Below are 141,999 nucleotides of genomic sequence, written 5' to 3' on the forward strand. Positions count from 1 at the left end.
TAACTCCACTCTATACAACACATAAACACTACACAGCACTTCTAGCAGTGTCATAAAGTCTTAACCTCCTTTTTACCCATCTCATCATCTTCGAGATTTTGCTTTCCTGATAGATATGAGCTTGCTCTTTCTTTGAATGGGTCCATGCTATGTAGCTAAGCCTCATACACCCAAGATGCTGTCAAAACTTTCATTTCTAACTGCCAGTGCACCCTTTATAATTCTCAACCCATGGGAATAGATAGGAAAAAGTTGCAATGTAAATAAAACTCCTTATTACGACCCCAAATACCAGAGACGCCGATTCGCACAGGACTAATATCATGGCCTCTGTATTTGGTGAAATATGTAAAAGATTCACAGTGAATTAAAATCACAGACAACTTCCACATTTATTAAACATTACCAGAGGTACCCAGGTAATACTAGTCCTGTGCAAATAAGGCTTAGGGTGTAAAATTCTCCTACCTCAGAGCAGAGGACTGCTTGTACTCTGTCCTGATACAGAACAAGATTGTCTAGACTCAGTAAATTAGCTGGAAGAAAAACAAGATAAATGCTTTACTACTTTTGTGTTCATACTATTTGAAGGGATGATATTTGGTCAGTGGCAGCGAAATTATTGGTGATTCATCTTAATTAAAAGGACAGCTCATCCTCATAATCAAAAATAACATATTTTTCCTCTTATCTGTAGTGCTGTTTATCCATTTGATTGTTTTGGTGTGAGCTGCCCATTGTTGGAGATATCAGCTGTACAGATGTCTGCCTTGTCTCCAATATAATGAAACTAGATGGCACTCGGCTTGTGGAGCTCAAAGTGCCAAAAATACTTTTGAAAAACTCAACAGCAATGTCTCTTTCCAGAAATCGTGACCCGGTTGCTCAAGGTTATCCACAGAACTTGTTGTGAGCAGTTTTATGCAGGAACTATTTTCTTTCTACCAAACTACACCTGCCAACAGTATCACCGCGCAGAGGGAAGCGTGCATCTACTGCTAGCTCAACTAGCACCACTTAGCTAGCTAACATCACAGGCCTCTCATCCATGAGCTGATGCGCGCTTCCTTCTGTGCGGTGATTTGGTTGGGTGAACTGTTTCTTTCAGCTTTTTGGTGCGATGAACTCAATCACAGTTGTTCTTGTTGCATTACTTGGCCGTTGACTAACCTCTGTCCCTCTGTTACTGTTGTTGCCCATCGATGCCTGTCAAACTTTTAGTTCTCACACGGCACAAATTCAGCGTTGGCTAATTAAGCTAATGTTAGCTCTATAAGTTGGTGAAAACACAATCTCTTAATGACTTTATAATGTTTCCAGCCCACTTATATTAAAATAAATAAATTAATGATGGCTATAGGTTGTGCTAAAAGTCTGAGGCAGAAAGTCAGCTTCCTTAACAATTTATGATTCATGTGAAAGACACCAAAGTAAAGCTAGTTGTGACCAGGCTTCTTTTTACTATAACTTGTAACATCACTGAGTAATGTACTAATGCAGGTTACTACTGCAGGTAATAAGCTAGTTGGACATGCTAACAATTCCAGCTTCGTTAGCACAGATAAAAACAAAGTTTAATCCCTTCCTTGTGTTCTTGGTTTTGAAAATGTGACACAAACAAAAAAGACCGTTGTATCCCAGGTTAAAAGTCAGTCAAAAGACCTTTTAATTGAGTACCTGACATGTTTTACATTCCCAAACGTCCAAAGCAGGAAAGCTCTGCTAAATCCCAGAGGACATGGAATGACTTGACAAGTTTAAGAGAGTTGTTAAAATGTTGCTATATCTCTGCTGAAAAGAAGGACCAAATTCGTGTGGCTCTGTGGATGGAAGGCCGTGATTTCTTTTTCTGAACTGCTCGAAAAATACAGGCCCTGACCACATATGTCACTGTAGACAAAACACAGGGATGATGAATGTACTGTCTGGTAGCTGCTGCCTGTCAGATGTGATATCACCACTCCAATTGTTTTATGTTTTTGTAAAAGTTTCTTTCAAGCACAGGGGACCTGTTGAATATTAATTGAAGTTGTGCGACTGTTTGAAGTCGCACCACATTTTGCTGTATATGTAGCACTTTGTTTTTCTCACTGAATATTCAGTGGAGAAACTATATTGTTCCAATTGTTCATTTTTTCGACTATTAATATCTATTTTGCTTTAGGTGTTTTGTTCAAACATTGCTCACTTTGAAAAGTTTATGTTGCGTTATGACAAGAAAAACAGCTTTTGTACTCCAGTTTTCATACATGTGACATCAGCTTTTCTCAAAAGGTTATTTTCAGCTATTTTTGATGATTTAATATAACCATTCCATCTCATGTGTGAGAATTGTCTGTAGGAGTCAGTTTTACTGACTTTTTTTAACAAACATCTTGGTTTGATCAGGACCAAAACAATTGATTCTGTTTAATGTATGACCTCTGTGTTAGATGACTAAAGAAATTCTTTGTCTGAATGTTGACATAATGTTGACTTTGTTTCCCAGGATTGGGCAATTTTTTGAGTGGGATTGTTTCAACCGAGGAATATGTTGTTGCTCAGCATAGAATACGTGGGGATGAGTTAATGATCAAATGGCGACCACTTCATATTAAAAACTGAATCATGCATCATGAGGTCTGAGAATTTGGCAGAAGGAGCATGTTTCAGCAGTAATTCCGGGACCTTGACGTGATTTTCTTTTGTATTTTTTGAAAAGACAAAGCCACAGTGAGAAAATATTTCCGTCACCTGAAGCTACATGGCGTATGTCCAAAAGTCAGTGTAACCTGACTCAACCTCCATTTCTAAATTCTTGTACAGTCTGATTATATTGTGTGTCATCGGCACCAAACTGTTCTTGTTTTAAGTTGGTCCATTTAGCCATAGAAGTAACTTCCAGTTAAATTCGAATCCCTCTGATTGATGGAGACTTATATTGACTTGAAAAGCGAAGGTTTTTTTTTTACTGATTTCAGTTGTGAATGTGCAATCACGGTGTTGTCACCTGACAATAAAATACTGTGGCTTATTCTTTGAGAAGTCAATGGCTTTACCATGAGTTTTTATTTACATTGCAAGAGTAAATAAAAAAATGAAAACCTTGAAATTATGGATGCACAACATGTTAGGGTGGAGTAGAGGGCACAGATTTGGGTAATTTTTATTTTACAGGTCAGTGTGTTACACTCACAGTAATCATGGATCAGTGCATTTACATGTATTTACTCATTGAAAAGAATGTTGAGTTACATACACCGGCACATGGGTTAATGATTCAGTCACAGATTGAAATTGAATCCCTTGTAATGATAAGGTCAACCAAACATCTGGGACTTTCCTTACTGACAACCACCAACACCTTCTTCATGAGCTGTTCCTCTGAACCAGCCAATAATTAAAACCAAATGGTTGTTTTTCAGGAAATGTTCAGGAAATGATGAAGATATAAAGAACCAGTACAATGAAACATTGCCCTTTTGACCCTCCAATCAGTCCAAACAGGCACCCTACTCCTACGTCATTTTTCATGATTTGTAATAAAAGATTCAAAACTTTTCCTCTTCAGTCTAAAGGCTTCGTTCTTCCAAATGTTGTTCATGAATTTTGAAAAATCTGAGTTAGTGAGCGCTTTGCCAGTGTAATTGATAATCCATCCACCTGTGTGGCATATCAAGATTCTGATTAAACAGAATGATTATTACACAGGTGTGCCTTGAGATGGTCACAATAAAACAGCACTCTAAAATGTGCATATGTTACAAGTTTTTAAGGAAACGTGCCATTGACATGCCATTGTGCTGTTGCCCATGAATGGAATCTACATTTTATTACCATAAACCATCTCCAAAGTTGTTTCCAAGAATTTGGCAGTACACGCAACCAGTTTAGTGAGCCAACCCAGGACCTCCACATCTGGCTTCTTCACCTGTAAGATCGTCTGAGACCAGTCCCTTGGATATGCATCCCTGAGATGGTTCCTTTGTGCAGAAATTCTTTGGTTGTGCAACACTGTTGCATCAGCTGTTTGTGTGGTTGGTCTCAGATGATATTGCAGGTGAAGACACTGGATGTTGAGGTCTTGAGCTAGCATGGTTACACATAGTGAGCAGTTGTAAAGCGGGTTGGATGTACTGCCAGTTTTGTGGAAACGACATTAGAGAGAGCTTATGGAATTGAAATGAACATTCCGTTCATGAGCAACAGCTGTAGTGGACATTCCTGCTGTCAGCCTGCCAATGGCATGCTCCCTCAAAACTTCTAATATACGTGGCATTGTGTTGTGTGATCAAACTGCACATTTTAGAGCAGCCTTTTATTGTGACCATCCAAAGGCACACCTATGTAGTAATGATGCTTGTTGAGTGGCAAAAGTCTTACATCTTCCATTCCAACTTGTGAAAAATGGGAGCAAAAACAAAAGTGTTGCATTAATATTTTTGTTAAGTGCAAAACTAAGATGTGCAATAACTTTTTTGGCCACTTGGGGGCTGCTTGAAAGAAGTTATGGACTGATATATTATCATCTTCTAAGATGATATGAAAAACTTAGGAAACGATTTCTTATCTACACACCAAGCAGTTACTGAGTGACATTAGCATTCTTTTGGAGTTGTGTTTGTGTCCACCTGTTGAATGTAAGTCCAATAGTTGCTCTTCTTTTGGCTCTATTTTTGTCTCGCCAATTTAAATATCCCAAATCAAATCATTTATCATAGCCAGGAACTATGAAATATGATTATTTATGGTGAACAGAGGGTCATGCTTTTTCAGAGAGGCTCAAGAAAGAGTGATGATTGTTTTTGTTTTTGTTTTTTTTTTTGTTGTTGTTTTTTTTTTGCTAAAAATGGCTGCCTGCTGTGACCTGTGGGCAAAAATAAAAACTATAGGCCTACTATCAGAGCAGTGAGAGGGAATCAAATACAGTAAAGTTGTGAGTTTGACAGCTAAACAATGAGCTTAAAATTCACTGTAAGGCTCCGTAAAACTAATTTAAATAATGACTGAAGATAATGCCCTATGCAAATTTAAATATCTGAATAATTCAGCTTAGGATCTAATTGATTTTGATGGCACAGTGATTCAGAAGTAATTCAGGCATTTGCAATGAGTCGTTTGATTTCACTTCATCAGTGCACTGAATATTTTATCTCCTTAAATGTTTATGTTTTATGTTTATTTTATTTTATTTAAGAAGGGACGGTGCACATTAATTAACATGACCACTTAAGTCACGTAAATGTGCCAGATTTAGCCATACAGGCTAATTTTCATAAATCATGGTTTTATGAAGTGCAAAAATGAAAAGAAAAATGAAAAAGAAAACCTTTGACATGCTGCATTTCTTTTCTTTTTTTCATTTCATTCATATTCTGACAGCGTGAGAACTGCTCCTGTTTTGCTTTTTGATTCTTTTTTCCTGGAAAATCCCTCAGTTCAGAGAAACATCTGCGCTATCTGCAGTCAGCAATGTAAGCCGTCGCTGTGGGGTAAAGTTGGAAAGATATTGGCAGATTCGAACTTCCGGGATCAGTAACTCTTTAGTGAAACGTTGTTAAAACACAAAACACACATATTTTCAATCGTGGTAAGATAGACAACGAGCTACAATATAATATTCATCAAAATGAGCCGTCCTCTAAGCCACACCAAGAACATTGGTGTTTACGTGCAGCCAGCTTTGAGCGCAGCGCGCAGGGACCGTCTACAAAGTGCAACACCGAAAAGAGATATTACAAAAATATTCAATAACGTCACTATAATACAGTGTAGTGTCACCAAACTCACTCCACACTTCATTGGTCTCCTACAGAGTACACTACAACACTTGGTTGGAAAGAAAGGCATTTTACATAATTTCTGGCAATTTTTATTAGGAATATTAATCAATAATTTCAATATGATGCAGTGTAGGGTCACCAAACTCACTCCACACTTCATTGGTCTCCTACAGAGTACACTACAACACTTGGTTGGAAAGAAAGGCATTTTACATAATTTCTGGCAATTTTTATTAGGAATATTAATCAATAATTTCAATATGATGCAGTGTAGGGTCACCAAACTCACTCCACACTTCATTGGTCTCCTACAGAGTACACTACAGCACTTGGTTTGAAAGAAAGGCATTTTACATAATTTCTGGCAATTTTTATTAGGAATATTAATCAATAATTTCAATATGACGGAGTGTAGTGTCACCAAACTCACTCCACACTTCATTGGTCTCCTACAGAGTACACTACAACACTTGGTTTGAAAGAAAGGCATTTTACATAATTTCTGGCAATTTTTATTAGGAATATTAATCAATAATTTCAATATGATGCAGTGTAGTGTCACCAAACTCACTCCACACTTCATTGGTCTCCTACAGAGTACACTACAGCACTTGGTTTGAAAGAAAGGCATCTTACATAATTTCTGGCAATTTTTATTAGGAATATTAATCAATAATTTCAATATGACGGAGTGTAGTGTCACCAAACTCACTCCACACTTCATTGGTCTCCTACAGAGTACACTACAGCACTTGGTTGGAAAGAAAGGCATTTTTCATAATTTCTGGCAATTTTTATTAGGAATATTAATCAATAATTTCAATATGATGCAGTGTAGGGTCACCAAACTCACTCCACACTTCATTGGTCTCCTACAGAGTACACTACAACACTTGGTTTGAAAGAAAGGCATTTTTCATAATTTCTGGCAATTTTTATTAGGAATATTAATCAATAATTTCAATATGATGCAGTGTAGGGTCACCAAACTCACTCCACACTTCATTGGTCTCCTACAGAGTACACTACAACACTTGGTTTGAAAGAAAGGCATTTTACATAATTTCTGGCAATTTTTATTAGGAATATTAATCAATAATTTCAATATGACGGAGTGTAGTGTCACCAAACTCACTCCACACTTCATTGGTCTCCTACAGAGTACACTACAGCACTTGGTTTGAAAGAAAGGCATTTTACATAATTTCTGGCAATTTTTATTAGGAATATTAATCAATAATTTCAATATGATGCAGTGTAGTGTCACCAAACTCACTCCACACTTCATTGGTCTCCTACAGAGTACACTACAGCACTTGGTTTGAAAGAAAGGCATTTTACATAATTTCTGGCAATTTTTATTAGGAATATTAATCAATAATTTCAATATGATGCAGTGTAGTGTCACCAAACTCACTCCACACTTCATTGGTCTCCTACAGAGTACACTACAACACTTGGTTGGAAAGAAAGGCATTTTACATAATTTCTGGCAATTTTTATTAGGAATATTAATCAATAATTTCAATATGATGCAGTGTAGTGTCACCAAACTCACTCCACACTTCATTGGTCTCCTACAGAGTACACTACAGCACTTGGTTTGAAAGAAAGGCATTTTACATAATTTCTGGCAATTTTTATTAGGAATATTAATCAATAATTTCAATATGACGGAGTGTAGTGTCACCAAACTCACTCCACACTTCATTGGTCTCCTACAGAGTACACTACAGCACTTGGTTGGAAAGAAAGGCATTTTTCATAATTTCTGGCAATTTTTATTAGGAATATTAATCAATAATTTCAATATGATGCAGTGTAGGGTCACCAAACTCACTCCACACTTCATTGGTCTCCTACAGAGTACACTACAACACTTGGTTTGAAAGAAAGGCATTTTACATAATTTCTGGCAATTTTTATTAGGAATATTAATCAATAATTTCAATATGACGGAGTGTAGTGTCACCAAACTCACTCCACACTTCATTGGTCTCCTACAGAGTACACTACAGCACTTGGTTTGAAAGAAAGGCATTTTACATAATTTCTGGCAATTTTTATTAGGAATATTAATCAATAATTTCAATATGATGCAGTGTAGGGTCACCAAACTCACTCCACACTTCATTGGTCTCCTACAGAGTACACTACAGCACTTGGTTTGAAAGAAAGGCATTTTACATAATTTCTGGCAATTTTTATTAGGAATATTAATCAATAATTTCAATATGACGGAGTGTAGTGTCACCAAACTCACTCCACACTTCATTGGTCTCCTACAGAGTACACTACAGCACTTGGTTTGAAAGAAAGGCATTTTACATAATTTCTGGCAATTTTTATTAGGAATATTAATCAATAATTTCAATATGATGCAGTGTAGGGTCACCAAACTCACTCCACACTTCATTGGTCTCCTACAGAGTACACTACAGCACTTGGTTTGAAAGAAAGGCATTTTACATAATTTCTGGCAATTTTTATTAGGAATATTAATCAATAATTTCAATATGATGCAGTGTAGTGTCACCAAACTCACTCCACACTTCATTGGTCTCCTACAGAGTACACTACAACACTTGGTTGGAAAGAAAGGCATTTTACATAATTTCTGGCAATTTTTATTAGGAATATTAATCAATAATTTCAATATGATGCAGTGTAGGGTCACCAAACTCACTCCACACTTTATTGGTCTCCTACAGAGTACACTACAGCACTTAGTTTGAAAGAAAGGCATTTTACATAATTTCTGGCAATTTTTATTAGGAATATTAATAATTTCAATATGATGCAGTGTAGTGTCACCAAACTCACTCCACACTTCATTGGTCTCCTACAGAGTGCACTACAGCACTTGGTTTGAAAGAAAGGCATCTTACATAATTTCTGGCAATTTTTATTAGGAATATTAATAATTTCAATATGATGCAGTGTAGTGTCACCAACTCACTCCACACTTCATTGGTCTCCTACAGAGTGCACTACAGCACTTGGTTTGAAAGAAAGGCATCTTACATAATTTCTGGCAATTTTTATTAGGAATATTAATCAATAATTTCAATATGATGCAGTGTAGTGTCACCAAACTTGCTCCACACTTCATTGGTCTCCTACAGAGTACACTACAACACTTGGTTGGAAAGAAAGGCATTTTACATAATTTCTGGCAATTTTTCTTAGGAATATTAATCAATAATTTCAATATGATGCAGTGTAGTGTCACCAAACTTGCTCCACACTTCATTGGTCTCCTACAGAGTACACTACAACACTTGGTTGGAAAGAAAGGCATTTTACATAATTTCTGGCAATTTTTATTAGGAATATTAATCAATAATTTCAATATGATGCAGTGTAGTGTCACCAAACTTGCTCCACACTTCATTGGTCTCCTACAGAGTACACTACAACACTTGGTTGGAAAGAAAGGCATTTTTTCATAGTTTGGGGGAATTTTTATTTGTAATTATATTCAATAACTATTACAGTGTAGTATCATAAACCTCAGTTCAACCACTTCTGTGTGGTACTACAACAATTAGCTCAGGAGAGAGGGCTTTAGTATAATTTGGGGGATTTTAATTTTGTTACATTTTAGTATGGTGTGGTTGCCTAATTGCCACTACCTTGAACCAATCAAATGAAGGATGGATGGGGTGAGTAAGTCACTAGCCAATCAGAAGCAACTTTCAATTAAGCTCTACCTGCAGTGATATTTCAGTCTGCAAAACCTCTATCATGGAAAAAGGAATATGTCAACTGCCTATGCATATGGTTTCCATTGAAAATGTGCCCCCAGTCCTGCTCCATGGTTCTATGTAAGTAATCTTTTCATTGTAGTTATTAACATATTTGTACTATGCTTGTATACTTGTTCTGACTCTTCAACTAACTGAAATTTTACTGGATATCAGCTCCAAACTAATGTGTATTTTCTGAATCTGAAGAAATAGCATGAAAAGACAAAGACACATGATGTCCCTAACCTATCATTAACCATATGTTGAAATAATACTGAAATTACGAATTAAGGACATTTTTATGGGAAAACTGTAAATGTGATTTTTTTAGTTCTTAGTTATGTATAGATATGTTCATGTACTGCTTGTGTCACATGACAACCATGGCTTTACTGTAGAGTTTAGCTCTATCAAGACTTTATTACACAAACTCACTTTATTTTGACAAAATGTTTTAGCTTTTCCTGTCCCCCTTTCCCTAGGTTAGAGGCAATTTAAAGACAATGGGAAGAGTTAAAAAAGGAAGCAGAGCTCAGAGGAAAGACCTGTGGGCAATGGCAGGTGGAATGGAAGCTCTTGTCAGATCAATGAAGAGTGTTAATATTACAAACAGAGGAACAGAGTATACTTCAGAAATCTGGTCTGAACTATCTGTAACCCTTTTTGGTCAAGATCAGAAGAAAAACCGTCATTGGCTATGGGTTATACGGACCAGAAATAGAAAAGGCGTGAGGGACCTGACTATTAAACAACAGGACAAGACAAAAAAGTCAGAGGAAGACAGTCATGCTAGAGACCTAGTATCAGATGAGGACACAGAAGAGAATGAGGCAGAGGAATTACAGGCAGGAGTTCAACCACAGGAAGTGACAGATGAAGACTCACATAAAGATGAGGAAGAAGACAAACAACAGGAGATGTCATTACAGACAGGAGTTCAACCACAGGAAGTGACAGATGAAGACTCACATACAGATGAGGAAGAAGACGAACAACAGGAGATGTCATTACAGACAGGAGTTCAACCACAGGAAGTGACAGATGAAGACTCACATAAAGATGAGGAAGAAGACAAACAACAGAAGATGCCATTGCAGACAGGAGCCCGACCTAAACATGTAAAGACATGGAACAGAAAACAATGGAGAAAGTTGCCTGTGGTATCAAAGAGGTTCACAATTACAGTAAACAGAAAGAAATGGCAGACAATTGTTCCACTGCATGGCTCAACAAAACTGAGGCAACCATGGACCAAAGTCTTATACAACAGTTTCCGACAGAAAAATCCCTGTTGTACTCTTGCCTTCAAGAGCCAGCATATCAAAACTCCTCAAAGCCGGAAAATTAATACTCCATATTTAAACATCAGTGCTGTTTGTACATTCCCTTCCTGTAGTACAAAATACTTCTTTAAAAAGAAAAGGGAGCCAGTGGGAGAAAACCTGCTTAAGATATCTGTGCTCCAAAAAGGAAAAATGTCACACAAAACAAGTGAAAAAAAATTCAGGCCTGCAGTAAACACAAGAAGAGGGAAAATAGCAAGAGCTATACACAAAGGAGTGAGCCAACTGTACTACAGTAAACTTAAAAAAACACCCGTTGCCGAGCTGATTTCCGGAAACATAACACGAAGTCTGAACAAAAATGTTCTTAAAGTGATAAGTTCAGAGGTTAGTAAAGGGAAAAGAATTCATGATGATGTTTTCATGGAGATGCACCTCACTCAAAATATCATGAAGGAATGTGACTCCAAATTTTCCAAGATGCCTGGCTACATACAGCACTTTCAAGTTGACCCCTTTGGTGTACACATGTATACTGAAACAGGAGTAAGCATAGTTGTGCAACACCTGAGAAAGAAGATCCCGCTGACCTTATACCTAGATGCAACAGGTAATGTTGCATCCAAAGTTCCCGGGCAGACCAAAAAAGTCCTTTACTACTCTCTCACTCTTCCTGGAGGGGGTCCGAATGCACCTCCCCTCCCAGTCTGTGAAATGCTGACAAATGAACACTCTGTACCACCAATCACATTCTGGCTAATGCAGTTCTGCAGAAAACTGTCGCAGTACACAAAACTAAGAGTACATCAAGTTGAAACAGATTACAGCTGGGCACTAATGCAAAGTGTTCTTCTGTCATTCAACAGAGAGAGCATTGTTAGCTACATAGACAGGGCTTTTTCTATTTGTTCAAAACTGAAGACATGGAAGGACATCAGAATGTTTACAGTGCTACACATATGCTCTGCACACGTGATCAAAGCTGTCACTCAGTCAATTTCAAGAAAAACAGCAGACAAAGGATTGAAGGATTTCGCAACATTTGGTTTTGCCAGGTTACAAAACAGTACCTCAATGACGGCAGCACTCAAAATCTTCCGCTCACTGTGCACTGTACTAATTGGCAAATACAACAATGACATTGTCCTGAGTAATCTGAAAGTCATGCAGGACTTAATAAAAAAATGCAACATTCCTGACATGGAAGAAACTGAAAAATTAGATGGCAGCCCCTTAGCTCAGGAGGAAGATGATGAAGAAAGAAGAAATGCCCACACAATTGTTGGCAGATCTCCCTTCACATATGAGTTCAAGAGGGTCCTGGAGGAGGTACAGAGAGAGCTCGAAAAAACAGATGCCGAGAGCCCACATGATGAGGAAAATCCATACTTCTGCCCAGGCATTGTTGATGTCCTTTTTGAGAACTACCTTGGCATTTTTCCCCTGTGGAGTGGTCTGCTTTTGGGGAATTTGAAAAGGTATGCATCTGACAAAGAAGATGACACATTTGGCCCAGGTAAAACAAGGGACACAAACTGCCATGTGGAGAGATGGTTTGGAATTGTCAAACAGTCAATTCTGAAAAAGCAGAGGCAACTGAGGCCAGCGACATTTGTCAGGAAAATGTATGGCTCTCTGCAGGGGAGATACAGAGAACACATCATGTCTCATAACTTCTCTGAGCAGTTACTCCTTAAACCCATGCTACCAAAAGACCTCACTCAATCTCAGGAGGGTTGGGCAAAGCGAGATGGAGCAAAGCCCCAGACTGCCAGTTCCAAATTTTATACTGCTCCAACCACTATTCCAGTTCCAAAGAGAGCAAAGTCAACTCTGAACACTGGCAAAGATCTTCAAGAGAGCGCAGATGGGAAGAACAGCAGCAATGTCCTCACAAGTAAAGGGTCCACGTCTGCCACAGAGGTACTTTTTTGCTGATCACTAAAATGAAATGACTGCTCAAAACAGATTAAAACCAAGTCAGAGTAATTTGCACTTTCCAGAGCTATACTAGCATTGCTAAGGAAGCATTTACAAACATTAAGCATCAGTGAGGCAGTTGTATTCACATCCAAGGTGTGTTCACCCCAGGACACAGTCTCCCATAAAATACTGACAGAATTTTAAATAATGTGAGAAAATATTCATGAATACAGAACGATGTGGGATAGTTTAATGGCAGCTTTCTCCATAACAATAATATTATTATGATAATAATCTTTATTTATAGAGCACTTCTCAAAAACTACATTATATAGTGCTTCACAAAGGCAAAGATAAAGAAGTCATAAAACATCAGGTTTAAAACAAAAGTCCAAAAAACACAAAAACAGATAAAACCCCAAGTAAAATCAGGAATGACTGTCCGATAAAAGTATGTTTTAAGAAGGGACTTAAAAGAGATCACAGACTCAGGACAGTTGAATGTTGAAAGTATTGCAAATGCTGTATGAAGTGATTGCAGTTTCATTGTTCATATCCTTGTAGGTTGAGGCCCTTTGGACATGCAAACCAACCAAAGTTGTTGTGGCTGTTGTACGACATGCTGAACAGAAGCACAATTACACCCTGCGGCACAGAGAATTTCAGAGTTTGAGGCCTGATGAACTCATCGTAGGCGAGGCAAGTTTCTCATCAGAACTGATGTCACAGATTTATCTAAAATTAATCTACTTGTTGATGGATCAGTCCTTTAAAAATTATGTGAAAATGTTATGAGTTTTGCTGCATAAAATGATTTAACAAGTTGATTGTCGTGAAAGAAGGTCTGGAATGTGACTTCAGACAAACCAGTCTTTAGCTAAAGTGTTGCATCAATGACCCATTCTCAAACATGTTGACAACAATGTGATTAAATATGAATTAACTTTAGTCTCTACACTACCATTACCAACATACCAATATTTTTGTGTGATTAATTTTCTCCAAAAGGTGATAGAATGTTACATTAGAGCCATCCTCAATTCTAAGGATACTGCTGGCCGACTCTACCTCATGAATCACTACACCGTGGGTGCAATTGTACATGGCACAAGAGAGCAGATGGCAAGGCAAGGGTTAAAAAAGGTGAGTGTAATCATTATTATATTATCACTTTAGTAGTCTTGTTTTTAACCAATACATTTATAATAGCCACTTCACCTTTTTGGTTGGTCCAGTGGAGGAAAATTCATAATATATTCTCATCATTTGTTTTTTTGGTTCAGTATATTACAAAAGAAATACAGTCCTTTTTCCATTTTCACACATTTTGTCAGGTCACATTTGATGACTATGATGGAGCCATTGGATTTGTCAACATAAGAAATGTGCACTGGAAGTTTGTGGTGAGTATAAAGCTACTTATAGTACTATGTGTCTTTACAGCATTTATGTATGGCTCATGGTTTGTCCATTTAAATGCTATCAACCTTGCAATTGCTATAAAGGTTTATGAATACCTATAATAAAGTAAATAAAACTACATAGATTACTATTAGTTGAATCTTTTAATAAAAGTTCATGTACTTTTATCAAATTTTATAATTAATCTACTCACAGACAATAAGAGGCTTACTGTGCATCAAGTTGTCAACTGCAGTTTTGAAGTTTTACATAAATGAATCTTATTGTTACCTCCACCAAGGAGGTTATGTTTTCGCCGGTGTTGGTCTGTTTGTCTGTCTGTTTGTTTGTTTGTTTGTTTGTTTGTTTGTTTGTCTGCAAAATAACTCAAAAAGTTATGAACGGATTTTAATGCAATTTTCAGGAAATGTGGAAAATGGGACAAGGAACAGATGATAAAATTTTGGTGGTGATTAGTTGAAGCAAAGGGGATAAAATAATAAATAAAGTCTATGGTCTGACAGCCTCAGCAGCAATTAACATGGTGAAAATAGCGCCATCTGGTGGCCAGAAAGCACATCTTGTTCTACTTGCTAAAAATATTGTTTAAAAAAGTTGAAATTAATGTTCTGTGTTAGAAATACAAAAAAAAACATTATATTCTGTGTTAGTACAAAATAAAAATGAAATAAATACACCACCGTCTCTCCATAGTGAAGGCATATATTTGTGATGCAGGCTGCAAAATATGATGCAGAAGGGGAGGGAATATCAGCTACTTGGTGGAGATCTGCACTCTGAGTGCTTTTCTAGTTTTATTATTGTTGCTGTTGTTGTTAATGACACATTTGAAGATGGTATATGGTTTAATGATGCTACCTTTTTATGTTACAGTATCTTCATGCCCTTTCAAACCACATTTTTGTCGTTGATCCTCTACAAGGGTCAAATGAAGTCGAGGACTCCAGAAAGGCTGGCTACAGATTTGGGTAATATTAAATAGATTATGGGAAGTAAATAGGTTACAAACACATTCTGTCAAGCCATAGAGTAAGCGCAAAGGTAAAGCAAAAATGTATTTTACTTTCAACCTGTAGACAGTATTTCAAAATGCGCCGGAACAGACTTGGAAAGGAGGACTGGGTTAACATCAAGTGGCAGCCTGGCAAGATAACGCACACCTTCCAGAAAGATGACACCAGTTGTGGGATCTTTGTCATGCAGGTGATTCTACGCAATATGTTTTCTTTATGATAAAACAGCATGTAGTTTTACTATGTAAGATGATCGTACACAGTACACGTGTTGTTTTGCCATCTCTACAGATGGCCAAGATGACCGTGACACAGTTTCCAAACATCCCAAAGAGGTTTCACATTAACACATCCAAAAAATCTCTTCAAAATCTAAGAAGAGACATGGCAGAAGAAATTCTGAAAGGATCAGGTATTGCTCAAAATATTACATTGATATGTCAAACACTTCCTACAAACTTAACAGTAATAAAGACCTGTATTTCCTTTTTTGCAGTTTCAAAGGATGAGTTCTGTTCCTTCTGTGGCAATGAGGACCTGCCCAAGACTGCTGTTGATGCTGTCTGGGTGAGATTTAGACATCAATAGATAATCTGAATAGTGGATAATCAGTAGATAATCTGGGGTTAAGAACCAGACACAACATTAAATTATTCAAATATTATATACTTTTATGCATTACATAGAGGTAACATTTTCTTAATATGTTTAATGAATTTATCCCTGTAGATTCAGTGTGAAACTTGCACAAAATGGTTTCACATGCAGTGCCTTGGAATGACAGCGGCAACGACACCAAACACAGATACCCCTTGGTATTGTGTACTGTGCAACGACCCTAAATAAAGAGGCTGTAGGTGACTTTGGTGAGGTCTTACCTGAGATAGACTTTCTATGTAAAAATAGGACTGTGAACTTCTGTCATTAATAATGTACAGTGAGATGTGTGTGTGTGTGTGTGTGTGGGTGTCTATTCTAGGAACGTTCATTTTGCCGTAGTTATTTTTCATGTAATTTTACTGTATCACAGATAATCAAAATGTTGTTTTTGAGTCTCTGATTGATTAACATTCCTACTAAAATTCCCAGAAATTATGAAAAATGCCTTTCTTTCAAACCGAGTGTTGTAGTGGAATCAGCGGCTGGAAAACTGGGGTAGATATATGCAGGGCTGATGAGCTGATGGATTGCATGTGACTGGCTTGGTGTGTCAGATCAGCAGTGACCAGGGAGCTGGAAGCAGAGGAGCGCCACGCCCACCACACAGACACAGACACACAGAGAAACACACAGGGTGGCACAGGAGACACAAGGGTAGGGGAAACACAAGAAAAAAACTGGAGGCCAGGCTGTGGCTGCAACAATTATAGTGAAGTTATTGATTAATATTACTTAGAAAAATTCCCAGAACTTATTAAAAATCCCTTTCATTCAAACCAAGTGTTGTAGTGTACTCTGTAGGAGACCAATGAAGTGTGGAGTGAGTTTGGTGACACTACACTGCATCATATTGAAATTATTGATTAATATTCCTAATAAAAATTGCCAGAAATTATGTAAAATGCCTTTCTTTCAAACCAAGTGCTGTAGTGTACTCTGTAGGAGACCAATGAAGTGTGGAGTGAGTTTGGTGACACTACACTGCATCATATTGAAATTATTGATTAATATTCCTAATAAAAATTGCCAGAAATTATGTAAGATGCCTTTCTTTCAAACCAAGTGTTGTAGTGTACTCTGTAGGAGACCAATGAAGTGTGGAGTGAGTTTGGTGACACTACACTGCATCATATTGAAATTATTGATTAATATTCCTAATAAAAATTGCCAGAAATTATGTAAAATGCCTTTCTTTCAAACCAAGTGTTGTAGTGTACTCTGTAGGAGACCAATGAAGTGTGGAGTGAGTTTGGTGACACTACACTGCATCATATTGAAATTATTGATTAATATTCCTAAGAAAAATTGCCAGAAATTATGTAAAATGCCTTTCTTTCCAACCAAGTGTTGTAGTGTACTCTGTAGGAGACCAATGAAGTGTGGAGTGAGTTTGGTGACCCTACACTGCATCATATTGAAATTATTGATTAATATTCCTAATAAAAATTGCCAGAAATTATGTAAAATGCCTTTCTTTCAAACCAAGTGTTGTAGTGTACTCTGTAGGAGACCAATGAAGTGTGGAGTGAGTTTGGTGACACTACACTCCGTCATATTGAAATTATTGATTAATATTCCTAATAAAAATTGCCAGAAATTATGTAAAATGCCTTTCTTTCAAACCAAGTGTTGTAGTGTACTCTGTAGGAGACCAATGAAGTGTGGAGTGAGTTTGGTGACACTACACTGCATCATATTGAAATTATTGATTAATATTCCTAAGAAAAATTGCCAGAAATTATGTAAAATGCCTTTCTTTCAAACCAAGTGCTGTAGTGTACTCTGTAGGAGACCAATGAAGTGTGGAGTGAGTTTGGTGACCCTACACTGCATCATATTGAAATTATTGATTAATATTCCTAATAAAAATTGCCAGAAATTATGTAAAATGCCTTTCTTTCCAACCAAGTGTTGTAGTGTACTCTGTAGGAGACCAATGAAGTGTGGAGTGAGTTTGGTGACACGACACTGTATTATAGTGACGTTATTGAATATTTTTGTAATATCTCTTTTCGGTGTTGCACTTTGTAGACGGTCCCTGCGCGCTGTGCTCAAAGCCGGCTGCACGTAAACACCAATGTTCTTGGTGTGGCTCAGAGGACGGCTCATTTTGATGAATATTATGTTGTAGCTCGTTGTCTATCTTACTACGATTGAAAATATGTGTGTTTTGTGTTTTAACAACGTTTCACTTAAGAGTTACTGATCCCGGAAGTTCGAATCTGCCAATATCTTTCCAACTTTACCTAGTCTGCCTGATTAGACATCGCCATCACTGAATCAAGGTCTCCTGGTGCGACAGTCCTCTCCCAGAAAGCCCCTGCATTTCCAACAGCCAACTTTAAGTAGGCGGCTTGAGTGCGTAAAAGTGAAAGCAGCCATTTCTCAGGGGGATTTACTTCACCTATCCAATTGCCACTTGCGTCTCACAAAAGAAAAGAAGACAATGATTTAGCTCTGAAAAGTTATGAATCAGGGGCTCCTCCTCCTCCACCCACCACCATGTGGTGGAGACAAACTTCTGCAGAAGCACGACAGGAACAAGCGGGGCTGCAGCCAAGGGAAACACCTAACTTACCTTTGTGTGGAAGAGAGATTATTTAGGATCGACCCCTCTTAAGTGCAGTCAAAGTGGAGACATTTCACTCATGAGGATTTAGCTTTAAGGTGATAAAAAATTTTCTTCAGAAGTAAAAGTGATGTCTTCGTAAGGGTGATAGTGACCGCTGGGAGGACGCTACATACCCTAAAAGAAGATGTAGGATGATGATGATGAATGTGCTCTCCACAGAGCATGTAGAGGGATGTGCGCCTATCCTCCAAGGGCTGTGGGAGTCTGTGAGACCAGAGCAGAGAGAGATCCTGCTCTCGCCTTACCTGCCTGCGTCCTACGCCTTCTTGACGCACGTCCTGCTCTGCGCACCTTTCCTGGCGCTGGACGCGCTGGGAAGCGTCTGTCAGCGCGTCCGCTCGTGGAGGATCACGACAGGCTCGGGTCCGCCGCCGTCGCTCCGGCGATGGTTTGACTGTTTTTGGAGGGTGCTGTACAGATACCTGACCACCGTCCTCCCCGCCACCGCGCTGTTTCACTTACTGAGGAGCCCCGTGTTACCGGAGCTGGCTCCATCCTGCTGGCAGCTTTTTGTGGAAGTCTTCGCATGTCTACTGCTTTTTGACACGCTCTTCTTTATATGGCACTTCGTCATGCACAGGTAAGCATTTTGCCCCAGTGCCATGTTACATGTTTACTATGCCTAATATTTCAATATAGCCTATTCCCGTTTGTTCAACTGTTTATCATTGATGCTGCTCTTGGAGTTTGGATCTTTTTCCATATAGGCTAGCTATTTATCATTGCTCTGGGTGTCCCTGGAGAGTTTTAGCTTCGCCATAGAGTTTAAAGGCTTTTCTATCCTGTCAAGAATAGAGAAGGTCATATGTGGTTCAAATTTAGTAAGTATATTTACTCAAGAACTGCACTTAAGTAGGCCCACAATTCAGTGGTATTTGCACTTTAATTTTCTACACAAAATAGACTTTTAAAGATTGATCGCCTGGCTTCCCTACTACGGACAATCATCACATTGCTTTTCTTTGCATTATACTTAATGTCAAATTCAGTACCATACTGTGAACATATCCTCAGCAGGTGCTGGAGACCAGCACTATATGGACAAAAGATAACAAGATCATCAGCATACATTAAGTGATTGATGAGAGTATCTCCTACCATGCATCCTGTGCCACAATTATGTAACTGGACAGAAAGGTCCTCCATATAGATGTTAAACAGGACTGGTGAACACCATTGCTCGTTGATAGTTCTCTCACATACTAACATTTTATAAACCTATTAAGAGCCAACACAAATACATTTCATTTTCAAACAGTAGGCGAAACCACACAGTAGGCTACACAAAATGTCAGTTTCACCAACTAAACATTAAAATACAGATTTTAGCTGATAACACTCACATTCCTTCACTTAAATTAAGTTTTGAATACAGACCTTTGGTAGTATGGAGTTGTTTTACTGTGATGTTGCTACTTTTAAATAACTAAAAATCTTCCACCACTACTTTTCCATGATCTAAATAATTTGTTTCCATTTCCATATAAAGCTTGTTGAGAACAGATGAGTTAATGTGTGGTCCAAAACTAAGTATGTCTGTCCCAGCTGGCAAAAGAAAATGTTAGCATTGTACGTTTCTGCAAACCATGGATACATAACATTTGTACATTTGTATCATGTCAGTGTTTCTAAAGTTATTTATTATATGAGCTGACTTGTGGTGGATGGTGTGTCACCTAGGGGAGACACCTGTTAAGCTGCAGGCCATGTTCGAAACCAACAAACAACGAAACAGGATGCGTTTAAGCGAATCATTGATATGTTTTATACCGCTATCATGTCATTGTTGCGTTTTGTGCAGAGATAGTTGGACAAAGAGCAATTGTTTTTACAGAGATCATTGTGTTTTCTGCCAACTTTGTGCCACCATAAGCAGGTATTTTAAGCCTAAACATGATCTTTTTCTACCCATAACCAAATGGTTTTTCATGGCTTAACCTAATCACAAGTTTACCACAGTGTTGTTGAAATGTAAAGTTTCAATGTATTAGCTACACAATAACATACACATTTAGTATATCAGTGGTTTGCAGGAATGAACAGTGCAAACATTTATATTGGCGATTGGGTTTATCTGTTCCTCTTGGTTTGGCACAGTTTTGATTGGCACAGTTTTGATTGGTGATTAGAATGGCAAACAACATGCTTTATGTTCAAGTAATACTGTCATGCTTCTAACTTACTGCTGATTAGTCAAGAGCCAGTCATTAGATGTTTCAAAGTCGTACTCAAGGGATTCAGTTTTGAAGTTTGGGGACTTAAGAGTAACAGATGAAAAAAAAGAATGATCAGCATCGAAGCAGCAAAGCCCAACCTATCCTGACGTTTAGTTCAGCTACAAAAAACACTAAATCCTACATTTCCCACAATGCAACTAATGTGGATCTTTCTTTAGCTTTTTTTGTGCATGGGAAATAATCACAGCCTTCAAATTCAACCCCCCAGTTGGTAACACAGATGTTTAACAGCTGCCTTTCATTAAGACACAGCATTATTAGCAATAGTTACAGTACTGGTGGTAGTGGTAGTAGCTGTGCTGTTGAAATACCAGTAGAAGTAGTAGAAGTAACTTTATATTGAGTAGACAACCACAGGCAGACTGACACGCCATTCCGGGAATTTTGTAGTAATTATCTATGACACTAACATTGTAAGCAAATACAGCTGTTTGTCTGCTCTTCATCAGGGTTCCCTGGCTCTACCGCAGCACCCACCAGCTGCACCACCAGCACCACGTACCCTTCGCACTGGCAGCTCAGGACAGCAGCTCACTGGAGCTGTTATCTCTGCTGCTGCTCGCTCTGAGCAGCGCCTGGGTGGTGGGCTGCCATCCTCTGAGCGAAGCCTTCTTCCACCTCATCAACAGCTGGCTGGCGGTAGAGGACCACTGTGGATATGACCTGCCCTGGGCTCTACACAGACTGCTGCCCTGTCTGGGAGGAGCTCCCTGCCACCAAGCCCACCACTCTCTCCACAATGTCAACTACGCCCCCTACTTCACCCACTGGGACCTCCTCTTTGGCACATACCGCGCATCAGCACAGTATTTACGTCCAGAGTGACAAAACTGTTGCACAAAGCAAACTGAGGATTTATTAAATTCCAGTAAAGCTGTCAAGTGAAGGATATTTTCTGCACATTTTGTTTTGTCCTGATCAGCCTTTCATTCTTCATGAGGGATAATTGATCCCTCAGTTTACATCAAACCATCCACTGTCATTTCAGTCAGGCATCATATAGTGTCAAGACAAAGTGAGACTTGTGACCAAAATATGCCTTTTGTGATAAAAATGATTGAAATCTGTAAAATTCTGTAAACAAGACTACATACGTTATGTTTCTTTGTCAATTATCTTTGAATTCACTGATGAACAAACATTGTGTTCACATGCCGCCATAAAGATGTGAAAGCCAACAAAGGCCTTTGTAACGCTCATATCTACAGCTGCTCTGCATCAAGTGAATGCAGCACGAGATGAGGAGAGCGCAGGGATGACATAATAAATCAAGACAATGAAACAATGGACAAACTCCTGAACCAATGTGCACTTGATTTGCCTTCGTGGCATGAGAGTGATTCTAAATGGATTCATATGCTTTCATTTTGTAGGCGTGAAGCAGATAATACATGACCGACTTGTTTTGGTGAGTGCTGATCATAGATGGAGGAAACACTACAAATCTGAGCAGATGTCTGCAGATATTCACACATTCCAGGCTTCTCTACAAACTGGTTAAAAGGAAAGGGAAGTTTGATACCACCCTCAAGTCGGTACACTTTAATGGAAGCTAAAACCAGCAACCAGTTAGCTTAGCACAAAGAGTGGAAATGGGAAAACAGCTAACCTGGAAGTGATGACGCCTAGCCAAGACCTAGTTCATCAAATGAAGCATAAAACAACAAATTTGTGTACAGAAAATATAAAAAGATATAGATACATAATGTGTTTATACTTGAACTTAAGGCCCTGGCAGGTGGATCTTTATCCTCACTTACAGCGAGCAGCAATACCTCCGGGCCTGAAAATGGAGCCAATGTGGAAGTGCCAAAAACTGCAGTTTCTAGAATGGCCACTTGAGACTGGCCCCAAAGACCCCCATGTTAAACTCCCCAGCTTTACAGCAAAAAATAAACATGTTTACAGGCTGGTACAAAAAAATAACAAGACAAACAAAACAAAATACTCAAAGCAGCCCTTCCCTTGAACATGCATAACTTTGGGCTTTAATAAAATATAAACAGCTAAGTTGTATAAAAATTCACCCCCCTACAGTTGTCATAAATGGCGAAATTAGCTATAGCGACTGAAACCATTTTTGTACCAGGCTGTAAACATGTTTATTTCTGCTGCAAAGTTGGGCATTTTCACATGGGAGTCTATGGGAATTGACTCGCTCTTGAAGCCAGCCTCAAGTGGCCATTCAAGGAACTGCAGTTTTTGGCACTTGGCATTGTCTTCATTTTTCAGCCCTGGAGTTGCCACTTGTGCAAATCCTAAATATTTCAGTGTAACTGTCTACAGTGTAAGAGTATTGTAAATATTTAAGATGAACATTCCTCTTTGAGCCAAATGTGTTGTACAATTTGTGCCGTGTATACTTGGTGAGTATATTGTAAAAAGTTTGTTGTATTCACTGTTGTATTTGGGCATTTAAACATGAGAAAACATATGAAAGCAAGAAGACATAGCTTTGTTGTTTTGTTGTTGGCCTCAGGTTCAGGTTTCTGCTTTGCTGCTGTGGTTGGTGATTTGTGTTCCCTGGGCCTCTCAGCTGTCTACTCTCTCTGTTAACCAGTTCCATGTGGATTTGCCTGAGCAATCGAAACCACATGTTTTTAGTGATGAGAAGCCTTTTAGTCACTTTTTACAGTTGTAACTGTTGTAATTTGTTTCACAAGAGAGGCATGGTTGTCAATAGGGCCTTCCTTTAAAATCCAACAATAACAACATGCTCAGGTTTTATTTCCCACAGAATTCAGCTGAGTTATGCCAGATGATTTGTAGCTACCTCATCTTTGGCACTTGCATGAAAAAAAAGGACAGCAGAGAGCTCCAGATTGCTCAAGCTTCCTATACTTCATCACAGTGAAATAGGGGGGCTAGCATGAATGGGAGGCAAATGCAATTCTTGTGGATAGATAACAAGTTAAGGTATCATTACTTTACTTTAGCAGCTATTTGTCTTTTTCAGCATGATTTTAACACGAAATAATAAAATATCAGATTTTTCTCACGCAGCAGCCTTCTCAGTCACGACCTGTTTTATATGTTTTTTAAAGGTCTCTAGAAAGTTAAAGTCATTACTTCTAATGAAGAATGACAGTTGTGCTGTTCTTTTTGTGCTGACTTGCAATGAACACTTTCTTCTGAGAAAGCAGTCCATAGTCATCCTACAGTATGAACTACACCGGACATCTGTTTTTCATTTCTGAATCATCCAATGGGCCTTTGAAAGTTTCGCAAGATCAGACTCAAATGCAAATTGTTAAAAGGTGCTTGAGCATTTGGAGGAACTTTTGCATATAGTTATTAAGCAATGTTTTTGTGCAGAGTTTGCTATTCGTGGGAAATGAAGAGACTGGAGGAAAGAATGAGAGAGGAGTACTGGGTGGTGGTGGTGGTGCCAAGAGATGGAATGATAAACATGTGACCCAAAACGGAAACAATTACAGACCCCACGTCAGAGTCAGGGCGAGTCATGCAGCTTTGGATGACACACACCTAAACACGCAGCTAAACACACATCCTGCAGCCGACGTCATGATGTCAGGCACTGAGGCATTCCAGGATTTTCATGCACTTTCAGCCGTCTGTACAGTGGGAAGTGCTGAGTTTGTTTACTTGTAGTTAGGTGTGCGCCTCCTAGATAATCACGTAGGCCAAATCCCTTACAAACTCCAGCATAACAACAAGAAGAGAGATTAGAATTCTTTCAACAGATGAAGCCATGTCAAAACAAGACAGAGAAAAAGCACAGAACACTCTGCAGCAGTTCTTATCATCTGAGCAAAAACTAAAGACTTCCCATTTCATCATATTCCCTGAAAGTTTGCCATTCAGTGACAAAGGCCAGATTCATATTTCTTCCACCGTTCTGTAAATATCCAATTAGTGAGCTTTACATAAGTGAGACCTCCTGTTGTCACAGTAACTGGCTGAGGTTCTTGCTCTCTGGTCTGTAACCATTTTTAGACGACCTCCTCTCTCGCCTTTCATGAGAGGTCAGGAGAGTGACTTGTTTGCTTTCTCAAACAGCTCAGTGCACTTGTCATTAATGGGCTGTTGCCAAAGACTTTTTATGAGGAATTTTTTAATGTGTTTGTCTTCATCTGTAAAGCACATGCTGTAGCATATTAGAATTTTAGAGTAAGGTGAACCACAACAATAAATAACCATTCTGTTAAAACAGAACCCGGGAGAAGCGGAAGCATTATGTAATCATCATTTTATAACAGTGTTTGATGGTGTTAGAATTGCATTACTTATATTTACTCCATACATACTTCCCACCTGAATTTTGGGAAGTTGTTACTAAACTAGTGAGTGTAATAACAACATTAAAGGGACAGTTTGGCCCAAAATCAAAAAATACACATTTTCCCTCTTACGTGTAGTGCTATATATCAATCTACATTGTTCCAGTGTAACTTGTGGAGTGTTGGAAATATTTGCCTAAGAATGTCTGCCCTCTCCTGAATATAATGGCTCTAGATGGCCCTCTGCTCAACAGCAGTGTCTGTCTACAGAAATCATGACCCAGTTACTCAAGATAATCCACAGACCTTTTTGTGAGCAGTTTCATGTAGGAACCATATTCTTTCTACAAACTACACCCATCATCCAGTTCCATTATATTTAGAGGGCAGACATCTCTACGACTGATATCTCCAACACTCTGCAACTCACACCAAAACAATCTAAACTGATAGAAAGCACCACTTGTAAGACTGTCCCTGTAACATTGGTCATGTTGCAAAGCCTCTCAAAAGAAACCTTTTTTTCCTTGTTATCCATATTATCTCTGATTTTTGTTACACATATGTATTTTACTCTTTGATTTTTATCCTTGACCTCAATTCAGCTGCTGTAGCATTGGGCATTACTCAAACAGAGCAAAGACAACTCACCTTTAAGGGCGACACACATTCTCAACAACAAAGAAATAATAGAAATTTCTACACATTTCAGAGCATGAAGCTGATCTGTAGCTTCCATTCATCTCCATTGTGCTTTGGCACAGTACTCTTTGGCTCTTGTTTGACATTCACAGAAAAAAACAGAACAGAGAGAGATACTGTAGCCCAGAACTTTGTTTATTGTTCACACTTTCTCTTCACGAACAGGTTTTTCATCACAGCTGTCTGCATCTGCAAGCTGTCAATGTGTGCAGCAGGCCATCTATTTTGTTCATTAGCAGACCTTCCACTCAGTTTCCCATGGTTCTTTGTTTGTGTGTCAAGTATGAACTATGAACTGTGAGCTGATACTGTTGGACTAAATGATCTGAATGTCAGCAATGCATTGTATCATTGGTCTAGCAGCATCTTCCTAAGATAATAGAAAGGAAAGTTGACAGACCAAAGATGCTTTGATTGGTAATTGTAATGTGTAAAAATAAATCATGTACAGTTAACTGTGAAAACACCATCAGTGTGGCATTTTAGCTCAGAATATTTACGCTCATCTTGATATGAGGTAATCCTGAAGACATTTTGATGGTGAGAAAATGTTCTGAAACACTAACCATCAACAATTAACTGAATACTTCACCCACAAAATAACCATTTGTATATATGTTACTAAACCCTCGTTAGGTTGAATTCATGAGGAGGACTTTGTTTATCTCACATGTTTTCACAGTGAAAGAAGAATCCAAAACAATTGAGACATTTGTTTGACAAAACTCAATCAAAACATCTGTTTAGAGACTTTCACACAACTTGAGCAGTGTAATCCACGTCTCAGCTATATGCTCTGTACTTCCCAAACACATGCATATTTGCTAAAACCTTTCCAATTAAAACACTTTCGCATAAATAGTCTCAGGCATGGACGATGCACAAGCAGAAATGCATGTGCGCACAATTCTTCATTCACTGTTAAAACAAAGTTTTCTTCACAAATTCAGGGTAACACTTGTCATGTAATTTATGTACAAATGGTTATTGTGTGGCTGAAGGATTCCTTTAATTTATAGATAAGAAGACTTTCCATTTAGAATTTGTTAAATAATTGTTCTTTATTGTTTTAGAAATCATTGCCATTTCTCTTCCCAACATAGTTAGTTTTGTGCTGCGAATGCATTGTCATGGATACACAACCAGCTTTACACCAAGTAACTTACACATGTACATATATAGTTATCTACTCTGTTGTAGAAATCAATAAATTAAAACAATAAATAGTCTCTTATTTGACACAAGCAGCAGAGGTATCAAAGGGCTTTTAAACAAAGAAACTGTATTTCTGTGACTGTATTTCCTTTGGGTATCCATAAAGACAATGTGACAAGGTGCCTCCTTTTCCACTCTCAAGTTTGGCCGTCAGGTAATAACTGTCCAAAAAGGTCATTCTTACCATAAAAGTGATGGATGACTCAACTGAGTTGGAGATATGTTAGGGGCACATGCTACTAGGTCAGTGAGTTGAGCCAGTTAAGATTGTTTATTGCCCAGGAATGTGGACAACCCCTGCCCCCAGCGTCCTGTCCCACTCCCCCATCCCACCACCTCAAATGTTGCCCAAAACAGCGTCCAGTTCTCCAAGCCTGAGTGGTGGCATACATGTTTCTCAATCCCCCACACCTTGCTATCGCTGTAGCTTGGGGGAGTGGAAAAGAGGCATGTGAAGTAGGAAACAAGGTTGAGATTGATAACCCTGCCACTAGGACCCCAGCACAGCGCCTACGTATCAGGAGGCTGCAGGAGGCAAGAGGTCGGCCTGGAGAGTTCATGTCTTGTCAGGTTGCCTCATTGGAGGGGGGGGTGGTCATTTCACAGCGTCAGAACACATGAAGTGCTGATTAGTGTTCGCATTGAGAGGGGGAGGCCAGAGATAAGTGGAGAGGAAGACAGATGTCAGAGGGAAGGAGAGGGAGGGGGACAACTGGCCCACTGGTTCCCACCAGGCCGCACACGCCGTAGGATGTTTTGGGGTCTGTCCTTTTGGAAAATTTGGCGTCAATACTGGCAACATGTTGACTGTAGATCTGCAGCATTTCCACTGTCTGAATGATGGCAACTGATTTTGATGCCTTTAAATGGAGAACTTATTTCTGTTTTGTGGTTTAAAACATATATTAGTCCACAGTCATTAATTTGAAGAACACATAGTTTCATGAATAGTTAATGTGCACTTCCAGTCTCACTGAATTACCCTTACAGAGATTCCAATGATTGCCCCTTTGTTGAAGACAGCTTTGGCTAACCTCCTTTGTTAGCTTATTTGCAGTTCTTTGTCTTTTCTCTTGTTGTAAGACTTTACGAAGAGTTAAACTCTCTGAAAGCATGGACTATCTGCAGCCACACTCAGCCACCACCATGCCTTCAAACTTGTACTTGTAGGTGACCACGCCTGTATCATCCAAGTACAGCAGAGAGATGGGGTCCAGCTTGGTGGGCACGCAACAAGCTCGTGCCGCCTTCTGAGGACTGTTGATGTTGATCAATGTCTGGACAATGGCATGCTTGGTGGGTGTGACATGCTTCGTCAGCGGGAAGGAACAAATGCCAGTGCACTCAAAGGCATCGTAACCAGTGGGTGCCAGGATCCAACTGTCCCATCCGATGTCCTTGAACTCTACATACAGAGATTGTTTCTTGCAGTGGTTTCCCTTGGCATTGCGCCGAATGCGGGATGCTGTGTCGTAGATCAGATTGGAGCGCATTTGAATGAGGTCCTCTTCATCTGGCTCTGCTTCTTCATCTCTCTCATCCCTGTCCCTCCCCAGCTCCCCCCACAGCCCATTCAGGCCCGTCCCCAAGTCATTCTGGAGAACCATGTTAGAGGTTTCATGGTCAATCATCTCGTTCAGCTCGCGTTTGTCATCACGGTGATCGCTACTTTGGTCATCGGAAAAAACAATAAGCAGAGGTTTGTGTTTTTCTTCCGGGCTGGTGTCAATCTTCATGTCCCCTTCAGGTGGATTCCTGTCTTTGTTGTCCTTCATCATACTTTGAACGTTATCTTCATCAGCTATGCTGGCAATGTGTACCTCCAACTGGTGCGTGGTGCCACGGTCAGATCTGCGCCAGCGTTGAACAGCAGCAGTGAGGTCAAAGGCCTCCCAGCCATTATCTGTGCCGTAGACCTGACGTGAAGCCAACTCCACTAGCTCTATCCGCTCTTCTCCCCCTCTGAATCCATCACCTCTCATGGTGTTCTCATCAGTCACATTGTCGTCTCCAACCTGCAACTCCAGTTCGTAGACCGTGACCTTGCGGTCGACACCAGCATAGAGGTGGCGGTCAGTCTGGACAAGGGTGTAGAGGCGAAGCTCGGCTGCTGTGACACGTTCATGATGGGGAACTGACACATTGAAGAGGAGTGGGTGACGCCTTACTCCTCCAACGCCCACAACACTGGGAGATGAATCTGGGGAAGAGAAATAATTGCAGTCTTTTTAATGAGGTTTTCCCTTGAGTTTTGCAATGTATCCTAAATCTATTCTGACCTAACTCTACTGAGGATTTCATCACCAGTTTAATCCTTCATTGGGAAATATTAGTTATATCTTAATTTTATTGCATGTAAGCAACATTTTGATATGAGCATTGCCTCAAACAGAGGAGTAGCAAAAAACAGGGCCATGACTAAAGCTTGGATTTAAACAACTAAATTTTGGTTCATACATGCTTGAAGCTACAGTCCACTAAAAAGTATACATATACAAGAAGACCCTTGTTCCCACTTTCACCATTTACAATTCTTTGCCTTCCAGACCAGAGTGTGATGAGAAAAACAAACTAATAGTTAAATGAAAAAGTAGTTTTTTCATCAATCTATGTGATCAACAGGAGCATCATCACTTGGGGCAGGGGATCTTTACCTTCATTTTTGAAGCTGCGGATGATGTTGGCAGTGGGCATGGCAGTGTGGTCATTAGCAAAACGGTTGTAAAGCTCCATCATGTACTCAGGCGGCTCCTCTCGTGCGCTCCCAGGGGCCAGGTGAGGAGGACCCAAGCCAGACAGGTTGAAAGTCCGCAGAAACTGTTCCTTTAGGCTCTCCAGCAGGCTCTGCATGTTCATGTTGTTGTCCTGCTCAAGCAGTGATGGATCCACCACCCCCCCATGCCCGTCTCCCAGCCCAGGAGCGGGGCGATACCTCTGATGGGTATTGGAGATTGGGCTGCTCTGTCCACAGAGTGGCCAGTGGAGTAGCAGGATGGAAAACAGCAAGAGCAAAGTCTTGGAGTTGCAGATGGTTCCCAGCTGAGAGACCCAAATGCTCGCCATGGGAAAAGCAATCTGCAGATTTCTGTTGTATGCCCTCTGGGGTTGTCTATAGATGAGCTGATGTAAGAGTAAGATAAAATATTTATGATCTGTAAATGCCTTAATCCAAAGGTTAATTGAAATTGGGGTCCGTAGGCAAAAAAAATCTGGATCCCTTGCAGCAGACAGTAGCGTTGTTGACCCTTGTACTGACCACTGTGAGCTTCTCTGCACGTTTGTGTGTTCCTGCAGCTCTCTTCCAGATCTTACAGCATTTATTCGCAAGCACACCTTTTGATGTCCTGTGTCACAAGGCTGCAGTTCCAGTGACAGGGTGGTCGAGTCTAGGCTTTGTTCGTCAGAGTCATCTCTGTCGCACCCTCTCCTCTGTCAGTCTCTCTCTGTGTTCTGCTCTCTTCTTTCCAGCCCTTTCTTCTGTCCCTTATCTATGATATGGTGGGCTCTGCATTGCTCAGTGCTTATGGTCTCTTTGCTGGTGTGTGTGTGTATGTGTGTGCGTGCGTGCCTGCCTTCAACTTTGTGTGATGCACATGAGCGTGTGTTATCTCACAACTTCCTTAATGAGGATTTTGTAAACACTGTCCTGTAGCCTCTTCCTTGTGGAAGTGCTATTTTGTTTGGGTGGGTGCTCCAGAGTTGATATTCTTCATTTGTTTATTTGCTTTGTAAATGGTGGAGTTCTGCAAGCTGCCATCTAGGCTCCATTGACCATTTCTTTTTTGACAAAATACACCAAGGCTCTGTTGATATCACTGAATGTAACAGGATATATCCATTAGACAACACTTGTCCGAATGAAATTGAAAAGCAATGAAGTGTGAGGCCTTAATGATCAAGGATGAAAGATACCGAGCTGACAGTGGGTCTGGTTGATGTTTCAAGGAGTACAAAATAATCATTTCATTCACCAAAGTGACCCCCCACCCCCCAACCACAACCACCACCCCAACCACCACCACCTCACTGTGCTTGATAAAAATGTTCTGCGTACTTCCTTTTCTAGTGAATTGACGTAGTGTCTGAAATAGGTTATCTGGGCCCAAGAGCCCAGCAAGGTACAACTCAAGAATAGATGTTTTCAAGAGGGTACACAGAGCTTTACAGAGACACGTATACACTGTACATGGTGAAGCAGACCGGCGCTGCTACTAAGAGGCTGGTCAGATATTACAGTAACAGAGGTGGAACCATGTCATTGTTTTTCAAATCCCAAGTTAAGACTGACAAGTCTTGAGTTAAGTCCCAAGCCCAGAATGAAGAATCTTAAGCTAAGTCCCAAGTCCTAAACTTTGAGTTTCAAATCTGAAACAAATCATAAAGTGCTCCTGAACAAATATAATGTCCTTTTAACAAAAATGCAATAATATATTCAATTTACAAAAATCATGAATGTTATGTTTTTGAATTTGTATTTATTTGTTTAATAACTTTGTTGGGAGTTGTTGCATCTTTTTAGTTTCTGACCTGCACGTTTTGCATTCTGCAAATTTGTTTTTTGGTTAGTTTTTGCATGCAAACAAAATTATCTTTGGTTAAAAGGAAAATCCACCTGGCACTAACTAACGTGATGTCAGTTCGTGGTTCTCGCCTGCAACTTGACTGAATGCTGTCGAACTGGTTCAAACAAAGTGGATCTGAAAAATTATCTGTCAACTTGCTGGGAATGGATAGTGTTACTATAAGTTGATTCAGGAAGTGAACTTATTTGTGGCACACTTTTTAAATAACGTACTTTTTAATCTTTGGGCTTCGGGGAAGGTATCAAGTATTTTCAAGTCAAAAGGCTCAAGTCCAAGTGAAATCACGAGCCACTGTTGTGTCTAAGTCAAGGTGCAAGTCTTTTTTGATTTTGTCATGTCAAGTCTATAGTCATGAAATTTGCAACTTGAGTCTGACTTCAGTCCAAGTCACGTGACTTGAGTCCACACCTCTGGGGACTATAATGACTCACACTGGCTCCTCAACAGATTTCAATAGGTCATCCATTCGTCACCTGAACCCTCATCCCACTACACAACCATCTGTCATTCCTGAGCTTCTTTGTGTGACCTGCAGATACACTCCTGATTGTTGCGCGTCACAGAGATGGGAAAGAATGAGCTTTTCCTGCCTCTGTCACTCATCTGCCAGGCTGACAGTTGACAGACATGCTGTTATCTGTGATCCTGTTAAACTGCTGCCACAACAGACTGTCACATCTTCCTAATGGCTGTAAGAAGGCTTGATAATGGCAATATCCTTTTGCACACACAAAGACACACATACACACACGCACACACACACACACACACACACATTCACACAGTAACCCCAGCATCCATATGGTCTCTATCATGGACCCAAGGGTGAAACCAATGTGGATTTCCAAAGGCTAGGGTTACTATTTTCGGACTGAACCTTCCAACTGACAATATTTTGTGTGGATATCAAATATCCAAATTTGGCGATTTCCATGTTTCCCATTCAGTGTTGTGCTTTTTAGGATGGAAAATGTATGGAAAACTAATGCACTCACAGAGGATAACACCATTACCACAAAATAAATTGCAAGATCAATTCAGGTTAAATGCTTTTTTAGGAAGCTACCAATCAATCTTACAAAAGTGTGTGTATCTAAAGCAGTATTGAATGATTGCAGTGAAACAACATGGACATATTCCCACTGTTAAATGTCATTATGAAGAATGTGTTGGTAAATGATTCACTATGACATATTCAGCAGACACAGAGCGATGTTAGCATTCATTTGGAGTCATGTTTCTCTCTGATTGAATTATAGTGATATCTGATCTTTTTGGAATGCTAGCGACATGGCTGTCTGGATGACAGTGCTGTTTAGTCTGTGGGGTCAGCCAACAATATATGAACAGCGACTACAAGGACTGACATTAAAGACATTCACAGTCAATTTCCACCAAAGTGGACCTGGTACTCACTACTTCACAATACCGGTGTTGCATTGAAGTCTGTTTCCTCATGGATATGTGTTTCCCCTTACCCAAACCCTTGAACCCTATCCCTAACCACCAAGAGGGGCATTATGCATTAACAGGAAGGGGATGAAATTTAACAGGGGAACACATTTCAATACAACATTGGCACTTCTACATTTTGCTCTTTGGTGTACCTTGATTTTTTCTCTTCTCTGCTCTCTCCATATCATTATCTTTGGGTGATTCATAAAGGCCCTAAACAAACTGGATTGCCCAGGGGGCACTGGGGGGACTACATTGGCTACTCAGGGGGCACTACGTGAAGCTCATTTGCTCTTGCTCTCGCCCGCCTGCTTTTATCAGTCTAAGTATTGTTACATTACAGTTGTGTTGGCCTAGCTCCTAAAGGGCAAAACAAAAAGAGGACAAGCACAGTCAGAAGATGGCACAACATAATTACGACAGTGAAATCCTACATTACTAAATGCAGGCCTGCAGCAACGAGCTAACGTTAGTGCCACTAGCAGCAAAGAGCATTGGTAAAACCACCAACGGCTAGTGATGAGCAGAACAATTCATATATATTTCGACCTCAAACACTGATTTTGATTTCATCATGCCCAATACTTTAACTGCTCATGTTCAGCCCTAACTGCACTTTGTGATTGGTGCAAATTAGCAAATGTTGGCATGCTAACACAGTAAAACTAAGATGGTAAACATTCTACACACATAAACATTTTACCGTGGTCAGTAGCAAGCTGATGTTAACATTTAGCTCAAATCACTGCTGTGCCTTAGCATTGCCTCGCAGAGCCACATGGCTGTAGAATTGTTAATAAAGACCTGATGTAATAGTTTGACCCTGCCTGCAGGTTCTACCACCATGTACAATGTCCACTGCTTTCAGGCCTGTATCTATTTTTCATGTCCCTGACAGGGCGTGGCCTTTATATTTGCTTTTTTCTTCGAATGTACATAAGCAATCTATTGGTATCTTAAAGGCAGTCATCACTGTTTTCAGCAATGATGCATGAATACTTAAGGTAATTGATGTGTTGCTCTTGTAAATATGTGGTGTAAGATTATTTTATGCATCAACAAAAACACTTAAATGTGCACTGTTTTATTAATTTACCATTTAAATGGAACATCAGATAATGGACTACTCACTCCATGTATGACACACAGTATTTGTACTGCCCACCATTAACAATATTGAGTCCACATGATCTTTAAACAAAGGGTTCATTCTGTGTTGATGTTGTCCAGCCTTGCAATTCTTTGGACACACCAGATCAAGGCAGTTTAAATACGGTGACATGACTTCTGGAGCAGGAAGGAACAATCTGTTTAAGTCCTTAATGTCAATAGTGATATGAAAGCCTATTTAGATCTCTTCTTGACACACTTTCTCACAGGCACAAATAAATGAGCCAATAATTAATACTGAGGACCAAACAGAGTTCAAATGGAAACAAGCCAGTGTCATCCCACTGGGGGACAATAGTATATTCCATTACCAGTTCACGTTGAAATAACTCTGTTGAGGTTAACGGACTCATAAATCCATATACTAGTGAGTCTGAGAATTACTGTTAGGTGGGAGCTTGTGGCACTTTGGTGAGGAACTGCTGAATGTCTCTCTGCAGCTCCTCGTTGCGTTTCTGGGCCTCATCGCGGCTGCGCTCAGCATTTCTCAGGCAGATCTCAAGAGCAGCCACACGGCGGCGTTCTGCCTCCAGAGCAGACTGGAGCTCTGCCACTGTGGCCTTCAGCTCCTTGTTCTCCTGCTGCAGACTGCAAGAGACAGTGAGAGACAAAGACGGTTCAGACAAAGGGTCAGAAAGGCAACTAATCATCACTGAAACATCAAATCAATCCAGTCCAAAAAGATGTCTGTCGATGTCTAATATTGAGTCCTAAAATTTGATTTACTTTATAAAAGCAATATTCTGCCAGTAGAGACAGATTACTACGCCTGTTTTCCATGCAAATAAACTTGTTTCAAGAGCTTCCTGGAAGTATTGTCATTTTCTTGATCCTAGTCCAGTGACCTACTTTACTCTGTCAAATTATCGCTCTCATCTCTAAAATATTCCCATAACAAGAAATACTCCACCTGGAACAAATGTAAAAATTAGTATCAATATAAAATGAAACTAGCTGTCAAAACACATATGTTTTGCAGGTGCCACATGCCCTCAGGAAAAAAAAATCTATGACATTATTTTCTTGGTGTTTTGATCCAATCGTAGCGCTTGACTTGACACACTGAATGCTCCTCCTTGGGTTGCAAGAGTTTGATAAATATCCTTGCAGTTGCATAAAGAATTCCTTAAAATAGTCATTTTTACATTGCATAACTATTTAATCTATGATATGACCTTAAAACTTATATCACAAAGTGTGTACCACATAATGGGCGGTGACAGTGTGTCTGGTATGTAGCCAGTCAGCTGTGATTCTTCAGCTGAACTCACCTGTCTACAAGCGGCTGAGTGTCTTTCTTCTGCTCAGACCTGCTGTTGACCTGCTGGAGTGAACTGCTCACTGTCAGGTTCCCTGCACTCTTTTGACGAGCCAGCGCCTGGGCAGTCCAGGAGTCGCTGTCAGGTTTTTGGGAGCCACTAGTAGTAGAACCTGTGTTGTCACTTCCTCTTCGGGCTGTTAACCTATCCTCTCCCTCCTCGTTACTCATCTGAGACCCCCCAAACAATGAGCCTGAACTCCGGAGGTCTAGGATCTTAAAAATGTCTTCTGACAATGTCCCACTCTTCTCCTCTACACTCTCCTGGATGTGACTCCACCGGTTGAGGGCGTCTGCCTTGGCTGCCATTCCGGTGAGGGGGCAGTTGAAGGTGGGTAGGGTCTGGGTGCGTTTGCGGGGACTTCCGAGCCAGTCGTCTGTGGAAGGTGTGGAAGGTGAGCAAGGTTCCCGAGGCATGCTTTGGGGGCTGCTGTTTCCTCTCCTTGGAGCTGGACTGTCGTTGTCCTCCTCCTCTTCTGGAGACTCAGACAGAGATGCATCACCCATCTGACACAAACACGAAACTAAAGATTAATTACATAAATTAAATACTACATACAAGCCTTTTATGTGCAAATGTTATTTTAGAGTCAGATGGAATAAATGGAGGCAGCAATAAACTTCAGTTGAGTAACAACCATTAAAGCAATAAATCTGGTCAAAGAGATGACAGTGACATATGTTTTAAGTCATTTGCAGTGGTTGTGATTTTGAAAGCTTGTCATTCCAGCTAACCACACTGTAAATTTATAGAGAACTGCAGCCAAAGGACCACTGTCAAATGTCCCTATGCATAGTTTTTAATGTAGTGTGTCCAAATGAAATACAGTTTATGATGCTGAGAAATTGTTTACTGCAGTAAATCATGTATAACCGATGGGATTTAGAGCATGGATTTCTTTGGTGTAATGAAGCTATAAAGCCATTATCCATCCATGCATTTGAGACCACATTAAATGTTGGTGAGCTAGTGCTCAGAAAAAAAATTCAATTCATATATCAGTGAGAGGAAAGCTGTGTTTTCAGAGATGCAGAGACTGAAGCAAATTAAGTGCGAAAGCACCAAAACATTAGGATTTAATGATGGGATATTCAGCATTTCGTGCGGCTCTCAATCACTCAGGTCCTATTAGTATCGGTGTGGATGTCAGCAGGCACTAATACAGTAGACCAGAGGTGTCAAAACATTTTGGAATGGGAGCCAGATAAGTTAATGACACACCTGGGGCCCAGCTGCTTCTCAGTTATTATTAACAAAAAATTGAGACAGTGAGACAAACGCAACTGTTTTATCTTTCAGTGCATATGACATTCCACCGCTCCTGAAAGTGGCCACCTCCACTTTTGAATTCTTTTCTGTGGTCATGTCTGCTACCTAGCAGGAAATGTCAGCTTCTTGGTAACCACTTGTTTGCTTGTCTGTTTATGAAAACACATTCGTCTTGCCTGTGTACTTGGTGCATGCCATTGAACTGTATGATAGTCCTGCCATTGTGAAATGAACGAAAAAGATGCAAAGTGAACTTGCTTAATTAATCAACATAGTGTGGTGGGCCAAATATAGTATTTTTTGAAAGACAAGATGCGGTTCATGCGGCGCTACGATTGGCCCCTGGGCCAGACTTTGGTCATGCCTGGTGTTTTTGTAAATAGCTTATCTGTATAAAACATCTGCTTGTTGTTTAATCTTGGAAGGTCAGAATATAGGCCTGTATCTGTTTTTTTCACCTGGCATCCTTCAAGCATCAAAAGTTTGACATTTCGGAAACAGACTTATTTGCTTTCTTTCTGCAAGTTGGATGAAACTGAAGATCAATAACGACATTCTCATATTCATCCATTGAAGATAATACTAAAGCTAGCTAGCTTAGTAGAGAGACTGGAATTGGGGAGCACGCCTATCTCTCCCCAGAGGTAACAAAATCTGCCAAAACTTAAAGGCCCAGACACACCTAACCGACTTCAGAGAACTAGCAGCAACGAAGACCCCTGCTGCGTCACCTCAAGTTGCCTGTGTCTCAATGAAAAGGTTGCACATGAGCACACCGCAAAGACTACAGCTGACAGCTGACCAGCACATGCATTCTTGTGCCTGCATGAGAGGAAATAACTCTCCACACCAACAGATGGCAGTCATCCGTAATCGATTTTCTAAAAGGGAAACTGGTTGACCACCTTGATGCTAGTTATCCAGTTAGCACATTACCAACACAATCCAAAGCAAAGAAAAAAAAGCATTTACCATGTGCCAGTGAGCAATAACACAACCATCATGAAGAATTTTGGCTAAAAAGATCAGTGCCAAAAGAAAAATAATCTGACCTTATGTAACAAGTTTGTTTCAATCTCACGCCCTCTTGACTTTAGCTGTTTGTTTACTTTCCTCACTTTAGCTGAATCGGCCGGAAAAAAAAAAAAGCCAATAGGGGCCAGTGAGCAGCAACGATGCGGGACACACTGCCCCAACTACAGCAGAAGATGCTCACTGACTGCCCAACACTGACTGACGCCCGACTGGACTGTTGGCTTGGTGTGTCAGGGCCTTAACAGCGGTGGCTACTTTTGAGTCTCCCTAGCCGGCAATCTATGGATTCCAAATCCAAAAAAAGGAAAAGTATCTAAGGAAAATAGAGAATTTAATGGTGCATGCATAGACAGATTTCTTTGCTTTTTCCACCAATGCTGCAAAGTTAAAGGACCAAATAATCATAAATAGCCCACTGCAGATTAGCCACCTTGTGGTAAAACACATTAATGTATGCTCATTTACCTATTAGTAATAGTAAAGATGACAAATTTAGATTTAATAGTCTGTTACCTTCATTATACGGCTCAGATATATTTGGTGGCTCCTGACAGATTTTTTGTTTTCCAGAAATGACTCTTTTGAGAGTACAGATGGCAGACCCCTGGTTTAATCTGCACAAAACTTACCTATAATAACGACAGTGAGTTTTCTTGTCACTCTTGGTGACTTTATCACCAAATGTAATAACTGTTTCTGCCTGTTGGGGGTGTTTTATCCATAGATTTGTCAACAAATTGCCACAACTGACTGAATTAGCACTGTTTGCCAAATAGCCAACTTTGACACTGGACACACAGCAATTTCTTCCCACTAACACAAATTGTGTGGATATTCTAGTATGTCTTCTGTTTACGATAGGCCACTTCCTTGTCCTGTATGATATGTGCTGTTGTTATGCCTGTGTCACAGCAGAGCATGCTCTAAAAACAATAAAATATTGCAAAGGCTTAATGTGAGGTCAGCTACCTCTGCAGACTCCCAGCCCACAAAGCTTCTGGGAGTGTTCTTCTGGCTTTCAGTCTTGTTTAAGGGAGGGGAGGGCAACACGTCTTTAGACAGAGGAAACAGAGTCTCATGCTGTCTGATCATCACTGTCATCAGCTTCTGGATCTGAGGCGTTGCTGAGAAGAAAAACAAACACATGACATGATTATGATCAGCACGCCTTCTCTTTGGCTTCTTATGCAAATTCTTGATTCAACTTCTTCAATTTCTTTTTTCAAAATTCACTTGAACCGAGTCACTTTTTTATTGTGCTTTTTTGTTCTTATTTTTGTTATGTACAGTTCAGAGATATAGACATAGACATACTGTCTCAGTAGTAGTTTAAGAGACAGTAGGTAAATTTCAGAGTTGATGAAGTAATGCATGGTTACTGCTACTTCATCATTACAAGAGTATCTAAATGAGACATGCCTTCCTAACTTGTGAGCTGTTTTTTGTAAAAGGCTGTTTAGTGCAGTAAATACAGTGTCTAAAAAAGAGAAGGATGTAGTCATGGTGCAGTATTACCACATATAATTGCTTAACAAAATTAGCAGTCACACATGATTTGGATTCATGTGTTTCCCAGATGTTGAGCAATACAGTTTTCACAGCTAATACAAATTTAGCTCAGATCTGCACACATGTTGGTTCAGGCCACATGAGCAGCATGCTCTTACCCTTCATCACAGTAATGGGATCTTCTATCTGAGGTTTAAGCAGGTTGATCCCCATCACTGTAGCCAAGTTCTCCACATTCATCTTATTCACCTTGGAGTGCAGCTGCACCTCAAACAAAAACCTACAGAGAACAGATACAGGTCAGTGTGAGTTAGGACAGGAAGCTGATCTCAGAGCAGCATTATGGCTGATGTTTTTAACCAGAGGAACTTGAGATCTGGTAGATGTAAGTAAGGTGTCTTGCTCAAGCACATGTTAGTAAATAAGCATCTTCGCAAATATGGGATGTCCTCTCTGAACCACAAAGACACTGTGGTTTTTCTCTGGAATGTCCCATAATGCTTTGCACTCCAGCCTCTACTCACCGACAGACATAACTGAGAAGGTTGTAGTTGTTTCTGGGAAGAAGAGCAATTTGTTTCTCCAGTTTTTCCAAACCCTAAGAGGACACATGAGCGAGAGATTAAAGCACACACACACCTTAAACATCACAGGACCTGTCCTGCATGTACACACTCACACACATTATAGCCTTTTTTTAAGATGAGGGTACCTCTGAACTGCTGGGGTCCAGCAGGTTGGTGCAGTCCAGGAAGGCTTGGTACTGAGTCCAGGGCACCACAGGCTCAGGAAGCTCACGCAGGTAGAGCTTGAGCAGCGACGCCACTGTGTGGACATCTGTGTCACTGCGGGTAATGACAAACATCTAATGAACATCCACCTACAGTTTAACAGACGTTCAAATCAAACACAGTAGGCAATGTTAGACCGGTGAATCTGGCATTTATTTTATAGAAATTGGAACCTGCCCTCCACATCATAGACATGCCATTTGATGTTTATAGGAACCTTTGACCTGGCTTAAATCTAATACAATGTGTTTACTGGATTGATTCTACACATGCATGCATCCATAAGTTGCTGTTATAGTTTTAACAGTGCATGTATTTCTTTTAATTAATTATAGGCTTTAAGTGCTAACTCAAATCATTTTCTTCCCATCTTGATTAGACTCATAAAAAGTATTTACACAGTAGATTGTAACATAAACAAGGTCTGAAATTTGATATAAAGCATCTCCCAGTAGTCCTCGCTGGCTGCTCCTGGACTCTGCTCACATTAGATTACAGACAAACAGGTTAGGTTTAATGGATGCTTTAATCAACAGTGCTCTGTCAGATGAGCTCGCGATGTTGAGTAATACAGGCTTCCTCCTGTGTGCCTGCCAGAACAGGATGTGGTATCGCCTTCAGCTCTGAGCAGACAGAAATCTATCAGACGCTCTACATCTCTCTCATCTCTCCTTGCTTTCTTAGAAAAAAAAAGGCTGATGCTGAATGATTGAGGTTAGGATTTTTTCTCCTTATATAGCAGTGACCTTCTTCGGCTCATACATTTACCAACACGGTCTAAAGAGGGCTTAGAATGATTTCAAAACATGGTTTTTACACTTTTAAGTGTTTTTTTAGATGTGTGACTCTGCTACTTTATAACCATTTTATACTCAGTATACAAACAGAATAACCCTATTGCATACACAGTATATGCCACATATGTGTGCACAATAGCACTACTACTCATACTAGAACCTACTTGTGTGGAATCAGATCAAAATGTTTTGAAATCATTTTACGTTAGGAGCTTCCAATAAACAACAACAATAATAATAATGTAACATAGAGGTCTGAAATCATGACTCATTAGTATTGAATGGTTCATATGGCTCTAATCTGTACGAGGGAGCCGTGAGTGTGTTACCTGGGGAAAGAGGGCCTCTCTCCTGCATCAAAGGCATCTCTGAACTGTTTCACAGCATTGTCCTGACCCGGGAGACGGAAGATGCCTTCCTCATCTAGGCCATGTTCTTTGATGAACTCCACACACTTCTGCACTAGGATTGGCACCAGGTGGGGTCCAAACCGGTGCTCATATGCTACTGTGTCCATGAGACTCTTTCCAAACACTGCAGACAGGCAGAGAGGTGAGACATGACATCTTGGACCGGGGTCATTTCTATGTTGCCAAGGTCTATACAGCACTTAATGTGAACCTGAGAAAGATATTCCCCACCACTGTATTTGCTTGATATTCATGCTAGGGTTATATTAGGGGACTATCATGACTTTGAGAGTCATGAAATTGCATTGGACTCGGCCTTAATGGTACGTGCTCGGTGACCCCCCCCAGTGGTTACTCTTTTTGTATGGAGAACAACTCCCAAACATATTTAAGCCCTACATTTAAAATAATGAATTAGGAAACCAATGTGTTGCCCAATTAAAAGTGAGGAAAAAGGAAAAAAAATATATTAAAAATTTTATGGTTAGAAAATCAATAGTTGTTAACTTAAAGAGGTCCAGAGTCAGATCAATTTATTTATGAAATACAACTTGAAACGGGTGACCTGACCTGACCACAATGGAGGGTTAATGTGTGTCAACAAATATTGAACTTGGGAACATAGAGACGCTCCCCTTGGATCACCAGAAAACATTTTACATATCTAAATGAGGACTATTACTGTCCCTTTTTAAGTTGTCTTTATAGTAACTGTAGGATGGTGCCTGTGTTTTCAGCACTTGTTCTCTTGTTAAAAGCTACTTCCACAGCCAATATAGTCAGCTTACAGTGTCTTAGCATAAAGACTGAAAACAGCTCTGTCTAAAGGTAACAAGAAACGTCCACCAACACCTCTTAATCTCACTTATTAGATTGTTATATCTTGTTTGTTTAATCTGTTAAAAACATAAAAACATGTTGTTTCACTGTGGTCATGTAACAGACTGCTTCTTGGCAGTGAGCACTGACTTCGTGGCTTCCATCTTTTTTTGTCCTGAGCTAAGCTGAGCAGCTAGACAGGCTGCAAAGCAGATTGTTTTTTTTTAAAGTTTGGAATAGAGGACAGAGCCAGGCCAGTAGGTCCCCATTTCCAGCCTTTATGCTAAGCTAACAATCATCAGAGTTTAAATCAATCTTCTCATCTATCATTCAGCAAGAAAGTGAATCATGTAGGCCTGTCTATTCCTTTAATTTCTAGAATAGTCTTGTCAAATAGTTTATGACATATCCTCAGTTTCTATAACAATAAAAGGTTTTACTGAACCTCCACTTGTTGGTACTCCAATGACCCTGCGCAGAGTGCGGACCCACTCCTCCATGTCGCTCTGGGAATTTGCCATGAACACATAGGGACATCGCTCTCTATCTCCAGTTGCACCTGTGAAATGATGGGCATTGTTGGAAAAAGGCATTAAAGTACAGCAAAACCTTTAGTCAGACAGATCCTGTCTATTCTCAAAGTTACCCTCCGGCCTGTAACTATGCGACTATGGCGAGGTGGAAAGATCGATCCTGATGCTGTTTGTAGCAGTGCAGAGAACTGCTTGGAAAAGTGGCAAATTAAAATGGATTTCTTTGTGACATCAGTACGCCAACATGCTGACAAGCTGCTGGGGGACTTGCTGTAAGACTAACAAGACTTGACAAATCTAAGTCTACAGTTTGGTATCATATCTGTAGAGGAATGCATTAAGAAAAAAAGTGGCCAATTAGGGCGAGTTTTTGCCTTAGATCACTAGAAAAGGCTTCAAAATAGTTGAACACTATGTTGGTCTAAGTGATCTTTAATCAAAATGCCAGTATCAGTTTGTGGTAGTTTCTGACTTTCCACTACACAGGTTAGTGCTGACTCATGAACAGATACCAGAAAAAGACATATAACCTGATTTTGAAAAAGCAGTTAGTAAAAGTTGTAATTTAAAAATGCTGGCATTGAGGAAATGACAAAGAATGTTCTTTTGTGTATATTATGAAGAGCAAAAAGATGACACAAGGCAATGAGGGCTGGCCCCACTACAGACACTGATACTGATGTATCACTGCTACACACTAAACTGTCTTTACAGACCACACAATGGCTGGAGTCTGTTTTGTTCCCTTTTAAGGGTCGATTACACGCTTACGTGGTATGATCTCGAAGAGGTACTTCCCGGGGTCGTCTGAGTTCGGGGGGAGTTCATTAACTTTACTGAACCGCAGCTGGATGACTCCCTGGAGACCAAAAAACAGGAGAACAGAAAAAAAGCGTATTAGTGTTGTGTTCAAACAAGAACTCAAGAAAAAATCACTGATATTTACACTGTTGATTATACTCACTCATAGACCACAATATGCTACCATATGCTAATACTAGAGGGGAACTACACTCAATTTCAAAATTCATACATGTTATTCCGATGGTCTCAGTCCAAAAATATTAGAAAACTCTCTCCCAAATCCAAAAACTTGAGCTGCTCCACAGACATCCATCCATCCATCCATCCATTTTCATCCACTTATGCATGGCTGGGTCGCAGGGCAGCAGGCTGAGCCAAGCGCTCCAGACGTCCCTCTCCCCGGCAACACTTTCCAGCTCATCCCGGGGGACCCTGAGGCATTCCCAGGCCAGATGAGATATGTAATCCCTCCAGCGTGTTCTGGGTCTGCCCCGGGGCCTCCTATCAGTGGGATGTGCCCTAAACACGTCCAAAACACCCCCTAAACTGACCCCTTTCGATGCGAAGGAGCAGCGGCTCTACTCCGAGCTCCCTTTGGATGTCCAAGCTCCTTACCCTATCTCAAAGGCTGGGCCCAGCCTCCCCATGGAGGAAACTCATTTCGGCCACTTGTATCCACAATCTCATTCTTTCAGTCACTACCTAGAGCTCATGACCATAGGTGAGGGTTGGGACGTAGATGGACCAGTAAATCGAAAGCTCCACAGACAGTGGATTAGAAAGTTATAGATGAATGTATATAGAATGTTACAGGGTATGTCCTGGGTATAGACCAAACCACAATGTTTAGTTACAGCAACTCTTGGGCAGGAAATCCTCGTGTCGCATCCTTGACATCAAATGGCACTGAGCAGACGCTGCCTTTTTTAATTAGTTTTTTAGCCTCCTAAAGAGGTCCATCGAAAAAATCAAGATCAGTTTTAGGGGAAGTTAAATTTAAAATATTTTCACCACTGTATCCTGCTGTTATACAGCCTTTTCCAATGGGAGACTGAAGCTGTTGTCTCAAAGCCACCAAACTCCATTGACAAAAACAATAATTTTACTCAGCAGAACACTGAGTTGCTGGTCTACTGCTGCCTTGATCAGTTACTGTGTAAGGTAAAGTGAATATATTCAAATATAGGGCACATTTACACTGGTATTGGCTTTCTTAGTTGGCTGAAATACGTTTTGCTGCAGCCCAGTCCACAGCTGCACATTGCTTTATTCATGCTCCTTGCTCCTATTCATCGTCTATGGAGCAGCTCCGGATTTTATACCCAATGACATCACAAGTTTGAGATTTACCTCTCTGGTTTCTGGCTTTGACGGAGAGTATAGCTCCTGTTCACAAATACTTTTTGAACTTTCCGAGGCCATGGAAATAACATTGGAATTTGTCATTCAGATGGTGTTCGCTTTTAACTGTTCACTTGTTAGAGAAGTTGTCAGAGTCCAAATGGTCTACATCTTGTTAATGTAAGCCCAGAGTCTTTTGCAGATGTACAACACACTGAAAAATGCAAACTGCTGATATATCATCATGACATTTAGGGTCTACTCATGTTCTGTGAGTCCACTGCTTACAATACAGCATATACAGTATATTTCATTGTCCACTGTGAGCAGCCCACTTCCTCTATCTCCACCCACAATCCCACTGTTTTAAAACCAAAGGCCAAAAGTGCAGATGACTCATCAGGCATTTGCACACCAAGTCTGTATTTTGTTAAAAAATCTTTGCACATTTAAAAATAAACACAACCTCACATTGCGTCAGTCACCTTTACTATTTTCTGCAGGTGTTTTTTTTTTTTTTTTGCATCCGTCAAAGCGTTCAGAGAGTTGTTTGGCCATGAAGAAAATGTGGTGTAACCTGTGGGACACATACATGACACATACAAGAGAGAGTAGCAGGGCACACAGTAGCATTTAATAGCTCAGAAAGCTTACTCTCCACAGGTCAGACAGTGATATTCAGGTGGATGATGATGACAGTGTGTGGGATGTAATAGAGGATGAGGACTGCACACAGACAGAGAGGACAGTGTGGAGACAGAGTGGGAGTTCAGCTCAGCCCCTTCAGGTAGACGCAGGACAAAATACAAGACATGGGCAGAAAGTGGTGACAGCCAGGGAGGAACCTCCAGGAGAGAGAAGCAAGAGAGCAAATGTGTCTTTCATTTTGTCTCGTATCATGAATTTTTGCAACAAATAGAAACAAAAAAACACATCAGACGCAGTGTGCACAGTTTCTGTGTGTAACGACTCTTATCAGACGATGGATTTTTAAAAAAAACTTACAAAAAATATGGACTTAGTGTGCAAAGGCCTTTACACTCTTAATGACTTCTGGAGTAACTCTTATAATTCTGTGGCTTCTGGAGCCTTTCCATCAACCAGATGATATGAGGGCACGTGTCTGCCTTTGTTCAGGATCCCTGAATGGGAGACCAGGCCTTCTGCTCGGCCACTCCTAGACTGTGGAATGCTCTCCCTGACCACCTGAGAACACCACAGACTGAGGACACTTTCAAACGCAACTTAAAAACTCACCTTTTTACTAAAGCCTTCTAATGTATTTTATCATGTTGTCTGTTTTTAACTCTTAGCATAGCATATCTACACTGCCTTCTGTAGCACTTTGAGATTTATTTTCATGTAAAGTGCGTTACAAATAAAATTTATCATTATTATTATTATGAAAATGTTATTTTTTTTCATGTTTTCATGAATGCTCTCCGTTCCTGTTTCACTCTCACTTATTTCTAAACAGGAAGTGAATCGGAGGTAGACATGTAAGAAGAGAGGTGACCACAAACCCAAACCAAACTTATTTTTTCATGTTTGTTTGTGATATTTTACACATTAATATAGTCTACGAATTTGACAACGCTCCCTGCAGAGATGGATACAGCACTGTAAGGGGTTTTGTGTAGCCACCCCTGAAATTCCAGTTAGTAATGAGACCATGGGAGTGTGCCTAATTGTCTCTACATGTTTGTCTGCACTTTGTATGACAGGTGTCCCGCATGGACAGATGCACAGCACGATATCAAGGACATGAGCGTAGAAAACAGACCAAAAGTGCAGCAAAACATACTTTCAATGGCAGCAGGCCTCTCTTGTGAGGTTTCAAGTACCATATGGCTTGTTTACAGGAAGTGTGCAAAGTTAGCCACACAGCCAGACTGTTTGTGGTGTGTTGATAAAGCTGATGAACTGACTATACAAGACATTTCATACAACACTAGATTATAAAATGATGCCGGTTTGCTTTTACTTCTTTTTTGTTAATAACATTACTCAATATAAAAGCAGTAGATCATGTAGAGACATAGAAATGATTTCAATGACAGTCCAGTCCTTGCATATTGCTTTGGAAATAATGGGCTTACATGTTTTATGCCAACTAAAGACAAAAAGAAGACAAATGATTAAATCAGAATTAATATAATATTAATAGTACAAGCTTAGATCAGCTAAATTCTCAGTGTCTCACCTGGACAGTTGTCTCCTTGTCATCTTTGTGGTAGGTCAGAGTGCTTCCTCTCAGCACAAAATAACGCTGCTGCCAGTTCTTTACTAAAGACCTCTGCTGTTTCTTGAGCCAGCCGGCCTTCAGCGGCCTCTCCATGGACCTGGGGGAGCGCGGTGAGCCCGGGCCAGAGCCTCCTTCTCCAGGTATCACACTCCTGGATCGCGCTGCCAAATACCACAAGAAAGCTGTTGGTGAAAGTGTCAGCAACACCCCCAGCTTGCTGTGTCACAGCCGGAGCTGTGAAACACTACCAAAACACCAACTAGTGCTCTCGACTAGAGCTGAGCACTTCCTCTTTCTGATATAAATATGCATCAGCCTATCAAGATCAAGCTCACTGTAGCCTATGTTTGTTCCCCACCTATACAGAGTCAGGTCGAAAGGAAACTGCTGGTCCGAGCTGACCAGTTTCCTGTGGAAAGTGCACGAATGCAGCTGTGATTGTTCTACTTAAATAAGTCAGTGGTCTGCAAGAGACCAGCCATCAAACAATAAGACAGAAAGATTAGAGATTAAGTTCTGTATAGACTTAACTTGAACTGAAAGTGACACAGAAATCCTGTTGTCAGTTTTTTAAGAATGTCACCCTTGACTGATATTTGTCACCCTTGAATTGTGTGACTCTGAAAGGTCATGATGTGATGGTTTGATGGAGTAATGGCAGAACAGAGGCAGAGGTCTACGTGGCCCAGAGAGGACAGAGTCAGATGGAGACGGCCCGAGTAACACGCAAAACGGTGGGCTGCCGAGATAACTGGATTGAGATTGTGCCCAAACGCTCAGTTGTTGTTAAATTCACCGTGTCTTGTTAAGCAAGATGATAGAGGACAAGAGAAGACACAGGGCCACACTGGAGTAAACAGGAAGCTGTCATATCAACGCTGGAGGGCCAGCAACACTTTGAAGGTCTCCACCTAGAGGTTTGAGAGTCCTTTGGTCTAATTTTAATAGCGTCACCCTCCCTTGATTAGTGGCAAGTTAATGTGCTGTTGAGGAACCCTGAGCCCACACACAGAGGCAGATGTCACACCACACCCTCAGCTGACAAACACTCAGCTCCTTTAAGCAGACCTCAATTCGTGATGACCCTGCAGTCCCAAAGCACCACAAAGATGTGTTCAATGTCCAAAGTGCAAGACTTTTACATCTAGATGGGTAGAGGGGAGAATTATATTCAGGGTTTCTCATTGACTGCGTGGAGGCTTTTTATATAAAACTACATCTAAAGACATTTCTCATCAGGTTTCATGGTTAAATATTGTGTGTACAGGCCTGAATTTCTATGATCATGCATGATAACTGATTGATAATGAGGTCAAGATCCATATGTACGTCCTAATGGGTCCTGATCTGGCAGCATTTAGGCACAACAGAATTAATATAAAAAATTTAATGTACAAATAGTTTGGGGAAATACACTTATTTGCTTTCTTGCAGACAGTTAGATGAAAAGGCTGACTTCATTCTTGTTACTGTACAATGAATGTGAAGCTTGAGCCAGCAGCTGCTTAGCATAAAGAATGAATGCAGGGGAAATATCAAGCCTGGCTCTGCAACAAAACCCTGTCTACCAGTTTCCCAGTCTTTATGTTCAGCTGCTGGATGTAGCTTCATGTTAAGTGAGTACAGACAGCAGGGGTGTAAATATAAATAGTGTAGGCAGTAGGGTTGCACCGGGGCCCTTGCAGAGAGTGGGTCTTCAACGATGTGTTGGCTGGAGAACGGGCCCTTGCGGACACTGGTATAGTTGTAGTTGATAAGGTGGGTGTTCCACCAGTAGATGGATAGTGACAGCACAGGAAGTGGGTACTCACTCCTACTTATTCCAGGGTTTTTTGGGTTGACAGGCGGTTAGACTGCAAATGGCCCTGAAAAGAGGTGGGTATACCTGCACATACACTCCACTACACCACTACTTGCAAGTGATTCAGCCCACAGGGAAATTTTTCTGCTCCCAATAGTGATTTCTTTGTCTCATCAGAAATAAATCAGATTCTTATTCGGAGCTGACTAAATTCTGATCTGTTTCTACTTGAACCCCCCTTAGCAGAAAAGAGGAGCAAAAGAATAAATCAGCAGGAGTTCTTTTGCTGTGCTCGTAGGCTTCTCAGAGGTTTTTTAACACCAAAACAAATTTCTGAAATTTGCAGGCTCATTTATAAGCCAGTCAAGTTTTCTTTTTGATCTTTCTGCGATCCCAAGAGCTGATTATTTCTGACAAATACAGATTACTGCAGCGAGAGAGGAAAAGGAGCATTGTAAGATCTTAAATTAGGATCGGGCTGAGACAAGAGGAAGGCTATTCTCAGGAGCTGAATTTCAGAAGTACAAGAAAATGGTCAGAATCTCATATTGGCGTTATATTGAGTTCAACAGGCTGGAGAAAGAACAGATCTTGTTATAAATGTTCCTTTTGTTTGAGAGGTAGCAACCACAGAAATACGCCTGTGTTCAAAGAAGTCACATTAACATTAAATTAGAGATGGTGACAATTGCAATATATGCCTTTCAAAGGGCAGACCCATCTGTGTCATCACCTGACGTACAGATATGAATGGTATCAGTCTTCTCATCTGACTCTTTACAGGAAAACAAATAAGCATATTTTCCAAAATGTCAAACTATCCCTTTAAGCCTGAGTGACACAGCAGATGAATTGAGTTTACTGCATCAGGAAGTGTCAGTGTCAGTCTAAATTGATATCTCTTCCTTCACAATGATAGTCTGTGGTTGTCCTTTCAAATCTTTATGAAGGTCCAGATGCACTATGACACACACGTTCTATACATACACTCACTCACTGTGCCATACACTCAGGCACAGTTGCATACAGACTGCTGCAAAGTCAGAGTTCTGCAGAAACTGAGCTCTTGCATCAGTTTCCTGCTGAAAACCTGCGTCACTCCAGTTCCAGGTTATAAAATCTGTCACAGTCCACAAAACATCTCAAGGTGAAAGATTATGAATTATGAATTATGCCTCCATACTAAACTAAAAGCACGATAGTTATAGTGGCTGATATTCATGTTGCATGAAGCAGATAAAATAAATGTGCTACACGCAGCAACTTCCCCCCACAGTGGAACAAGCAACACCACTGATGATGAACACGATTAGAAGTGTAGCAAAAATGACACACGTTAGCAGGACTGTACTGCACAGAGTTTACCCAGACACTGCTTATGTGCAAGCCTCTTTTATTTGTATGTTGCAACTGTTGTGCCATCTGAGCCAGGGAGGAAACAAGGCATGTTACTGCACTGATTCCACCCTGTGCAAACAGTGGCAAGCATGGCATCAGCATGTCTAGACCACTGTACAGTCACTGCACATAGATTTGCATCGACAGTTGGTCAATGACTTATGCAATGTTGCTACTTTTAGTTGTCTTAAGAAAAAGTTTTAAATGTCAAGGTAAGTTATTAACTTCGTTCTATATTATATGACATTGATTTTTGTTAAGAAAACACTCTGGTTTCCATCACCACGTAGCAAGCAACCACCAACATGCTGCAAAACCCACACTGATAAAACAAAGTGCAGAATCAGTCACTTCTTATTATCTGATTTATTTTTTCTATAATAAAACACTTTCATTTCTACCTAACCATTATGATGGTACTTCAATGATGCTGTATATACCATTAATTCATATGAAAAAAAAAATTCCTCAAGATAAACATCAAATTTTTACTCTATTCTACTACCATCTCTGGTTTGATGGAAAGTGAGTAATAGTTAAAGGAACAGTTAAATGTTCAAATTGTGAAGTGCCCAAAAATGTGAAGTATGAAAGCGCTGCTGACATCCACACTGCTGACAGTGAACGCAGCACCACCAACGGCTTACCTATGCGAGCTGTCTCAGCCTTGAAGGTGCTGAAGTCCCAGTTGCGAGGTAGTTTCAGAGACATTGTCCTTAAATCATACCACAGGTCAGCGTATCATTTCACACATACCAGAGCACACACACGCACACACACGCAAACACACACGCACACACACAAATTGATTCACGCTCAAACACACACACACACACACACACACACAAACTGGAGATATCGTAGATCACACTTCCTACTTCCTGTGTGTTAATCTTTCTTCTTCTTTTTTCATCCCCTCTAAACGCGTCCCCTCATGTTGCCTTTACTTCCATGTTCATACTTGTTCTGATCTGTGTAAATGACTTCCAGGTTGATTCACTGAAAGGTGCAGGGCTCCAGGGCTTCATGTAACGCTAGAGGGGACTTTCAAATGAGTAATGTTCACTCGTGTCACCCAAAAAACAAAAAAAAACCAATGGGTGTATTCTGAAGGAAATGGTTTTCACCTTCTGGTTTGACTCTTTCAGTGAGCGTGTCGCTTCACAGCTCAACCTGCAGCAGAAAATCAGTATGTGCAAACGTGTAACTTAAGATCAAAGCTCGACGTGTCATCTGCTGACCCTTGAATATAGTGCTTACAGTGTCTGTGGGTGTAAAGAAATCAACTGGACATCTATTTTAAAATGGGGAAGAACACCAAGAGGGAAGAAACCAGTCACACACAACACACAATTTTTTTTTTTATACCTTTAATTTTGAACCACAGCGAAGCACATTTCAGCATCAAAGAGCACAACTTTTCTCTGGACAAATGTACAACTTAACACAAACCATTGCACAGTTCAAGAATAATATACTGAAATCATACAGCTTTTATAAAGAGAATCTATAACCACAAAATAAAATGTCCACAAAGGGGAGCCTACAGCGTGTGGGACAGTCACAACTCCCATACATTCCTTATAGAGGGTCCTGGCTGGGCAGGAGTCACATAGCAATGTGACACTGCGTTGATTCGAAATGGCACAGAGGTGTTTCCTGTGTGCCATGAAACAAACCAAAAAACAATCTTTTTTTAATAGTGATATGTTTCTCCCTTATATTCTGCCTCCTTGTGGCAAATCTGAACTTTAGGGGTGCTGGAATGTATCAAACAGCAGAAACAAAGGGTCAAACCTTTCTGCTCAGATGCAGCATCAGTGTTACCAGCCGACCACAGGAGCTCCAGCTCTCTCTAGTGGCCGACTGTGACACCACACAGAGAAATGGCAGTACAGAGCTGCAGGGCTAAAACATCAACCACCATAGGGGTGGTGAAGAAATATAAGATGTTAGTCCTCACCTTAATTTCTGAAAAACATACCCTCTACTCAAAGGGAGAGGACGCAACATGGCGCTACGAGTATCTGCTTTGCCTCAACTTGACACACAACAGCTGCCAGGGGGAGAGAGCCTAGAAAACAACTGCACTCAAGTCACAGCAAAAAAAGACAGAGAGAAAATACTTTTCTGCTATCTCGATACTCTCTCCTATATAACAATACTCAACATGTTTCTAAACATCTTCTTAAATGTACAATATAGTAACCTTGAAGGTTTTCTTACAGTAAATAAAATAAATACTTTAAGAAGTTAAGCATTAGACAGGCTGGTTATCACACAAACCAAACACGTGAAAATGACATCAATAAAAATATGAATGAAGTGACATTCAAATATGAGAAAAAAGTAAAGTTATGCCTGGTTTATACAGTGGCTCCTTCCATCTGAAAACTCGTATAAACTGATTGCCATAATGAAGCATAAGCAAATATTTGGGTTACAAAAAATTTAAGTTCTTTGCTTAAAAATATATAGAAATATTTGAGGACAGAATCTGATTGGATGAAATTTAAAGTGGTAAATTATTTTTAAAACAACCCTGATTAAGTGAAGCAGCTATTGACTGTACACAGATAATAGCGACAGTTTGTAAGCCGTTTTTTAGATTACCATATGGAGACACCTGGATACTGACCTTCACATCCCTGCTACACTGACTGCTGTGTAATTGTTCATATTGCTGTTTTGTCCGATAACAATGAGTACAGAGATAGTTCTGCCTGCGTTACATTAACATCTTCAGTGCTTCACTAAACCTCCAGAGTTCATTTGGCTCTCACTGACAAGGACACATCACCTCTTTCCTCTGATTGATGCAAACAAAAAAAATGAATGTGCAAACATGGTGGACAGTCTGAGGTGATTGGTTGATGAGTACGGTAGAACCTTCTCTTTTTCTGGACAGAGCTGGACCCACATACACTGAATACATTTTGTTGCTGCACCTCTATAGCGCAATCATTTCCTCAAAACAACCCAGAAAGTGATTAAATTAGCGTCATCACTTTTAACAATCAAATCAATTTGCAATCTTTGGAAATTTGAAGTACAAGCCAGATTTACTTTCCTGAACAATATTAACAAACTATTAACTACAGTCTTTAAATGCAAGTAAGTTTGTTTTCCACCAGTTGTCAGTCTTGAGTTAAACGGCTCAGTCCAACCCAGTCACCATTAGAAAGTGTTGTATATTTCTGCAAACCACAGATACATAAAATTTGTACATTTCATACATATCATATTAACATTTCTAATATAATGTAGTATATAAGCAGACTTTTGTCATTGGGACGTGAAGGGGATGATGGATGGCATGACATTTAGACGCCTCAAGCTGCAGACCACTGTTCAAGACCAACAAACAAAACTGCTTTTAGTGCGTCATTGCCGAGTTTCCAGCATCTTTTAAGCCACCAAATGTGGGATTTTTTAGCTACTTCTCACTGTGGATTGTGCCCCAAAAAGCAACTGTTATTTAAAGAGACATCCCTGCTTCCCTTACCAGGATTGGGCAAACAAAAGTGGCCAAAACATGATCTTTTCCTAATCATAACCAATTGGTTTTTGTGCTACACCTAAGCACACGTTTACCAGAGCATTATTGAAATGTAAAGAAACATAAAATTTCAATTTATGCTCCGCGTAACGTGAAAATGTAACGAATCCATGGTTTGTAGAAACATACAATGCCAACATTTATCTGAATTAAAGATAAAACAAAAATACAAATCCCAATACAAAAATGGATTTAACCCTATAAAAAATGTGTTGGCAGTTTTAAAGGAGCACTCCAGCCATTTAGTGTTGGAGTGAAGTCCCCAACCTCTGTTCCATAAAGCTGGGGGACTTACAAGAAACAGATTAAAATAAGAACTGTTAAAACGTATGCCTCACGCAAAGAAATATCCTGACTTCTAATCTCGGTATGTCCAAATTTTCAAGTGCAATCCAAGATAGCCTTGATGACATCACTATGACATTATCAGGGTTATTTTCTATTTTCTTAAATTTAGCAAAGGTCCATCCATCATCAGAGAATGCATTATATGACTGTTTTCACAGGCTGAGTAGCACTTCTCCTGACATGTGTTCAAATAACTACAGACAGCATTCATTCAAAATAAGAAACAAAAATGAACTCAACTTGAGAATCTTTAGTTTTTATATTTTACCACCAAATCAACATCAAACATTTGCCAGTGGTATAAATATCACTGTGTATACAGCAGTTAACTGTATTGGCAGACAACCTGAACATCACATGTGTAAGATCACAACTGCTGTCACACAGGGGTCAAGTCAACCAGTGATAGTCATATATTCTGGCTCTCTGTTCTGAAGCTGTGAACGTGGCAACACATGTGGCAACACACACAAGCAGATATTGGCGAGGTAAAAATCGTTGTTGTGTCCTACTTGTACTGTCCAACCCAACAATGTCACAGACAGAAACCATAATGCAGCGATCCTACCACCTTACTGCACGTTTAAAACCTGTAACAGCTTCATGGCGGAGATAAAAGGTATGAACACAGAACGACTCACTTAAGCCAAACAATAAAACATGATTGTGTTCTACCTCTGAGAGCCTTTCTGCTTTTGCCATTAGATATCAACCATGTGAGGGGCAATTGTGGTTATTAAGCTGAAATGTGTGCTGGTGTCCATTGCACTTGACTCATTATAAAACACTACTTTGTATGGTGTGTCGCTAACTGCTCCTCACAGCACAAAACCAACAAACAGTTCGCTCACAGATTGGATTCTGTATTTGAAAGAGACGCTGATCCTGTCAAACACTTCAGGGTAACTACTATTACCGCCTAATATTACATGACACTGTGATGTCAATGATTTGGCTGAGCGAGAGAGGCTTTGAACAGATGAATGGCAGCAAAAACAGGACACACGCACACAGAAATGCACATGGCAGATGGCAAAAGTGAATTCAGTCTGAATAAAACAGACACAACATTAAGATATAATAGAACATACCAAATATAAAAACCATCTATGTATAAATAGAAACAATCACAACAAAGAAAATTAAAACTTAAATTTGGGGAGAGGGTGCAGCTGGGGTAACAATACAGTGAGTAACAGGGTTGAGAGCAGTGCATTAAAACTAAACAAAAATGTACAATAAAATATTAACACACATTAATAGGTATATAGAGGATAATCTGTATACAGGTAAAAATGTACAGCTTACCAACATTTTGTTCAACAGTGTGAATAGATACGAGTTGGCTATAATGGAAATGTAGAACAGTACAGTAATTCACTAACTCAACCTGAAAACACTGGTGTTCAGAAACATGATTCACAGACTGTAAGAACACAAAGACACTCGACTCTCGTACCCAAAGGAAATGGAATGACCCAAGGCTGGAGTTTTTTGTAGTTTTCTTTGTTTTGTTTTTCGCTCACACAAAGCACTGCGAGTCTCCCAGAGCTCCGGAACTGCGCAGGGCCCTCGGGTACTGCCTTCCTCTCTGGTCTCCCTCTAAGGGCGAGCCGGTGTGAGTGCCGGTGGCTCTAGGCGGCCGCCTCCTCCAGCGCTGGCAGCAGGCCCTTCTCTGTCAGGTGTGCCTTCAGGGAGTTAAAGATGTGGAGCTGCTGATCGGCACGGAGGGCCAGGAGCTGCTGGATCACCTTGCTGGGGTTGGGGCCCCTGAGAGGAAGAAGATATCAGAATCTATTTTATTGGCCAAGTATGTACATACAGACAAGAAATCTGACCACATCAGTGTGTTTACATGGATATAAATAATCCGTTTATGATCAAGGTTTTGGAGTATCCTGTGTATGTGTTTGAGCATGTAAACACCATATAACAGAAACCAAGATAAGACCTTATCTTCTTTATGAGAAACCCAAATCTGCTAGCTGGAGTTCTCTGAAAGAAACCAGGATACTGTTGCATGTATGCACCTTATCCCTGTTACTAACTGCCAATAACTATCTGCACAGACGCAGCTTCAGCCATGTGATGGAACAGAAACACAAACCATGGTGGCAGCGGCAGTGTCTCATTTCTGGGGCAATAAAGAAACAAAGTTTTGTCTTTGGGTGATGAAAGATGCTGCATATTATATATAACTGACCAGCTGGTGTCACGACAACAACCCACTCTGGAACAACTGCAAAGCTAAGAGGATGATAGTGGACTTTGAAAGGAAGCAGCAAAGAAATTACGGGTCCTCGGTGGACAGTGGCGTCGACGTCACTGAGGGCCTGACCTGGGCGCTGCACACTGACTCAGTAATGAGAAAAGCAAGGCAGACCATTTTTGTCTGAGACACCTGAGGAAATTCTGGGTATCCCCCTCATACACTGAGTAAATTCTACTCCTGCACCATCGAGAGCATCCTGACAGGTAATATCACCACCTGGTACGCATACAGCATCAAACAGGACCCCAAGGCCCTGCAAAGTGTGGTTTGTTCAGCTGAACACACTATAGGCGCTGCTCTACCCTACATACAGGATGTTTACACCAGGTGCTGCAAAAATAAGGCCAGGAGAATCATTAAAAATCCCAAACACCGAGAGAACTGCCTTTCCACCCTGCTGAGGTCAGGAAGACCTCAATTTCATGTGACAAATAAATTGATTGAACAAACTGATTGATTGTATCTTCACCACTGCTCCCCTTTCCTATACACTGGCTGAGACAATGACAGGCTGACACTGGTCAAACTGGAAGACAGGGTGGTAAGTGTAGCTTTGCTGCTTTCAGGGATAATATTAGCTCAGTACATAACATTTGTGTGTGTGTGTGTGTGTGTGTGCGCACGCGCGCGCGTGTGTGCGTGTGGAGAGGGAGACGCAGGATGCGCTCAGAGCAGACAGCTGTTGGAGATCGCAGCAGAGGAGACAACAGTAAAGTTGGGTTGATTTACAGTTTTGCCAGTCCGGTCCGATGTGTGAACTTAAACCGGTTTGATTTTATGCAAACTGGCTGAACCGACATTTGTCATTATGACACAAATAAAAAAGTGGTCCACATCAGCAACCTGTTCTGACGGCATCACGGTGCTAAATCCAGCTTGTACTGCATTAGCAATAAGCAAAATGACAGCCTGATGAACATAAAATTATGTTTTATAGACGGACTAATGGAGATCACTGTATGGCGGACTGTAAGCCGAGCACCAGCAACATGGAGATCACATTTCAGCAGAGGTGGGAGGAAGCAGAACTGCACATGCCGTGTCTGTTTACCAAAAAGTTCATGTGTTTTGGGGCGATTAGAGGACACATGGCAAAGTTTCTCGAGAAAACTAAAACTGCACCAATTTGGCAACATTTTGGATTTAGAGCTGATAACAGAGGTGTCCTAACAGGCTGCAGGAGACATGGTGCACCGCTGAGCAGAACTTCTGCTGGACAACCTGTTTCTATTTATAGCCTACCTGTCGCTCACTTTGAAAGTTCTGCAATGGACCAGGAATGGCAGATTCATGAAGCTGAACTGAGGAAATATCTTTCTGATGCCAAGTTATTTCACTTCTAAAAAGCAACACAGTTGTCAGCTGGCTTGAGCACTGATGTTACACACTGCAATGTGATAATATTTGGATGTTGATTTGCTGTTAGGACAAGGTGTCATTGTGCTCCACTCATGAGCGGCTGCTGAGTCATGTGCATAAAATTCGGTACACGGTAAACTGTTTTGAAAAATTTGACACCAGCCCAACCTTAGAAATGAGCATTTAAGGTGTCAAGTGGTACTGACAGTGGTACATGTAAAGTGTAGTGTTTAATATTTCCTGTCGCCCTGTTTTGTAACCACCACAGGCACCTGCAGAAATGCACCCCAGCAATCAGTAACCAGGTCACTAGTTTCTTCATGTAAGTATATGGGAAATATGATTAACCTGATTTCTCTGTGCTCAAGTAAGCACCATGTCCCGAATATGATCATGACCACAATGAGCCTTATTGAGCCTGAAATTTATGTCCATGTAAACAGACTCTGTTTGACGTTGATAGTCAGATAAAAGCTGGAGAAAGGTAAAACAAACATTTAACTACTAATCAAACACAGATCCTTTATCCAAAGTGAACTGGAACAGTGTTCTCTATTATTATTCAAGTATCATCCTTTCATATAGACGTGTGTTTACCTGATGAAGCTGGCAATGTATACATTAACAAATGTGGCCATGAGGTACTGGCAGTCGAATCTGTCCATAATGCCACCGTGACCTGGGATAGTGTTGGCAAAATCCTGAAAGGACAAAGGACAGTACGTGAGCTTAGACTGCTCCTCTAAATGTAATGCAAACACAGCAATGTCAACAGACACAGTACACAATACACAGTATAGTGAAATCTTAAAAACTATCTACTGTTAACTTGATAGACATGAGAACGTCAATATTAAGTAAACTATGCAAATATGAACAAGAAACTAAATAGTCTGTCATCTCTACCTTGATCTTGAAGGCTCTTTTGAAGCCGCTGGCAAAGAAGCCACCGAATGGTCCCACGATGGAGGCAAAGGAGGAGAGAGCAATGCTGTGGATCTGGAACGGATAGAGGCGCACAGTAGTCTGTGGAGACAAGAGGAAAGAGTCAGACCAAAACGGAGAGCAGCAGTTATCAACATTAAACCAGAACTGAAATGTGGGACAGCCTAATAAAGGGTTACTCCACATCTTTTACATAGTTGTCATACTATGACTATCTTGGATCCCCCTTATGATTTGGCATATTGGCACAACATATTCACATTAGTGTGAGTGTGAATCGTGGAGCTATGATGCTAAGAGACAGAGTAAAGCCAAAAAGATGGCAGAAAGAGCATGAGGAGGGGGAGAGCAACTGAGTCTTACGCATCCAGTGACAGACTCCAGGATGCTGGGCAGGGCGTAGTCCTGGAGCTGGAAAAGATCCGATGGCTCACAGTCCACCTGGAAACTATTGGAGTCGTTGTTGAATTCCACCGGGCACACAAAGTAGCGGTAGCCGGCCATTACATAGGAGAGCTGGGAGGAGAACAAGCTTCTGTTACTCTGCAGTCACATCACTGGCCTGCTAGCTCTTAGTTAAGTCAACACTGACAGATTAGAGCCAGGTTTATACTTCTGTGTTGAATCTACTGGGCGGATGCTTACCCTACACCTACGCCTGTCGTGCACCGCTACAGAAATGTAAATACACATCGCTGCGACACAGAACTGTTTTGTCTAGGAACCTTGTGTGTTGTAATGGAGGCACATTTTGTACTCTTGTTTACGGCATAGGCTACTTGCATAGGCTCTGTGTAGAGCTTGAGTACAGCTATAACTCAGCTTTAGAGAGGAAGAAAAGCTGCTGCAAAAAGTAGAATAGTGTAAGTTAGTTTACATTTATTATGATTCATAGATTACATGAATGCTTGATTCACATGAGGCACAACTAAATGAAACAGCCACAGTGATTGTTCACATTTAAATTATTGTGTCTGACATATTGAGGTTAATGAATATATCTTAATAACTCAGGAGACTGAGAAATGTACAGGAGCTCTTAATGACAACACATGGGTATATCACAACCTGTTGGTTTTTGTTTATTGCTTATTTTAATGTGTGCAACGGTGGCCAAATGGGAAGTGACAACATGCAAGACTTATTTCAAGATATGTGGTTACATATCTAGCTAACTTTTAAATTAGGAAGTCAAAGCCTGATGTTAAGTAGTGCCGCTTTGCACAATTTCTTTGTAAACAGCCTAATGCAGTAGATTAGTCAATACATTTTTAAATATATATATTTTTTAACTTGTAAAATGTAGAATTCTCTATTAAGGCATACAATAAAAATCCCATCTTACCATGATGCCAAACACAATGGTGGAGAACAATCCACCAATGAATCCCTCCCATGTTTTCTTAGGTGACAGCTGCAGAGGACACAGTGGAGGTGAGGATACCAGGTTAATATATCAACATGTGCCACACAATACTTATGTTATGTGCCAAGTCATCACAACTGATCCTGGAGAGGAGAATTCTCTTTAAATATTGGGTAGAAATGTACAGGAAACCTAAGTCTGATTGGTGAAAAGCAGTCTAGATATAACCAACCTTGATGAGAGGGGTGCGGCCAAAGAAGAAACCAAACATGTAGGCCATGATGTCATTACAGATCACACAGGAAATTGGCACGATGAACCTGTTTAGATGGAAGAGTTTATATGACTCATAAATGAAACCAAGTGAATTTGCATGGGAAGATGCATGTTGAGGCCGTTTTAAAAAGTAATGCTTCCTACTTGCTAATGCTCTGCTCTTGCTCAAGGCCTACAGATTAACGAAAAATAAAATAACTGGCTTTCAACATGACTAGGTTTTACTTCTGCAGTAAACATCAGAGAGGAGAAGCCGCTACACATATAAAAAGGAGATCAAAGACTACTCACCAGATCATTCCTTCAAAGAGGTTGTGAATGATGAGGTGAGACTGAGTCACCACAATCAGCAGGGTCACATGAGTCCAGCCAAACTGTGGAGACAACATAGCAAGATTATTCATGACTGTGATTGTTGTACTAAATATTTCTTGACAAGGTGGACATTTAGTAACAACTTTTTCTTCACAAATTCAATGTAACACAGGGTGAGTAACGGATATACAAATGGTCATTTAAGGCAGTGGTTCCCAGCTGGTCCAGTCACAGGGTGCAGATTTGTCCTTAGTCATAAGTTCAAGGTCCACACAGTTTAAAATATTCAGCATCATACTTGTGTTTGGCCATGTCATTAAGCTAGTTTGCTGTCTCTGTTAAGTAGCTCTTATATTCACTCACTCTACAGCAGGAAACAGCACTTCAAAAGTAAGAAATCTGTGCTGGAAATTCACTGTACTTCAAAATAAAGTGTGATTTTTACAAATTTAAAACATTAATCACTTGGGGTCCATTCAGGATGGACCCACGACCCACTTTTGGACCGTGACCCACAAGTTGGGTAACACTGATTTAGTGGATGAAGTATTCCTTTAAAAAACTGGCTGCTTTCTCACTTACAGACAGCAAAAGATGTTGGACATACTCAACTGACATTTGGGAATGTTTGTTTATGTGCAGCTGTAGAACTGCCTGTGCTCTGCAAACCCTCCCAGGATAAACGTTTTAATACAGTCCACAGACACAAGAGCAAAGGTTAAATAGCTTTTTTTCTGTCTGGATTTGCTTCATGGCCAAGACATGGGGCTGTTTTGTAGGGAAGGCTCAGAGGACCATATTCATAGAATGGATGTTGTGTTACATGATTGGAGGCCATTTGAGTTACCAAGCAACAATTTCACTGGTTGGTTTTCTGGTGAACACAACAAACTGAATACAGTTACACTGTCATTCCAACTGTATTCCAACTGAATACAGTTGGAATACAGTTGGAATGACAGTGTACTGGACATTTCTATTAGAACAAACTCTGGCCCACTTCTCTATACACCTCAGGGTCCGTATTTTAGCTAGCCTCATTAATAAGGGGAGGCAGAGTGCCACTCACCATGTAGAACTGAAGGCGGTAGTGCTTCTTCACCAAACTCAGCACAAACATGCAGAATCCTGCAACAATATGACAAACACTGTGTGAAACACTTAATATGAACATAACCAGGGCTGTAGTGCCTAAAAGAAGAGGGAGATTAATTAAGTCAGAAACCCGGTCATCTTTGGTCAAACTCAGCTAAATTTAGCTCGACCTATTTCAGACAAAGCCCGGCGTTAATGTGCAGTGAGTAGGTGAGGATTGCTGGAGCCATTTTTATACACAGACCGAGGTGAGGAGAGGATGTTGCAGAGCTGAGAGTATGTGAGAGAAAGAGTGCTTCTAATGGGAGGAAAGAAGCACACATACTGTAGACGCTAGGAAGCTGGTGGACTTAAAGGTTTTACATTGACATTTCCTCCCTTCCACATTAGACGCAACATCTACAGCATCTAAAAAATATGGCATGACACAACACTGCAGATTCGAGCATTTTCTGGCGCCATTATCTTCAAAGCCTCGCTCCTCTAAGACGTGAGAAAGCAGGGCCCTTCAGTTTCACCTTGAGTCTAGTAGGCAAGATGCAGAAACAGTCTGGGCGCTTCCTTCCTCACCACATCCTGTTTGGCATCAGCCAGTAGCTACAGCAGAATAGAAAAACCGACCGACAACCTGCAGTACAGGAAGTGGGATGTCTCCAGTTTGCACGATGCCTGAAATAACTATCTTTGTAAATTTCTAACCTAATAATGTACACCGAGCAATGCCACAAAGTTATCTTTTTTTTTTTTTTAATTCTAAATGTTGATATACAACACTGAATGAAAAGATTTTGATTTTGACGGATAGTTAAATTTCAGATAAGCCAAAATAAACAATCAGTGTCATTTTCTGGGACAAATCTGAGAGTTCCTGAGGCTGTCTTGTCTTTTGTAATCAATGTCATTAGCAGATGTCAGTCTGAACAGTAGCTTCACTCATAAATATATAACCTTAGCTGTGTGGAGCAGCACCTCTTCTCTTTTTCTCCTGAGTTTAAAGGTTTCATTTGACACTCACTAGGTCACCCTGTGGCATCTTTGGATTGGACTTTATAGAAGAAAGAAGTCACTAGAAAACCTGAGTGGCTGTTTTGTAATATCCCAAGTGACTTTTTTTCTGCCTAGCCAGCACAATTAATGTACTACACAAGAATAAGTTGTGGCTGCTGTATAACTGGCATGACATGAGCCAATACTGAATGACCTGAGTGAGTAAATGTCCGTATGGCCCACTGGCATGTTGATGTGGCACACTGACAAAATGACAACATAACAGTGAAATGACAGGAAGTTATTCCAGTTAAAGAACTATTCCACTGCTTTTCATAAAACTGTGCTGTCTATGCAGTAAAAAAAACCTAAATACTTTTGAAATGTGTGCTATATGACCAGAGAAATCAGAAAAAAGAGTTGTGGCATGTGCTTTTGCTCAGGAAGTAGAAAACCTACAACTACCAGAATGCACTGTGCCACACTGGATCAATAAATGCTCCCACTGGTTGGTGATGTAATGCGCGCTTGGCTATTTTTTCACAGGTAAATATATATGGTGGCCCACTGGTAAGCGAGAAACAGACAACACAGTCACAGAATCTTGGTGCATATTTGATCAGCAGAGCCTAGTTTTACAGACTGATTTAAGTTTGGTCCGAGTTTGACAGAGAGGAGTGGGTCTCTCGCTCGATCCACTGCTATACTCTTTGTGTCAGTGGTGGTGGGCATACGAAAGTGCAGAAGTACAATCTAGATCAAGCAACAACCCTAGAGTCAGCGAAAATCAGCTGGATGATACATTTCACAAGTGACTGAGTATCGGCCAAGTGTCCCTTTAAGTTAATCCCCTCCACACATGACATGAGGGCAGACATTATTAAAGACTTTATTTTCAGGTGAGTGTTTGTACCTGTGAGGTAGAGGGCAAAGGAGATAAAGCGGTGGTATTTGCTGAGGATGCGTAGCGGCTCCTCTCTTTGCACCAGTGTGAAGAAGTAGTCTGTTACCGTCTCGCCATAGAAGAAGTAGTTCACACACAGCAGGAAGTACCTGTGAAGCGCGGGGGGGGGAGCAAATGTACAGGACTTGCGGCTTTAAAAATATGACATCAGCTAATGAAACTCTGCGCTCAGTATGCCTGCAGAAAAACCAGTGAGGCCAAGTGAATTCACTTGGAATGAAACATGTTTCACAGTTTTGAGTTTTCATCAGGTTTTTTTCAGGTGCAGGCATAGTGAAAGGACTCTGCTATCTATCAAACTACAGGGTACAGCACGATTGTTTAAATCAAACAGCACTAATGATTCAAAATATTTTGCCATTTTTGCTGATTGGATTAATGATCTACAGGCTACTCCACATGTAAGCAGGTCAGAAAACAAACCTCAGGCAGTCTGCAACAAAATAAAACATGAGACAACACAATAAGAAAGAAGCATGCAAGGATATTTGCTGCGTTCATGACTCCTCTATAAAATGTGCTATATTGTGTGTGATTGTGTTTGTGTGCCCCCACCAGCTCAACGTCCTGAACCAGGGCAGGTGGTAGGAGTGGTACACACTGTAGCCGATGGTGATGATTTCTTGGAAGCACTTGATCTGAACACAGAGGACCTGCACAGAGAAACACTGTGTCACCAGGGACAACACTACTGTGTGCGTGTGTGTGTGTGTGTGTGTGCGTGTGCGTGCGAGAGAGAGAGAGAGAGAGTACGTCCTACGTCCTGGTGTCCTAGTGACACAAAATGGCTGACAGGCCTATTTTCAGGGAATCCCCAGATAACTGGAGCAGCAATCCTGCATTCTATTAAAGAGCCTGGATCTCATTAATCTGTGAGATTACGTTTCTCATTTGTGTGCTAAAGTTCAATTGAATGTGCTGCATAGAGACATTAAGGTATGGAAACTAATGCATTGTACAACTCATTGAGAAAATGAACTGTGTACCCTAACTAAACATGTAAATATATGAGACAATGGCTCATTATATTTGTCACATTTTAAACCATGACTTGTGTTTATTGTTACACCTCTATGCTACCACTTTTTGGAAGTAACTTCCCCCTTGGTGTTTCATTTGACTGAAGCAACACATTTTTTGTAAGGTAATGCCAGAAGTGTCAGATCTTTTGCACATCACCATCAGTTCGTACTCACAATCATCATAAGCACCATGGGGCCAAGGTAGATGATGAAGAAGAAGAAGGAGATCATGGCTAGCGTGAGGATGCCTCGTACCCACCAGTTCTTCCATCTTAAGGACATACACACACACACAGACACACATAGATAAATCAATTTTGCAGTTAAAAGTCCTTTTAAAAACAGAACAAAGTGGGTTAAGTGAAAAAAAAAATGGTAACAGCAGAAGACTAGAGAATAAAAAGGTGGTCATATGGGCCAGCTGTCTTGTGTGAGAAATGGGCACAGACATGGTGATGTAAGGTGGCAGATGTGCATTAAAATTGCATGACAGGATACCTCAAGCATAGTTGCAGTGTTTGACAGTGTCCCTCAAGATTATCAGTTATGTGTGTGGTGACTGTTAAAAGAGGACCTAGTATGCTTGACATTATGATGTCACAATGAAGTTGACTTTTGACTTTTTGGATGTAATATGTCATCACTTCATCATTTTATCCTATTAGACATTTATGTGAAATGTAGTCATAATTGGCAATGTGTGGCAAATTTGAGGACTTAACATGTGATATTTACTTATATTCAATCAGTGTTTTATTTCCACCTTTAATGTAATACCTAATGTTATTAGTCAGTAATGATAAAATAAGGACTTGTGTCATTCAGACATGGCTGTTCCTCAGACAAGTTAATGAGGTGATCCCCACTTTACTCTGTCCAAAACTGCCACTTTGCTGACAGCTAGCTAGTTAGCTAGCTAGCTTGCTAACTCCACCATTGCTACACTGGTTACAGACAATAAGGAATACAGTAAAACAGGATTGTCAGCATCTATGATTCTGTCAACCTGCCAGCGCCTGTTCATTTAGAAAGAACAACAGCTAATGGGAACACTAACACTTACATCATCACTCACTCACTCAGTCATTCACTCATGGGCAGACTTTTGTGTTTATAAGACTGGCCTCGCCCTTGCAGTCTCGCCAAACATCATCAATATAAGCTTCTGAACACAACCGGACATGTTACAGCAGGAGAGACGCAGGAGAAATTAGCAGAGATAAATTAACAACATCAGCAACAAAGTTTATATGTTTCCCTGATGTTAGCATGTAGCTTCATTTAGCAGTGTATGCAACATAAAGTAAACACTTGCAGTCGCGTGTCTGGAGCAGATGACCATATAAACACACTATGATGTCATACTGTAGCCAGAGTATAAAAAACTGTTGGAAACAGAGTGTTCAGAATGTGAGGAAACCTAAAAGTTTTACTCACAGATTACTTCTTCATACGTTTACCTCATTATTTGAAACTTTAGTCACATTTAAATTAAACATTCTTCATTGTAACATAACATATAAGACACAAAATACAGGAAAGCATAATAGGTCCCCCTTAATTATCCATAATATAGAGTGTTAAAACAGTAGTGTAGCTGTGTGGCATGCAGGGACATCCCCAGTTTGATATTAATAGTGTTTCTGCCTGGAATAAAGGTTCAAGAGTTCAGTGATTCATATCTGCTGTTCAAAGGAATCTCAGTGTGAGGAGGGACTCCTTTGAATGAATCACACCTCCACATATGTAGCAATGCTGCAGAGTCCAGAAAAAAAACTGGGCCTGTAGCTCTATACAGGAACACTGTAGTGACTCACAGAGCACAGATCAGTTCCTGACTTCCAGAACTATTTTTATATTCGATGCTGATCATCATCTATTCAGGGAAAGTTTACTGAGCATGCTTGAAACCCTGTTTTTACGCTCATATTGTCAGATACCGTAAGGACTTTTTATCACTGTAGACAGAAGTCAGCAACATGGTTTTTCTCTTTGACCATGATCATACCTTGAGGAGAGTCCAGACAGGGCCTTGTTTAGAACCACAGGGGTGTCATCAGGAGGAACTGGCACCTCTGGGACCCCTGAATCCACCTTGGACTCACCGTCTGACGCCCCATCTTTTTCCACCTTCAGCTCACTGTCTGAACCCTGACAAACAGAAAGAGGAGAACTAAGACCTTGACATTTAGCAACGATATGGTGCTGTAGCGATAGGACAACAGGTGCAAACACAGAATCACAAGAAACTTCTTGAAAATTCTTGTTTAGATATTTGTACAGTGTATTTTATCAGTGGTGCCTCAAATGTTTCATCCCTTTGCAACTATCTAAGGATATACCATATGACTGTATTTACAGTGACCCAGCAACACATTGCCAGTGGAGCTAAAGAAATGTAAATGGAGCTATTTATCTATGTCACAGTGTAAATAGTCAAGCTAAAAATAAATACTCTTTACATGGTGACTGCCATAGGAATGGCCTCAAACTAACTCACATGATATGGTATCTAGGTTATATGGCTCTTGGAATTTTTTTTAGCCTTTTAGTGCATAAACACACAACACATAGCACATCATGCCCCTCAGCACTTCATTGCAAAAACAGCTCCCCACTGAATAAATGTCAGCTGCTGTGTTCTGAGATATACCCTCAAAACACATTTTTCATTGTTTTAATTTCATTTAGAAGATGCTGTCATCTGACTTTCTGAGCTGGATACAGTCATTTATCATGACATCACTGAGTCAAACAGTGTCACTAGCGAAGTAGGGATGAATAAATGCAGGAAGAAGCAGCCATCTAGGCATACATTGTTTCTAAACTTTAAATGCGAAGTCAGTTGGAGCACATCACCTTATCATTACTACATTGTAGCCCCATTTTGATCTGAGGTGCCCAATTTTCCGCCTCGTAGGGTAGTCATATTGGATGAACCCTTTTAGTTTAAACAGACCGAGGCGGCCTTCCGCAACGGGAGGGACTGTTGAAGACTTGTGGGAGGAGCTGTTGATGACGCTGCGCGTGCGAGCCACTGGCAGTGGATAAACAGGAAACAGCTGATAGCAGGAATTAGTGAGCAACTAGTAGCAAGAGGGAAACGCAAAGCTGACAGACACTGTAAAAATGAGCAGGGGAGACAAGGAATTGCGCAGCCTGCTTGCCCTCGCAAATGAAGAGGCCATTAACTGCACAATTCCTATCTAAAAAGGGCTAATGTCAGCAATAATCTTACACTACAGGTATTTTATCAAAGTACTTTTTCAGTGTTTCCTTGGTCTACAATCAGGTTGTAGTCATCAGCTTTTCGTATATCAAGGCTGCGGGGGATGTGCACTGGCCAAATCTGAGCCACCGACCAAAGGTCTGACTTCCAAGCTGCTGCCTGCTCTCCACACGGAGAAGTACTCCACAGTCGCGGGGAACGAGGTGAAGGGACTGTGGCTAGCTAGTCAATTCTTGTTTTATTTGTAGTCTGATAGAGAGAGCATGAGAGGCAAGGCAGGACTGGAATTACTATTTGAATTAAAACTCTCCTGCCAATAGAAATAATACACACATTTATAGTAAATTAAACAACTTTTCCTTGCAAATTGGCTTCAAAAGAAAGCTAATTGTAAATCATTTAAAAGCTCTTTCAAGCCACAAAGGTGTTTTTCTGCTCTGTCAGATCACAGTTCTGCTCAGGTTGAAGTTGGGTGAAGCTATGCTGGGTTTTTTGAGGTCACCAAACTCTATTTACCTCAAAGAGTGAAAGGTTTAAGTTGTCCCTCTGTAACAGGCACAAATAACAAACTAGAGTAAGTGAGATATCAATTGATCATTTACTTAGCTCTACAATTACAAGCTTTACAATTACAGTGGCAGATTTACCACTCGATATTCATACTATGCTTGAAAGAATAAGTCTTAAATTTCAAACAAAAGTCAATAAAAGCAGGTTTCTCTTATTTCTATCAACCGAACATCAGATGTATTGACTGAAATGGGAAGGGTCCCCCAGCAGATTTTATTGGCTGTAGCTAGCTAGCTAATAAGCACTAGCTCTAAGTTGAAAACTCTTTCACTTTACTTAAAGGATGAGGACTGAATTAGGGAAATAGCATGCAATCACAGGTAGCAAGTTTGGCTGGGGTTTGAATTTACTCCTAACAAGGGCAGGGCGGAAAAACAATAATGATAATTATCTCGATATACTTTTCCTCAACAGAAATTTAATAAATGTTCAATAAATCTTCGATCCACTTAAACCACCCATATGCCTGTAGAAGGGGCCGGTAATGCACCTTTTCATCAGCAGCGAATGATCCCACGCTACTTCACCACATCATAAATGTCAGTCTTTTGTAGTTTTGATTGAGAAACAGCAAGAATGACATACTGTGGGTGTAAAATTTGTTTACAAAATACTTACCGCAACTGAAATCTTTCTTTTGTCTATTGATGTTGGTTACATTGTCAGCTTACAAAATGTTTTACACCGTCTGTACAAAGACATGCTGACCAGATTTGTTATTTCTTTGTCTAATCATTGTTTTAATTGATGACATTATTTGGATTATAATTGTTTTGAATCTACTTCACATGTGTTAAAATCAACTGCTGTTTGGCAAATTATTGTCATGTTCTCACAATCAATCATAGCTTCAATCACATCTAACCATATGGTTTCTTCAGCGTTCACTCCGAAGCAATAACCAGCCTTTAAACTTGAAAGAAATTATGATTTGACATTCATCATGATAACAAGTATTGACATTGATTGATATAGTAATTTTTATTGTGATAACATTTTAGCTATATCACCCAGCCCTACTTCAAACCAAATGAGGAGCAGGACAGAGTGACTAACCATTAGCCTAAACTCTGAGGTACTAGCATCTTAGCTTCTTCACAATTGATCTGTCAGTCCTGAACATGCATTTTTTTCCTTTACTAATAATAGGACATAATATTGTAGTAGACAAAAACACTGTTTAGATTTCTAACGCCTTTAAAACCCTGCTGGTCAATATTAGTCCAGTCCTTTCAACACCGCTTACCACTTAATTCACAATACATATATATTCTGTGTTCTATGTAAACTGAAGTGTACTCAAACAAATACTGATATGATACTGAACAAAGAGCAGCAGCTTCATCATATCAGAGTGGACATACAGTATTTAGCAAACAGCAGCAGATCTGCCAGTGCAAGGCTATGCGTGGGCGGCTAACACTGCGCCAATTCATCTCCATCCATATTGTTGATTTCTCAGAACCATCTGTTCACTGATGGAGGCCTTATCAAAACACACTGATCTCTGCCTCTCCATGGCAACAACAATCAGAAAATGGCTGTCATCAGACAGTGGCAGTCACCCGCAGCAGCTCGTATGAAAACAGAGAGGTTTCTTCAGGTCAGTCTATCCTTTCACTTTTCACCCCCCACAGACATCTCTGCTGCTTTGACCAAATCAGGCTCGGAGTTCTCACCTCACACACAGCAGATGGTCGGCTTGCTGTTTTAGGACGGCCACTCATATTAGACACTACTACAGCTGGATATTTCCTTAATAATAATATACCTCTGTTGCTTTTTACCTTAACAGCCCTTTCGGCACATTCAATTTTAAAATGCTGACAACAAACATACATTATTGCAGTTACATTCCTGCCATCATTTACTTTCTTAGAACCTTATTTCCCTTTCTTAAATGGGCTAAACAGACTGTGACAATGTACAATCAACCACCTCACAACTATGTTGAATACTAAATTACATTGTCAATGCAACTGATTTGTCAATCACAGTCACATCTTTGTGCAAATATAAGATAAGATAAGATAAGATAAACTTTATTGATCCCACACTGGGGAAATTTACAATATAGGGCTTTTAAGACTTTTTAATGCCATTCAGAATAAAATTTAAGACAAAGTTTACAATAACCAAAACTTAAGAAACTGATATGAACCAATAGTGATTACTTACGGTTAGGAACAATTTTGCCTCAATATTAACATATGTAACATAAAACATGAGTTTTTGGAGAAACACCTGGCATTATTTGGCGGGGGATTTTTTTGGCAATTTTGTGTTTTCACCCTGCATGTGGTGATTCCCATTGTGCAGAGTTTGAAAAACCTTTCTACATAAAGCACACAGAACCTCGTATGCACTGCCTTATAGCTGCTTCAGCCATGCCGCAAAATCTTGGTTAAATGGACAATTTTGTTTAAATTTGTGCTTCCCTCATTACACCCAGGGTACAGTGACAACTAGCAGAGAGTGGATCCTCTGCTCCGAGCATCCCAGCGAAACACAAAATATGAGAACTGATGGTTCTATTATCCTGATTTGCCTGACGTTGACTTGGGAGACATTTGGTAATTTATTTAGATTATTTCAAGATTTTATACTGCAGAGAAAAAAAAAAAGATTAATTAAATCATAATTCCCGTGTCGCAGCATTTTTAAGACTTTGAAAGATTGATTTAAGACATTTGACATTTGAGGCCTTAGTTTTATATTAAAGAATTCAATGCCTTTTGAGACTCTTAAAGGATCCACAAGAACCCTGCCAAAGACTTCCACAGTACGAAGGTACCATGAATTGATTAACCAGCATATTTTGCATATTGTACACTACAGCTGAATGAAAATCTGAACTTAACAGTCACTTTTATAGTATGATGGTGCAGTGTTTTTGTCCAGTTCCATAAGAGACCTACATATTCTTCATTAATAGAAGAACCAGTCAAATCCACAAGGAAAAAAAAAAACTGCACCCACAGATCCTTACACTTTATATTCGTGTAAGGCACAATGAATAAAACTGTGAACTAGTTGGACAAATATATTAAGTACCGATTCTACGGTAACATATTTTCTTATCCTTCTGGTTATATACCGAAAAAAGAAATTGTTTTAAAAAGATCCTTTCCAAGTTAAAACAAGATACTTTTCACAATATAAAGACATATACCAGATTATTCAGTTTTAAATAGCCTACTTGTTATAACAACAAATCAGATCACTCAAAATCAATGTATTAATAAAAAAGAAGTTGCATGGAAAATATGTTGTCCTAATGTAAGAAAGATGTCACTTGAAGTAGAAATGTTTCCACCTTTGTTACAGTGTCCCTGAACAAAACACTGACACCTACAAGAAACTAAAACTGTACATTTTTCCAAGATTTACAAAATTTCTGTGACTTTCCTTCAAACTATATGAAACACTCTTAAAAACAGTGTGCACTGTCAATAGTTCAAACCACCGACTTAACACTTACAGACCCATTCGCCGCCTGCTGGTTTCTATGGAGACAATATCCGTCAGTCAGGATGCTCGAGTTAAAAATAGGCACTTTCTTCACATAAACACTCCTCCCCTTTCATGCTTTCTGGTAGACCAGCGTCAACACTGAGTGTCTCCGTTTTGTTTATCTCCAATTCAATAGATAAGCAAGATCTACAAGCTGTCGAAGGATGAGCACATTTATCTTTCAAGGTCATCTTTACTGGGATATTAGAGCTTCTAGATATTGCAACAGAGGAGTGTGGCTCCTTCAGAAATAAAGCAAAGAGGAAAAGAGTTGGTTTGTGATTCACCTTCCCAGCTGTGTCGTGCCATCAGCTCATGAGGCACAAACATTTTAGAGCAACTGTTTTAAAATGTCTTGACTGGCTAAATACCACACGTGTTCACAGGGTCATTTACAGTGAGACTTCCAGATATCGCCTGAAAGAACACAGAATGTCTAAAATTAGAAATATACACAACCAGATTATGCACCAGGCAGATATCCAAAAATGGTATTGCAGCGGAATTTTGAGGCAGCTTTAAAGTGTATCTCATTTGATAACAGTGTGACTCATTCATATGTTCATGAGCTGAATGTCACCCTACTCCTGACTATGCAAAGCAACATAATAAGTACCTAGCTGAAACTACTGTCATTCTCATTTCATAAACCAATGTCATTTTCTCTAGTGTTGTCCCTTTAAAGCTGATCCAGATAAAAAGGTCATTGCAGGGCCAGAATAGATTTTACCTTTTTTTCCCCCAACTTTTTTCTCCACCATTTACTTGTTGATCACTATGATGCTGAAAAAAGGATCCACCTGAACAGCTTTATGTCCTGTTACCTCACCTTAAGCACATGACAATTAACAATTTGCCTAAATTCCCATACCCCCATTGGACACTTGTGACACACAAACACAATGATTTCCACATTTGCACTTGCATTTTGCCTGTCCTACTCCACACTAAATGAATCCTAGTTTTACTCAAGCACGTTCCTCAATATTTAGAACATTAGCATTTGGCCCCCAAAGTAAAAAAGACGCAAAAAACCCCAAACCTCCTCCATGTCATATGTGCCCCCATGTTCAAACAGACTGTACACCTTTGTGGATGAGAGAAACATTAGAGGGATAAACTCAAACTGACAGTCAACGCCTTGCTAAATTGGAATAATATGACCTAAGTAGCACTATACCCATGTGTGGGAGGTAATTAACTGATTGTATAACCTGACTAACACTCCACATAAGAACCACAAAGGCAGCTTCTTAAAGTACTCACTGCTGGGCTGCTCTACAAAGCCCAGAAGACATACAATAATAAATAACATATTGAAGGAAAAGTCAAAGCACTTTGTGAGCTGATTGGGCTTCACTAGTGAATTACCATTTCCCTTGTATGCGTATTGTGGTCAGTTGCTGTGATGTAGCTAATGCATCGGCCACTCTCCATCTGCTTTTAGCTGTTTTTCAATTATCTATAATCACGTCTTCTCGTCTCAGAGAGATCCCTACATCCATCACCACGCCCCTTTGTTCGACATCCATGTTGACAGCGCAGATAATGCGGTTATTTTCCCTTCACTTTGGATACACACGACAGTAATTACAATATATTGATGGACAGCATTAGGCCTGAAGCAGCTGTAATTATTGTTGTAGCATTCAGACCAGCTAAGCTAATGTTGTGACGCTGTACTGCCGAGTCCTGACTGTGAAGCTGTCGAGCAATAAAGATGCTACATCGTTAGCTAACAGCTAACGTTGATGGAGAAACAAATAGTTATGAGTGAAGACAGTCAAGACAGTCTTCCCCGGTTATTAGTGGAGGTGACATGGTGTTTCTCGCTTGAGGGTTTCTTTAACGCCTCTGCAGACGTGATATAACACCGTTTATGTGGGTAGCTGCAAAACGTCTTACCAGACACCCGTCAAATAGTTTACAATTTAATATTGCTTTGCTTAGCATCAAGCAAAAACATCTTTTCAGACATAACCTTAGTTTTTTCCGATGCAAGGACAGTCTGTCTGTAAATCGGCATATACCTGACAAAGACAGCTGAGTTCATTTCGATATAATTTAACTCATGCATTTAGTTTGCCTGTTGTTTTCACGACGAACGCACACACAGGAAGACCGTAAGCAGCATCAGCCAATCAAGTCCAAAATTTGAGTAGTTTGGCGGATTATTTGTACCGAGGATTCCGCGGCTTTTAGGAGCTTTTGAGTAGCTTTTACTATCCTGCTATGTGAGCGACTATGCCCACAGGAAAGCCACCGTCAAAACAACACAGATACATTAGGACTTACAAATCGCTAGCTGGCTAACTAGCGTCTGCTTCGCTTCCAAACGATTTGACTGAGCTCTGGTTAACGTTACCTTGTCCTCTGACGGCTGCTGCTGTAACGTCGGGTCCGTGTCTTTGGTCCCACGGTGCCTTAGCTCTGTCATTTTAGCAGATTGTAGCCTGACGACTACAGCGAAGGTCCTGTGTCTCCGAGACACTCACTCGTTATTTGGGCTGTCAGGTCTCCTGCTAAGCTTGTAGCTAGATTCTGCTTCGTCCTCTTCTTCTTCCTTGAGTTTAATGGCGGTTGGCAAACCAGCTTTTAGGCGCATTACCGCCACCTACTGGACTAGGTGTGGCGCAGTAAATTGGCAGGAAACTAAACTAAAATATATTATTCCTGTTAATCATAAATACTTAAAAAGAAACTTACATACGATCATTGATGTCTTTTCAAGTAGATTCCCTAATGTAATACTGTGCTTTTCTTCAGTAAGTCCTGTTTCTAACTTTCTTCTTTCTTCTAGCTGTTGCAATCTATCAGTAGCCTACATGTCTCACCATCCCCAGTTTGTTACAGTGTGTACATAGTCCAGTAGGATGCTTCCATATTATATGGAAAGTGTCATTTAATCCTGTATGCCCAATCCTCAAATGCGTAATGACCATCTCTTCCCTTGGGCTCCCACTCTGTAATCTACCAACACCTGCATGTTTCTGAACACTGTAAAGGTGTTTTCCTGTGTCACTTCAGTCCCAATATTCCTGCCAGGTTATGTGCATACAGTCCTTTATGATAGTTTTAACCTCTGTTTTACGTAATGGTACTTGCATGTCAATTTACTCTCGTTATCGTGATTGTTTGGCCAATATGTCTACTTTCTCCTTTCCTTCCACCCTTATATGGGCAGGAACTCATGGAAGGAGATATCCAGTTCCCTGCAATGTAGTCTGAGCAGCACATGATAAATTTCATAATATCCTGTCTGCATGATGACTTTTCAGTCATGATGCTCGAAAGTGCTGACAAGCTATCAAAGGCGATTACAACACTGGGTAGGTTATTTTCTTCCTCCCATTGAAATGCTAATAATATTTCAGTTAATTCAGCTGTATACACTGACAGGTGGTCTGATACTCTCTTTTTAACTGCTACCTCACAATGAGGCACAAATGCTGCACCTACATGCCCAGCCTCTGGTTCTATTGAACCATCTTTAAATAGGAATATCTTGTGTTGGTGATTATCAATATATCTTTGCACTGTTGTCCACTGGGATACTTTTTAGGTTCTTTTTTCATCTCTGTTGCAGACTTGATGGCATAATGACTCTCCGCAGAGGTTTAGCTAATAATGAAACAGTGGGGCTTATTTTTGTTTTTATCACACAGACCTACATTTGTGCCTTAACATTCCCTATCCATCCCAAAGCTGGACTCATTATGTTCCCAACAATCCTATAGAATGGCTTTTGTAGGGCGTGATCTACTCTGCCCTCGCAGATTAACCCAATATGCCAACATAAGCTTGACCCTCCTAATTCATGGAGGCATTTCCCCCATTTCACCTTGCAGCTCAGATACTGGTGATGTTTAAAATGCTCTGCTACAAAGTCAGAAAGTTTAAGCCTCTGCACTATCAAGCTTTATGAGGTTGGTTTCTGCTGCAGACATATAAACTACACATCCATAATCTAGGACTGCTCTCATAAGAGCAGTAAATGTTTAATACAGATGTCTTGCTTGCTCCCCGGTCTCTTCCTGACAGACATTGCAGTATATTATTGAGCTTTTTGCATTTGTTTTTCACTTTTCAAAATGTTGATACCAGGTAAGTTTTTCGTCCAACAAAACTCCAAGAAATGTAACTCATGTTAAGCAATCTTAATACAACTTCAAGTGTACTTTCTTCTACTTTCACATACCATGCTGTAGCAGATAGTGTCTTTTCCTGGTGAGGGTTGCCATGTATTAGAGATGGCTCTCCTTAATTCAAATAAATTAAATGGCAAATCTAAGTCTTCTCCTGGTGTGGCCCTTCTTTCTGTAATTCTTGGATTTTGTGCAACTGTATTATCTTTACACTGCTTAGCGTTTGCTGATACATTTTCTGAGCTGTGGATCTTCACAAATGTCTTTGCTAAAAGTTCTGCCTTTTCTACATCACTAACTGCACTTGTATTTCTGTCCATAGTATTTCAAAATTGTTCTTTATGCCATTCATATTCCTAATCATACCCACACACATCTGACAGTTGTGTTTTCCATATGTAGATATAAACAGCACATTCTGCGATAATAACACAACAATTCTTACTTCCCGGTGATAACAAACTAGAAAAAATAATAGTAAAGTGTATTATATTCCATTACTGCCCCTAAATCCTACACACTTGACCTGCCTCTCAAAAATGGAAAGCTAAAATCATGAGCAGCAAATTGCTCACTGTCACTCTTATTTGGTGTGATGACCAGTAGCTTTTGGTGGGTAGTGTTAATAAACTTTGCCAGAAATTGCATTTGTGACAGACGTTCAGTCAGTTTGCTGACTTTATTACTCTTTTACACTGAAATGAGGTAAAGTAAAGGACCTGAGGCCTCATGACAGAAACTTCCTTAGTCTGAAATCCTATTCATCTCAGTTTAGGATGACATTAAGGATTTTTAGTATTAAATCTAGAATATTTTTCTGTAATGACAAACCCTGTTTTAGATTTTTTTAAAATGCAAGACTACTACAACTTTTAGTAAACAGCTGCTACTGTGGCCCAGGTGACAACTTGCTAATGCTATGACACAGAGTAACAGTAGCACAAGTAAAGAGTTTGTCCAGTGCTCATTATAGGGTTCTATTAGGTAGTATCTACCTAAACTTTGCTAACATTAGCTGACATGCATAAAACTAGGAGCTTATATTGGCTCAAGATCAAGATCAAGATCGAGATTAACTTCCACAAAAGAAAACTGGAAAATTTGTCTTGGGCTCCACACACATACTGCAGCCAGAGAAATACACCATACTCCTTGGTACCCAAGAATAATCACTGACATGAACTCCAGAACTTAGAGGATTGTTTGCCAGCCCTGAACCATAACAACTTGGTGTGTGGTTGTGAACAGCAATCCAACTGGCAAGTAGCTGGAAAGAAAACCATGAAATGAAAAATTATTACGTACTTATACTGACTTATTAAACAGAGGGAGTTGTCTGAAAATCATTAATATGTTAGTTCAATAGAAACCAGCTATCATTTCAGATAATGGGAGAAATCTAAGTGACTATGACTATATATTGTTGGACACTGATTTTTTTTTTTTTATATAAAAATGGAGAAGGCAAGTCATATATTTTGTGGTATTTTGTTTCACTTTACCACAGTATCAACTTGACCGCATATTTTGTGACCACGTTCAAGGCATGAAAGAAATCAAACCTCTGGAGGATCAGGCCCAAAATCAAAGACCAGACAATCAGGCCCAGTGTGTTGGTTCTGTCAACATATTTGCCCCCCATTCGCACTTCTGTGGCATTCTGTAACAAGGCCAGAAACTCATGAAGAACAATGATCTGAAAGCAGTTTTATGTATCAAAGATAATCACTGCAAACTTCACAGACTAATCTTCAAAGTGACAAGGGAAAATCTTTACTGTCTGCAGGCTAGAATTTTGCTCATCTGCTTCAGTTTCAAACACTACCCTCGCAGTCTTGTGCTAAAATAATAACAAGAGTTCACATCATAAAAATGACATAAAAAATACATTAGTAGTATGCCTTAAAAGGATCGTTCAGACTTTTTAAAGTGGGGTTGTGTGAGGTAGCAGAGAGCAGGGCCAGTTGAGCCAGTTTTTACTTGAGGCGACTTTTTAAGTGAGGGCATGACAGTAATGACTCCAACAAAGGTGTGTACATATATTTTGGGATGTTGTGCATCTGTGTGAATAATCACTTTGATCTAAACTAAACCTTTGTCAAAATATGAATTTAAAAAAGAAAAGTGGTCTCTTGGCGCAACTCTCCCACAATGAGGGGTGAGTTGAGCCAAAACATTTTCACCTCATACAATGCAAAAGAAGATAAAAGCAATACCAAATGACTCTTAAGGCCAATTTTCTTCAACAAAGCCAGTATTTTCTGAACAAGTTCAAAATGATGAACAAATTCCTGGAGTTCAAACAGATCCACTCTCCTGCTCAACATCCCACTTGTCGACGCAGTAGGGGAATATGATCATCTACCACCCTCTGGCTGTGCCACAGAGATCCTGTAGTTTCTTCTTCAGTAGTTTCTTGATCAGCTCTGGGGATGAGTCCTTCATCACTCTCTTTGAATGTGGAGGTGGGCTTTCCCAACTGTAGTACCCCCACGACTTCGCTTTAGAATCTTTGCACTTATGTCAGTGCCCTCCAACCTCTCTACCAATCCAGTGTAACGGTAGAATTTGTATGACCAGCAATCTTCACAATGATGACGTCACCAATTGGACGCATTCTTGTCACCATCATCATCACCATCACTCAGGTCATCTTCTGAATTATCATAGTCACTGGTGTCATTAAGTGCAATGTTTATCTCACTTACAGCTGAGCTACTGTGGACCAGAGATTTCTTCTTGGTATTGATTTGTTTTGACCTTGTCAGAGCATTTCTCTGCTTCTCCTTTTCAGTCTTCTTATTTTCTCTGTCACTATGATTCTTCTCTAACTCCATTTTTTCTGGTGTGTTGGTCAAGATTTTTGCTTTTACTTTATTCCTTTTGATTCAAGGTTTGGTTGCTATGGCTTTAGGGAAGGGAAGTATGTCTCCTGGGGACATGTACCTCAAATGGGCAGGAGAACCATTAACATCCCTTATGGACGAGCAATCAGGCCTCAAGGCAAGAGTTGATGGTCCAGGTATGTCAGCAATGTTGGATGGCTCCTCAGCATGGGTTGATGGTCCAGGCAGGTCAGCACTGGATGGCCCCTCTGGGTTTGGCCTGTCTGTGACCATGTATGGGACATGATCTTCATCTGGAAAAATGTCCCTGTTTGTAGGGACATGCCTGTTGCTTTGAATCCTGAGATCATGTTCCTTAGTTTCACTGCAGACACGAATGCTTCCTTGACAATTGTGGTTTTACCAGGGTTCATATGCATTCAACCATAGACTGTGGGCCATAGACTGATTTGTCTAAGGGCTGTAAGCGATGGGTGTGAGGTGGAAGGGTCAGCATGACAACACCATTCTACTTTGTACTTTGCACAGCCTTCAGTGACATGTGAGATTCATGGTTATCAAGAATTAGCAGAACTGGGTGATCAGTGGAGCAGTTTGTGTGACGTATGATGTGCTCCAGGAACATGACAAAGGCCTCTTCATTCATCCATGATTGATGCATGGCCGATGGATCCTGCTGGTGATTCCCTGGTGAGGTGGTCTTTGAAACGGACACAAGAAAAGATAAACATGGGTGGGGCCACATTTCCAGTTGCATTTACAGCACAGGCCAAGGACAGGAAGCAGATGTTACCAAACCCACTCGCTTCTTCCTTATCTCTGCCACAAATTGCTTGGGTGTTTGTACTGTGGTGACCCCAGTTTCATCCATGTTATAAATCATGTGTGAAGGGACACTGTACCTGAAATGAGACATAAAATGAGTGCCGTTAATCAGAGAATCTTAGAGCAGTTTCAGGTTACAGATTTAGTCAGTAATGTGGTAACCCTATCACTCATTATGTTACCTCTCCATCAAAGAGGTGAGGTTGTCAAAGAACTCCCCCGCACTGTACTTGTTAAAGGCAGTGGTTCTTCCAAGAGAGGTTGTTTCAGAGGTTTGTGGCACTTGCTAAAATTCTTGAACCATTCACATCCCAGAAAAGGTTTCAAGGTTAATTCCCTTGTTCTATAAATGCACACTTAGACTAACCTGCTTTTTACTCTCTGATCCAGCATGCAGGAACATCAATCTCATTTCGTCGTGCCAACTCAAACGCCTGCACGCCTTAGACCATGAAAAATTATAAGGTCTGCAAGATAGGTCTCCATTCCTTCATTAAGGACTTGATTGGCATGTGCTGTTCTCTCATACCCTGTTCTTTTTACTGCTCCTAGTTTTTTCTAATCCATGTATCTATTTTAAGTCGTCCTGTCAATCTTCATGTCCCTTGCCACGTGACGTACAGACTTCCCACTCTGTACTTCTCCCACTGCTCCATCCAAATCCACAAGAAAAGCAGAAGCCCTGCCTGTCTTCTGTTTATTGACACGTGACGTGACGATTTTAGGTCTATAATTAACATTATTTAAAATTTCAGTGTTAAGAATGCAATGTGGAATTACGATAAAATAATACTTTGATAATAATCACATGTGGGGTGAGTTTTAAGTGTATTTTATATAGAGAGCGTTTTCACTGCTTTACCTTTCTGTCAGACAGCCTGCTCTGACGGGGAAGCACACTTTGAAGAAATCTTCAACAAAAAACAAAACGCTCCCTCCTCTTTTGGACTTTATAAATATGACCTTTGTCTTTTTCATTAAAGAAAAGACGACAATAACATCTTAATGACTTAGGGGACTGTTTATTAGACCAAGTGTGTGACAGTGGGACTGGGTATATGAGCCGCTCCTGCATGTAAAACTATCTGTAATTTGTACCTTTAACACCAAGTGGCAGCAAAAGCTCACTATAATTGTGTGTGCACGAGTGTGTGTGTGTGTGTGTGTGTGTCAGGTCTGTGGCCTGACAGCAGCCAGCAGTTATAAATACTTAATGCCCTACCGCTGTTGCAGCAGAAGGGAGAGTGGGTGAGCACTGCAGCCCAAATACAACAGTTCAATAGGATGTGACATCAAACTGTAGCGTGTTCACCATCTCTATAGCCAGTGATTAATGGTATTAACGAGGCAGGGTGGCACCAGTAAGAGAGAGCACGGTTATTTAGGCCACAATTTATAAAACCTGAGATTGATCTTTAGCTTACCTAGTAGTAGTTCAAAAACACTTCTATTACAAACCACGACTTGGCTTTCTGCAATTTATGATTTTTTTTTTAATGCATTGGTAATAATACAGGTAGTGAACTCCGCTGGTGCAGGCTGAGTCATGACTCAGCAGGTCTTTACAGCATCATGGAGAGGAGACAAAATGAACCTGTCCTGCACAGGTTCATTTTGTCTCCTCTCCATGATGGGCGTTCAAAACATTCAAAACTACCGATTACTGACTAACAGAGGAAATAAAGCTGTCAATAAACTCTGCCTCTGTTCACATTTTTATCTTTGCCTTGCCTTGAGGTATGACTATCTTATTGCCATCTTCTGTTTTAGTTTAATCTTTTGAAATCATATTAAATTTCTTTTTATATTGTCTAGTTGTCTAGTTGTAGTTTTAACTCTTTTTTGCCTCGCCTTGAAAACCAAGCAAATTCAATGAAGTACCTCTATACAAACTGCAATTTCAGGATTTTTCCTTCAGTTTTTAAGCTTTAATGGAAAGTTGACAGCCACATTTAGCTGTCACTACAGAATATATGACATTATGAAACTTATTTGTTTGTACCAATGATGTCTCACCTGACACACACTTGACTTCAAACTCTGTTTTCCTCATGTTGTTCCTGTAATGTGATTGCTGTTTTTGTGATTAATTACCAGAGAACGCAAGAGAAATTTTATCAGTATTGCTGTCATTTCTGTCAGACTGAACTGGTGTTGCTGCAGGTAATTAATCACCACTGGACCTTGATGTTGAAGTCTGAAAGGCCCAATTGATTTCCCTCTTATTCTAGTAGTATTCTGTTCTTTAGTAACTGGCTTTGTTCTGACTGACATCTGAATCATTAATTATAATCATATTTGTATCATCGAAAATATATGTATTAGAATAAACATATAGTATGAGTGATGCTGTTATGGAATGTGTGTTTAGTCACTACCCAACCATAACACATAAAGTGCCTGAATAAAAGCGCCATGACTCAGCAGAAAACCAGAACGAAAGAACTCAAGGGTAGTGGTTCAGAAACATTAGCATGACAACAAGAATACACTCACATATCCACCCACCCAGTGATTATGACTGCAGTGCTTTTGACTCTATTCTGTGGGGGCACTTCATCCTTGCTGCAGTGTGATGCTTCAGCCATGCTGCACAGCATGCTGCACATGTACGGTGCCATGGTATAGAGTCCGGTCATGCTGTAGCTGTCACATCCTGTGGCGCACAGTTAGTCTGTTTCTGCTCGCCAGGGCTCTGTGTGTGTCAGGCAGCCGAAATTTTGGCTGGGACTCCTCAGCAGCTCCTCCAGAACTGCAGGGCTCTGGGACATCTGCAATGCAGAAGTCTATATATAGCCACGGAGTTACAGGGAGTGAGAGTGGGAGACAGAGAGACAGACAAAGAGACAGAGGGATGAAGGAAGACAGAGAGTGAGAGAGGGGGGAAGGAAAAGATAGAGAGAATCAATGAATGAAAGGAGTGAACCTTGAACTGAAAATGAGCTGGAGAGTGATATAGGGCCGACACAATGCAGCTTTGTCAGCTGTTCCCCTATGCCAACTTTTACAGCTTATTCAAAGTAAATTCCTAGTTTTTGCAACCTGAAAAGTGTGACACACTCATTTTACTTTAGTGAAATGAGTGTTTCGAAAATCTACACCCCTCAAAATCTACACTTAAAGGTACAGATTTCGAGTGGGGGGGGGGGGGCAGGGGAGACGTCACCCTCAATATGTGGAACATGTGCATTTAATAAGAATAACTTTATTCATCCCCAAGGGGAAATTCATTTGTCCCACCAATAAAAACATGAAAGTAGCAGAGGATTTTTGACGACAGTAGACATTTACACCATAGATAAATGCAGAAGAAGGCAAAAATTGGTGAATGAAAAATCCCCTGAATGCAGGAAATTAAGTGTTTGATGCTTTCTGACACAGGACACCCAAAACTCCCAGTTTCATATGTCCCCCCCAGTGTTGAACCAAAACCTACGCCACTTATGTCAGCACTTGCAATGGGAAGGTCATAGTGAAGTGATTTTGCCAGTATCTCTGTGTTTAACTCACTTAAAAGAGGAAATGTAATTACATCCTTGTGGACTCCACGGCAACAGGAACAGGGAAGGTTGTTAAATGCTGAGGTTGAGTATTTATTGCTTTATCTCGAAGGGTCTCAGGAGGGCAGTGGAGGAGGAGGAGGAGAGCAGTTCAATTATGTATGCACCTCTACAACAACAGAATCTGCTGACAGCAGAGCTCGGCACGCACGCAGCAGTGGCACGGCCAAATCAAGGACAACTCTACAGCCCGGCCAGCGGCGAGCCACAGGCCTGCAGAGCTGTGGGATTGATCGGACTGTTGAATTTTCAATAAATCTGCCCTCTGACATGCTCCTTGTCTGACTTTCCATCACAGAGCTTCATGCCGAGTCATAACTCTCCTTGTGTCACGGCTGAAAGATAGACCACCAATCATACTGAGTCCAGCATGCAGAGAGAGAAGGGCTTGAGCAGCACCAGGGACTTACTATACTGCATACTATGTTTCAGGAAACAATATGTGTATTGATTTACAGTTATGGACAAATGATGAATTCAAATGAAAGATTATTTTGAAATGTGTTGCAGTTATGAATATTTTAATATCATAGTTCATAATGTATAGATGCTGATAATAAAGCTGTGTGTGACACAATTTTTAGTTTGCATTTTGTATCATGTAAGGAAAAAGTTTGACATTTTGGGAAACACACTTATTCATGCTCACTTGCTGAAAGTTAGATGAGAGCTTAATATTGCTTAATATTTGCTTAAAAAAAGACTGGAAATGAGGAAAAGTTAACTGGCTCTATCTGAAGGTAACAAAATCCACCCACCAGCACTTCTAAAGTGCACTTGTTAACACAATGTATCCTGTGTCTTTAAAGCTGAGGTAGGCAGTTTCACGTTGGCATCAATGGGCAAAAATCCCATCATCAAACTTTGAGCATATCATAAATTAAGGGGTCTGAAAGAACACTACACTTGTGCACCTCCTCTTGTTTCTGTTTTCAGATAGGGCGTCCCTACAAATGCAGATTTGCATGTCCCTTCTGTGGAACCTGATTCAGTCCTGCAGAGAAAGTTGTTATTCCAGCACTGGCAAGACTCTTATCAAAAAGAGACTCTAAAACAGAGTGTCACCATTGGCGAAATGTTTCAGAGAAGCAATGAAAATGTTGCGAATAGTTTAGCCTTCTGCTAACCACAGCTCACAGGCTCACAGCAGCAGCTTCATGTAGCTAATGTTAGCTAGAACCCTGCCAGAAGGACAGTGGGTAGCAGTTCCAAAGATGGCCCTAACTCGGTGCCGAATCAGCAGTTACACAAGTTAGACCCGGTGCTGCCGCAGGGCACCAGCCTGTGACACCTGACGATGGGGGGTTTGTTCTGGCCAAATCTGTGCTCCTACAGTTAGCAACCAAGTCTGTCCTGAGCTGCTGCCCACTCTCATCGCGGGGAAGCAGTCCACAGCAGTGGGGAGCAAGGCGGAAGGACTGTGGGGTGGCTAGCTAGCTGATTCCTGTCTTGTGGTCTGATAAGAGAGAGAAAGAGAGAGTGCAGATAAAGGAGGGGCTGAGCAAATGCCACGAGTGCAACGGTACAATGGATTAAGAATAAATATATCAATGTATGAGAAACACTGGGTTGCTCGTGGCGGGCCGCTCTCGCCTGTGTGTTGGTGGGGGCCCGTCCTGGGGGGTTCGGGTGGGTGGCCCTTCGTGGTCCCCTGGTTCCCGATGCGCCGGGGACATATGCCTTGCAGCATCACCGCCTCCTTGCCTCCCTCGTCCGCCCGGGCCTGGGTGGGCTCTCACTACCGTCCGGTCCGGCGTCTGCTGGTGGCCGGCGCTTGGTGCGGGCCCGTCCGGTGCGGTGCTGGTTCTCTCCCCGGCTGGTTCCCTCCTGCCCCGCCTGTCTGGGGTGTGTCTCTGGCTCTCTGGGGGTGCCGGCCATTGCCGCCCCGGGTCCTTGGGCCTGCGTGGTGTCCTGCGGCCTCTGCGGCTCCCTGGTCTTGGGGTCTGGGTGCTCCTGCGGTCTTGGGGTGCCATACCGCCCCCCTTCCCCCGCAGGGCTGGACCTGGACCCTGGTGATGGTTTTCATAAACACATTGGGAGGGTTCAAATACACGCATGCATGTTCGATACTTCAGCTCCGTGACGCATTGCAAAGAACCGATGGGATCTCTCCAAAGGGGCCCACTTGCTTCTCAAACCTACCAAAGAGAAAGAAAAAAAGAAGAAGGGAAAAAAAAAAAGAAACACTGGGTTACTATATGAAGCGCATTCAAATTCTGCACTTAAAAGTCAGATATGAGAGTGAGATACAGAACATCCTCTCATCAAAGTCTTACCAAGAAAGCATCATGACCAAAAAGTTGCAAATGTGCAGGCAAACTCAATACACACAGTGCAAATCCATATCTCTGTCTCCAATGCATACTATGGCGATGTGTCTCAGATAGCAGCTAACTTCTTATTGATTGTCCCGAGCTCATCCAGGGAAGCTTTACTTTGTATCACGTTGCATTTTCTTTTCCTGAAACTCAAATGTGTTCTGCTTTAGTTAAAAACATTTGTCCTTGCTTCTTTCCCCTGCTTTTCTGACAGTTTTATTGATCGTCTGTTAGTGCTGATAATGTTTTTGCCACTGTGCTGATTCTCCCTCCCAGACGCACACACACACACACACACACACACACACACAGTGCAGTGTGTGTACAGGGAAACAAACAGTCTGAGGCTGTGATGAAGTTCTTGCTGATGACAGCTGTGCTGGTGGGCCAGCTTTGGCAACCGCCATCCATCTTAGCCGGCCCCATCTTTCACCTCTGGGTGCAGGCGGGCACAAGACGAGCAGATAGCAACACTAGCGGACATCATGCAGCTCCGCCCATTAACGAAAAGGTATCGACTTCAGCCTGAGGCTAAGGAGGCAGGCAAGCTTGTGACAGACAGTTTGTATTACTTCTGTGTGAGCGAGAGTAAATAAGTGACACCTCCTTCAATAACAAATACTGTAAAGGTGCCTTTTAGCAAAGCACGTAGCCTTTACTGATCCAGACCTATGTTAGTGGTAACTGATACATCAGTAGGCCTTTTGCACAGAAGCTATTAAGATATACAGTGGAAAAAGCAGGTGCAAATCATCATCATCTGAATTCCATTTAGCTGCCTTAGTTTCAAGTAACAACACAACCATCCTTGATGGATGAGAAAAACTAAAAAGCAGAAACTAATAAAGTGTGATTTAAAGGTCCAGTGTGCAGGATTTGGGGGCATCTTTTGGCAGAAATGATATATAATAGTCAGAACTATGTTTTCATTAGTTTATAAACACCTGAAAATACGAATCATGTTTTCCTTACCTTAGCCATTAGTCAGGAAGCCATGGCTTCCTAAGTCATTTATATCTACATAAAGAGTGTGTCCTCTTTCACGTAGTCTGTTATGTTGTTTCTACAGTGGCCCACAATGGACAAATCCAACACTAGCTCTCGATAATCCCATTCACGTGTTCCCATTGGCCACTTAATTTTTCCTACACACTTAGCACAGGAGAAGCTACAGTTCTGCAGCCTCACCACTATATGCCACTGAATCCTACACACTGCACCTTTAAGCAATGCAAAAACATTAAAAATATAAAATGAAAAAAATATTAATGAGAGAAACAGACCTCTAGGAAGCTAACCTCTCTCCAAAATAAGAGATTATATTTATTATGAATAATAATGCAAACATAAATTCAAATTCATTGGTTGCCTTAAGACTTCTAGCATGTTCAGAGCGCCTAGAGATATATCAGATATTGATGACTTCTGCTCCCTCCAAAGGCACCAGACCCTACGCCCTGCAGCAGGCTCCACCCCCAGTGATGACTTGCCCTCTCTTTTAGCTAATTTAAGGTGATTCACCCCAGTACAGGCCCCTACAGGTGGCAGTAGGAGGACCCATCCCAGCAGTGTTTCCAGCTGCACCCCATTTGGCAGCAACAGGCACCATCCCTCACACTTCTTCTGCCCCCCCCGAGTTCAAACCCCACCCAATGAGGTGGCATTAGCATTGACACTGGCTGTGCCAGCTGAGCTTTAAGCCCCAACCCCAGCAGCAGGCTTCATCCTCAGCAGTGCTGCTGCCCCACCACACAAATAGTAGTCTCAGGCCCACCTATTGTGACAACACCAGTCTCTTCACAACTCCTGAACCACACCCTGTGGCATCATACTCTACACTAAGCTGTGCCCTGCAGTGTAAGCAGGCTCCAGCCCCCGTCAGATGTGTGTCTGCTGACACCAGTACACACAGGATGCGTAAAAGAAGTAAAGACGGATGTGCTGATTCAGGAATAGAGTTTAATAGCTCAAAACTATATACTGTATATATAGGTGGCCACCTATGTTGCCTTTAGGGAGAGCCGCAGCTGAAAGCAGCGTACATGTCAGTTAAAATGCACACACTGAAAAAAGCTGAGGTTTCAGGTGAAATGGAAAACAGCTGAACTGGAAGCTTTGAATATCCTGAATGCTAAACTGTGTTTGTCCGTAGTAATGATGGCCTTCCAGTCCACTGCCTTTCAGCCCAAAGGCATGCTGGGAAAGACTCCAGCTGCTTAATGACCTTGCAGGTATGAATGTATACCATATAAATATGAAATGTCACATCATGCATTACTGCAGGCGTTATTATTTTTTCCAAGGAGACTAATCATCATGTCAGTCACCTTATTATGTAAAAAATAACGCTGATGATCAGCACTGTGCATACAGATTGATTTCACTGCCACCTACTACATTTGCATGAGCTCAGCACTATAAAATACATTTAATGAAATTGTAATACATCAATATTAAGTCATTTAACTGCTGTTGTAAGCACTGAACAATTATGGAGTAAACTAATTATTACTATAATTACTAATTTCTCTTTTCATTTACAAACTTTACAAACTGTCCTATTTTGTGACACTTAAGACGCAGAGACGTGAATGTTTGGTTAATAAATGTCTTTATTTGGCTTTGAGAGGAATATCACTGCATGAGAGAGCAGCACGTACAGTCACAGTTGTATAGCAGAGGTCTGGAAAGTGTCAGCACTCCTCAGCCTCCCCAGAAACAAGTGAGATGGTAGTGAAAACGTGTTATTTTAACTTTCGGTAATGGTTAAGGCAAGTTTTTTTTAACTGAACACACAACAAGCAAAAATTTTATCCCATCCAGCAGATATTCAAGCTCAAAGAGTCAGGCCATGCATTCATGCCGTTGGTTGATTCATTTGTCAGACATAAGATCCCAGAGGACGAAACAATAAGCCACAGTGAAATAAAACAGTGCAGAGCAAAGTGATAGGAGGAGTTCTGGTGAAAATAGCCCTTATGTGCCACTCTGTAACATACAGCCACGACCCCTGCAGCATCTGCCCCACCTGCCACTTCCAGTCTGAGCTGAGGGCTGTCAGTGTCATCATCAGCTGCCTGACACCAGCAGCCACGCTTACCTTCACCGTGTTTCCTTTATCCAGCTAAATTAAACAAAAGCACCATTGTACATTTGTACAAGGAGAAAGAAAAAAGGTCGGTGAAGGGAAAGTACATCAAGAAAGTAGACTTGCAGATAAATATTAAACTCTGACAGGTGAGCTGGCTGATAAATTCACTGACAAATGAATCAATCAAAGGAAGGATAATTCATATTCCCAAAAAATTATATATAGCAGTAATTAAAACTCTACAGTTTTCATTCCCAAAGATGCACTCTCTCACGGAGAAGCTGCAGCACTCCTCCTTTGCAGCAACTGGAAATGCCACCCACCCTCACATTACATTTGTATATACAGTTTTTCCAAGCTCCAAGTTGCCATTATTGCCGTGCTGTGACACTGCAGTGAATTAAAGAGAATGAAAAAGGGACATGAACAGTTAGTGGTACATTTCTGTTTGCCGTGGTGGGATGAGATGCAGAGCTAGAGAGTGATGAGAAGAAGAAAGAGGAAGAGAAAGAGTGAAAAGCATTCTTCAGTGGTCGGAAACGTGGGGTTGGATTTACAGTCCAAATAGAAGCAGGTTTCCTCTGAACGCTCCCGCGTAACGAGCCGACACTCAGGAATGAGCTGGTAGAGCTTCGGTCTATGATAAAATCTTTAACTTACTCCCCAACTTTTATATGTAAAAATCAAATAGCACCGTAAAAGTTGGACTGGCTGTTACTCTGTGCGTTTATCTTAAAAGTCTGTGTGCTGACAAGATTGTTACTTTCAAGGTTTTGATTGCTCTTACTGTGAATATTGATCTTTAATGGCACATTTACTGTTGCTCATGTGAGGAAAAAATCATTGTTGCGTTTCAAACTTAAGAAACTTTGTGACATCATGCTAGCTTTCTGCACGTCCCTCTGCACTTATGGGATGTAAAATCATGACCTCAGTGGAGTATGTAAATGATTAAACTCCTCTGCCATCGTAATACATCTGTAATACATCTACTTCCTTCTAAAGCTCCTTCTAGGTCTAATAGAGTTTGTTCTAATCACGTCTGAATTACGGAGCAAACAGAGAGAGAAAAACACAGAAGGTGTGAGGTGAGGCATCTGGAGTGTGCAGAACTGTGTGTGACAGAGATGACGTGAACAGAGACCAGATCCATATAAGTGATTGATGGGATGAGGAATGTGTTATTGATAATGATGAAGATGAAGTTGACACAAGCAGTTTAGCTCTTGCTGTTCTTGCCGGTGGGGCTCTCCTTCTTCTCCTCCTTTTCTTCCTTCTCCTCCTTCTCCTCCTTTCCTTTCTGCTTCTCATCCTCCTCTTCCTCCTCTCCCTCCTCCTCCTCTTCCTCCTCCTCTCCCTCACCCTCACCCTCTCCCTCCTCCTGATCTTCTCCCTCCTCTTCTCCCTCCTCTTCCTCCTCCTGTTCTTCGGCCTCCTCTTCCTCCTCCTCGGGCTTGGCTTCAGACTTTCTGTATGCGCCTAGAGTGTAGGTGCGGGCTGACATGTAGGAGAATCCCGGGTAGCCAGACTGGACCATGGCTCCGCCAACGGAGCTGAGGCGGCACTCCTCGCCTTCCAGCAGCTTCCTGCTCAGACAGAGAGAGAGAGAGAGAGAGAGAGAGAGAGAGAGAGACGGGGGACAAGAGATGACGTCGCCTCTAGTCTGGTTTTGTTGCTAAAATTAGCTCAGTGTATCACTCCTGAGGGATCTAATGTCACTGGAGTATCAGGAGCAACACCTCCGTTGTCTGTCTTGGCACAGTTTCACAGAGCATTATCACAGAGGTTGATTATTGAAAGGTTACACTTTGTTTGACTTCAAAGCATTTTAAACACACTTTCTCTTCCTACGCTTTGTAGATATAAAGAGGAATTAAGTTAAAAAGATAGAGGGTTATGAGGTACAACAATGGTCTCTGGCCAGACTCAAACTGAGGACATTGTAGTTTTACACTATGCATCTTAAAACCAGGACACCAAACACTGAAGAATAGTTTCCTTTTAAAAATGCTTAAAATAAATGTTGGAGTGGAAGTAAAAGTTGTTGTTTTGACTGTATTTTCCAACAGTCTTAGTATCAGATGCAAACATGTCTCTAAAATGTAAAACAATTCAAACTTTCAACAACTAAAAAAAATGTTTTTGCTTGACCACCCTGCTTTGTTGACCTGTAAAGTTTCTGAAAGCCTAAGGAGCACGTTTCCAAGGAACTTTAAAAATATGATTTCCAGAGAAGAATAATGCAAAATACAATAATATCCATTACTGCTGAATTGTTTGTAATGTAGCCAACCTGTAGGCAGCAATCTCGATGTCCAGTGCCATCTTGACGTTCAGCAGGTCCTGGTATTCACGCAGGTGGCGGGACATTTCTCCTTTGGTGCTGCGCAGGGCAGCCTCCAGCTGCTGAATGGTATCCTGCACACACACATGCAAAACCATATTATAAAACACTGATAATTCATGCTCAAGGGAAGAGAGATAGATTGAAATGTACTGATAAACATCTAAGCAGAGACTTTCACTTTTGTCTTCTCCCACTGAACAAGGAGTGCGCTCATTTTTAATTTTAAAGTGATTCATAAAAGACAGCTCTGTAATGAGATGTAGGCCTACCAGGTCATCAGAGTACACCGTGACCTTGAGACTTAAATTGATTCATCTGATATCTCTAGCAGAATTCAAGACTATTGTAAATTCTGTGGTAAATACACCCCACTGTTAATTGTCACTGTTAATAGCCTACTTTATCCTTACGAGGCTTATAACACTTGTATTGATAACTGTTTTTAGTACTGATTTATCTGTTGCCTGATTTTTGTTTTGTCTGCCATCTTAGCAAGAAGGTCAACCTCCTGGTTAAATAAAGGTTAATCAAATCATAAAACACAATAAAACATCTCACTACCTTTTGTCATTTACGTACCTGCATCTCTCCCATTTCATTGTTATGGCGATCCTCTATCTCGGCAATCTGCCTCTCCAGGGCCTCGTTGTGGCCCCTGAGGGCCTCAATCTCCAGGGTGCGGGCCTGCACCTGCCTGCGGTACTCACTCAGCTCCTCCTTCGATTGCTTGACGGCATCCTGGTTGCGGGCAGCCGCCTCAGTCACGCTAGCAAACTTGGAGCGGTACCAGTCCTCTGCCTGGGCCTGGTTCCTGGCTGACAGGTTCTCATACTGAGCCCGGATGTCCTTCAGGGCGGCAGTCAGGTCCGGTTTGCTCATGTCCATCTCCACTGACACCTGGATGTAGGAGAGGGGAAAACAGAATGGTGTTTTTTTAATAGAAGTGCTCATTATTAGTAGGTTTAAACATCAGAGTTACACCTGTAAATAAATGCAGTCTGATTTAAATTGTAGTAATCAATAATTTACAGTATGAACACGATATGCGAGTATATTTGAGTGTAAATTCAGAATTCTGTTTACATGATTCATTGTACTGTAATTGCTTGTTGCACATATTTTACTTAAAGCTTATTTTTACCCTGATAAATCATATTGGGCAGTGTAATTTGAAGAAACACACTAGTTTTCTCAACCTATTAATTTTTACCATGGATGATGAAACAGCCTTTTAAGCCACACTGTAGCTAATGAACTGACCAAACTATGCAAACTTAGAAATAAACTGATAATCTACCTGTGCTACAGTTAGACTGTATTTCTGATGGTGACATATAGCCTACATACAGTAGCCCTATATATGTCCTAGCTGAGCAGTGTGTTGATGCGCTGCTGCAGGATTGATGAATCGACTGCTGACTGGGGCTTCTCTGCCAGAGAAAGCTGTGTTGTCAATAGCTTACATGGCAATAATATTCCCTGCAGGGAAGAGGAGAAACCCTGGAGAAATCTACCTAGCAACCATCACTGCATGGCTTACTCAATATCCCCTGCAAAGTTGATGAATTGATTGCTGCTCAAAGTTGCAGTGAAAGTTGCTGCTGCCCTCAAGCACTTGTCATTCAATGCATTTAGTGTCTTATTTTTGTTTTTTAGTCCACCTGCAGCATGATAAGCTCTAATACTACCCCATGGCCCTTATATTGGTACACAAATCGATATTGTTGATGGTTATGTCAATGAAAGTAACTTATGCTGGAGCTCAAGGCAGGACATAGCAAAACTTTTTCTTTTTTTTTTTTTTGTTCAAACAGTGAGTGTATTTTCACCACTGTGCTGCTGTTTAGCTTGAAAGATACATAAACAAAACTGCTAGCGTACCTCACAAGGTTTGTCCTGCCTGCTCCCCCTTGGGGTGACCACACCCCTGGATTATGCGCTATTTCTCCGCATTTTTCGCCCTCCCTCCCCCCTCCTCTGCCCCCCTTCCTCGCCGCCATTATCCCCAAATATTCGCTAGCTAATGGCGAGACTCGAAGGAAATTACTCAAAGTTTACATTTACCTTGTTGCATTATTTATACCTATTTGAAAAGGCAGCGCTTTGACATTGAACTCACATGATATTACGGCGGAGAAAACAGTTTTAAAACATACTTTGTTCACACCGGTGTCGAGCTAATTGCTAAAAAAGACACCTGCTTTTAGCTAAAACATCTTGAAGTTTCCACGGGGGCGTGACGGAGCGCGCGGGACGCTGCAGGGACGCTCGAGACCTTCTGTTTCTATGAGAGGAGGAAGGAGGGACGGCGCGTGGTGCTGAAACGGAACTGCAGTGCCATCAATTATCCAGTGCGCAGTGTTCAGTGTGAGGAGGACGCAGTATGTCGTACACACAGAAAAACGGTTCAAGACTGCTCATATACTTTAACACTTTATCACTCTACTGTGGCAGCAGGTTATTGAATACCTGAACTACTGCGGGGAAGCTGCTGATATACAAACGGTAGCCTGTACAGCTGTACATTATTTTACCAGCGTCTATGTGATAGCTGGTGCTTCTATTGTACGTTTTACAGTATTTTAGGAACGCTGCAGCCTAGTGAAGCCATAAAGGAACACATGTAACTTAAACCATTGACTTTGGGTCTCTGTAAAGTCAGTCTACACGCCGCAGCTCCTGCAGTATTATACTTAGCCTACTTATATGTTGGGTTTTTGGTGAATCATGTGTGTGTGTGACATTTAAAAACTAAGTCCATGAGGACTGAGGAGTGTTTGTGGCAGTGTGACAATGGAAATTAGAAGTTGATTATAAATCTGACAAGTGGCCCAAAGTGCCACCTGTCAGTGTGTGGGCCCACAGGTCATCGGAACACAGTGGGGTGTGTACCTGAGTGGCCTGCAGAGACGACTGCAACTCCTGCAGCTCCTCCTCATGAACTTTCCTGAGGAAGGCGATCTCATCCAGCAGCGACTCCACTTTCTTCTCCAGCTCCAGGCGCGCCAGGGTGGCGTCGTCCACGTCCTTCCGGTAACCCTTCAGGGTGTTCTCCGCCTCCTCGCGCAGCTTGGTCTCCTCCTCGAGCTTCTCCCTCACGCGCTCCAGCGTGTCGTTCATCTGCACGCAGTCCAGGTGCATCTGGCTCCTCTCGTGGGTCAGCTCCTCCACCCGCGACCGCAGCTCGCGGATCTCCTGCTCGTACAGCTCGTGCAGGCGCGAGGGCTCGTTGTTGCGCTGCCGCAGCATCGTGACCTCTGCCTCCAGGACTTTGTTCTGCTGCTCCAGGTTGTGCACTTTCTCAATGAAGGACACGAAGCGGTCGTTGAGGCCCTGCAGCTGCTCCTTCTCGTTGGTGCGGATGATCTTGAGCTCGTTGGTGACCGCGGTGGACTGGGTCAGGTCCATCGCGGAGTCCGGTATGGAGAAGACGCGGCCGGGAGCCGCTGTCCTGCGGTAGGTGGTGGAGGATATCACGGAGGGGGAACCATAGGTGCGGTGGCTGCTGCGGTATCCCGCAGAGTGCGCGCGGGACGGGCTGCTGCCCATACCCACGCGGCCGGACCGGGGGGCATCTCCGAAGATCTTCCGATAGGAGCTGCTGCTGTAAATCTCGCTGGAGTAGCTCATGTTTCCTTTAGCTTGGTGGTGGCCGGTCCTACTGCTCTATACGGGAGAGAGAGAGAGAGAAAGTGGAGTTCAGGAGTGTGTGAGGGTGAGTGTGTGAGCGAGAGAGAAAGTGAGATGCGAGTGATGTCTGGCCTGAGCAGGTGCTTTTATAGTCAAGGCGCCGGCGCATCATTTGACGCAGGGACTACAGAAGACGAGGGGAAACCTGCAAGCTTTTGCAGAATGCCTCCTCCCTCTGGGGAGACACGAATTCACTCATGCAGCTCCCCTTTTCTGCCTTGTGGCTCAGGCATCAACACACATCAACTCTAAATGGAGATCACGTCATGTATAGGGGCTAGTGGTTGACCTGGGCGCTTATACATCCATCTTACATTAAGTTAACTCACGACTTCCTTTCATCTTCTGACTTAATGACTTGCAAATAAAATCAGATCACACGTGTAATCTCATTTTCCCACTTCATTTATTTTCCCACAGGACTGTCTCGTGTTACCTTAGTCCATACTGCCCACTGTCATTGCAGTTTTCTTTGCTGTCCCAGCAGAATGGCCAATGGGATCGATGCGTATAGAGCTGTGCGCCACAGAGTGTGTTCTGTTGCTGCAGTCTGCATCCAGCCGCCCTCATCCCCCCGACCTCCGCAATATCGGAATACGGGATGAGACTCATCATAGTGGCCTGGTTCTTGCACTCCCATATCATCGCAGTCTCCTTCACAGCCCGTGGAAACATCAGTGATGGATTGGTGATTCGTTACCCAGATGTAACCGTGCGTCAGCGTCATACTGCATCACAACAAATACATGGAATAATGAGAACAATATTTAGTTATGATATTTAAACACTACAGTTCTCATTGCAGCTACCACAATTCTGTGTTTCTGCCTTTCCTCCCATATAAACTCTCTATAACTATAAGAAGGTATGTTCCCTTAAATGTAATGGGGCCCATAAATAATCTTGATTTCTCAGACAACCAAAGGTAGATAGAAGTTGATTTTCTTTGGATGGGTTAACATTATATCCAACTGCATGAGATGTATACAGTTGTCCTGAGCCAGAGTGAGCGATCACTATACACTATTCAGTCTTAGTTAAAAAGTCTGATCTGGTCTGGATGGCGTTCAAGTGCTGCGCAGAACTGTCGCTGGCCTTGGTCCTGATCCAAGCAGGAGGCAGGAAAGGGACCACGCCCCTGCAAAGGAGACAACCCCCACCCACAGGACTGCAGCCTCACCACCTCAAAAACACCACACAAGGCGCCTCTAGTGCTCCTGTTCACACAGTCAGTCTGGAAAACAGCCCAAACAGTGGATGTATGCAACACAGTCACTGCCAAGTCATCCTCAGTCTCCACGGACCTTTTCTGATGATGTTACTTTTAAAATGGGGATAAGAAAATAGTTAAATACAAGTCATCTGAAAAGTATAATCTTTTTTAAGGGTAAAGTTTTCTTGTAGTCACCTACTTTATTTGGCATTGAGTCTACAAATATTGTCATTAGGAGAAAGTATTTCCAACACAAGAACATATCCATTAGGCTACAAATGACACCTGTCTTCAGTTCTTGTCTTTAAACACAGAATCTTTCTTCATTATTAAGCGTGTTGCCAGGTGATCTCATCTCTAGAGTCGTCTTTATTACCAGAAAACTGTCAACGTGTCATTATGTGTAATATATCTTGTCTTTTATCATTATTTGTAACTTGGTAAGCAACATAAACAGTGTCATTAAAGTAGATAGATGATATTGGAAGGAGTCTTTTGATCTTTTATTAACACATGTTAACCACTAGGTGCTGCTGGAGCATCAGTGGTACTTCACACATGCAGCAGACCTGAGCTGATGCTGAGCACGTGCAAACAAAAACCCCATCCTCACTCTTGTTTTACTTTCATGTCAAAATTCGTCATACTGAGGTCATTGCCATCACTAGGTAGCCAGTTTATTAGGTACACCCAGCTTAAACTGATTCAGTCTTGTAATAAATCACCCCTTAATGAAGGTTCTGATGTTTAGTTTTTGTTCAGCCTGTTTAAGAGAGATGTTGATTTAAGTGTACGATCATTTAGAGGATGTTGTTTGTGGTTTTACTGAACTGTATGGCAATATACCGGCAGGTGTTTCTAGTATTTTGTCCATCTCATTTATATCATTAAGGGTAGGCTAAATAACAAACACCTCTCTGAGTGTATAACTGTGTAAATGCCTAGACTTGATTTAACGTCATGCATTTACGCTGACCAGTCAGCAGCCTGAAGGTCGATAAGAGAAGACAGTGGGGTACTGGTCAGCTTTCAAGGTCACTCAGCTAGTCAGTGTCCACGACGTAAAGCTGCAGGGCACCACTGATGATATACAAACACACCACATAATGATAACTATTCTCCTCACACCTCATGTCTCAGTTTCACAGTGAGGCAGAAAAATTTAGAAATCATCACTGATTTCAGACTGTATTGAGTGTGTGTGTGTGTGTGTGTGTGTGTGTGTGTGAGTGAAGTTTGCTCACCCAGCCATTTTAATTATCCCTGGTAACAAAAGGGTTTACTGAAGAGAGAGGATGCCAGTGACTAAGCAGAAATTGACAGGTAGCCACAGCTGCTTGATGTGTATCATTACGTGTGTTGCTCAGCCTCACCGTTCCCCTTTATAGTTCCCAAACAGCACAGCAACAGGACAGATGCCACCTTTATTCATTCTGTTTGACTGTAAGCATCAAAATACTTAGTAAAGTGTTACATGCCATCAAATCCAAACTGCTGGGTCTACTGCAGTATCATAAACTGACTTTCTGTTCAGTGTGCAGGTGCAGTGGGCAGTGTTTTGGCATCAATAAGCAGCTGCCACATTAACACTGAGACAACAGTGTAATGACTGTAAACAAACAAGAATGCAGCTGAGCAGTCCCATTGCCTTTTGCTTGGTGACAGTGCCACTGGTTGGATCTTACAGGGAATATACTGTGGTGTTTTACAACAACAAAACAGGAGGAGGGCGCTGTTCTTCCAGAGGAAACAGAAAGGGAAGCTTTCAGGGTTTTTGGTAAAGGCAAATGGTGGCTCCTGGCTCTAACATGTAGATACTCCTCAGTGTAAAGAGGGAGAAACACTGAAACATTTTGAAATGTTTTTGTAGGAAAAGAACAGGCTAACAGTGCTGGCTGCATTCCATTTATTTCAGTCAGATTCAAGGTCATTTTATGTGTGCATGCTGGTTTACACCTGTGACAAAGCCTTATAGGGCACGTAGCAAAATCAGAAAACTTTATAAACCCTGATAAATCATACTATAGCATGTAGACTGGTGTTCATACATGTAATAAGGTTTAACTACTTACTAAAACTAACTGTTCACTTTCTTTTTCCAACCTGACTTTGAATATTTAAGCAGATAATTCAATAAATACACCAAAACATACATTTTTGTTACTATTTCAGGCAAATGCAGCTCTTAATTTATGGTGACTTCGAAGAATGTCAAACTACAGTACAGGCCAAAAGTTTGGACACACCTTCTCATTCAATGCGTTTTCTTTATTTTCATGACTATTTACATTGTAGATTCTCACTGAAGGCATCAAAACTATGAATGAACACATGTGGAGTTATGTACTTAACAAAAAAAGGTGAAATAACTGAAAACATGTTTTATATTCTAGTTTCTTCAAAATAGCCACCCTTTGCTCTGATTACTGCTTTGCACACTCTTGGCATTCTCTCCATGAGCTTCAAGAGATAGTCACCTGAAATGGTTTCCACTTCACATGTGTGCCTTATCAGGGTTAATTAGTGGAATTTCTTGCTTTATCAATGGGGTTGAGACCATCAGTTGTGTTGTGCAGAAGTCAGGTTAATACACAGCCGACAGCCCTATTGGACAACTGTTAAAATTCATATTATGGCAAGAACCAATCAGCTAACTAAAGAAAAACGAGTGGCCATTATTACTTTAAGAAATGAAGGTCAGTCAGTCCGGAAAATTGCAAAAACTTTAAATGTGTCCCCAAGTGGAGTCGCAAAAACCATCAAGCGCTACAACGAAACTGGCACACATGAGGACCGACCCAGGAAAGGAAGACCAAGAGTCACCTCTGCTTCTGAGGATAAGTTCATCCGAGTCACCAGCCTCAGAAATCGCAAGTTAACAGCAGCTCAGATCAGAGACCAGATGAATGCCACACAGAGTTCTAGCAGCAGACCCATCTCTAGAACAACTGTTAAGAGGAGACTGCGCCAATCAGGCCTTCATGGTCAAATAGCTGCTAGGAAACCACTGCTAAGGAGAGGCAACAAGCAGAAGAGATTTGTTTGGGCCAAGAAACACAAGGAATGGACATTAGACCAGTGGAAATCTGTGCTTTGGTCTGATGAGTCCAAATTTGAGATCTTTGGTTCCAACCGCCGTGTCTTTGTGAGACGCAGAAAAGGTGAACGGATGGATTCCACATGCCTGGTTCCCACTGTGAAGCATGGAGGAGGAGGTGTGATGGTGTGGGGGTGTTTTGCTGGTGACACTGTTGGGGATTTATTCAAAATTGAAGGCACACTGAACCAGCATGGCTACCACAGCATCCTGCAGCGACATGCCATCCCATCCAGTTTGCGTTTAGTTGGACGATCATTTATTTTTCAACAGGACAATGACCCCAAACACACCTCCAGGCTGTGTAAGGGCTATTTGACCAAGAAGGAGAGTGATGGAGTGCTGCGGCAGAAGACCTGGCCTCCACAGTCACCGGACCTGAACCCATTCGAGATGGTTTGGGGTGAGCTGGACTGCAGAGTGAAGGCAAAGGGGCCAACAAGTGCTAAACACCTCTGGGAACTCCTTCAAGACTGTTGGAAAACCATTTCAGGTGACTATCTCTTGAAGCTCATGGAGAGAATGCCAAGAGTGTGCAAAGCAGTAATCAGAGCAAAGGGTGGCTATTTTGAAGAAACTAGAATATAAAACATGTTTTCAGTTATTTCACCTTTTTTTGTTAAGTACATAACTCCACATGTGTTCATTCATAGTTTTGATGCCTTCAGTGAGAATCTACAATGTAAATAGTCATGAAAATAAAGAAAACGCATTGAATGAGAAGGTGTGTCCAAACTTTTGGCCTGTACTGTACATTATGCAAAATTCAGGGAAATCAAAGGGAAATCAGGAGTTATGTGCCAGTACCAGACTATTTCAATAAACTTTTAGATATTTTACAAATACATATGTGTCTTTCTAAATTGGTGGCAAGCATACAGCTGTCCTTAATTTCACTGTTAGGTGGGATCCTTTACAAGCTCTCAGGGTTTTTGTCATCCTGCTTGTGCATATTCTTATTTGTCTCTTTTTTTATTTTATCATATGAACAAACAAAGAACTCAAAAACCATTTCTCGATGTTTATGCTAAGCTAAGCAGTTGCTGGCTGGCTGTGGCTTGATATTTAGCATGAGCGGTAGCCTATTGACCTTCTCCATAGCCCCCAGTACAATTGCTATAAATCGGAGGCCAACATCATTGTCTTGAAGAGGCTGTGGCACACTCATTTTATAAGCTAGCACAAAGGCAGTGGTATATTGTGAACGTACAGGAGCTCCTGGCATCATTTGGTACCATAGCATAGCTTGTCTGTAAGGCGGCTAAATCATGCTCCAAAGTTTGGCTAAATTTTAGGGAGGGAACAACTGGCACAGCCATGACAGTTCAAGGGGTCCCTTGATTAAATGATACAGGCTATACCTTGTCCTATCTTCTGTTTGAATTGAGGCGTTTAAATAGCTACACATTAACCTGACCTAACAATGTGTTGGACTTGAAAACAAACATGGTTGGTTATAATTAATTAAGTGATTTTTTTTTTTCAGGCTCCTTTAGGTGGGCCATGTAAATGGGGATGTTTATTTGGAAAGTGTTCAGTAGAGGACAGAGCCTAATTAGAGACCAAACTTTATCAACAGGTCTGAGTCTTATTTTGCACCATGTAAAATTAGGCTACTATCCTAATTATGGTGAAAATCATGGTGAAAATGGATTATGATGACTATCGCCACTTTTATTCTTTTTAGTAGCTACTATTAAATAATTTTCCCTCCTGGTGGTCATATGCCCAAATATATGTTTTTGTTCTTCTTTTTTTTTGTCTTTTTTTATTAGATTAAAATAAAATCTCCAATAATTTATAAATGTAGGAGAGAGCGTCGTCCCTTTTACATCCCAGGATGTACTCAGGAAGTATCAAATGGGCGGGTGGGGAGGATGTGGGGTGCTCCTTTCCCAAATTTGCATCCAGGTGCTCCCTTGAATCATTTTAAATGCCTACATATAATTTCATAACTTATAATGTTAAAGGAATGGGGGGTCACTGAAAAGAATAAAAATTATGTCCTATCTGAATAAACAGTGGATGTGGCATTCTTACAAGAAACACATCTTCTATTCTCAGCGCATGAACAGCTCAAATCTGGATGGGTAGGAAGTGGGTTTCATTCCGCTTTTACTTCCAACTCGAGAGGTGTTGCGATTCTCATCAGGCAGAATGTACCATTTCTCCCTGAAGAAGTAAAGTCTGACATAAATGGTAGATTTATTTTTGTCAGGGGTCTCCTTGACCAGATTGAAATCATTTTACTAAATTGTTATTGCCCTAATTATGATGACCCAAAATTCATTAATGATCTCACATTGATGGTCACACAATTCAAGATCTCCATCTTTTGGGGGGAGGGCGACTTCAATTGTATTTTGGATGCAAATTTGGGCAGATCCTCTATTACTAATTATTCGCTATCTAATATGTCTATTGCTTTGGCTTATAATACTCAGGAATTGGGCCTTCATGAGATTTGGAGAACTATTCACCCTGATGACAGGGACTTTTCACTTTACTCCCCCGTGCACAATTCTTACTCAAGAATTGATTTTTTCTTTGTCTCATTAGTGTTTGTTTCCAAAATATCAAAATGTGTTTACTTGGCAAGAATACTATCAGATCATTCTGCGCTATTGTTTTCAATTGATTTTGATGGACCTCCTGCATCGTTTAAACGTTGGAAGTTTAATACAACATTGTTGGCCAACCAGCAGTTCATTGAATTTGTAAATGCCCATTTAGATACTTCGCTGCTGTGCATCAGGGCTCAACAGTATGCCCTTTAATAGTATGGGACACGTTGAAAGCCTACATTAGAGGGATCATTATAGCATTTTCTTCTTCCCTTAAAACTAAATCCAAAGATGAATTACAGCATACTGAACAAAAAATTAGAAAATTGGAGAAACTTTACTATCTATCCAAAGATCCTACTATACTTTGCCAGCTTGATAATCTGAAAATGAAATATAATAATATAAACACACGTTCTATCGAATTGACTATTTTAAAAATAAAACAAAAGTTTGGCATGGCAAATAAAGAAAGAATCGGAATATCGGGCTATTTTGCAGATTGAGGGGGCTGATGGTGGTGTAACAATGGATTCAGCTCAAATTAAGTTTTTAAGTTTAAGTTTATTTACTTTATTAATCCCCTGAGGGGAAATTCAATGTTTTCACTCTTGCTTGTCAATTACACACAGGTCCAAAAGACACACACATGCACAAACAGGACCTATACATGCACAAAGTGGAGAGATCTCAGAGTGAGGGGGCTGCCCTTTGGTCAGGCACCCCGAGCGGTTGGGGGGTTCGGTGCCTTGCTCAAGGGCACCTCAGCAGTGCCCAGGAGGTGAACTGGCACCTCTCCAGCCACCAGTCCACGCTCCATATTTTGGTCCGACTCGAACCGGCGACCCTCCGGTTCCCAACCCAAGTCCCTATGGACTGAGCTATTGCCGCCCCACACATTCAAAGAATTTTATAGTGGTTTATATAAATCTTGTTATTGTTATTCATGTTATTGTAGTGAGGAAACTCTTAGCTCCTTTTTGAAAGATATCTCTTTACCTTCCCTGACACCTGAGAATAGATCACATTTAGATAAAGATATAACTTCAGAAGATATTTTGAAGGCTATGCACTCTCTCCAAAGTGGCAAGGCACCGGAATGGATGGTCTTCCAGCTGAATTTTATAGACAGTTTTCTCAGCAGCTAATGTCTTTTTTTCTTTCTATGATTTCAACATGTCTTGAGAAAAAGCTGCTTCCTCAGTCCCTTTACATAGCGGCTATTACTTTACTTAAAAAGAAAGATAAGGATCCTCTGTTCTGTGCCTCTTAGACCAGTCTCACTTTTAAATGTCGACTATAAGATCATTACTAAAATCCTAACTTTTTGTCTCGAATCAGTGACCTCTAGTCTTATTCATTTAGACCAAACAGGGTTTGTACAGGGCCGTCTATTTTCTGATAATATACGTAGGTATTTTGATATCCTTTTTCACACTAAAGACTGCACAACCCCTATGGTAACTATATCTATTGATGCTGAAAAAGCATTTGATAGATTAGAATGGAAATATTTAGTAGCAGTTTTATCAAGATTTAATTTTGGCCCGATTTTTATTTCCTGGATTCATATTGATTATAGTTCCCTTATGGCTATCATAAAGACAAACATTCAGTACTTTTCTCCCTTTAAGTTATCATGTAGAACAAGACAAGGTTGTCCATTGTCACTGTTATTATTTGCTCTTGCTATTGAGCCTTTGGCCGCAATAATAAGATCACATAAAAATATAAAAGGTGTTAAAATCGGAAGTGAGAATCATGTTATTTCCCTTTATGCAGATGACATTTTACTTTATCTACAAGACCCCTTACATTCAATCCCTACACTTTTTACAATATTAGACCAGTTTGGAGACCTATCTGGTTACAAAATCAATTGGTCAAAAACTGAGATCATGCCTATTTCTAAATTTGATTTTGATTCTTTAAAATGCAAGTTTAATTTGAAATGGTCCCCAGACTATACATTCCCAGCAATATAGAAAATGTTTATCAACTTTATTACTTCCCACTCATTGATAAGGTTACAAATGACTTGAAAAGAATGAACTTACTTCCTATCTCCTTTATGGGTAGAACTAATATAATTAAGATGTCTATATTATCCAAATTTCTATTTTTATTTCAAAACCTTCCATATTCCCCGCCATTTTTATTTGGGAGAACAAATTATTAAGGATTAGCTGGCTGGTTTTACAGCTCCCATATAATGCTGGTGGTTTAAACTTACCAAATCTTAAATTTTACTTTCTTTCAGCTCAGGTTGCCCAGATTAAACAATGCTTCCTTAGTCCAGTAAGTGCAGGGGCAAGAGTGGAGTCCTATGATTTACGCCCTTATGAACTGAAATACTTGCCTTACATAGGTTTACAAGAGGTTAAGAAAATTACTAAGAACCCGAATATCATTAATAGTTTACAAATATGGAAGAGCGCCCATAAACTTATTAGTTATAATGAGCGTCTCTCCCCCCATACTCCGATATGGAGAAACCCAAATTTTGCACCCTATTTTGATGATACATTTAGGTCATGGTACGACAAGGGGATAAGGGAAATAACAAATCTTTTTGATAATGGTATATTTGTCTCTTTTTCTCAGTTACAATCAAAATATAATTTACCTTCTACTCATTTATAGGGTTTTCCAAATTCATAATATAATACAGACAAGTCAAGACACTCAAGGAACCTACACCCTCCAAAATAGAAGACATCATTTATAAGGACGGAAGAACTCTTAAATGCACCTCTAAAGTATACAAATCTCTATTAGAAAGAGAAAGAAAGAAAGAAGAAGAAAGAGGTTATTAGATGTAAATGAGGGAAGGATTTAGAGATCAATATAAGTAAAGAGGACTGGACTTTTTTTTGTTCTAAAGTTCATAGATATTTTTATAATATGAGGCACAAACTTTCTTTATTTAAAAGATTTTAAAAGAGAAAAAAACAAAAACAAAACTTGGGTATACTTGTAAAATGCATAACTTTTCTGTGAAGCATCTTCTGTGTGTATGAAGTTACAAATGATCAATAAAAAATATTATAAAAAAAATTTAAAAAAGAAGTGACCACCTCTGACATGTCTTCACTTATATATTAAAAAGACTTTATTACAAAATAGAAGAAGAAGAAAATTAAAAGATAACACATGCATGTTTGCTATTATAACAAAAAATAACAGTAACATAACCTTTAACAATGCAGCAAATTTATGGAGTGTGAGAGCGAAAACCTGTCAGGCAGCCATCTTGCTTAAAATTTCAATCTAGACAGGAAATTCTCTCACGGTCCCTCTGCCTTAGGCAACCACATATTAGTACTCCAGACCAATTAAAAAAAGGAGGAATTTTTAAAACTTGGATAGAGATGTGACTCAAGCAAATACACGTGGACACCTCAGAAAAAATCAAATCAAAACAACGTCCAATTTCAGGCTGGTCAACCTGTTGGACCCTTCATTGGACCTTTCCCTGCCTAATACTGATCTCCCTAAACACCGAAAAAGAAAAGAAAACATCTGAGGTTCCAATGCATTCACCTACTGACAAAAACATATGTTAAGTAATTATCTATGTCATAGATTACAATAAAATGCAATACTGTGAGAATATATGTAATAAAAACATAAGACTGTGTCACTCTGCAGCTCTACTTTGCTCTACTATACTATACTCTGCTCTACTTTGCTCTTCTCTGCTCTACTCTATTCTGCTCTACTCTGCTCTACTTTGCTCTTCTCTGCTCTACTCTATTCTACTCTATTCTGCTCTACTCTGCTCTACTTTGCTCTTCTCTGCTCTACTCTACTATACTATACTCTGCTCCACTATACTCTTCTCCACACTACTCTACTATGCTCTGCTCTGCTTTGCTTTGGCCAAGCTGCCTGTCAGAATCTGCAGGTGGAGGCAGCAGCAGCAGGTTGCTGACAGAGGCTGTTGTTAAATGTTTGGCCAAGCTGTTGTTGCAGGTCTGGCCACAGCTGTCTGCAAGAACCTGCAGGTGGAGGTGTCAGTGCTGCAGGTTGCTTGCAGAGGCTGTAGATGGAGGTTTGGCTTAGCTGTCTGTCAGAAACTGCAGGTGGAGGTGGTGGCTACAGGTTCCTGACAGAGGCTGTAATTGGAGGAGCTGAGCTGTCTGCCAGAATCTGCCAGTGTGGAAATACCTGTTAGAGGAAGAAGATGATGTCAACTGAATGTAACATAAAGGCAGCTTTAATTTATCAGCCCAGGTGTGCTATTATTACACAGTTATGATTGTCTATCTTACCTGAAAGGTTATTTTTATGAGTGCATCCTTGCTCTTTGGTCCCTGGTGCATCTCTGGTCCCTGGTGCATCTCTGGTCCCTGGTGCATCTCTGGTCCCTGGTGCATCTCTGGTCCCTGGTCAGCTGAGGTCTTCACATGGCACAACGACAAGATTCAGGGGCGTAGATTTCCGGATGATGCTGTAAATGAATAATTGGCCAAACCTGCAACACCAGCAGACTACCGACAGAGGCTCTAGTCGAGGTTTGTCAAGCTGTCTGTCAGAATCTGCAAGTGGAGGCAGTGGCTGCAGGTTGCTGACAGAGGCTGTTGTTGCAGGTCTGGCCACAGCTGTCTACAAGAACCTACAGGTGGAGGTGTCAGTGCTGCAGGTTGTTTGCAGAGGCTGCAGATGGAGGTCTGGCTAAGCTGTCTGTCAGAAACTGCAGGTGGAGGTGGTGGCTGCAGGTTCCTGACAGAGGCTGTAAATGGAAGAGCTGAGCTGTCTGCAAGAATTTGCAGGTGGAGGTGGCAGCGCTGCAGGTTGCTTGCAGAGGCTGTAGATGGAGGTCTGGCTAAGCTGTTTGTCAGAATCTGCAGGTGGAGGTGGTGGCTGCAGGTTGAAGACAGAGGCTGTAAATGAGGGAGCTGAGCTGTCTGCCAGAATCTGCAGGTGGAGGCGGCGGTTGCAGGTTGATGGCAGAGGCTCTTGTAGGTTTGGCAAAGCTGTCTGTCAGAATCTGTCATTATTGGTGTAGAATGGAGCAGGACATGTTAGAGGTGGTAATTGGAAGCATGGCCGCAGCTGTCTACCAGAATCTGCAGGTGGAGGCGGCAGCTGCAGGTTGCTGGCAGAGGCTGTTGTTGGAGGTTATGCCAAGCTGTTGTTGAAGGTTTGGCCACAGCTGCCTGCAAGAACCTGCAGGTGGAGGTGGCAGCTGTGCAGGTTGCTTGCAGAGGCTGCAGATGGAGTTTTGACCAAGCTGTCTGGCAGAACATGCAGGTGGAGGTGGCAGCTGAATGTTGAGCAGAGGCTTACTTTGAGGTTTGGTGACAGCTGTCTGCTGGAAACTGCAGGTGGAGGCGGCAGCTGCAGGGTTCTGGCAGAGGCTGTAGATGGAGGTTTGGCCAAGCTGTCTGCCAGAACATGCAGTTGGAGGTGGCGGCTACAGTGTTCTGGCAGAGGCTGTTGTTGGAGGTTTGGCAACGGTGACTGTCAGAATCTGCAGGCGGAGGCAGCAGCTGCAGGTTACTGACAGAGTCTTAGATGGAGGTTGACAGAGGTGCGAATAGAACATTGGTCTTCAGCACTCTGACATGGTGGAACTGATAGAAATTGCGGGTGGAGGTTGTAGTTTGAACATTTCAGACGGCTGCTGTAATTTGAATGCAGTTTAAAACTAAAAATTGCTGTGAGACGTTATTGGTGTAGGGTGGAGCAGTACACTTTAGAGGCAGAAGATGGAAGTTGCTGGTAGATGGTGTCAATGGAGGTTAAAGTAAAACACATGCAATACAAATAAATCTAAATAAATGTGATAAAAAAAATTATCTCAGTTCATTTAAATGAGAAAAAACCTGAGATCAAAATCAAGTATTTGGACAGAAGCGCTTACCTGAAGACTCACCTTCAGGTTTGGCTGTCCTCTTACGCCGGATGCTGCCGACCTGGTTCATCAGCCTAAACAGGTTCTGTACCCACCTTGGCTTAATCTTACCTGGAGCCACAGGTCCTTTAGGGGGTAAGGCTTCCACAGGCTTACCTGGTGCTGGAGGTGGGTCAGAGGGGCTCACCTCAGGGTCACAGCATGGAATGCTGTCCTCGTCTGGGTGTGGGATCAGCTCACTGGCACACGTGTGGCTCTGGTCCATCTGAAGGTAACAACAAATACAGCCGTCAGACTACTGCTCTGCAACATGTCAGCAACTTCAGTTTGGCTCCATTCTTTCAGTTTCTAACACATGTTATGACTGTGCACTGACAATGCATTTTCTTTTGATCTGCATGTTAGACAATAGACTAGATTAGGTCAGAATACAGTGTCTTACAGTGTCTCCCAGCAGACTGGACGTATTCGAGCCACCGGTTGAGGAGTCAGAAATTGAGCCAAGGAGGATGGCACACGTGTGGCCCTGGTCCATCTGTAACAACAAACACAGCCATCAGACTACTGCTGTTGTTCATGTTAACAACTTCAGTTTTGCTCCACTGTTTCAGTTTCTAACACATGTGTCATGATTGTGCACTGATAAGACATTTTCTTTCTTTTTTTTTTCATTGTGGACAATAGACTAGATTAGGTTAGAATACAGCGTCTTACAGTGTCTCCCAGCAGACTGGACGTGTCTGAGTCACCGGTTGACGAGCCAGATGATGAGCCACTGGGGGAGGTAGGTGCAGGGACCCTCCGAAGGATGACCCGTGGCATGCCGCTCTCATCTGGGTGTGGGATCAGCTCCCTGATCCACGTGTAGCCCTGGTCCATCTGAAGGTCACAACAAATACAGCCGTCAGACTACTGCTCCACAACATGTGAACAACTTCAATTTGGCTCCACTGTTTCAGTTTCTAACACTCTGTGGGATGATCGTGCACCGATAACACATTTTATTTTTATCTTTATTTTGGACAATAGACTAGATTAGGTCAGAATACAGTGTCTTACAGTGTCTCCCAGCAGACTGAACGTATCCGAGTCACCGGTTGAGGAGCCAGATGTTGAGCCACTAGGGGAGGTCGGTGCAGGGACCCTCCGAAGGATGAGCCGTGGAATGCCATCCTCATCTGGGTGTGGGATCAGCTCACTGGTCGATGTGTAGCCCTGGTCCATCTGAAGGGGAAAAAAATCCAACCCTGAGACCACATCACATAATAAATTGGCCCATTACCACACAGTCAACACTGCTGCATGTTAATGCCAAACTCAGAAAATTCAGTCACAACCTACTTTTGAAAACTAATTTAAATTATAGCCTTTCTTTTAGTCACAATAATTGTGTTATTTCTAAACCCAGTTTGTCCTTCTAAGAGTCTGACAGCATGGATGCATTACTGAATGGACCTACTGGGCACAGGCCCAGGGACCCTAGAGTGTCAGGGGCCCCTCTGGCCTTCACCTGCAAAATGTCACTCAAATTAGCACTTACTGACAAGGAAGAGACTCAAAATTACCACAAAAACATGCTGAGGAACTGCAAAGAGACAAAAACACTACAAAATAGACAACTACAAACAGACACAAAAAAGAAAAAAAAACACAAATTGACCTCAAAGAGACACAAAATTACCCCAGAGAAAAACAAAATTACCCCAGAGAGACATAAAATTACCCCAGAAAGACATAAAATGACCTCTAAGAGACACAAAATGACTGTAATGATGTAAATTGACTCCAAATTGCAGACTCAGAATTGCCTCAAAGTCACAAAAAATAACTACAAGGACACAAATTGACCTCAAAGAGACACAGAATGGCCTAAAAAAAAGACAAAATGGCAGAAAAAATTACAAAATGATCCTAAAGAGAAAAGCCAGACTTAAAAAGACACAACATGACCTCAAAGAGACATAAAATGTCCTTTAAGGGATACACAACCGCCAACAAAGATGCAAAACGACCTCAAAGACTCACAAGATGACCTCAGAGAGACGCAATATGACCTTAAGGGACACACAACGGCCAACAGAGATATAAAACAACCAAAAATGACACAAAATGACCTGAGAGACACACAAGATGACCTCAGAGAGACGGAGGGACCTCCGCCGCTTTGTCGTGGCCACCATCACGGTTGGCATCGCTACAGAGGGGAAGCTCTACCAGCTGAGCCACCACTTGACTCTGGTCCAGAGTCGGACCCAGAGAGGAATCTTGAAGGGTGGGCATCAGATGAACAATGCGCAGTTTTACCGGGTTTCTGCATCTTTCAGCGTCAACATATTATTGCCCTTTGTTGTGAATGAAACTCTGACCAGCTAAAAATAGACACAAAATGACTAAAATTACATCAACTGACCCTTAAAAAGACACAAAATTAATTTAAAGAGACACAAAATGTCCTCAGACAGATGCTAAAGAACCACAGCAGCACAAATTCACATCTGAGACACAAAATTATTAAAATGGCACAAATATACCTCAGAGACACACAACATGACTTCAAAGAGACACAAAACTACCGCAGACTCAAAACTGCCTCAAAGTCAAAAAAAAAAATAACTACAATGACACAAACTGACCTCAGAGAGACACAAAATGGCCTCAAAAAAGACAAAATGGCAAAAACAATTACAGAATGATCCTAAAGAGAAAAGTACTTCAGCCAGACACACAACATAACCTCAAAGAGACACAAAATGTCCTTTAGAGGACACACAGCGGCCAAAAAAGACGCAAAATGACCTCAAAGAGACACAAAGGAACCGAATCAACAACAAATTTACCTCAGAGGCACACAACTTGACTTCAAAGAGACACAAAACCACCACAGACTCAAAATTGTCTCAAAGTCACAAAAAATAACTACAATGACACAAATTAACCTCAAAGAGACACAAAATGGCCTCAAAAAAGACAAAATGGCCAGAAAAAATTACAAAATGATCCTAAAGAGAAAAGTTCCTCAGCCAGACTTAAAAAGACACAACATGACCTCAAAGAGACATAAAATGTCCTTTAGAGACAAACACAGCCTCCAGAAAAGATGCAAAACGACCTCCAAGACACACAAGATGACCTCAGAGAGACGCAACATGACTTAAAAATACACAACATGACCTCAAAGACACACAAATGACCTTAAGGGAAACACACAATGGCCAACAGAGATATAAAACAACCAAAAACGACACAAAATGACCTGAGAGACACACAAGATGACCTCAAATGCAAACAACAAAAAGAGGCAAAACCAGCACAAACTCTGTGTGTCTTGACCCTGTGTAGGAGAGCTGGTGGGGCCTTTTGCATTGTCTCATAATCTGCCCATGCATACAGTAGACATAGCTGTCTTTTACAGAGCGACATTTTTGCCAGATGTTCAACAACATGCCAATTTTAAGCTCTCTTGCTGAATGAGAAAAAGCCAGTGCCATATCAACTTTTTTTTTTCTAGAAAAATCTCCTTGATACACACCTCTCTGTTACTCTCACGGTATCATAACATCATATTTAAAAGACGTTTTGTGTAAAATACTGAAAAACATCCTTAATATTGAGAAAAAGGTTGAATTATGAGCATATTCAAATCATAAGGCTTCAGTGCTTGTGTCACTGCTTGCAGCACTGATGGCCTATATCACCAAGAAGTTCAAAAATACATAAGACATATTTTTATTAGCATGTTCATGCTTGGCTGTTTGTTGGACAGATAAAACAGATAGTTGGTAAACCAAAGACAGTAGCTTTGATTAACTTAATAAACTAACAGTCAAACGTCCGTCCAGTTTGATTCATTTACACAAAAAAGTACTGATGTAGGGAAAATATGGCCAATGTTGGTCATACTTTGCCTACATCAATACATTTTTTGTAAGGTCTCAACAGTAAAATACATAGAAACCAACATGGGCTCTAAAAAAGTGTCAAAATCTCTCGTCTACCTTGAAAGAGTCCGTTTGTGAGTCACAGCAGGTCTTAAGATGAGGTCCAGAGGCAAAAGGTCTCAGTTTGTTGGTTGGTTTTCAGAAAAATCGTCGTGTGCAAGTTGAGTTTCTGCTTCTCTCTCCGATGCAAAGTTTGTTCTGATTTAAATGTTTAAATGTGTGAAAAGATGCACTGAGAGACAACATAGCAACCATGGAACCATCAGGTCCATAACAACACGTCTGACCTCAGAGTTGTCATTACGTCCACACCGGCCTGTCCTCTACTGCAGGAACAATAGCATCTGTTAGTGTGGCGATTTATTAAACCGGCCTACATGATATGGCTGCATTGCGATATAAATTGCGTTTGCTTTAATTATTCAAATTATAATTATTATTATCATCTTTTGTGTGTGTGTGTGTGTGTGTGTGTGTGTGTGTGTGTGTGTTTTGTTTTCTTCTCCTCTCAATCAGCAGCCTTACTGAGAACCGGTTAACTCACCTGGCTTTTGGTTCTTCTTGATGTGGATATCATCATGTGAATTAATTAAGGTGTAGGCTATTCATTAAACGCTTTCTTGTCAGCTCAAGGCTGTCATCGTCTGAAACTCATATCACACTGGTTATATGGCGTATAGACACTTTGAAAACATGGTTAAAAAAATGGGATAAATACAACTGAGTGAAAATAGCAATTTTTCAAAAATCATTATACATATATATAAAAAAATACTGGGTTTTGCTGGGCGCTCCCTCCCTCTTCCAGCACTTTTCAATAGAGGCGCACTGCGCTTTTACGCACGACTGGTGACACTGTGGAGGAGATCAGAGAGCTATGAATGCGGGCCGGTGCCTGGAGGAGGACGGTAGCTTTACTTTTAATGGAGACCTCCGCCAAATGGTCCAGATTCTGACCCAGAGTGGAATCTTGAAGTGTTGGTATCAGAAGATGAATGCGTGAAATGCAACTTTCAGCGCCAACATATTATTGCCGTTTGTTGCGAATGAAACGCTGGCCAGCCGCGCTGTGATGCAGGGCCGTAATACTTAAGTAACATTGGGGGGGCCGTTATAAATCACCACTAACCCCCTCAGGTGAATTTTTTATTTTACAACTAAACTGACCATTTTACAGCAATTTTAAGGAAAACTCTTGGATCAGGACTTTTCAGAGTTTAGATGGCTGAGTGTCATTTTAAGGAGCCAGCATATGATTAAGGGTCGCACAGGAGAAGTGAACACTGACTGTTGTATGTTATTTTTAGGCATGACATACTGAACTATGCTTTTTTTTTTAATAAATTGTTTTAACTTTTTCTGACTTTTTTTAATGACATACCAACAATTTACAACAACAACCACAACGGACAGTGATATACTGTACAAAACACTCATATTATTATTTATTTTATTTTATTTTTTCATTTTTTAAAACATTTTAAAGTATTGAAATAATAGCATAATATCATACACTTGACCTCAAACTGGAATGTATACAAAAGTATTGAGTGTGTTGTTACAGTCGTCCCTGCATGTGGGGGCAGATTTTGTACTGAAGCTTCTGATTGACAATATTTTGCACAATGTTTAATATCATAACAATGACCACAAATAAGTATTCATTGTATTTCAGAGAACTATGTTCAAATACTGATGCTTGGTCAATGGTCCTCTGTGTCTCATAATGAAATATTAGAGGCACTCTTAGGGTGCTTTCCAAGTTGCATACTTTTTCATTTTACTTATTGTATGTACTGCAGCTGCCCCTAAAAAGTGTGTCCTGTTGCATGCAGTATGCACACAAACGAGACATACTACTGTCTCATAACGTTATACTCTAAACTTGGCCAAGAGGTTCAGTGCTGACGATCAGAGGAGCTGGTGTAGCAGAGTCTTGTTCTCTGATAGGTTCAGTGTCCTCCTCCAGAGCAAACTCCTAGACGAGAACTTTTTTAGATGCGTGTTCTGGGCAAAAACAATAAACCAATGTCCAATACTGAGTTGTCTTTGAGTGTGGTGCCCCATTTATTTGCTCTCTTTTTATGCTCACCTTAGCACAGGTAAAACACAGGTAAATCCACAGGTAAGTTTTCGTCATTAAATTAACTTTAAACACAGGTAAGTTTCATTCATCAATTTGTTTGTTGAGACGCCGCCACCCTGATACTGACACGGTCAAAAACTGTATGCTTCCCCCTTCCACACCTGCTGCTCATCACCTGTGGCTTACCTATATGCCTTTTCTGAGCTAATGCTCCACCCAGTGTTCAAACAGAAAACAATGCAAATAGTCACCTGTGATATAAACATAAAAAATAAACAAAAAGTACATTATGGCTCCAACAAATATCATTCATTTACCCTGCTCCCACCACCTCAGATATAGTGACCCCCTCTCCCTTTACCAACCTGCTACTCTAACCTTTCTCATCCTGCTGTCCCAACCACTGCTGCTGCCAGCACGGCCACACTATCCTCACTGTGGTTTCATCTAATGGACTTGTCAACACTTGCACATGACAGCTAGTTCACCTCAGCTGTTCAACTGCACAACAACCAGTCTGAAGTAAAACAGCACATAGTATCACTGCATATTAGATATGGCTCTGTCAGTGTGGTCCTCCTCTGTTTATGTAGTGTGATTGATTACATATTCATTGCATTAAGTAGTGCAAGTGAGACATTTTACCAATGTCTTCTCACTGAGTGCCATTGTTTTCTGCTCATAAATAAAATGGCATCTAATAACTCAGAAATTCCCAGCTCTCCATGGAGGCCTCGGCACAAACCACTCTCCAGCAGTCCCGCTCCTTTGAAACTCACTTCCCTTTGGTGCTTTGATATGCCAGGTGTTGCTCACTAAGCGATGGTTTCTGTGAAGAGCTTTACTACCTGTCAGGTACAGGCCACTCATCTCCCTCGCTTTTGTTCTATCTGGCTGCGTTGATCGTGTCTGATGTGCACTCTTTACTCCGGTCCCCTGGGATCCCTCTTTCCCGTATGCAGACGATCTCCTCCATCTGTTTGCGTATACGTATACACACACACATGCAAAGCACACATTTGCACATGCACTCAGATATCTCTTGATCTGAGGTGTCAGCTGTGATGGAGGATGATGGCGTAAGGCTGCTGTCACTCAGCCACTTCCTGCACTGAACACACACTATCTGGCTACTGCAGGGTTTCAAATGAGGTGATGAAATCCAGTGAAGCTCAGGCGAATACAGTCACTTTGGATGTGAATGTAAGGTGATATGTGCCATCTGCTACTCACTGATCTTTTAAAATCAGTTAACAGAGAGAGACACTGTGGCCCACCTTCAAAATGATGCATGATACAGCTTGACTGATTATATATTTATTGTAGCCTGGTTCCAGACCATAGACCCTGCCCACTCAACTGAGTAGGCTTGCATCTCTGGTCTGGCATACTTCAATGAATTTGCGATTTATCTCGTCCAAACGCTGGACGGACCAATGAACGCCGGGGGTCTAGCGATTAGCCAATCAGCGCCACGCTGATGTCAAGCTGTACGCCAGTGGGTAACTGGTGAGGATAGCAACAATGGCGACCGCTACAGATCCTACAGACCACATTGACGATGCTATCGAGGTATTTCGCCACTACTCGCGTTAATCGAGGACCAAATTAAGGAAGCTGCTAAACTGGATTTAACGGCGATGCAGCTGGGCGTGCACGACGACGGAGACATTTTAAACGGGCAATGCTCGCTTGTTTTCAGCACCCCCGAGGCATGGATACTAATGACGTCAGATTCTGGGTGAGTCGTTGATCTCTACTGATTGGTTAGGGAAAAAATCAAATTCCCCCCCCCCCCCCCCCCCCCCCTTGTAAATCGCCTTCAATGGAAGCCATGTCAGACTGAAGGTTCTGGGAGCTTCAGTCTGACACTCAGGCTATATTTATTGTATAATATATAATTCAACTGCAATTGTCCTGATTAATTTAATTTAAGGAATGTTTTTATCCACAGTGTAAAACCAAAGGGTTAAAAATCTGTTGAAGTCTAATTGTAACACTTTAGAATACTATCACATGATGATCCAGAGCTACAGGAGCCATTCACACCTTTTTCCACAGCAGACATGTTCACTCATCACACACAGGTATAACTAATAACAAGATTAATTGCTGTGTTGCAGTGCTTCCAGATTCCATTTTTAAAAAGAGGTATTAATTCATTTCCTGGCCACTTGGGGGCAGCAGAACAACCTACAAACACAACCCTGACACCCATCACAGAGCAACATTAGCAGTCATGCAGTGTGTTATTTCTAATCACTTCCAATATTCACTTATTCATTCTTTTTGCTCTGTTTTTGGTCTTCACCATCTAGCACTTTAGCTGCTAAATGCTCCACTGTGTTCACCAGCTAGTTGCTAACTTTGTCTGTCATTAGGTGCTGGGCCGGTTTAACAAGTGCTCTCTGCAGCTGGAAATGAGGTTGATGAGATGATCGAGATTGAACTAAAGCTGTAAAGCTGCAGGCTGTAAAACCAAAACAATGAGCTAAAAGGGGCTTAAACTTCACTGTCAATTGACAGTGTCAATTCTCTGTGCATTCATCACCAACAGAGACTCTCTACATATAGTCAATGAATCCACTGTTAATTTAAAATCATTGATTAGTTTAGCTTTAAGTGTTGATTGGAGGTGTCGATATTTTTTAGCTGTCAATGAGGGGACATCATTGAGATTGGTGCTATGGTATTACAGTCATATAATAGTGATTTTATAGACATTTTATGATTCATTGGAGGCCTTTTGTGAGATCTAATATAAAACCAGAGGATTGAAAATCGGATAAATTGTCATTTAGACCTGTGAAAATGGTCATGCGATTATCCAGAGCCATGGACACAGTGATAACGGATAGCTTTCAGACATTTTGACTTGTCATAGCAGAAAAAACACAAGTATAAGTAATAATATTACAGTTTTTCTAAATTGCTGTAGCTAGTTTTTTGAAACACTTAAGAAGTGTCTGAAAGATTTAGGTGCATTTGTCAAAACAGCTTATATGGTGCAGCACTATACCATAGATCACCTGCAGAAGGTAATTTCTCACCTGAAACATTTAATAAGCCAGTGCCCTCAAAATGAAAAGTTCCTTTGGCATTGTGTAAAGAGTGGTGGTAAAAATGTTGAGATGTTTTGTCAGTATGGCACTGGACCCTGGAAATAGTCCTCATATCTATATTTCAGTCTTGTTTTTGTTTTCATTGACACTTAATGTTTCCTCTTTGTACATAAACTAGGTTATATTACAGTAACTGAATGCTGTCGCGGACCAGATGAATACTATTCAGATTCTGATTTCAACAGTACAGAGTTTTACATTACACATTTCATTCACATTTCCATGGAAACTGTTCCCGTATTTTTATTTACGTAAGATAATCCTTTGCCCTCATCACCTTTCAAGAAAATTACAACCATTTATCAGTTGTCTGGCAACTAATAAAAAATCTACAGCGATCACTTGTGATTCTCAATTGAACTTTGAGCCACATGTCAATAATCTCATTAAGTCCTGCCAGTGCAGAATGCTACAGCTCATGTGTTTAATGGGACAAATTATAGGCCACATATCACATCACATATCAATTCTCACCTCCCTCCATTGGCCGCCAGTTAACTTCCGAATTGATTTTAAGATTCTTTTAATAACCTTCAAGGCTCAACGTGGTTTAACCTCCAGATGTACAGCTGAGCTTCTGACTACTAATGCTCTAAGTCGTGACCTGAGATCCTCACACCTGCCCTCACTGGTCGTCCCTAGGTCAAGGCTGAAAAGGAAAGGTGACCTGGCTTTTGCCATCGAGGCCCCTTGGCTCTGGTATTCTCTGCCTGAGGAGATTAGGCTTGCTAATGCATTAACAGTTTTTAAACCAGTGCTTAAAACATAGATGGGAAAGCTTTCCCTCTTGATGCCTGATTTGTACCTTAATGATTTGTAACTTTTGTGTTTTATTTCTTTTTGTTCTTTTTTTGCCTCTGTACAGAGTATTTTTCTTAGTTCTTAACACTTTTTTAATTTCTGTAATCTTATTGTTGTCTTATTTTCATGACCTTTGTGATGAACTTTGTGACGCACTTTATAACCAATTACTATTATCACTACTTAAAAATAACAGTCTGACACCACAGTAAAGAGAAAACTTTCAATTGTTGCAAACATTTAAAAAAAATCAATATAGAACAGAAAAATGTTATGATAAAAATATGAAGATAATACCATTAAAGAATATTATTCATATATCGAATTAAAATTAAACAGCTGTGCAGTTTTCAGAAGTGGCAGCTTGCAGAGAGTTAGAAAATTGTCTTGGGAATGTGCAGAGATTTTAGTGATTCTGTTGTGGTCAATAGCTCTTTAAGTATGTTTGGCTACACTTGGCAGAATGTGTGATTGGTTGATGTAAGATGTGAGAAACTCCCCATTGTTAGTGAAGCTCAAGTTTCAGCTGACAGACAATTTACCATTTTAGCAGACATTACCAAAAAATAAATAAATAATTTTTAAAAAATCCACATTTCAGATAGCTTTTGACAGCTGAATAGACCATTGTGCATGTGATTAGTTACACAATGAAGAATTCACACATGTTGAAGAGTGCAACTTCAACATGAAATTCAAAGTGTCCAGTGGTTTGAAGGTTTGAACATGTTATTTTGAGAATATTCATTGTTATTTGAGAATCATGTCAAAGCAGCTGAGATAAACTGTAATGATGGCTCAACTCCATTAAATGTCCCAGTGAGCCATACCAGCAAGTGAGCATGCATGACACCAGAACCCTGGTACGACTGGCTTACCCGAAAAGAATGACATCATCATTTATGTTTCTGATTCCACCTGTGCTTCTCCTGTTATGACACGTCAAATTAAACACTAAAAAACGATCAAGTATTTAAAAAAGGACACCTGGTGTATTTGTTCAATACATGTTGACAATCAAATAGCAAGCAGTCATGAGTGTGGGCAGAGTCAGTGGGTGGAGGCTGTCATTATGGGCTGTGTATTGGTGAATCACTATGGACTCCATTGTTTCCAAGGCCAAGTCATTTACCGTTTGATTGTGATGCTTTAGCGTGTGTCATGCGGGTGTGCTCCATGCATTAGGTGTCTAAATGCACGTCTGTGTGTGTGTGACTGGTCACGGCACTCCTGGGAGGCTGGGGTCAAAGTAAGCTGGGTGTGCAGGTCCCGGATAAACTGTTGGATTTGACTAATCTGACAAGCGAGGACGTGGCGAGGTGGGTCACCATAGGCCTGTGACCCTGACACAAACAAACACACTTATGTACAAAACTCTGTCAATAACATTTCTATACACACACACACACACACACACCAGCAGGTAGGTTATGTCAATACACTCAGCTGGAGTGTGTTGTGCTTGGCTCGGGCTAAGCTGCATTGCGGTGTCTGTCTCGTGTTTCATGTGCAGATTAAACGTAAGGTGTGTCTTTTGGTGGACAGCTTTTAAGTGGTTTACAGTAGGATGGAAGGATTTACTGTCCAACACTGAGACATACAGATAGATAGATAGATAGATAGATAGATAGATAGATAGATAGATAGATAGATGGTATTAACTCCTCTGACAGATGAGTCACAGTGGCCTTGAAGGAAAGCAGGAAAGGACATCAGATCATCACAACATTGGAAATCGTCTCAGCATGTCCACAGTGTGCTCACTACTATAGTCGACAGACTGTCTTGTCCCAGCCATTGTGCTGAGTCTGTCTCAAACCTTTCTTTGACAGCCCTGACCCTGCTGTACCTCCCCCACCGCACACTGTGACCTCAAAACTGTTCTATCTACAGGAATACAGCGAGGACACACAGCTCTGCTTTTAACAATGGTTAATACAGGGCCACTATCTCTCTGTTGATATCTTTCGACTGCTAAGAGGTCTACTTGTGTAGCCTTAAAAATGAAGCAACTCATCACGGGCTGTTATTTAAGCGTGTGAGTCAACTAAAAGTGAAAATAAATTATTTCAGTAATTTTTTTTAAGGCCTGGACCCTGTTGCACCAGCTGATTGGAAGTTCAAACTTAACCTACTTATTAAAACTTTAAAGGGACAGTTCACCTAAAAATCAAAAATACATATTTTTCATCTTGCTTATAGTGCTATTGGTTAATCTAGATTGTTTTGGTGTGAGCTGTCAAATGTTGGAGACATCAGCCATAGAGATGACTGACTTCTCTCTAGTATAATGGAACTAGATGGCTCTCGGCTTGTGGTGCTCAAAGGGCCAAAAATACATTTGAACAACTCAACAGCAATGTCTCTTTCCAGAGATCATGACCTGATTACTCAAGATAATCCACAGACCTTGCTGTGAGCAGTTTTAAGAGGGAACTATTTTCTTTCCACCGAACTACACCCGTCAACCATATCACTGCGCAGAAGGAAGCGTGCACCCACTGCTAACTCACCTAGCACCACTGCGCTAACTAACATTATACAGCTCAGCTGGGGAGGATGCCATTAATATTATTGGCTAGGTTAGCATGTTCAGATGAAAGCATTACTTGTTAAGTTGAGTAGAGTCCCCCCCACCCAAAAAAACCAACGTAATATTTTGGAAGTTACGCTACACTTTCTGACTTTTTATCAGATGATGCAACAGATGTTTCCTAATCAAGCTATATGTTACTAAAGTGCTCACTGGAATAGCTGAGACATTTCTTACGGTTTACCTCTTGTGCAATGAGATTTTGTTTGAAAATAGTGTTATTACAAAGAACTGAGGAAGGATTTCGCTGCAAATAGCTGACGCAACCCCATCCAGAATAGGTGATAGTGTCCAGTAAGTCACACAATTCCTTACATATACTGTGTGACCCCTTTGTGGAACCAGACCCCTAGGTGGAGACCCACTGCTATAGACCAGAGTAGTGCTGATCAGTGTGACATTGAATATGAGAAAAAATAATACTGTGTTTATCAAATCAAAGTTGGGAACCCTGCCTGGCTTATTTATCAAGACCATTAATGATGTATTTGTTTATGTCACAATGAAACAATAGATTACAAATGTCAGTCTGGTGCATTTGGGTGTAGATGCAAATGGAGAGGACCTTTATCCAGACTGAACTGGGAACATGTGACTATCTCTATGTTACCTGTTGGTGCTCAGTCCTAAAGCAACACCTACAATATATCAAAATGGCATTGGAGCTAACAAAGAGCTACAGGGCTCCCCATGATGGAAAAAAAAGCCTTTTCCCATGGCTCTCCTCCCCCGCAGCAGCCAGACAGCTCCAGAAGGGCTGCGGGATGCTTTTCAAGATGCTCATCCCCCATCCTTCTCCTCCTTCTCTGGCTATGTGTGTGTTGGTTATTGAGCAGCAGTCAGATGGCTGTGATAATACAAACCTGGGATTTGGCCAGCAGATTACTCTGAAACACACTGGATGGCTGGCGAGGATCAAGCCCCCATGGAGGCTTTCTTTCATCTGCTGTGCAAAAAACCTCCTTATTACTGTCTGTTCAACCTCTCCATGAAGCTTATTCATTGTGTAAGAAACTGGTGGGTTGGGTTCCTCAGTTAAAGCCTTCATTTGCTTTTGAAATATAATTACCATGCAGGCTTGAGCCATGAATAAAGACAGTGACAAGGTGATAGGTAGGTAAACAAGGGTTTCAAATGTTTTATTCCTTTTAATATCAATGGCAAATACAAATTGCTGCTCCACATTTCATTTCCAAAGGGTTTTGTTTCCCCACATTTGAAGTGATTTATTTAGAAGACAGTGACCAAATTATCCAATTCTTAAAAAGTAAGTGCACAAAACGCCCTCCTTTGAGTTACTGTTCAATAGACATTTGACCTTTCTGAGGAGAAAGGCAGGCAGGCGACGACGATGTTCATGGAGCTATGACGTGGTGTGTGCATGTGTGTGTGTGTGTGTGTGTGTTGTGTGAAATGCATGAAAGCACCACGCCTGAGACGGTCACAATGGAAAGGAATGGCCCTTGTGATACATGTGGATATATCATATACACTCATATACTTCTGTTAGGTTGTTGTCTGTTTTAAGGCATTATCAGCCGCTTTGTATGCAGGGACAAAATGTGCAAAAAAAATCAAATATACACATAAACATGAAGTTTCCCCTGACGCTGAAACCTGTAGCTTAAACAACTGGTCTGACTGTAGTCTTGTTCTTTGAGAGATTCCACACCTGCTTCTTAAGGCAGATGCTGAGAGCACCAGGGTCTTTTTTTAGAGGGGAGGGAGGGTGGAGGTGAGGAGCGGTAGCTGCATGTGATCGTTGACGCATACGCTGCCCCACCACACACACCTGCCTCGCCTGCACCATGGATGCCAACGCAGCATGTGGAGGAGGGAGTCACACTCACACATACAGGAAACACACACACACACACAAGTAGATTGGCAGAAGACAGAAAAACAGGCCATGGATGGAAAAAAGGAGGAAACAGGAAACTCCCATAAACAGACATTAATGCTTAGATTAATACATGAAGTCTTTGTCAAGTGGACTTTTTTTGCATTTTACTAGTAACAGAAAACCAGAACAGCAACAGCCTTACAATTCTTTTTAAACCACCCACCCTCTACCCCCCCGAAAATTTCTCTCTGAAGACAGTGACGAAATAAACACACACACGCTCACATACTGTATACACGTGCACACACCGACAGATGGCGTTTCAGTGAACACAACTGCCCACTCACACCTAGTTCTCATTACATTTCCCCTTTAGTCCCCCTTTTAAACGTTTCTACACAGTTCCTCTCCGTTTGAAAAGGTTTTAATTTGACAAAAAAAGAAGCAGCATTCCACACTCAAACACTAAACAATCCTATTATCTATATTTTTCTGGTTCATCTTCATGCTTTAACTGAGATTTGCAAGTGCTGGATGCAGGAGCAGGGAGATTCCTCTGGCGCTGTGCTGCTACCCTGCACAGTTGAGGACCATCTACATTCAAAAAAATAAATAAATAAATAAAAAGAAAAGCTGTGATCCTCTCCCTACCCCGTGGTGATTTTGAACCAAACAAAGCGCTGAATTCTCACAAGGCGGAGCAGCCATTTTGTTTGAGGCACGGAGATGGGCGAACAGGCAACACAGTTTTGCCAGAGGAAACACCACCAACCCTCGACCTGGCCGCTAGCTCCTCTCACTTTTGTACTTTTTAATTTTTTATCAATTATTCAGATTTTTTTGTCCTTTTATTCCCCTGTCAAGGGGCAAGATAGCTTTGAAACAGCTAATAATTATAATTATTATGATTGATCACAAAGAAAACATTGAATTTTTTCTAGGAGCACCGTGCCGAATTCTGAACAGACACAAAAGCCTTGAGGCACAAGAGACATTTCTAAATACTCTATGGATTGACTAGGCTGTGCAAACAAACTACACATAGGAAACTCTCAATAAACCCCACAAGAAGAACAGAGGCTATGACTAATTAAATATATTTCTATATATTCATCTATATATTTAGTATATCTAATAAATACATTTGTTGATAGACATAGAGATCTTTCTGTAAACTATTTACATTAAAAGGTGTTTTCAGAAACAATAAATAGCTATGAAGGCAAGGCAAAGGAGAGAAAATCTGTGGTTTTAACATTTTAGCGCTTTCATATGCAAACCAAGAGAAACATTCAGGCATCTCTCAGCACGTTCCCACTGAATTGTCAAAGCCAGTCCTTCTGTTTTAGGGTGACGCGGCTCATCTCAAACTGAACTCTCCCTCCATAAATAATTGGCAGTAACATCCACTCCACACAAAAAATAATGCTCTCAATCTTACCTGCCTGTCCTCTCTACATAATGGAATGTGCTCCAGTCTCTCGACTGCTCTCAGTAGATAGGCTTTCCCCTTCCTATTAATACCTGGTGAGCGGGGCAGTGAAGAAGCAGTGTACAAAAAAATGTACCAGCACCTGCCAAGATATACCAGCATTCGGCCTGGTGGCTGGTGTTAAAAGTTTCCAAACCTGCTAATGACCCCTGTCGTCTCCAGGCTCAGACGTGACATACACACATTATGATAAAAGGATGCTGTAAAAACGCCACAGTCATCAGAGAGAGGCAGAAAAACATCAAACCCAACCCAAAAACCCTTCCATATCCCCCGGCCCCTTCACAATCTCATGCTGCACAATTTTTTTTGTCCTTTTTTTGTGTAACTTTTCCTCTTAATGGCAGGTGTGGACAGAAAATTACAGGGTAGTAACGAGCCTGCCAATGCCTGGGTACTAAGGGACGTATTGCTGTCGGCCCGACTGTTTAACACCACACACAGTCTACTTTAGTGTCCCCAAATTCTGCAGACCACTGGCATGTTTTTCAAACACTTACTTCATCTTGTAACATTACTGCACCTGCTGTAGTGGAGGGGGAGGGGGGGCTGTACGTTTTTAAGAGACAGCATTTGAAAAAGATGAAACAGTTTTGTTTACAAAAGCAACTGTAAGTGCAAAATACCATGCACAGTTGTTTGACTGGTGAGCAGGGCAGAAAAAAAGCCCCACATCATGTCAGTGTCACACCTTTAGGAGGACTCTGTCTCAATGGACAACTAGGAGCAATGGAGGGGGGTGTGTGTGTGTGTGTGTATGTATGCACGTGTATGTGTGTGTGTGTCTAAGTATGTGTGAAGTAAGGGTGAAATCTCATAAGTGCTTCCCATGGCTCTTGAGGCATAGAAAAAGAGGCAGTGGGATATTGTGTGGTAACATTCTCTGGCTGCAAGTTGTGTTTGGGATGAATGGACGGAGAGACGGAGGGGGTGGAGTGTCTTTAAAATCCCACTCATTTGATTGGTGCAGAGCAGAGTGGGTGACACCCTAAAGACTGACCGCTGATGATGGGCTGGATGTGAGCGGGTGTCTCAGAGGTGTTGCAGTCTGGATGGAAGTCGTCGTGGGGACAGGAAGTCCGCAGAGGCCTGGCTGGAGGAGAGGCCTCAGACTTGGTCAGTCCTGGTAGGGAGGGAGGGAGGGAGGAAGGTAAAGGGAAAGGGGTGAGGTCTGAATGGGATTAGGGAGTGGTGAGACAATCTTGGGACAGGATTGGCTGAGGGGAGGAGGTGGGAGTTGGGAAAGTGACCAGTGCTGTCTATAGGCTGCAGCCCAGCTGCTTGACCATCTCCTGAGTGTCCTGCAGGCGCAGCACGCTGGCGCTGGAGTAGCCCTCGTCGCTGCAGCTGCTGCGCAGGCTGCCTCGCTCGTCCCCTGAGTCGCTCACACTGCTGGTGCTCCACTCCAGGTCACCCAGCAGGTAGTCTGTCCCCTCCACATCCACATCCAGGTCCTCTGTTGGAGCACAAAGACAACATTGTTATAGGGTTGAATAATAAATCAATTTTATCATTTATCTATTCAAGTTTTTCTCAAGGTTGTTTAAAAGCTGATGTTAGCACTTAAATCTTTCCTGAGTGGTGATGTACAATCTCTGGCACCTGTGCTGGTAAACCGCAGACAGTAGGCAGCTGCTGCTGTTTATGTATATATTTGATCTGTATGTATGTGTTTATGACACTGCAGGCTACTACTTGCACCTACAGCAAATCTCTGTTACAAAGACCCTGGGTTTTACTTTATGCTGTATACTTAATATCAGCTTCTCACCACAATATGATATCATGCTGTATCAGTCTTTATATCATTTACGAAAGAGTTAATTCTGGTCTTGCTTTCACCCGTTCCTTCAACTATTTGATGGGTGTATTATGTATGTGTACCTTGGTCAGAGTCAGACTTGTCGGACACAGTGGAGCCGGTGCTGTCCATGCGGATCCTCTCCACCCCCAGCTGCTCCAGACGCCTCCTCAGGTGTCTCTGCTCCCGCTGTAGCTGCTCCACAGTGTGCTGAGCTCTCCTATCGCTCTCCTCCAACCGCTGCAGGGTGGGAAGAGAAGAAACACAAAACTTTAGGAGAAGTTCTCAAAAATGTTGCTCTTGCTCTGTTGCTTAATGGAAACAGCTTTATGTGTGGTCAGAAAATGTATAGCTGGTATTTGGAAATGAATGGCTGTATCCCTCTTGACAAGATCACAGGTAGTCTTAGAAAAGGATGTTACACCTTTCTCAGAATTTGGCAGCCTTATCTAAAATATATAGGAGCATCTCTGACACCAACATAAGGATATGATCACTTAGTACGAAGGCCTCTTTAAAAAAAACAACAACTGTCTTTTAAACTGTTGCTCTGTGTGTGCGTTCCCTAGGTGGCTTTGCGGTCACTAAAATACACAATGCCAACACACTTATCACAGCGTTCAACAAATAGTGCTCTTCGCACTGATTAGGTGAGAACCAAACACACACATAAACGCACCTTGATATGATCTTTGGCCTTCATCAGCAGGCTGAGGGTGGTGTGCCTGTTCGCATCTGGTCCTAAGGGAACGAGGGATTTCAAGCGCTCTAGACACAGCCGTAGATGTGCCCGTCTGAAGACAAAAACAGAAGCAGAGAAGAAGAAACAGTCAGACATAATGAGCTTTTTTCACTTCAGGAAAACACAAAACATGCATGTGATTTGTTAAGTATGAAATTTCATTTTTGGCCCAGGAAACAATAGTTTGACCAAAAAAAAAAAACCCTCAAGGTCCATTTCCTAACTTTTTTTACTGGAGATTTTAAACTCACCTCATGGTCTTCATTGCTGGAAAGACTTTGCTCAATTGTATCTGGTGACCAAAGTACGGAGCTTAAGTCACACAACTGAGCCGTCTCATTATGACTCCATCTGCTCATGCAGACAATGAGATGTGGTTGAAAGCTCCAGAAAAAACAACAACTAGTAGATAGATCTTGAATTTTTTTTTGGTCAAATGTGATTTGTAACTTAGCCTTATTTATCTAGAGATGAAAATCATTTGAATGAAACTGGTCACAATAACATATGAAATAAATGCCTTTGTCAGTGTCTTACTTTGAGGAATACATACATGTTTCTTAGTCATGTTAGTTGTGCTTAAAACTACAGAGAACTACGGCCATACACCGCCTTAACCTTTGAGTGACATAATTTTCTTTGCACACTGCCACATTGTTTCATTAAGCAGGCGTTAAGTGTTTAACAAGTAAGGGAAGCGGTCTTGTGGCTTATCAGGGAAAAACATTACTTTGTGCATCAAGGATGTAGCAGCACAAGCAACAAGGACGCAGCTGCAGACTGCTGGCGTTGGTTGAGAAAGTTATTGTCACAGAAATGTACAAGAACCTACAATGAGAAGAAGTTGCTCTCTCTGTGTCTAAAACTATGGTGACGGTTGATTGTGCCCGCATGTGCGTGTGTTATTAAAAACTCTTTGTTTGTGATCCTTCATTTGCAGAAATTCCCACAAGTTAGTGCTTGGCTCTGAGGATGGCAATGTTTGTGTGTCTGTCAGTCCACCAGTCTGGTCCAGACTGAAATGTCTCAACAGCTACTGAATGGACTGCTGTAAAACTTTGAGTTTGTGGTACTTGTATTTTGAGTTTAGTATTAACTAGTAAATGTTAGCGTGCTAATGCTCAAAACTTAGTTGGCTGCATGCATGTGTTACAGTCCCTGTGCTTTTTGATACAAATACTAGAGTTACTCATTCATAACAGGTGGTTGAGTAAAGGTTAGCACATGTAGTTCTATATGAAGTGACGTCTCCTGAGTGTTTCTTCAGCATTGTGACATCACTAAATAATGTTGCTGAATTCCAAAGATCGTCTGGGACATATGTTCAGATCTGAACATACTATTAATGTCACCTGTCCTTTAACACAGTTCACATTTACATTTCTCATCTCCACTCCATTTCCTCCTGCAGCCGCTCAGCCTTGGCAGTTGCTATGGTCTGGTGGGTGTTTGCGACCACTTGACCCCGCTGTTACACAACACACACCTCCAGCTCCAGCCTCGGTGGAGTGTGTACGTGTCTGTATGCCTGTGTGTGCCTGAGCGAGTGGGTGTGTGTACGTCACACTCCTCCTGAGAGCGAGTGTAAAAATGTTTTTTTGGCAGCTGAGGGCCGGCTGGATGAGCTATTCATTTATTGTCTGCTGCAGGTAATCCTGCTGCGAGCGTCACTGCCGGAAAGAGTTTATTCAAAACCGGACACATGGAGAGAGGGTGAGACTGATTTGACTGTGGGCACAGGACACACACACGGATACATTCTCACCCCATGCCCTTTTAAAAACACACACACACATTGCAAGTGAAGCCCACGCATGCACATACAAAGCAGTGTTCATTTGCTGAAACCGAGTGCCTGTTTCTCAGCTGACTCAGTCCAAAGGGCATGCAGATTGTCATTACATAACATGGAATGCAAAATGCCCTGGGCTGTGTTGTTCTGACATAATCAGCAGGGCTGGCTAATATTCGTTTAAGAACACTGACTGAGCAGCAGATACTCATGAAACAGCACAAGTCACATGATGTCTGAGTGAGAGAAAAACACTTGAGGCGTGGCTAGAACGCACAGCACTATTTCAGCAACAGGTTATTCTGGTTCAGTGTGGCTTTAGTGCAGTGTGTCAATAGGTGAGTACGTATAGAGCTATAGGTACTCACCTATTGACACACTGCAATAGGTGAGTACGTATAGAGCTATAGGCCTGTGTGTTATCAGCCTAAGGCCAGAACCTATATGTCTCTGCCCCAATTATGCACTTGTCCTCTTTTTAAGTCCACACGACTGGCAAGTCGAACTGGTTTCATAAAACAGTTGCAACCATGTCGTGCCTTGCAGCAGTCTTGCAAAAACTATACCTCCATCAAACTAAAAACTAAAAGGCCTGTGCGATGCTCTTTGCCTGACCAGCAATAAATCTCCCCACTGTCTTTGGTCTCGCCCTCTGACCCCCAACAGTAACTGCCTGTGACCAGCTGGGATGAACTTGCATGTTAAAAAAAAGGTGTGGTGGTGGTGGCTGGAGTCGTGTTACGTGGACGTAAACATGCGTACACCTACTCACACACTCTTGTTTCTGTGTGGACTGACAGAGGGGAGGGGACTTTGAATGTGTGTGTATGGAGATTTCGCTGAGCCAATATTGCTGGAAGAAGGGGGGATGGGTCTCATTGCACTCCACTGGCTTTGCTAGCAGTGGGTCGACATGAGTAATTTACTATCTGCCCATGATGGCTTTCTATCATCATGCTACTGGTGGGAGAAACTGGCTAAAGGCTATGAATGTTCTCAAGTGTAATACGACAGGCTGTGGCCGTAATTTTGACTTACAGCTGGGCATGAGGTGTCTCCACACACACACGCACACACACACACACACGCTCATGCACACACATGCAGAGGGCTAAATCCCAGGCACAGGCCTCAGTGCCATATATTATTCAGGCTGTCCACTGAGCTGCTGGTTTGGATCAACTAGCACAGGCGGGATGGAAGCACTGAGAGTGACGGAGACCAAAAAATAAAATTATTAATAAATAAAAGGCTCATTTCGTGGCCTAAAATCGCTGCCTGCAAAACTGCTGAAAAATAACAGCAATTTGATTTTTAGGGGGGATTCATGACAACCTTACAGCCTGGTGTTACAACTGGGGAAATTATTTTTGCCAAAATGTATTATAATAAAAGTATTAATTTAGTGTTTCATAGCAGGACTCACAGTCTACGGTCATGTTAGCAGCTCTGAGAGGAGGTAATAATTTGCCACTGAAGTGCTTTGGCATGCTCAAGATGTCGAAGCTAACATGGTGACATTAAGCAAGTATAAAGTTTACCATATTCACCTCCTTAGGTGAGCTTTTAAGCATGCTAACATTTGTTAATTAGCAATAAACAAAGTGCAGCTGAGACTGTGGGAATGTAAAGGAATGTCCCCCAAGTATTGGGCAAATTAAAATAATGATAGTGCTAGAGGAAAAGTCAAGGGATCATCGAAGTGAAAACAATCTGTCCTCCCGTGACAATGAATGTGTGTGTAAAAATGTCATGGCAATTCATCCAGTAGTTGTCAAGACATCTCACTCATTACTGTCTTTTTCATTAAATACCTGATTGGAAAAGTTATACCAGACTGATGGACTCACACAGTCCAAAACAGAGAAGCACACATTTACCAGCTCTACAAAGTTTTGTGGAGACAGTCCAGTTGTAGGTTGTTGAAACATGGCCAGCTGCTCGAAGGCACACAGAGACACACTGAGTCACCTGATACAACCACAATATCTAATTTGTCTTGCCAGTTTCAGAAGGGGTGAAAACCACAGGTTTTATAAAGATTAAGATCTGTATGATGATATGAGCTGCAGTTTTAGAGACTGGGTGCATGTAAAACCTGAAAAATTCAAACACTGTAAATGTATTGTTTAGAGTATGCCTGATTAATATCAAATCTGTTATTCAGCACTCACATTTTTAATGTTCGAGAAGCTCTCTACATTTGTCTCATTTAATTGCACAACATCATTTAGTTATGGAAGATACTTTTACCCAAAATTAAAAAAGGGAACACAGAATATTAAAACAGTGGGATGCTAGTGGGATAATCAGGCCACATTTAAAAATGAAAACGCTGAATGGAAAATACTTTATTGTTATTGTAAAATGCCAAATTGAAAATGGAAAGCAAAATTCAAAATCCTGGAATCAATTCCTGAAAATGATAAACAACAACAAGCCTAACTGAAAATAGAAAATGGCAAATGCAAAAGGGAGGGAGGAAAGCAAAAAAGATAAGTTTATGTCTCAATAATTCATGTTCTATTTCAAATTTTCTTATTTTCCTTTTCAATAAGACATTGTCATTTAAGCTTTAGAATTCGAGCATTTAATTTAAGCATTCCATTTCAGTGAAAACTGCAATTTTTGAAATTCCCATTTGTCATTTCAATATCCAACTGACATTTTTTCAGTTTTCTGTTTCTCTTTAACATTAATTTCTGGCCTGTTCCTGAGTACTAAAATAAGAGTTATATATTTTTAATTTTCTCTTTTAATTTTAATACTGCATAAAAATCATCATCCATACTCAACAGTGATTCTTAATAGATGCAAAAGTGCCCTCCATCTGCAACCTATAATTTACAGGCACTTTCCATGGTGACAGAGGAATGGCAACAATTCACACACACACACACACACACACACACAGATGAGACATTTTTACATACCTGTTCTTTTCCATTTCATTATGTGAAGACCTGTGGAGATAAAACACATATCAGAAACCACACATAATAACAGGGCCACTGCTTAAACAGGGTAAGGTTTCCTCTCTGTGTGCCATCAATACAGTCCGAGGCCTTACTGCAGGCGAGTGAGAGAGAGAGAGAAAAGGCTGTGTGGGAGTTTATGAGCAGTCAGAACGGCTGACAAAATGAGATTCTCGGAAAAATGGAAGAACGGGCTGGATATTCCAACGCCCGAGGCTTGTTCTACGGAGGATACTTGTGCTTTTTTAAGATACGTGATGAAGAGGCCGGGGGTAAACATAGTAACAGTAGCTAGAAACAGAAGCCAGGGACTATGCCCCTTCATATTGCCTGATTATCCACCGTGCAAGTAGTAATGAAAGGTGGGGGTGGGGTAAGACACAGTGCTGAAGGTAAACGGAGAGATGGAGGTGTGCTAGTGGCTAGCATGACTCCTGCATTGCAGTGTTAAGGCAGCACACACACACAGGGAAAGACGTGGGGACACACAAACAGACGGAGAGGATGCAGAAACGAGGTTATGTGTAGTTTTTGCGAATGAATGGGCTGGACTGACCTGACCTGTGCGAAAGGGGGTCAGCGGGTGGTGGTTGTGGGGTGAGGGGTGGGGGCAGAGGGTTAATATCGCCTCAGCATTTGCTGAACTCTCATCTACTGTACCTCCACCTGACCTCCTGATCCCCCCACCCCAGGTCCCAAAATAGCCTCTGCACCTTAAGCTCTGCTGGACTTGACACTGTCGCCACGCCATGGCCAAGATCCTCAGAGGACTCTCACTCGCTCAAACAAACCTTGATTCACCTCCGTGTTTGACAACTTACTGTCAAGACTAAGCTTAGAAATACTTCTCTTTAACGATCCTCAGTTGCAACCTTGCAACAGCTATGGGTGTCATGTCTGTGTGTGTGGTGCGGGGTGTCATCTTGTTTCAGCATTGGGTGCGCTCTATATCACTTGGCCCCCTCCAGCCAGTGTGCATTCCTGTTCAGGGCAGACAGCCGCTGGTGACATAACAGTGCTAGCAGGGAAATGATCCCACTTACTCAGGATAGGTTTCAGGCTCTGGAACACCTCCCACCTCCTGCCCTGGCCCCATAACTCTCTGCCTCTCCACCTAACACACCCATGACACGACAGGGTACAGCTGATATGAAGTAATATTATGTTATGACGATTTCTTCTTTAATGTGATCACTGTGGAATACTGTATGGATTGATCTAATTCTATATCAGCAGCTTACACTGGATCTCTAGTCAATCAAAAAGGCACTGGGATCACATTGACTTGCGCCAGTAAATTTTAAGCATCCAACATTTCATTTCCTGCATTCTGGTACATTGTTATGCACCAATTTGGGCCTTTTCTGCATCAATATATGGTGTAAATGTTTTTAATGTTGTCAAAATAAAACTGCTACTGTTATGTTTTTATTGGGGGAGACACACGAAAAGGTTATAAATATTGAGGGGGACGTTCCCCCTGCATCCCCACAGAAATTCTACACCTATGGTCTAACTAATATACCTTCCTGGCCTATGTATAAAGGTGACTGCTATATGTTGAGATCCAGCTGCCACTTTCATTAGTTCACCTCACAAACGTCCTTTATAACAGATAAAGAATCTCTCTGGTTACCTGTAGCCTACTAAAATAACTTTTGGTCACATGTTGACATTAATAAAAGTTATTATATGTATATTATGTATAGTAATTAATGGCCCTCTTCTATTTATTCAACCAAGAATAAATTAGATAATAAATAAATAAATAATATACTTCAAGTGATACTGGATCTTTAAAAGGATATGCAGTGGGGGGCTTAATTTGGTCTTATTTCAATAGTTTTCATCATTTCTATCACTTCTGATAACATATATCATATCTGGGAACATGGCGACATCTGAATCTGAGGCAGCAAAACACACAAGCAGTCACACGATCAGACAGGTTGTAAAGAAGCCGCCAGTGTAGTCAGATTATCTAACAAATTTAGCTTGAAGGCAAAACTGAAAGTAGCACACCTGAAATGCTGCTTGTAATTCCTCAAAACCACAGGATAAGTGTGTCTATGTACAAATACACAAAGTAGGGTAGGTTAAAGTTGAATCAGGAAATGGATCTGTGAACTGTGATGAATGCTTACAATGGATGTTTGGATATAAATGTAGCAGTTTGCCTTCATTTTTCCCCCACAGAACAAAAATATTTGACTACCCATATTTCTAATATTGTCCTGTCCAACTTCTTTAAGCAATGTCACTGCATTCCCAAATTTTGACAATTCACTTCATGGGTAGTACAGTCCTCACATCCCTTGCGGAGATCGGCGGGGGGAGCAGCTAGCACACCGAATGGCAGACGGCGCCCCAGACTAACGTCCAAGAACACAAAATTGAATCCACAGAGTATCTCCAACATGCTCATCCGTAGTGATCCAAGTGTGCTGCAGCCCCGACATAAAAAGTTGTTTCGAAAAACATCATATGAACTCTGTTTTTAGCCTCACTGTAGCCTGTAGCTCTGACTGCGTTCACGTGTGCGCGCTCAGGGTGATCGGTGATGCAAGAGCACGGTCTCCGAAGAGCAGCAGTCTCGTACTGATGTCCAGATTCTCAAGTGCAGGCATCGCTAATTCCCAGTCTGAGCAGCAAAGACTTTGCTCATCCGTTGGCATTGCTTTGCATTTGAAACAACTACACCACCAGGTTTCTTGTGCTCGACTCCGGTATTCTGCGGCTGGCTGAGGGTTAGGCTCATGAGCTGCGGCGGCTGCTGCTTCGTCCAGTAGCCTATACTTGGGCTCAAACAAATACGGCTCAACAAAGAAATGCTGTTCCTTCTCAATTTCAAAGTCTTCAGACATGTTGGGCTGTCCTTTGCTAAAAGACCGTAGTGCAAATTATCTTTTAGCTCTGTGTTTACTGTTGTCTCCCCCTGCGGTGCATGTGTCACGTGATGTAAACATGGGTGAGCAAAGCTCATGCTTTCGCCGGTCGCGTGCACGCGTGAGCGTGGAGCACAAAGAAGCAGTCAGAGCTACAGGCTATGGTGAGGCTAAAAACAGAGTTCATATGACGTTTTTCGAAAAACAACTTTTTATGTCACGGCTGCAGCACACTTGGATCACTACGGATGAGCAGTATGGAGATACTTTGTGGATTCAATTTTGTGTTCTTGGACGTTAGTCTGGGGCACCGTCTGCCATTAGGTGTGCTAGCCGCTGCCCCCGCTGATCTCCGCAAGGGATGTGAGGACTCTAAAACTTCACCATGGCCTCCATTGGCATATGGGTGAGTAGATAATGGCTGAATTTTCATTTTTGGGTGCACTATCCCTTTAAGTTGTGTCTTCTTCCATTTTTTGTTATTACAAGCTGCTGTTTGTGCTTTGTGTTGTTTTCTCGGATAACAGGTTTTTAAAAATGGTGGTCACTGGTGCTGCATTGACTATGTTCAACCAATTAACGTACACGTCCGTCACTTAGGGTTCCTCTTGTGCTGGGAGAGTACCGACTCTGTTTAGGAGCTAAAAGAGTCCCTTAAAACACCTTTCTAAAATCTATGATCGTTCCTTCTTCTTACTAGGGATGCACCGAAATGAAAATTTGTGGCTGAAGCCGAAGCCGAATATTATTAAACGCTTGGCCGAATACCGAGTACCGAATACCGAATATCATTGTTTAGTTTTTCTAAATTTTTGCAGATGAACACCCTCCAGATTAGTGTTGTCATGGTACCAAAATTGGGACCCACTGTGTGATACCAATGAAAATATCATGGTTCTGAGTAGTATCACGATACCACAGCGAAAATGAGGCAGATGTGCCTTTTGTCATTTATAAAAAGATAAATCACTTTTCTGTAATACATCAATGATATTTCAATGGAACAAATTACTTATTGACTTATTCATACTTCAAAAACAGCATCAATAAGTGATGAACATGGGGGGGATCAAAATAAAATAAATAAATAAATAAAATAAGAATCAACCAGCCACCCTCCTCCCCTGACAAGTCCCTTCATAAGTAACGAACAGTCCCTAAAGTGCGGTGAGGTTTGTGGACTGTGAACGGCTCGTTTCTCCACTGACACATCACATACCTGTGTTCGGCTGGCTCGGCTGTTCAGGCACTTCTGGGCAGTCATGACACCAAGAAGAGGATATTATTGGAACCGACTTCTCCGTCGCCCGGTAAGCTGATGGCCGCCGTATTTGACAGGAATACATTAACGTTACTGTCTGTGTCTGTGACCCCCGTTCAACCCACAACCGATGGGATTCGCCTTTCGTTTCTGCTGCTGGTTGAAATCTGTAGGCTGCTCGCACAGCGTGCTGAATGATTTAAGCCTATTTTGCTTGCTCAAAACTATTTTTAGTTGCAAATGCGAGTGCAGTGAGGGACACATCGCCACAATGCCATTTTATTCCGCCCGTCACGGCACGCCGTTTGATTGTGTTATCAAAACACGCCGCTATTATTCGGCCTTGCTTTTAACTTATTCCACCGAATACCGAATGTGTGTTTTTTTGCAATATTCGGCCGAATATATTCGGTTACCGAATATTCGGTGCATCCCTACTTCTTACAGTGCGGACACAACAAAAAGTTGGGTTCTTGGAACTATGAAAAAGTTCTTCTGGTCCGAAAACACCCAATGTCAAGAAAATGAATGACTATGTTATCAGTTTTATGACTCCATTTTCAGTGTAGACCTTAGATTCAGCCTACGATCTTCCCATTCAGTTCCCTGGACAAAATCTTACTACTTGGCGTCCATGGGATATTATGTCTTTAGGGATCCTTGATGGAGACAGTTTAACAGATTGCATTAGCTCATTGACTTGTGGCAAGATGATTCACCCATGCACGTTTCCTTCAGCTCAGTCTACAACAAGATTCTTTCTTGTAAATCTACCGTTTATCTGCATTTTACCTTCTGAAGCCATGTTGTAGCCTCGCCCATGAGCCTGAACAACAACACGGGATGGTAAGCACGGAAAGACTCTATTTGCCTGCTCAACGAGGACGGCAAGATCATTCTAGGATTTCCATACTGCACTGTAGTTGCACAGTGTTTGTGTTAGTGTGTACAGGGTGGGGGAGGACTCTCCATCTATGTAATGGAGGAGCTGGTGCTCTCCACAGCCTGCCAAGAGTGAGAACAGAGCAGGAAAGACACAGAGGGGTGGAGGAGGTGAGGAGGGACAGAAAACACAAGCGGGAGAGAGCGATGAGGGGGAGGGGGGAGTCACTACTACTGACACACATGCACACATACACGCTAGAAACATGGTGACTCCCCTCCCCCACTGCTCACACTTCCACACCATGAGGAAAAAACAGAAACTGGAGTGCTTGTCCATACTAGGTCTAGTGGCTTCACCATACATACATGGCTGCCTGCCCTACATTTTACCAAGTCTCAGCAGCAACAAAATAACTGATCATGACTGATTAATTAATGATACGCTGTTCTCTGGCAGAAATCCACCCTTCCCCCCCAAGAGGAGAATTCATTCAGTCACAGTGCCGGTCTGACTATTAATGATCAGGAGCCAATATCACCCCAGACCATATCAAATCATCTAGGCTGAGCAGAAACCCTTATTAATAACAAGTCTGCCCTTAAATAGTAATGAGTAATAGATGATTAAATGCTCATCGGGAGCTTCTGTAGCTTAACATAACCTTGTAGTTAAACAAATAAAATTGTAAAAGTAAACGCTGGTAAGCTAAGAGTCTTTATGGCTGGAGGACAAACCTGCAGCAGCTCACAGTCTACTTGACATACAAAGCTAGTCCCACATTTTCTTCACTAGGCATGTCTAAAAATGTTGTGCTACCTAAGCATGTTAAGACATGTTCAGGGCTGGAAGCAGCTGTGTTTATGCAGCACTCTACATACTGCTCCTTTTAGTGCATGGTGGCAAAAGAGGAACACTACAGATTTGTCACTGTCATCGACAATGTCTTCAAGCCCGTCAGACATAATCCTGGCCAACAGGCTAAAGCAAATATTTGAGTAACACCAAGTTCCTTCGAAAGGTTCTGTGTGCAACAATCAGAGCGTTAACATAGCAACAAACCACTACCTGCTATGGAGAGGTATAGTGGAGTAATGGCGTCCTCAGCAGAGAATCAAGTCACGCTATCTGTGTGTGTGCTGTAATCCAAGCTTCTCTTGGTTTGTTGTGGTAAAAAATGTCTTCCTGTTAATCAAGTGCACTACTAAGGTATCTGCAGGTATTTTAGCAGACAACTAGCGCTGAAACGATTAGCCAATTAAACGATTAGTCAATCAACAGCTTCTCCAATGTGAGGATTTGATGCTTTTCTGTATCATGTTCGTGTCTTTAGGTTTTGGACTACTGGTCAGACAAAACAAGACATTTGAAGACATCTTGGATTCTGGGAATTTAATGCAATAGTAACAATTACTTCCTAGGCAGCGCACAAACACTTGCACGGAAATGACGGCTAATCTTTTTCACTTAGGACTAAGCCAAAGGAAATGCCAGACAAATTCTGATGAAGCGGCGGAGGAACTTTTAGCAGGGTAGAAATGTGTTCCCTATGTTCTTAAAAATTGTATAGACTTAACACTTCAAGGGACAGTTCACCCCAGAATCAAAACTTATATTTTACCTCTTACCTGTAGTGCTATTTATTAGTCTAGATTGTTTTGGTGTGAGCTGCCAAGTGTTGGAGATATCCGCTGTAGAGATGTCTGCCTTCTCTCCAATATAATGGAACTAGATAGTTCTTAGCTTGTGGTGCTCAAAGTGCTGAAAGAATACATTTGAACGTCTTAATAGCAATCTCTCCTTCCAGAAATCATAAACCAGTTCCTCAAGATAATCCACAGACTTTGTTGTGAGGTTGTGAGTTTCATGCAGGAACTTTTTGATTTTTACTTAACAGATGTAGATTAGATTTTGAGATGAACCTTCCCTTTAATTTGAAAAACTAACTAATTAATTAACCAGTATGATTGTAGGGAATACTCTGACCTTTTTGTATAGCAGCCTCGTAACTTTAGATCTGCAGATAAAAGGCTACAGCTTGATATAGTACATTGGGTTATGAGCGGTAACGAGCCTATACATAAACATATTTGCATACTGCACATCATGTGCTCTGTACATTGGATACTGAACACGGTGTTTACCCATCCAAAGGACACTTTAGGTGGAGGCATTCTTCATACAAATAAGTTTATACAACAACATCTAAAGGTCTTCCATCACAGAACGTGACAGGACATGATAGTGGTTCAAATGGGGATAAGAGCGCACATGTTCAGGCAGTCTCTCCTCGTATATCTATTGGTGTTGCCCTTTTTTGGACATATAGTGATGGAAGCAGTTGTGCCAAGAATCAAAAATGACAGATTGCGAGAAAAGTTTACATTCTTCCTCACCTCTCCATGCCTGCCAGAGAAAACTGCAAACATGTTTGCAGCTATCAAAGCTGGATATACATTGGATCACACAAGGTAAGGGGCCTATATATAAACCTATTCACATGCTTCACCTCATGTGCTCTGCATTTGTTTCCAGTGGGTGCTTCAAGCTGTTGCACTTGACGTAGATCGGCATATTTGACTGAGCTGATGTACTTGCATGATTCTTGCACATTTTGGGTTGTACCCACATTTTTGAATGCAATTTCTGTACGTGATTTTGGATGAAAGTGTCATCTTAATAGATGTTAATAGATAGTAACGGAAGCTGGATGAGTTTCCCTTCATGGCTAGCATACCTGATGTGAGTTCAGCTCAAGTCTAGAGTCCAGCCAAACAGGTTAACTTGCATCATGTGACCTGCCACTCCTCCCTTCCGTAACTCTGGTACATCATGGCATTTAACGTATATAAATCAATCAATTGCCTCTCTCTACGCACCAGCCTCTGATGAAAAGGAGGCATGCTACGGGTGGGTGGCAGCAATATGCCAGCATTGCATCTACTGGAGAAGCAGGTCCCCCAGTGTTACCATTTATCTGAAAAATCTATTATAATCAGACTTTGTTACATCTCTATATTGACAGGGCAACTTTTTTTTTACCTCAGCCAAGCAAAAAACTATTTGTTTTTGCACTAATTAGCTGTTTTCCCCCCCTTGTGTTTCCATTCACTGCATCTAATGTGCATATGTGCATAAATACAGGTTGATATAAACAAATCTTTCAAGTCATATAGAATATGGTTCTGTCAGTTCTGCCGTACATCATGGAGCTTTTTCATCCTCTCCACGGAAATATCAATACATTTAGGAGCTTTACATTCAAACAAGTATCACAAACAAAATGTCACAAGTGCATGAAATCCAAACTGCAATCTAATCACGGAGCGCACGTCGATATGTGGGGTGTGGATGCAACATAAATCTGTCCCAATATGATTGATCTCTAGAATTCTATGTGTGTGCAGTAGTGTCCATTGACTGGAGCTGACAGGACATGCGCCCTCACTGAAATGTCTTCTGCAGTCACCTTGACTGACCCAGTTTGCCTTACACAGTGGCCATTCGATTTAAGCCAGACTGATGTTTGCTGCTGTCAGTCACACGCTTTGAGGAAGACAAGGGGACGTCAAAACAGGGCCTTAACCCAACAGACTTGCACATACACATGCAGCCCCTGCTTCTAATATCAGAGGACCTTTTCAGTAGCGTCGGGGACAAATTGGCAGTGGTAGTGAGCTGAAGCTCATATTACTCTGGTTTGATATATTGCTAATTGCAGCATCAAAAAAATGAAACAATAAAATGTGGTTGACTGTGCTGATGTATGATGCTTTCACCACAGACGGCAAATGCAGAAGTGTGATTTGTAAAAAACAAAACCCAATCCAGCAAACATGGATTAACCCTGCTGCACTCAGTGGGGACACACTTGAAGAGGGGGAACTGTAAGTGCCTTGTTGCAGAGCTGAATAATGGCATAGGGCGCTGATATGCCTTTACCTGCTACTCGTATTTTTCTTGTTTTTGCTTTTCCTTTTCAAGCTCTCCCTCTCTCGGCTGCTGATGAAGGGTGGCATGGAGGCATACCCATGTTCGGCTTCTGCAAGCAAATAAACAACATAGTGGTCACATGTCCAGATATCTGGCAATGTAAGATACAGCCACATTGAAGAGAAGCCAAACCAAAAATAGAAAGACTGCAAAATCTGCCACATTTGATCTTGAGCCTTATGGTATTTAGTAGCAATGTCTCCTGCTGAGGTGCAGGCATGCAATGGATGGATTTTCTGCAGTGTCTTTATACAGTATTTTCTCCCCTCAGCCTGGACAATGATGTCATCTTGAACTGAAATAAACCCCACTAGCAAACCACAACAGAGGGAAAGGAGGGGCCTCCATGAAAACAATGTCTCCCTGCACATCTGACTGCATCTGCCACATATGCATTCATTCTTTACCAGAGAGGCAGATGCACGTGTGTTTATGCACATTCGCAGAACATCAAAAAATGTATGAATAAAAATATTGATGATTTTGTGTAGGCGATGCATTCTGCTGTATTGTTGTATCCGACAACGTTACTGTATTCAATGCATGCCCCGTTTACTTTATGTAAAAAAAATAAAGGGCAGCAACAAGATTTAAAACAGCCTTTAAATGACAGGTGCATGAATTAGCGTGATTTAGGGGGGAGGGGTGTCATGTATTTTGTCATGAATAAAGCAGACCGTAGAAAACAATACACTTTACCTCGTTCCCTGCGCTCAAGGTACTCGGCTGCTTCGATCAACATCTGCACCATTCCGATCGCCGCCATTTTCAACAATAACACTGTTAATATAACAATCCGATGAGGGAATCCGTGGTTGTACACAACCTGCCCCAGCTCCTACCACTGGTCTCCTGCTAACACTCAGGTGGCGTGTTGTTCTGTCAGCTGTTCTTAAAAAAAAAGCGAGAGGTAAAGCTACAGAGTTTCTCCTGCAGTGTGTCAGACGGGCTGTTTAAAAGTTAAAGGTCCTTAATGCAGCACCAGTCAGTTAAAAAGCCGCACGAGCCTCTTGCTTAGTGATTGTTAAAATGTTTCAGGTAACGTTGAGGGTTTGGTGTTAGCTGGCTGTTCGAGGCTTGACGCTAACACACTTCAAAAGCTAAGGTTGCTTTGCCCTCTTTATTAAGCAAACTGCTGAATGTCGTTGCTTTTCTATGTAGTTCTTCGAGAGAAAAAAAGCAAAAATAAAACGAAGTGTTGCTTGACATTAAAAAAATAGCCGAGTGTTGTTGTTTGGCAAAAAAAAAAACAAGTTGGCTAACGCTAGCGCTCGTGACAAGTTGCCAAATTTACAATGAAGTTGTTGCTTGCTCGGTTGTATATTGTAAAATTCAGCCAATCAAAAAAAAGACGTTGGCTTGCTCAGTTGTCACAGACTTGCCTGGTGTGAAATGGACAAGGAAAAACAAGCTAGTTGTCATAAAGTTCAACCGACGATGTCATCCAACCTTATCGGCTCGGGGCTATGTGGCTGGCTAGTTTTGTGCTGGTTTTTCGCTGATCACGCGTGATACGTCTCGCTGGAAACGCAGATAGCGACTGACATCAACTGAGGAACAGTGAGTGTTTATCAAACTGCTTCCAAAATAGTGGCTTGTTGATCTGGACGACAGCTAACTACTGTACTTCACCACAAAGCTTCTGTGTGCTGCGATGTGATTGGGTACTGGACATGACAACTCGAGCTCCTATTGGGCATTTACGTCGTCAATGCACCGAGAGGGGTTGTCAACGGCTGCCACTGTGGCGCTGGTTCAGCCATTTTGGTTCTAATTCACATTGGTTAAAGCACTGCGCGGAGGCAAAATGGACCCAGTTTCACCACTACACACCCGTGTGCTATGATTGGTTGCTTGGTAAAAAACTTGTTAACCATTGGCCGCAATGCCCACGAGCTAAAGTGACAACGCCCGCTTCTGACAGAAGACACGCCTCTCTGCCATGCTGCTTCGCGGTGTATGGCGGGGATTGGCTCCCGTGGTGTTGTTTGTCTTATTTCGTGGTCGGTGATTGGTCAGATTCACATGTTTTCTTAGTATTGGCCTCTGGCTCGTCCAATCATAAAGCATATATCCGCGCAGGCGCAAGGCTCAACGGTTTCCGAAACATATCAGTAAAAGCCTGCTTCAAAATGTGACGGATGCCCATTTTAAAGCAGGAAAAATGCAGGACCTCCACTAAGGACAGCGTGTTATTGTTTTAGCTGCTGGATAACGTCCTTTGTCCAGGACTAAATTTGATCACTGATTGAGAAACCAACCTACAGCACGCGCACAGGGAACACCAAATTACATTAT

At 41.2% G+C, this 141,999-nt stretch overlaps 8 protein-coding genes across 8 annotated transcripts in view; 3 read left to right on the forward strand and 5 right to left on the reverse strand.

The window, feature by feature from the left end:
- Positions 1–3,540, forward strand: part of erlin2 (ER lipid raft associated 2) — a 22,261-nt gene extending 18,721 nt beyond the window's left edge. Inside the window, exon 12 of the mRNA XM_033619886.2 lies at positions 1–3,540. This exon is cut by the window's left edge and continues 526 nt beyond it. The gene's annotated coding sequence lies outside the window, so the exon portion shown is untranslated.
- A 5,852-nt stretch (positions 3,541–9,392) lies between these two features.
- Positions 9,393–16,709, forward strand: LOC117272675 (uncharacterized). The gene is made up of 10 exons (XM_078170892.1): positions 9,393–9,589; positions 9,994–12,717; positions 13,282–13,416; positions 13,726–13,860; positions 14,052–14,120; positions 15,013–15,107; positions 15,216–15,342; positions 15,444–15,564; positions 15,649–15,719; positions 15,882–16,709. Exons 2-10 carry the CDS (start codon positions 10,015–10,017, stop codon positions 15,996–15,998), a joined length of 3,573 nt encoding a protein of 1,190 aa, XP_078027018.1. The 5' UTR covers positions 9,393–9,589; positions 9,994–10,014; the 3' UTR covers positions 15,999–16,709.
- Positions 16,710–18,196: 1,487 nt separating this feature from the next.
- On the forward strand, positions 18,197–23,683 carry ch25hl3 (cholesterol 25-hydroxylase like 3). The gene is made up of 2 exons (XM_033618518.2): positions 18,197–19,024; positions 21,131–23,683. Exons 1-2 carry the CDS (start codon positions 18,576–18,578, stop codon positions 21,504–21,506), a joined length of 825 nt encoding a protein of 274 aa, XP_033474409.1. The 5' UTR covers positions 18,197–18,575; the 3' UTR covers positions 21,507–23,683.
- A 2,068-nt stretch (positions 23,684–25,751) lies between these two features.
- On the reverse strand, positions 25,752–30,820 carry bmp10 (bone morphogenetic protein 10). The gene is made up of 2 exons (XM_033618517.2): positions 29,494–30,820; positions 25,752–29,039 (listed from the first exon to the last, which is right to left on the reverse strand). The coding sequence occupies exons 1-2, from the start codon at positions 29,900–29,902 to the stop codon at positions 27,958–27,960; spliced, it is 1,491 nt and encodes a 496-aa protein (XP_033474408.1). The 5' UTR covers positions 29,903–30,820; the 3' UTR covers positions 25,752–27,957.
- Positions 30,821–33,945: 3,125 nt separating this feature from the next.
- arhgap25 (Rho GTPase activating protein 25) lies at positions 33,946–51,171 on the reverse strand. Its single transcript, XM_033619039.2, has 11 exons — positions 50,766–51,171; positions 46,878–47,080; positions 43,301–43,388; positions 42,442–42,555; positions 41,097–41,301; positions 39,892–40,024; positions 39,704–39,777; positions 39,338–39,459; positions 38,640–38,794; positions 35,319–35,872; positions 33,946–34,635 (listed from the first exon to the last, which is right to left on the reverse strand). Exons 1-11 carry the CDS (start codon positions 50,827–50,829, stop codon positions 34,434–34,436), a joined length of 1,914 nt encoding a protein of 637 aa, XP_033474930.1. The 5' UTR covers positions 50,830–51,171; the 3' UTR covers positions 33,946–34,433.
- A 3,094-nt stretch (positions 51,172–54,265) lies between these two features.
- On the reverse strand, positions 54,266–74,506 carry cds2 (CDP-diacylglycerol synthase (phosphatidate cytidylyltransferase) 2). The gene is made up of 13 exons (XM_033619740.2): positions 74,304–74,506; positions 66,635–66,777; positions 64,801–64,897; positions 64,160–64,257; positions 63,554–63,693; positions 61,628–61,686; positions 60,535–60,617; positions 60,200–60,287; positions 59,947–60,015; positions 58,965–59,117; positions 58,563–58,682; positions 58,254–58,357; positions 54,266–55,795 (listed from the first exon to the last, which is right to left on the reverse strand). Exons 1-13 carry the CDS (start codon positions 74,373–74,375, stop codon positions 55,660–55,662), a joined length of 1,362 nt encoding a protein of 453 aa, XP_033475631.2. The 5' UTR covers positions 74,376–74,506; the 3' UTR covers positions 54,266–55,659.
- A 13,720-nt stretch (positions 74,507–88,226) lies between these two features.
- neff1 (neuronal intermediate filament family member 1) lies at positions 88,227–96,446 on the reverse strand. Its single transcript, XM_033620335.2, has 4 exons — positions 93,963–96,446; positions 91,650–91,967; positions 91,017–91,141; positions 88,227–90,309 (listed from the first exon to the last, which is right to left on the reverse strand). The coding sequence occupies exons 1-4, from the start codon at positions 94,698–94,700 to the stop codon at positions 89,943–89,945; spliced, it is 1,548 nt and encodes a 515-aa protein (XP_033476226.1). The 5' UTR covers positions 94,701–96,446; the 3' UTR covers positions 88,227–89,942.
- Positions 96,447–124,103: 27,657 nt separating this feature from the next.
- On the reverse strand, positions 124,104–140,951 carry mxd1 (MAX dimerization protein 1). The gene is made up of 6 exons (XM_033619442.2): positions 140,401–140,951; positions 139,651–139,750; positions 130,638–130,667; positions 125,850–125,964; positions 125,254–125,410; positions 124,104–124,825 (listed from the first exon to the last, which is right to left on the reverse strand). The coding sequence occupies exons 1-6, from the start codon at positions 140,465–140,467 to the stop codon at positions 124,629–124,631; spliced, it is 666 nt and encodes a 221-aa protein (XP_033475333.1). The 5' UTR covers positions 140,468–140,951; the 3' UTR covers positions 124,104–124,628.
- Positions 140,952–141,999: the final 1,048 nt, after the last annotated feature.

The sequence above is a fragment of the Epinephelus lanceolatus genome, chromosome 9 (assembly GCF_041903045.1).
Source record: "Epinephelus lanceolatus isolate andai-2023 chromosome 9, ASM4190304v1, whole genome shotgun sequence".
Classification (NCBI taxonomy): Eukaryota; Metazoa; Chordata; class Actinopteri; order Perciformes; family Serranidae; genus Epinephelus; species Epinephelus lanceolatus.

What these genes read in the sequence shown, in the direction of transcription:
- LOC117272675 (XM_078170892.1), top strand. Translation starts at nt 10,015, where the DNA reads ATGGGAAGAGTTAAAAAAGGAAGCAGAGCTCAGAGGAAAGACCTGTGG. An exon ending in ATGTGCACTGGAAGTTTGTG is followed by an intron (nt 14,121 to 15,012) that starts GTGAGTATAAAG and finishes TTTATGTTACAG; the next exon opens with TATCTTCATGCCCTTTCAAA. An exon ending in CTGCTGTTGATGCTGTCTGG is followed by an intron (nt 15,720 to 15,881) that starts GTGAGATTTAGA and finishes TTATCCCTGTAG; the next exon opens with ATTCAGTGTGAAACTTGCAC.
- ch25hl3 (XM_033618518.2), top strand. Translation starts at nt 18,576, where the DNA reads ATGATGATGATGAATGTGCTCTCCACAGAGCATGTAGAGGGATGTGCG. An exon ending in TGGCACTTCGTCATGCACAG is followed by an intron (nt 19,025 to 21,130) that starts GTAAGCATTTTG and finishes GCTCTTCATCAG; the next exon opens with GGTTCCCTGGCTCTACCGCA.
- bmp10 (XM_033618517.2), bottom strand. Translation starts at nt 29,902, where the DNA reads ATGGCGAGCATTTGGGTCTCTCAGCTGGGAACCATCTGCAACTCCAAG. An exon ending in CCGCAGCTTCAAAAATGAAG is followed by an intron (nt 29,040 to 29,493) that starts GTAAAGATCCCC and finishes TCTCTTCCCCAG; the next exon opens with ATTCATCTCCCAGTGTTGTG.
- arhgap25 (XM_033619039.2), bottom strand. Translation starts at nt 50,829, where the DNA reads ATGTCTCTGAAACTACCTCGCAACTGGGACTTCAGCACCTTCAAGGCT. An exon ending in TGGAGTACCAACAAGTGGAG is followed by an intron (nt 41,302 to 42,441) that starts GTTCAGTAAAAC and finishes GCCTGTCTGCAG; the next exon opens with TGTTTGGAAAGAGTCTCATG. An exon ending in TCCCATTACTGTGATGAAGG is followed by an intron (nt 38,795 to 39,337) that starts GTAAGAGCATGC and finishes TTTTCTTCTCAG; the next exon opens with CAACGCCTCAGATCCAGAAG.
- cds2 (XM_033619740.2), bottom strand. Translation starts at nt 74,375, where the DNA reads ATGACAGAGCTAAGGCACCGTGGGACCAAAGACACGGACCCGACGTTA. An exon ending in CTTTGCCCTCTACCTCACAG is followed by an intron (nt 61,687 to 63,553) that starts GTACAAACACTC and finishes ATATTGTTGCAG; the next exon opens with GATTCTGCATGTTTGTGCTG. An exon ending in ACCGCCTTCAGTTCTACATG is followed by an intron (nt 60,618 to 61,627) that starts GTGAGTGGCACT and finishes TTGTCTCCACAG; the next exon opens with TTTGGCTGGACTCATGTGAC.
- neff1 (XM_033620335.2), bottom strand. Translation starts at nt 94,700, where the DNA reads ATGAGCTACTCCAGCGAGATTTACAGCAGCAGCTCCTATCGGAAGATC. An exon ending in ATGAAATGGGAGAGATGCAG is followed by an intron (nt 91,142 to 91,649) that starts GTACGTAAATGA and finishes GTGTGTGTGCAG; the next exon opens with GATACCATTCAGCAGCTGGA. An exon ending in ATCGAGATTGCTGCCTACAG is followed by an intron (nt 90,310 to 91,016) that starts GTTGGCTACATT and finishes CTGTCTGAGCAG; the next exon opens with GAAGCTGCTGGAAGGCGAGG.
- mxd1 (XM_033619442.2), bottom strand. Translation starts at nt 140,467, where the DNA reads ATGGCGGCGATCGGAATGGTGCAGATGTTGATCGAAGCAGCCGAGTAC. An exon ending in AATGAAATGGAAAAGAACAG is followed by an intron (nt 125,965 to 130,637) that starts GTATGTAAAAAT and finishes TTTTGTCTTCAG; the next exon opens with ACGGGCACATCTACGGCTGT. An exon ending in CAAGTCTGACTCTGACCAAG is followed by an intron (nt 124,826 to 125,253) that starts GTACACATACAT and finishes GTGCTCCAACAG; the next exon opens with AGGACCTGGATGTGGATGTG.